This window comes from Trachypithecus francoisi, unplaced genomic scaffold (genome assembly GCF_009764315.1).
Source record: "Trachypithecus francoisi isolate TF-2019V2 unplaced genomic scaffold, Tfra_2.0 Lachesis_group12, whole genome shotgun sequence".
NCBI lineage: Eukaryota > Metazoa > Chordata > Mammalia > Primates > Cercopithecidae > Trachypithecus > Trachypithecus francoisi.
Genome location: NW_022681457.1, coordinates 14688638 through 14830604, shown reverse-complemented (window position 1 = coordinate 14830604; position 141967 = coordinate 14688638). Strand labels below are relative to the sequence as shown.

Genomic DNA, 141967 nt, shown 5'->3' with positions numbered 1-141967 from the left:
GCAAGGACTGTTTTGTTTTGTTTTTTATTGTTTTTTGAGACAGAGTCTTGCTCTATCACCCAAGCTGGATTGCAGTGGCACAATCTCCGCTCACGGCAACCTCTGCCTCCTGGGTTCAAGCAATTCTCGTGGCTCAGCCTTCCGAGCAGCTGGGACTACAGGTGCCCATCATGACACCTGGCTCTTCTTTTATTTATTTATTTATTTATTTAGTAGTTTTAGTAGAGATGGGGTTTTGCCATGTTGGCCAGGCTGGTCTCAAACTCTTGACCTCAAGTGATCCACCCAAAGTGCTGGGATTACAGTCGTAAGCCACCATGTCTGGCCCTTTTTCTTCTTTTTTCTTATCACTACTTGACACTACCTTAATTACTTTTGTTTACTATCTATATATTTTAAAAATATATAAGCTCCACGAGAGCAAGGGCCTTCTGTGTCTTATTCATCAATGTATCAGTGCCTAAAACTGTGCCTAGCACCTAAAAGGCAGCCAATATTTACATAAATATTGAATATGAATCTCTGAGGACTCTTTTCAGGTTTACCCAGGTTGTGGAGAGTGGAGAGAAGGTGGAGGCCACCACGTGTATATATTCCTAGAATATATACATGCTTTAGAATTTCTAAGAGACACAGACAGAAAGGGCAGGCAGGAAAGGAGGCTTGGGAGTGGGCAGGAGAAATGGTTCAGGGACTATCTTTTTCACTGCTGTGTCTCCAGCCTCGAGCAGCCAGGGCCTGGCTCACAGTAGGTGTCTGGAAAGCATGTGTTGAATGAATTAACTTTCTCCAAAAATCCTTCACTGACTCCATCCCCACCCCCAGGCTGGGTCAGGCACCCCCATGGCTCCCACACCTCTCTGGGCAGCTTCAACCCCATTGTGACCACCATGGGTCATCACTGTCTGACGACAGAGGTGTGTTCCCTTCTAGACTCAGAGTCCACAGGGTTGGTGCTGTCTCAGTCACCACTGGATCCCCAACATCAACCAAGGGGTCCTTGGAGGTAGTAAGTATACTTTGCATCAACCTCCTCTCTGTGGGGCAGAGCCGGCCCCGTCATTGCTGTATTCTCACCCCAGAGGGACACAGAGTAGACACTCACAAAATACCTTCATTGATTCTAAGATAGATTTTTTCCTTTTTCTTTTTCCACATTTTAACAATTTTTTTTTTTTTTTTTTTTTTTTTTTAGATGGAGTCTCGCTCTGTCGCCCAAGCTGGAGTGCAGTGGCCGGATCTCAGCTCACTGCAAGCTCCGCCTCCCGGGTTCACGCCATTCTCCTGCCTCAGCCTCCCGAGTAGCTGGGACTACAGGCGCCCGCCAGCTCGCCCGGCTAGTTTTTTATACTTTTTAGTAGAGACGGGGTTTCACCGTGTTAGCCAGGATGGTCTCGATCTCCTGACCTTGTGATCCGCCCGCCTCAGCCTCCCAAAGTGCTGGGATTACAGGCTTGAGCCACCGCGCCCGGCCAACAATTTTTTTTTAAGAGACAGAGTCTCACTGTTGCCCAGGCTAAAGTGCAGTGATATGATCACAGCCCACTGCAGCCTTGACTGCCAGGGCTCAAGCAATCCTCCTGCCTCAGCCTCCTGAGTAGCAAACCACAGGCACACGCCACCATGCCTGGCTAATTAAATTTTTTTTTTTTTTTTTTTTTTGTGGAGACGGGGGTCCCCTATATTGCCCAGGGTGGTCTCGAACTCCTGAGCTCAAGAAATCCTCCTGCCTCGGCCTCCCAAAGTGTTGAGATTACAGGTGTGAGCCACTGGGTCTGCTGTAATTTCTCAAATAAGACAACTGATTGGGTACAGTGGCTCACATCTGTAATCCCACTTTGGGAGGTCGAGGTGGGGGGATCACCTGAGGTCAGGAGTTTGAGACCAGCCCGGCCAATTTGGTGAAACCCCATCTGTACTAAAAATACAACAATTAACCAGGCGTGGTGGCACGTGCCTATAATCTCAGCTACTCGGAGGCAGAGGCAGGAGAATTGCTTGAACCTGGGAGGCGGAGGCTGCAGTGATCTGAGATCGCGCCATTGCACTCCAGCCTGGGTGACAGAGTGAGACTCTGTCTCAATAATTAAGTAAGTAAGTAAATAAATAAATAAATAAATAAATAAAATAAGACAACAGTGAAGTTTGCTGCATCATTTGCCTCTTCCTTCACAAAAGATTTCTCTGTAGCCTGCGATGCTGTTTGATAGCATTCTACCCACGGTAGAACTTTCAAAATTGAAGCCAGTCCTCTCAATCCCTGCTACTGCCTTATCAAGTAAATTTATGTCATATCCTAAATCCCTTGTTGTCATTTTAACAATATTCACAGCATCTTCACCAGGCGTAGATTCTATCTCAAGGAACCACTTTCTTTGCTCATCCATAAGAAGCAACTCCTCGTCTATTCAAGTTTGATCATGAGATTGCAGCAATTCAGTCACATCTTCAGACTCTACTTCTAATTTTAGTTCTCTTGCTATTTCTAGCACATCTGCAGTAAATGCCTCCACTGAAGTCTTTTTTGTTGTTGTTTGTTTGTTGAGATGGAGTCTTGCTCTGTCACTCAGAATGGAGTACAGTGGTGCAATCTCGGCTCACTGCAACATCCGCCTCCCAGGTTCAAGCAGTTCTTCTGCCTCAGTCTGCCGAGTAGCTGGGATTACAGATGCATACCACCATGCCCAGCTAATTTTTGTATTTTTAGTAGAGATGGGATTTTGTCATGTTGGCCAGGCTGATCTCAAACTCCTGACCTCAGGTGATCCACCTGCCTCAGCCTCCCAAAGTGCTGGGTTACAGGCATGAGCCATCATGCCCGGCCGTTGTTTTTTTTTTTTTTTTTTTTTTTTTTGAGACAGGGTCTGGCTCTGTGGCCCAGTCTGGAGTACAGTGTTGTGGTCATAGCTCACTGTAACCTTCAACTCTTGGAATCAAGCAATTCTCCCTTATCAGCCTCCCAAGTAGCTAGAACTACAGGCATGTGTTACAACACTCAGCTAACTTTAAAAATGTTTTGTAGAGATGGGGTCTCACTATATTGCCCAGGCTGGTCTCAAACTCTTGGCCTCAAGGGATCCTCCAAACTCGGCCTCTCAAAGTGCTGGGATTACAGGTGTGAGCCACCACGACTGGCCCCTATCTCTGCTTTGGACAGGCCTTCTTCACTAAGTTTAATCATTTCTAGCTTTTGATTCAAAGTGAGAGACATGTGACTCTTCCTTTTCCTTGGACAGTTGGAGGCCATTTTAGAGTTATTAACTGGCCTAGTTTCACTATAGTTGTGTCTCACAGAAGAGGGAGGCGCGAGGAGAAGGAGAGAGACAGGAAAATGGCTGGTCAGTGGAGCAGTCAGAACACATACGATGTTTATCAATTAAGTTTGCTGTCTTCTGTGGGCACAGTTTATGGTGCCCTGAAATGATTACAATGGTAACGTCAAAGATCACGCTAGCAGAGATAATAATGATGAAAAAGTTTCACATGTTGTGAGAATTTCCAAAATGTGACACAGAGACATGAAATGAGCACGTGCTGTTGGGAAAATGGCACCAACAGGCTTGCTGGACACAGGGTTGCCACACACTTGCAATTTGTAAAAACTATAGTATCGGCCCAGGTTGGGTGGCTCATGCCTGTAATCCCAGCACTTTGGGAGGCCAAGGCGGGAAGATCACTTGAGGCCAGGAGTTCGAGACCAGCCTGGCCAAGATAGTGATACCCCCGTCTCTATTAAAAATACCAAAATTACCTGGGCATGGTGGCGCATGCCTGTAGTCCCAGCTACTCGGGAGGCTGAGGTGGGAGAAGCGCTTGAACCTGGGAGGCGGAGGTTGCAGTGAGCCAAGATCATACTACACACTCCAGCCTGGGCAACAAGAGCAAAACTCCGTCTCAATAAATAAATGAATGAGTTAATAAATAAATAAAACAATAGTTGGGAATGGTGGCGCATGCTTGTTGTCCCAGCTACTTGGGAGGCAAAGGTAGCAGAGATTGGTTGAGCCCAGGAGGTGGAGATTGCAGTGAGCAGTGAGCCAAGATCATGCCACTGCACTCCAGCCTGGATGGCAGAGCAAGACCCTCTTCTCCACCACATAACCCACCCCCTGGCAAAAAAAAAAAAAACACATAGTATCTGTGAAGGACAATAAAGCTGAGTGCAATAAAATGAGGTGTGCCCGAAATTGAATTTATTATTGAATGAATGAAAGTTCTCTCTCAACTCAGGGTTTTTGCAGAGGCTGGTCCCTTAGCCTGGGATGCAACTCCCTAATGTGCCATCTGGCTCACTCCTACTCATCCTTTGGATCTCAGGTCAGGTGCCCCCTCCTCCAGGAAGCCCTCCCTGACTCCCAGGCTGAGTCAGGCATCCCCCTTTATGCTCCCACAGCCCTCTGGGGTCCCGCATCCCAGAGCGGCCCCCTCTGTCATCACTATCTTGGGATGGATCTGACTCCACCACTGGACTCTGAGTCCTGTGGGGGCAGAACCTGGGGCTGTCTTGTTCATTGCTGTGTTTCCAGCATGCAGATAGGCAGGGTGCAACCCCTCCCTGGCTGGTGCTCTGAGGAGCTGCTAGGGGCATCCTTGGGAACATGCCAGTCTGCATCGGTGCATATGTGCAGGTGGCGGTGGCTCTCTTTCTTGGTCCACAATCATCCTGGGCTGCAATTATCTCCATTTTCTTGAGTCTGGAGCCCCTGATGCAGTGCCTGGGTTTGATGCATCTCTGGGGCCCTAGCTGCTGCAGCAGAATGAATGAGGTTCCTGAATGGAGTCAGTGGGTTTTGCGGTTTCTGTATATGTTGTCAGTGTGTAATTGTGTCTCTTAGAGTCTGCACGTCTGTGTCCCTGAATGAGGGTGTTTGTGAGGCTTTGGTAACTGTGTGTTTGTCTGAGTCTTGCTTTCCTTCAATGACTCTGTTGTTTTGTTTCGTTTAGAGACAGAATCTTGCTCAGTCACCCAGCCTAGAGTGCAGTAGCACGATCATGACTCACTACAGCCTTGAACTCCTGGGCTCAAGCAATCCTCCCACCTCAGCCTCCTGAGTAGCTGGGACTACAAATGTGCACCACCACACCTGGCTAATTTTTTTTTTTTTTAAGAGATAGGGTCTTGCTCTGTTGTCCAGGCTGGTCTCGATCTCCTGGGCTCAAGAGAACCTCCTACCTTGGCCTCCTAAATTGCTGAGATTACAGGCATGAGTGAGCCACTGCGCCCAGCCATGAAGTGACTCTGTATTTGAGGCTCTTTCTGTGTCTTTCCCTTCTGTCTTGGGGCAGGGGTGCGTGTCCATGCATTCTGGGAAGGAGTCCTTGCTGTCTGCTGGTCTGTGTTGCTTGGTGTCCAGGAAAGTCTGAGAACCGTGTCATTCACTCTCTTTGGCTCTGTGCATTTGTGTCAGTCAGTGAGAGCATGGGTGAGTCATGTGGCTTTTGGCCCGCACGTCCCTTTCACCTGTGGCTTAAGCACTCTGCAATATGCGGCCAACAGCCCACTCTTCCCCAGCTCTCAGGGTGGTTCTGAGCTAGTCTATTCCCCTTCTGGGCCTCTCTCTCCTTCTCAGTTGTTTTCAGAAGCTCCTTTCCAGAACTGCCCTGCAGATGGTCAGGAAAATCCTCTGAGTAGCATTTCTGTAAATTCCCTATAAAATGGGGATGGAGAAGGCCCTGTGGAGCCTGGCCTGGGCAGAGAGGAACCAGGAGGGGAGACAGGACTGAGACACTTATAAAGGACAAGAAGGGGCTGGGCTCAGTGGCTACGCCTGTAATCCCAGCACTTTGGGAGGCCGAGGAGGGCAGATCACCTGAGGTCAGGAGTTCGAGACCAGCCTGGCCCACATGGTGAAACCCTATCTCTACTAAAAATAAAAATAAAAAATTAGCCAAGCCTGGTGGTGCATGCTAGTAATCCCAGCTATTCGGGAGGCTGAGGCAGAAGAATCGCTTGAACCTGGGACGCGGAGGCTGCAGTGAGCCAGGATCGTGTCACTGCACTCCAGCCTGGGCGACAGAGCAAGACACTATTTCCAAAAAAAAGAGAGAGAGAGAGAGAGAGAAAGAAACCAATGACTAAATTCTTGGGCTTACAAGATAGCAGATAAGAAAATAAACAGCTTTTTTTTTAATTTTTTATTTATTTATTTATTTATTTATTATTATTATTATTATACTTTAAGTTCTAGGGTACATGTGCATAACGTGCAGGTTTGTTACATATGTATACCTGTGCCATATTGGTGTGCTGCACCCATCAACTCATCAGCACCCATCAACTTGTCAGCACCCATCAACTCGTCATTTACATCAGGTATAACTCCCAATGCAATCCTTCCCCCCTGAAAAGAAACAGCTTACTGAAACACTGAAACAGAAACTGTACCCCAAAGTCAGAAACCAGTAATGAACAGAAATTCTTGAGTTTGCAGGATAGCAAGTAAGAAAAGAAACCATCTGCTGAAATGCTGAAACTCCTTCCACTTGTGAGATCAAGAAACAACTGGCTGGAAATGGTTGGAACTAAGATGATCGACTAGAATTTGGGCAGAATGAGCTTGCCGAGGTCACAGCCTGAATCTCCACTGCATGCCTTATACTAACTCCCCCTGAATTTGCACATGCAATGAGTTAGCATGAAGAAGTAATGGTGCATGGCCCACGGACTTTCTAGACCTCCCACATCCTTCCACCAATCACCTGCTAATCTCACAATCCACCCTCTGAACCTTTTCTAATAAAATAATCCTTTTGTTTTGTTTGTTTTTTTGAGACAGAGTCTTGCTCTGTTGTCCAGGCTGGAGTATAGTGGCATGATCTCAGCTCACTGCAACCTCCACCTCCTGGGTTCAAGTGATTCTCCTGCTTCAGCCTCTCGAGTGGTTGGGATTACAGGCACGCGCCACCATGCCCAGCTATTTTTTTTGGATTTTTAGTAGAAATGCGGTTTCACCATATTGGCCAGGCTGGTCTCCTGACCTCAAGTGATCTACCTGCCTCGGCCTCCCAAAGTGTTGGGATTACAGGCATGAGCCACCGCACCTGGCGTGAAAGGGCTTTTAAATCCCCCTGCCCTAGGACACCAAAAATACTGCTTTGAATCCAGCACAGGGAGACAGATTTCAGTCTCTTTGAGAGTCTACTTGCAATAAGCAGGTTTTCTTTTCTTTTCTTTTTTTTTTTTTTGAGATGGAGTTTTGCTCTTGTCACCCAGGCTGGAGTGCAATGGCATGATCTTGCCTCACCGCAACCTCTGCCTTCCAGGTTCAAGTGATTCTCCTGCCTCTGCCTCCTGAGTAGCTGGGACTACAGGCATGTGCCACCACACCTGGCTAATTTTTGTATTTTTAGTAGAGATGTGGTTTCACCACATTACCCAGGCTGGTCTCGAACTCCTGGCCTCAACTGATGCACCCACCTTGGCCTCCCAAAGTGCTGGGATTACAGGTGTGAGCCACTGTGCCCACCAGCAATGACCCAATTTGTACCATCAACTTTCACACTTGTCTGGGGAACTGAGAGTGCCCTGGGTGGAGGGTGGAGTGGTAGCAGGGCCAAGCCCTCGGACACCAAGCTGTGAATCTGAGAGTTTGTCCTGGGGGTGATGGAGACCATGGAGGATTTTGAACAGGTCTCAGTGTTAGAAAGATCTCTTCAGCGGAACTGGAGGGCCCAGTGTGAGTGGGTGGTGAGCCCATGAGCAGCTGGGGCCTGGGGTCCCTGCTCCACCTCCAGGCCCCGCCCCCTGACATCACTGTCGCATTATTGCACCAAGGCTGGCTGACCAATAAGCTGCTGCTTGCTATTACAATGGGTCCTAGCAACAGCGTCTGACCTTGGGTTAGCAGGGAAGGAGATCCTATCAGTGGGGAGAGTGTGAGGGGAAAGGGAGAGCTTGCAGGGCAGGTGAGTCCCCCAGGGCTCTCTCACTGGGCCCCTGTGCACGTGCGGAGCAGGGGCTTACGGTCCTAATCCGGACTCTCTCAGCCCAAATTCCAACCACTGACTCGTCTGCCCCTTGCTGCCAGGACCTGTTCCAGGTTCCCACTCTTCCCACCCAGACCATACTAGGGAGAGGGCATAGGTGGGAACCCTTCTGACCCAGGATAGGAGGCTCAGATCTGGAGGCAACAATGTCTTTTTTATTTTATTTTATTTTATTTTATTTTATTTATTTTCTAAGACCGAGTCTCGCTCTGTTGCCCAGGCTAGAGTGCAGTGGTGCAATCTTGGCTCACCGCAACCTCCGCCTCCCGGGTTCAAGAGCTGGGACTACAGGCATGCGCCACAACACCTGGTTAATTTTGTATTTTTAGTAGAGATGGGGTTTCACCATGTTGGCCAGGCTGGTCTCGAACTCCTGACCTCAAGTGATCCACCCACCTCGGCCTCCCAAAGTGCTAGGATTATAGGTATGAGCCACCACGCCCAGCCGGGAACAATGTCTTAAGGACACATTTCTGTGGGGGGTGGAGTGCGGTAGCAGAGGATGGGGTGAGGGGTAGGAGGTAAAGAGACAGGATGCAGGGGGCAAGGAGACAAGGTGGGAGGCAGGGACATGCGGCTGAAGGGAGAGTAGCTCTCTAGAGGGGTGAAGGAGCCTGGGGACCTGGGTTTGGGTCCTGGCTGTGCCTCTGGTTGAGGAGGCCTCACTTGTCTTGTCTGAGCCTCAGTCCCTCTCCTTGTCAACTGGGGACAGTGATCCCAGACATGAGCAGCTCTCCCAGGGCTCCCTGAAGACCCTTAGTGAGTAAATGTATTTTAGAGGTGATGGGCCAGAAGAGGGGTGAGTGGGAAGGGGGAGGACCAGGGAAGCTCCTGGCGAGGAGGAGGGATCTGAGGGGGGACCATCACAACAGGAGCTCCAGGGGGATGGGTGGGGAAACTTAACCCCGGGAGGCAAGGGCTGCCATGGCAGGGCTGGGATTTCATGGAAATGACTCCCAGTGTCCAGGTGGTCCCCATGCCTGGCTTCCCGAACCCAAGGGTATCTGAACCCAAAGTCAGCCTAGGGCTAGCTGAATGGGGTTCATGGTCATCACAGCAGCCCTGCGAGGTGGAGGGGAGTATCCCCCATGGAGCAGCTGAGGCTCAGAGAGGGCGAGGACTTGCTCAAAGTAACACAACTAAGGATATTACTAATGATAAGTACAATGACGATGATGATGCCAATGACACGCGGCACCTGCCCTGAGCCAGGCGCTGTTTTATGGGCTGTTTTATGTCATAACTCACTCAAGTGACAGAGATCCTACAAGGTGGTTTGTCATGATTGCAGATATCATTCTCAGTGTACAGATGAGGACAGTGAGGGGAGAGTTAAGTAACTTGCCTCACATCACTCAGTGAGTATGTGGTGGAGCCAGGATTTGATCCCAGGCAGTCTGGCTCCGGGTCTGGGTCCCCTTCACCCCACCCTCCAGTCCCAGCCGCAGCAGGAGGCAGCTGTTTCCTCTGAATGGGTCTGTGCCACAGGCCAGGAGCTGGGCTTAAGCCCTTTCCTATGCAGCCCTGGCTATGTAATTTGCAGAGCCCAGTACGAAATGAAAATATGGGGCCCCTGGTTCAAATATTACAAAGAATTTCAGGCCAGGTATGGTGGCTCATGCCCTTAATCCCAGCACTCAGAAGCCAAGGCAGGAGGACCTTGATCTTGGAAGTTCAAGCCGAGCTGGGACAACATAGTGAAACTCCCATCTCTATAAAAAGTTTTAAAAAGTAGCTGGGCATGGTGGCATGCGCCTGTGGTCCCAGCTATTCAGGAGGCTGAGGTGGGAGGATTGCTAGAGCCAAGGAGATCAAGGCTGCAGTGAGCCATGATTGTAGCACTGTGCTCCAGCTTGGATGACAGAGATCCTGTCTCAAACAAACAAAGAATTTCAGCCAGTGTCAGCAGAGCGTTAAACCAAGCACTGGGCCATTCTAAGCATACAGCCCTCCAAGGCACACATACACCCGGAAAACTGACCTGTGCCTAGGTTACCCTGGAGATTCCACCAGTGCTCCAAGAGGCTGCTTAGTGGTCATGCCCATTACACAGAGAGGTGCTTCATTTTGCCCCTGGTCACACAGCAAGTTAGTGGCAGAAAAGGGATGTGAACCTGGGCCTGCCAGATCCCAAAGCCCTTTAACTTGTGCCAAAAATGTGTCCCCAGTTCTTGAAGGAGAAAGAGAGTTGTGGGTTTCCAGGGGGACTCCCTTCACATCCGTGATGTCTGTCTCTCCCCGCCCTATGCCAAGGCCCAGGTGGTGTGAATGGCTCCCTTCTCCTCTGTAGGCGCTGAGGATCACGCATCCTGTGACTCTCCCCTGTCCCCTGCCACCCTCTGAACCACTGGCCACCATGGCTACTTCGAAGTTGCCTGTGGTGCCTGGGGAGGAGCAAACCACCATCCTCATGGCCAAGGAAAGGCTGGAGGCCCTACGCACAGCCTTTGAGTCGAGCAACCTCCCCCAGGCCGCCTCTCACCTCCAGGAGCTGCTGGCCTCCACGGAGAGCACCCGCCTGGAGGTGGGTGTCACGGGCGAGTCGGGCGCCGGGAAGTCCTCCCTCATCAACGCCCTGCGTGGCCTGGGCGCCGAGGACCCTGGTGCGGCTCTCACGGGCGTTGTGGAGACCACGATGCAACCGTCATCCTACCCGCACCCACAGTTCCCCGACGTGACCCTCTGGGACCTGCCAGGGGCCGGCTCTCCAGGCTGCCCGGCCGACAAGTACCTGAAGCAGGTCGACTTCAGCCGCTATGACTTCTTCCTGCTGGTCTCCCCCCGCCGCTGCGGGGCCGTCGAGACCCGCCTGGCCGCCGAGATCCTGTGCCAGGGCAAGAAGTTCTACTTTGTGCGCACCAAGGTGGACGAGGACCTGGCGGCCACACGCACCCAGCGGCCATCGGGCTTCAGAGAGGCTGCTGTCCTGCAGGAGATCCGAGACCACTGTGCTGAGCGGCTGCGGGAGGCCGGCGTGGCTGAACCCCGCATCTTCCTGGTGTCCAACCTCTCACCGGCCAGCTACGACTTTCCCAGGCTGGTGTCCACCTGGGAACATGACCTGCCCGCCCACCGGCGCCACGCTGGCCTGCTGTCGCTCCCCGACATCTCACTGGAGGCCTTGCAGAAGAAGAAAGCCATGCTTCAAGAGCAAGTCCTCAAGACCGCCCTGGTGTTGGGCGTCATCCAGGCCCTGCCTGTGCCGGGACTGGCGGCTGCCTATGATGATGCCCTGCTCATCCACTTGCTGCGTGGCTACCACCGCAGCTTTGGTCTGGACGACGACTCGCTGGCCAAGCTGGCCGAGCAGGTGGGCAAACAGGCAGGTGACCTGCGCACGGTCATCCGCTCCCCGCTGGCCAAGGAGGTCTCGCCTGAGACTGTCCTGCGGCTCTATTCCCAGTCATCCAACGGCGCCATGCGGGTGGCCCGCGCCTTTAAGAGGGGCATCCCTGTGTTTGGGACGCTGGTGGCTGGCGGCATCAGCTTTGGCGCTGTCTACACCATGCTCCAGGGCTGCCTCAACGAGATGGCCGAGGACGCCCAGCGTGTCCGCATCAAGGCCCTGGAGGAGGACGAGTCGCAGCCAGAGGTCAGCTTGGAAGCAGCTGGTGACAATGGCTTGGAGAAGGGGGGCTCCGAGGAGGGAGGCAGCGAGGAAGCCCCACTCTCAACCTGCAGGAAGCTCGGCCTCCTTCTTCAGTACATTCTGGATAACTGGAAGAAACACGACTCAGAAGAGAAATAGAGTGCAGCCCCACCCCCTTGCCTCACCCACAAACTAAGTCTTAACAAAATCCAACAAACCAACAAAAAAGGCCAATGTGGTGAATGTGAGGGCTGCAGTTGCCTGGAGGGTGGGTGTGGAGGGAGCCTGCCTTCCGGCAGGGCAAAGGAGGGGGCATTGGGAAGGGAAGGAGGGAGGCAGGTGGGCCCAGGGCCAACAGGAGTGCAGTGAACGGGGACAGGAGTGCCCTGGGGAGGGAGGTTGGAGACATGGATGGTGGGCCCAGGGTTCCCAGGGCTTCTTGGTGGTGTCTTTCTCCCTGGTCCCCAAGGGGCCAGGAGGAATTTGTGGGGCACAGGACAGCAGGGACAAGACAGGAGACTGCATCCTGCTAAGGTACCTTTTATTTTATTTTATTTTTTTTTTTGAGGTGGAGTCTCGCTCTGTCGCCCGGACTGGAGTGCAGTGGCCAGATCTCAGCTCACTGCAAGCTCTGCCTCCCGGGTTTACGCCATTCTCCTGCCTCAGCCTCCCGAGTAGCTGGGACTACAGGCGCCCGCCACCTCACCCAGCTAGTTTTTGTATTTTTAGTAGAGACGGGGTTTCACTGTGTTAGCCAGGATGGTCTCGATCTCCTGACCTCGTGATCTGCCCGTCTCGGCCTCCCAAAGTGCTGGGATTACAGGCTTGAGCCACCGCGCCCGGCCTATTTTATTTATTTTATTTTATTTTACTTTATTTTATTTTATTTTTTGAGATGGAATCTTGCTCTGTCACCCAGGCTGGAGTGCAGTGGCGCGATCTTGGCTCATTGCAACTTCTGCCTCCCACGTTCAAGCAGCTCTCCTGCCTCAGCCTCCTGAGTAGCTGGGATTACAGGTGAGCACCACCACGCCCAGCGAATTTTTTTTTTTTTTTTTTTTGAGACTCAGAGCCCAGGCTGGAGTGCTGTGGCACGATCTTGGTTTACTGCAACCTCCACCTCCCGAGTTCAAGCAATTCTCCTGCCTCAGCCTCCCAAGTAGCTGGGATTACAGGCACACGCCATCACGTCCAGCTAATTTTTGTATTTTTGGTAGAGAGGGAGTTTCACCATGTTGGCCAGGATGGTCTTGAACTCCTGACCCCAGGTGATCCGCCCACCTTGGCCTCCTAAACTGGCACCCGGCCTAATTTTTGTATTTTTGGCAGAGATGGGGGTTTTGCCATGTTGGCCAGGCTGGTCTTGAACTCCTGACCTTGGCCTCTCAAAGTGCTGGGATTACAGGCGTGAGCCACTGCACCGGCCCCTGCTAAGGTACTTTACTTTCAATCTCATGTCCCTTTCTGAGAACCCAGTGTACCAAAGACAGCCCCTGGGGCCTGGGATGAGCACAGTGGTGTCCAGCAATGGCTAAACAGGTTGGGGAGAGTGGGCATCTGTGCCTGCCTGCTGCTTGGGAGTCATGGAGGGGTGGGGGGTGGCAGGGAGAGGGAGGGCAGGCAACCACAGGGCTCACCTCTGTGTGGTGCTTGAGGAGACAGAGAATGGCATGGGGAGAGAGTGACTGGATGTTTCCTTGAATATCGGAGGAGAGAGGAGGCTGAGAATGCAACTCCGTGGCCTAGCATGAGTCTCACTCCAGAAGGATGGATGGTATGTCTCAGAGCAGGAAGGCACATGGAGTTGAGACATCTGGCGTGTCTGTGATTGGGAAGAATCCTGGTCTCTCCATGACTTAAAAAAAATTTTTTTTTAGAGACAGGGTCTTGCCCTGTCGCCCAGGCTGGAGTGTAGTGGCATAATCACAGCTCCCTTCAGCCTTGACTTCTTGATTTTGATGCTGTGAGCCTAAGATTGTGACACATTTGCTGAGTTTGGGGTCACCTGTCTCTGTGGGATTGGATTGGGGTGTGCGTGTGTGAATACTGGGACCTGCTGAAAGGCCCTGGGTCTTTTTTTTTTTTTTTTTTTTGAGACAGAGTCTGGCACTGTCGCCCAGGCTGGAGTGTAGTGGCCAGATCTCGGCTCACTGCAAGCTCCGCCTCCCGGGTTTACGCCATTCTCCTGCCTCAGCCTCCTGAGTAGCTGGGACTACAGGCACCTGCCACCTCGCCCGGCTAGTTTTTTGTATTTTTTAGTAGAGACGGGGTTTCACTGGGTTAGCCAGGATGGTCTCGATCTGCTGACCTGGTGATCCGCCCGTCTCGGCCTCCCAAAGTGCTGGGATTACAGGCTTGAGCCACCGCACCCGGCCGGCCCTGGGTCTTAATGTGAGGGCAACTATGTGTTGAGGTTTCTGACCAGCCTGGCCCATATGGTGAAACCCCACCTCTATTAAAAATACAAAAATTAGCTGGTGTGGTGGTGCCTGCCTGTAGTCCCAGCTACTCGGGAGACTGAGGCAGGAAAATCGCTTGAGATCCAGAGGCGGAGGTTACAGTGAGCTGAGATTGTGACCCTGCACTCCAGCCTGGGTGACAAGACTCTGCCTCAAAGAAAGAAAAAAAAAAAGAAACTGCTAAGTTTAGAGATTCATGTCTACATTTTTTTCACTTTGACACACTCAAACCCAACTTTTCCCTGCTCAAGACCAAATTAAAAAGTAACCACAATAGTAAAAGTCATAACAATGCCCAGAGTGTCTGAGGCATCACCAGTAATAATACTGAGAGTGTAACCACATGCCAGGCTAAGTACTTTATATTAGCTAACATTTATTCATCACTGCTGGAAAAGAAGCTTCTCTTACTGTTTACATTTGGCAGTGAGAGAATGATTAACTTGCTTGGTCAGGTGTGGTGGCTCATGCCTGTAATCCCAGCATTTTGGGAGGCTGAGACGGGTGGATCACCTGAGGTCAGGAGTTCGAGACCAGCCTGACCAACATGGTGAAACCCCGTCTCAACTAAAAATACAAAAATTAGCCAGGCGTGGTGGCAGGCACCTGTAATCCCAGCTACTTGGGAGGCTGAGGCAGGAGAATCGCTTGAACTGGGGAGGCAGATGTTGCAATGAGCCAAGACTATGCCACTGCACTCCAGCCTGGGCGACAGAGCAAGACTCACTCTGAAACAAACAAACAAAAAACTTGCCCAAGGCTATTGTAGGGAGGTGTCAACCAGTATTTGCCCAAGCTTCTATTATCTTGCTGGAGACCATCAACAATTAAAGGATTAGGAGCATAAGTTATTTTTGCCTTTTTTTGTGTGTGTGTGTGTGTGTGTGTGAGGCAAGATCTTGCTTTGTCATCAGGCTGGAGTACAGTCACATGATATCAGCTCATTGCAACCTCCACCTCCGGGGTTCAAGCGATTCTCCAACCTCAGCCTCCTGAGTTGCTGGGATTACAGGCATGAGCCACCGTGCCCAACTAATTTTTCTGTACTTTTAGTACAAATGGGGTTTCACTATGTTGGCCAGGCTGGTCTTGAACACCTGGCCTCAAGTGATTCTCCCACCTCGGCCTCCCAAAGTGCTGGGATTACAGGTATGAACTACCATGCCCAGCGTATTTTTTCATTTAGTTAAATTCTGTTGTTTTGCAATTTTAAAATCTAACTTCAAAGTCTTTTCTGTAGACTGTAGTCACTGTTAGGGTGAAACAGTAAATCTGAACATGTAAGTCTCAAAGTTTCACTTTGTGGCTGGGCACAGGGCTCATACCTGTAATCCCAGTACTTTGGGAGTCCAAGGCAAAAGGATTACTTGAGCCCAGGAGTTGAAGACCAGCCTAGGCAACATGGTGAGACCCTGTCTCTACAAAAAATTAGCCAGGTATGGCACATGCCTGTAGGCCTAACTACTCAGGAGGCTGAGGTGGGAGGATCACTTGAGCCTGGGAGGTCAAGGCTGCAGTGAGCCATGATCGTGCCACTGCACTCCAGCCTGGGTGACGGAATCAGATCCTATCTCAAAAAAAGAAAAAATAGGCTGGGCATGGTGGATGGCTCATGCCTTTAATCCCAGTACTTTGGGAGGCCAAGGTGGGCGGATTACTTGAGGTCAGGAGTTCAAGACCAGCCTGGCCAACATGGTGAAACCCCATCTCCACTAAAAACACAAAAATTAGCCAGGCGCGGTGGCGGGCACCTGTGATCCCAGCTACTCGGGAGGCTGAGGCAGGAGAATTGCTTGAACCCAGGGGGCAGAAGTGGCAGCGAGCCGAGATCGTGCCACTGCACTCCAGCCTGGGCAACAAGAGCGAAACTCTATCTCAAAAATAAATCAATACGAAAGATGTGAATGCAGAAGTCAATGCCCTTTAGTTTGGCAGCACAGGGATTGGTGAGGAGGACTTACTATGGACCTTTCTGGTAAGGCTGGATAGGACTCTTGCGCAGGTGTCTCTTCTGATAGACAAAGTCGCCGGGCTGCAGACCATAGAGCTGTAGGTCTTTGTCTCCTATGATTGTGCTGTGGAAAGACTGTTCTATCAAAGTATGATTTCTATCCATTGCTTTAATGCCTTTACTTTATTCAGGCTTTATTAATGTTGGAGTATGTCTGTTTCGTTTTTGTTTTTGTTTTGAGACAGTGTCTCCCTCTGGTGCCCAGGCTGGAAGTACAGTAGCGGGATCTCAGCTCATTGCAACCTCTGCCTCCCGGGTTGAAGTGATCCTCCAGTCTCAGCATCCCAAGTAGCTGGGACTACATTGCACACAACTACGCCCAGCTAATTTTTGTGTTTTTGTAGAGACAGGGTTTTGCCATGTCACCCAAGCTGGTCTCGAACTCCTGGACTCAAGCAATCCCCTTGGCTCAGCCTCCCAAAGTGTTAGTGTGAGCCACTGCACCCAGATGGGTATGTCTCCTTTTATCAATTAAGGGTCAATAGCAGAGGAGCCCAAGTGCATAGGATGGCCTGTGACTATTTCAAAAGGTGAAAGTATATGAGCCCCAAAGAGTGGCCCTTAGATTTAATAATACCAAAGGAGGAACTTAGGTCAAGGAAGATGTAGATAAATTCTGCCAACTGGGTTTTTTGTTTTTGTTTTGAAATGGAGTCTCACTCTGTCGCCTAGGCTGGAGTGCAGTGGCTTGATCTCAGCTCACTGCAACATCTGTCCCCTGGGTTCAAGCAATTCTCCTGCATCAGCCTCCCGAGTAGCTGGGATTACAGGCGTGTACCACCACACCCAGCTAATTTGTGTATTTTTAATAGGGATGGGGTTTCACCATGTTGGCCAGGCTGGTCTTGAACTCCTGATCTCAAGTGATCTGCCTGCCTTGGCCTTCCAAAGTGCTGGGGTGTGATCTGCCTGCCTCGGCCTTCCGAAGTGCTGGGGTTACAGGGGTGAGCTACCGCACCCGGCCATCCAATTGGGTTTTTATAGTTCCACTTGTTTGTTCCACTGAGCCAGAAGACTGGGGATTGTAGACAGTGGAAATGCTGAAAAATTGGCCAAACTAAATGCACTTGTTTTATTATATGGCCAGTAGAATGGGCTCCTGATCACGATGTACTTCAAGGGGAGTTCCCTAGGTGAGAATCCTTTTTTTTTCCAGAAGAATTTTGGCCACAGCTGAAGCAGTGGCTTGTCTACCAGGAAAGCCTCTACCTAATAGGAGAATGTGCAAACCATTACTAGTACGTGTGTGTGTATATATATATATAGTATATATACACACATATATAGTACATATATGGTATATATACACTATAGTACATATAGTACTATATCTAGTATATATACACATATAGTTATATATACGTATATAGTACACATAAGGTATATATACTATATATAGTACATATACAGTGTATATACATATGTAGTACATATATAGTATATATACACATATATAGTATATACAGTATATATACACATACTATATACAGTACATATACAGTATATATACACATACTATATACAGTACATATACAGTATATATACACATACTATATATAGTACATATATAGTATATATATACACATGCCCACATACACATGGAAGTGGGTAGTTGGATAAAATCCATTTGCCAACCCTTGAAGGGCCTATTACGTAGATAAAAATGTCCAGGATCAGGATATACACATTTTCCTGAGTTAAACTTACGGCAGGCGGCAAAAGTCATACAGGCTTTTTTTTTTTTTTTTGCCGTGTTTTTGTTTTTTGTTTGTTTGCTTGTTTTTTGAGAGAGGGTCTCACTCTGTCACCCAGACTGGAGTGCAGTGGCACGATCTCCGCTCACTGCAGCCTTGATCTCCTGAGCTCAGGTGACTCTCCCACCTCAGCCTCCCCAGCAGTTGAAACTACTTCTTTATTTTGACATTTTTAGTGGAGACAGGGTTTCGCTGTGTTGCCCAGGCTGGTCTTGAACTCCTGGACTCAAGCAATCGGCCCGCCTCGGCCTCCCAGAGTTCTGGGATTACAAGCCCGAGAGCCACCGCACCTGGCCAGTACAGTTTCTTTTAATGTCACTCCCCCTAATGTTGTTTCATAAAATACTTTGTAAGTTCCCCAGTGAGTCAAATTATGTACTGTAGTTAACAATATTGAGTTGGAGAGAACTAGTTATCAGGCCTAAACTACAGCTTTTTTTTTTTTTTTTTTTTTTCCAAATCATTGAACTAGCAGCGTGATCTTTCCAATTTTGTTTTTTGGTTTCTGGTGCCCAATTTTGTGCATCTTTGGTAATCACTTTTAGATCATCTTTTGGCGGCTCTTTTAAGCTGGGCAACGAGAGAGATTTGAGGAACCGAACCTTTAATAGCAGCATCCTTTGTGGCATTTCAGCCAAAGCTGTTTCCTCTAGCTTCCGCAGAGGCTCAGCTTGAATGTCCGGAAGTTTCCATAATAGCCAAGGCAGCTGGCAGCTGGATGGCATCCAGTAAGTCCTGTACATAGGACCCATTTTTAATTTGATCTCCAGTGGAAGTGAGGAAACCCCTTCATTTCCATAGCAGTCCAAAATCAGGAGCAACCCCAAAGGCATATGTACTATCTGCATAGAGTAACAGATTGCCCTTTCACGAGGCCAGCCCAGGTAAGGGCAGTGAGTTTAGTTTGTTGGGCAGAAGTAGCCGCAGGGGCTAGGCGCAGCAGCTCACACCTGTAATCTCAGCACTTTGGGAGGCCGAGGTAGGCAGATCACTTGAGGTCAGGAGGTCAGGACCAGACTGGCCAACATGACGAAACTCTGTCTCTACTAAAAATACAAAAAAATTGGCCAGGCATGGTGGTGGGTGCCTGTAATCCCAGCTACTCAGGAGGCTGAGACAGAAAAATTGCTTGAATCCAGTGGGCAGAGGTTGCAGTGAGCTGAGATTGTGCCACTGTACTCCAGCTTGGGCGACAGAGCAAGACTCCATCTCAAAAGAGAAAAAAAAAAAGTAGCCACAGATAAGGGGGCGGCTTCAGCAACTTTGAAGGAAGTGGTAACTACATATCTTGCACAGTTTTTACTATTGTCATCTTTCAGATACGATCCATCTGTATCCATAGTTCAGCTAGTTCAGCATTATCTAGTGGAAATTCTTTAAACTTTTTTTAGGGAATCACAAGATAGTGTCAAACAGTCATGGAGAGCCATGTGTGGTGGCTCACACCTGTAATCCCAGCACTTTGGGAGGTTGAGGTGGGCAGATCACCTGAGGTCAGAAATTCAAGAGCAGCATGCCAACATATAGTGAAACCCCATCTCCACTAAAAATACAAAAAAAATTAGCCAGGGGTGGTGGCAGGCACCTGCAATCCCAGCTACTCGGGAGGCTGAGGCAGGAGAATCACTTGAACACGGGAGGCCGGAGGTTGCAGTGAGCCGAGATTGCACCATTGCACTCCAGCCTGGGCAACAGAGCTAGACTCTGTCTCAAATTAAAAAAAAAAAAAAAAAAGAACCTGTGGGCCTATGTCTGTATTCCCTTAGACTTTCCAATGGTGGTTGTGGATGGCTATTTTAAAGAAAACATGCTTGAAGTGGGAACTTATTTACATGGCTCTGATGTTGACTGACCATCCCATAGGGCCATGGTCAGCCACTGTAGGATGTTGTTGGGTTTTGGGTTGGTGAGATGAAGAACAGGTGGGCTAAACTGCGAGCCATAAGGGCAAGGGGAAGTTTTAACTAGGCTAAGGTGATGAGGTTTTCACTGGGTTCAAACTGTGTGTGAGGCCTAAAAGTGGATGCCAAGGCAGCAAGTACATTGTAACACATTTATGACAGGCATGCAGAGGGAATGGAGAATGGGTAACTCAGGGTGAAAATACTCCCTCACCTGTTCTGCTGAGGGTCACCAAGTTCTGAAGCTGGAGAACTAGGGGTCAGGCAACCCATGGCAAGTACAGCCCAGCCAGCCCTCGGCCAGTTCAAGAGACTGATGCTATTGTGAGAGGTGGCGAGGGCTCTGACAGAGGCCTGCAAGGTGTGGAATCTGCCAGCAGTTGCTGCCAAGTTGCAGGCCACATTTTGTTCATTAGAGAACGTCAGGGTGCACATTGGCACTACCAGGGCCACAGGCTCAGGCAAGTTGACCTATCAACACCATGAGAGGCTACGAAATGAAGACCCCAACTCAGCCTGCATGGGTGTGATAGAAATGGCTGTGGACCCTACAGCCTACCTGCACCCACGGTCATCATCAGACCCTCCAGGCATAGGCATGCCCACTTTCCAGGCTAACAAGTACCTCCAGCAGGTGCTGCTGGACTGTTACAACCTCATTATCATTGCATCAGAGCATTTGACCACCAACCATGTCCAGCTGGCTGGCGAGATCCTGCAGCAGGGCGTTTCTCCTTCCTTTGTTCCAAGATGGAGTTTGCCACCCCCACAGCTGCCACCCCAGCACCTTCTCTGAGGAGAGTGGGCTCAGCCAGATCCTGGATGGCTGCCGACAGTAGCTAGAGGGTCAGGCACAGGCTCTGGGGGACTGGTGGCAGAGGAGGAGGGCCTGGACCCTTGAGAGACTGCCTACCTCTTCCCCTTCACCTTCCAGCAGAGGCCCAGAGTGGGAAAAGGTGTCACCCCAGGTACCATCACATGACTGAACTAGACTCCACCATGAAATAATGCTTTTCAGTTGCCATTCCCTAAGAGTCGGCACTTCTCAGTCACTGGTGACAGAGACCAATCACATGCATTAAGGAGAAAAAAGAGGATGTATTGGCTCACGTATCTGCAAAGTTAGAGGACTGCAAAATGCTATGTGGCCAATGCAGACCTAGCACCCGTGGATGATGGTGGCATCTAACATTTATTGAGGCTCAGCACAGGTCAGGCACTGATATGGTTTGGATCTGTGTCCCCACCAAATCTCATGTCAAATTGTAGTCCCCACTGTTGGAGGTGGAGCCTGCTGGGAGGGACTGGATCATGGGGGTGGTTTCTCATGAATGATTTAGCACCAACCCCTTGGTACTGTCCTCACCATAGTGAATTCGTTCCGTGAGATCTGGTCGTTTCAAAGTGTATGCCACCTCCCCTCTCTCTTGTCCCTGCTCTGGGCATGTGAAGTACCTGCTCCCATTTCACCTTCCGCCATGATTATAAATTTCCTGAGGCCTCCTGAGAAGCCGAGCAGATGCCAGCACCATGCTTCTGGTACAGCCTGCAGAACTGTGAGCCAATTAAACCCCTTTTCTTTATAAATTACCCAGTCTCAGGTATTTCTTTACATCAAGGCAAGAACCAACTAAAACAGACACAATTATCGTGAACTTAATCACCACAACACCTCTAGGAGGTGGGTACAATCATCACCCTATTTTGCAGACAAAACAGATGCCCAGCAAGCTTTGGCAACTTGTCCAACACCCCACAGGTGGTAGATGGCAAAGCCGGGATGTGAACATAGGCAGCCTGGCTGCAGGGCTGACATTCTTAAGCCAAGTGCTGTGCTCGTGACAGGCGCTTGAGCCCAGGCAGCTGCCAGCGCAACATGGCCCGCTTCCATGTAGAAGCTGACTGAGCGGTGCTCGTTTCCTGCAGTGGAGGGTGAGAAGGATACCGATGTATTCCTGTGTCTGAATTGAAAAGGGTGAGTTCCACCTGCTGGGAATGATGGTGAAGGGACTGGAGAGCCACAAGCAGCAAGCATTCCTGGTGGCCAGGCCTATCTTACAGCTCATCCTAGAGCAAAAGACCTCCCTGCAGCAGCCTATCTAGCTGGTATCCACACTGGCCTGCTGGCAACATCAGCCTGAGTCCTCTGCTGGGTGTAAAGGCGGTGGCAGGTGACCTGTACATACCTACCCACTGTTCAGAAGGCTACTGCCAGTGTGACTCCTCTGTCAAACTGCCTCAACGGGCCAGCCCCTGCACAAAACCCTGGAGGTGGGACAGGGCCTTCGGACCAAGGTCACCAGATCACCACAGTGCTGGTGGTGGAAAACACTAGGCCGCGTTTCCAGAGGTGCCTCCTTTCACCCATCCTGGGCACCCTGGTCACCCGCAGCACATCCTTCACCACCGTCTACCACATGCTTCACACGGCCTGGATTTGGCAGCCAGGGAAACCAAGTGTGCTGATTCAGACCTTCCTTGGCAACACTGGCCACAAGATCACAGGTGAATCCAATCAACAATCTCAGCCCTGAGCTGGGCCAGCAGGAGGTGGCAGGTTAGGGCTGGGAGGACACAGTTCTACCTGTCCCCAGCCGTGTGCTGAAAGGGGCTGGGACGAGGAAACTGAAGGTCCAGCTCTCCTGGACTGAGTCGCGTGCTGTCTGGTGCTATCTTGCCTTGGGTCTCCCATCCTTCTCTGGCTGTTGCCCCCACCACCTTTCCTACTCTGGCAAACCCCCAAATCAACCAGCAAGCAGACCCCCTGGGGAAGTAAGGGTGGGGATAAGACACGGGGCAGAAGTTTTGACGAGGCAGGGCAGAGTGCAGTTATCTAGCTGGAGACGATGGTCAGGAGGGTTCTGTATAGATCACGACAGAGGGGCAAAGGATTTAGAAGCATTTCGGTAAGAGGACAGTGAATGTCACAGCTGTGAAGGGCCTTGAGAATGACCTTAATGTTGAAATAATGGCCAGGGGAGGGGAGGCTCCTTGCCTACTATGGTCAGTCAGGAAGTGGCCATGCCAGAGCCTGTGCTGGGCCTCCTACCTCCCAGGCCTCAGCCCTCTGTAGAGACTGGCATTCTGTCCACTTCTGGCCTGACCTTCTCTGGCCCTGCTGAGCGCTTTCTTCACTGACCCCCCTGCCCTTCCCCACTTCAGTTTCTCAAAAGGCCCCGGATCCCTATGGTATGAAACACCAAGGGCTGTATGGGATAGTCGAAAGGAGGAAACCAGGGAGACAAAGATGTGCCACAGGTGGAGGGGGGCAGGGGGAGGGCAGTGGCTGAACAGACTCGGCCAGCTGGACTGGAGCTGACTGCTTTACTGAGCGGTGGATTGATTTGGGGTGGCGAGACCAAATTGGAGACATACTTTGGGAAACCTCAAACTAAGATCATGCACTGTATTTAACTGAGCAGATGAGGGTTGGTACCGTACCAAATCGGAGAGCGGATTTAACTGAGGGTAGGTTCTGGGTTTACATTAAAGGTAGGGGTTGCTGTTTCTAAGCAAAAAGAGGTTTATGAAAGGAAAGTCACTGTATTTAACCAACAGAAGGCACAGTCTGTACGGGTGAGGCATGGTATTTGGATTAAGGGTAAGTACTTACTACATTTAAGGACAAGTTCTGTTTTTTAAACCAAAAATAGGCATTGTATTTTTTTTTTTTTTTTTTTTGAGATGGAGTCTTGCTCTGTTGCCCAATCTGGAGTGTGCAGTGGCATGATCTTGGCTCACTGCAACCTCTGCCTCCCGGGCTCAAGCAGTCCTCAAGTAGCTAGGATTACAGGTGTGCACCACCACGCCCAGCTAATTTTTTGTTGTGTTTTTAGTAGAGACGGGGTTTCACCATGTTGGCCAGGCTGGTCTCGAACTCCTGACCTCAAGTGATCTGCCTGCCTTGGCCTCCCAAAGTGCTAGGACTACAGGCATGAGCCACCGTGCCCGGCCAGGCATTGTATTCAACTGGGCATTTAACCCAAAGGCAGGCAACTGTCTTTAAGTGAGAGCAGAAGCCACCAGGGTAGTTGCTGTGCTCAGCTGCACAGTGTATTCTCCCATCCAAAACATACACAGGGGAGGCTTGATGCCACCCCCGGAAACAGAATAACCCCTTCTAGGGACTTCCTTCTTAGCAGAGACAGGTCTCCATCTGTTCCCCACAACTCTATGACCCACAGTGATTGTGGCCCTGAGGGAAGCTTGTTCAGGCTCCAACGGGTAGTCAGGGGATGATCTGTCCACAAGGGCTGGGTGTCCAATTTGTCCTGCTTCCCAGAGCTGCATGTTGGGTAGAGGAGTAAGTGGAACACAAGAACAGCTTGCACGACTGTGTTTATTTGAACCACCAGATCTGCTCCAATAAAGAGCTCTCCAGACCCTGCCTCACCTTACAGGGAAGGGCTTAGAGTCAGGGAAGAGGGACCTGTTGCTCCTGTCCCTGAAAAAGGAGGTCAAGATGGGGCCAGGGCTTCCTGGTGCCCATTCAGACTCCTCCCACTGCTTGTCCCTGTGGACGACGTAGGATAGGCCGCCCCATCTCAGGTTGGGGTGGGGGGAATCGCTCACAGTCACCCCCTGAACAGCCCCCAACTGAGGGTGGGGGACCTGGCCCTGGACACCTCATGTCTCTGGGCCGGGAAGCCACAATCCCTCATCCATCAGGCCTGTTGCTGCTCTCCACCCCGGTGGGGGACGGACGTTTGTGCTCCCTCGCCGTCCACTGGGGACCCAGGAGGTCCCCTGCGTGACATTCCTCTCCTTGGCCTCAGGCCAGCAGGCGGCTGTACTCTGCCAAAGCAGAGGACTTTTTCACCCCATCCCAGATCCGGGCAGCATAGTGGAACCTGTGAGAGGAGGTCAACAGTCGGGGCTGCCTGGCCAGGGCTCCCAGAGCCCAGCACCAATCCTGGACAGGTGGGGAAACTGAGACCCCTTTTATGACCTGAGATGTGACTCTGAACCTCTTGGAGCCCAATCTCCTCAACAGGGATACAGGGAGGATCCTGACAGTGATGGGAGGTGGCCCCACTTTTCTTAGCTCACCCAGGTTAAGCGAAGCTGAAGGTTCCAGGGCTTGGACTAAGACCTCAAGTCTCTACCACCTAAACTTCTCCCCTCCAGACAGTGCTGGCTTTGTGGGTAAGGGTTCAGTTTCTACCTCCCTCCAGAGTCTTACGACACGGAAACCGTCTAACAGCAGCTGCACAACCCACAATCTTCCCCCATCCCCTCTGGGTCCTGGTTTAGACCAATGGCAGGAGCAGAGCTGGGACACAGAGCTCTGCCCCATCTCTGCCCTACAAGCCCTGAGGGGCTTCCTGCTGCTTTGTCTGCACTCCTGACCCCTTCCAGGCACAGCCAACTGCAGATGTGGGAGCCAAGGTAGAGAGGCTGCACCCAGTCAAGCTATTTAGCTTTCCAATTTTTCTCTTTGAAGTAAGATGAGGGAGACCTGGACTCATATGCTGAGGGCTCTGGACAAAGAAGTCATGTAAAGTAGGGGCCACAGAGGTAGGGCAGGGCCAAGTGAAAGCAGGGTGAGAAAGCCACAGGCAGGAACCAAGGCAAATGCAGAAGAGTGGACAATGAGACCCTGATGGCTTTCTGGTTCCCATCTCCTGAAGGGCCCTGTTTTCTGTGATCAGGTCCCTGGAATAAATCTTCCTTAAGCTAAATCCGGTCACTGGTCCTACTCCTAGCAATCAAATGACTCCTAGCCACAGATGTGTGGCCTTGCTATGTAACACTTTTCTCTGAGCCTAAATTTCCCCACCAGGAAAACTGGTGACAAGGACCTACATGATGCTGGCTGATGAGGAGGATTCAAAGTCACACAAAACAGCATGTTGCTGGGTGGGTGAGATGCTTACAAGATAGTAGCAATCATCACTGTTCCAGAAAAGGAAGCTGAGGTCTGGAGAGGAGGGGCTTCATGAGGTCATGCCGATCTAAGAGATGCCCCTTCTCTCTACACCAGGGTGGGGTGCCTCAAATTGACCCCCTCTGCAAAGAGCTCTTACCAGTTCTTCTCGGTGAGGATTGTGTGTGACAGCTGTGGCCGGGCCATGGACATCACTTGGCTCCGGAGCTTGCTTACCAAGGACTGGAAACTGGGGTGGCCGCGATACCCAGGCAGCAGGGAGAAGAGTGGGCTGGAACTAGGCCCTGGAAAGTTGGGGCAGGGAGGGTAAGAGGGATAGACTGCCAGGGTCTTTCTCCCAGGTAACAGCCTCCTGGGCTTCAACGAGCACCTGAGAGTGGAGCCCCGGCCGAGCTCTTCCTGTACTTTCATGACTCTGAAACACACGCCTCATAAAGGGTCCACGCACCCCGGGAATGAAGCAGGGTCTTCTCTCAGACCAGGCAGGCTCCACACTGCTCCCAAACCAGGGCAACCCATGTTGCCTCCTAGACCAGGGGGTGCTGGGTCTCTCTCCGATTAGGACAGGACTTGTCTCTCCATGAACCCGTTGAGGGTAACTGTACCTGCTCTTGGTGGGTTTTCACTCTCTGCTTCACTGTCCATGAAGGGTACCAGGAATAAGTTGACCTCAGAGTCCAGGAAGTCAGGTGGAAGCCCCGGGAAGACATTGCATTGTAACATGGACAGAGTCCCTGGAGGAGAAAATGCTTCAGCCTTCAGCTACCATGTTGTGGGTTTCGGGGGGTGGGGTGGGAATCGCTGACAGTCAAGGCAGGATCAGGGGCTAGTCTGGGGGTAGAGACTGACCCACGGGGCTGGATCAGGAATCATGGAGGCTTCTGACTAGCTTGGGGGGTGATCGGGGAACCCTCACCCTTGTAGCGCAGGTGGGAGTGGGCCATGAGCTGGTCGATCATCAGATGCATCTGCTGCAGCTTCCGAGGACAGAAGTCCTCTCGGCGAGCTTTGTTCTGCAAGAAGACTGAGGGTGGGAAAAGACGGGCCCTGTGAGGCAGACGTGGCTTGGCTTCATGGACTCCCCTTTCTCACCCCAAAGACCTGCTATTACCCCTGAGTTCAGATCACTGTGTAAATATTTATGTAACTTCACTTCACTTCAGCACCAGGCTCTGTGTAGGGCAATATTGGGGACCCAGAGGTGAGTCAGATCTGGTTTCTGCCCCTAGTCTCTTTGAGGCCCTAGCGAGGGATCATAAAATGAGCTGGGTCTTTGCAGAAGAGTGGAGCGGAGAAAGCATGAAACAGGCAAAGGAACGGCATGTGCAAAGGCTGGAGGAGGGAGAACAGATGGATGGGGCCACTCAGATGAACCCAATCTAATACTTATTTCCTGAGCTGGGAGATTCCAGGGACCCAGAAATAAGCAGACCTGGGGACTGTCCCATTCCCAACACAGAGCCAGATACAGGCTCAGGGGGTCATGCCCTCAACTGTCAGGGGGGACCAGGGCAGTGGGAACTTGGGAGGAAGGAGCAGCTAATCCCTTTTGACTTCACTCCTCACAACTCTCAAAAGTGCTCCACCCAGAACCTCACTCCTTCTCTGTCTCTCCCTACTTCTCCAGCATGCTCCTGACCTTCAGCCCCTCATTTTTGCTCCTGCCCACCCCTCCAGCCCCTAAAAAGCCTCTCACCCAGGTGGGGGTAGTACTCGGTGCCTTCATCGGAGCCTGATGAGCTGCTGGACTCGTGGCTGGGGGATGGGGTGGAGGGCTTCACCATCTCTGCTGTCTGCAGGAACCTTGGGGTTTGGGGTGAGTGGCTGTTGCTCTTGCACTTGCACCCCAGGTCCCACAGCCTGGGACAGGGGCTTCCTTTGAGATTCTGATGAAAGCTACAGCCATGCTCAGAAAAATACCATAAACATACTATGTTTCTCACAATTTCAGAGAATTCGGAGATAATCCTCTCAGATACCAATCCATGGACTTACATCAACTGTATTAATTCTTTATGAGTTTACCCTATTTTTTTTTTTTAAAGATGATTTTTTAGAGCAGTTTTAGGTTCACAGCAAAACTGAGCAGAAAGCAGGTAGAATTCCCACACACCCCCTGCACATGCACAGCCTCCCCGACTATCAACATCTCCAACCTGAATGGTTCATTTGTCAAGACTCACAAAGCTGCACTGACACATCATTATCACCCAAAATCCGTTTACATCAGGGATCACTCTTGGTGCTGTACATTCTACAGGTCTGGACAAATGTATAATGGTGTGTGTCTGCCGTTACAGCATCACAAAGAGTAGTTTCACTGCCCTAAAAATCCTCTGTACTCTCCCTATTCATCCCTCCCTCCCTCCAATCCCTGATCTTTTCACTGTCTCCATAGTTCTGCCTTATCCAGACTGTATAGCTGGAATTACAAGTATATAGCATTTTCAGATTGGTTTCACTTAGTCTGCATCTAATGGTCCTCTATGTCTTTTCATGGTTAGACAGCTCATTTCTTTTTAGTGCTGAACAGTATTCCATTGTCTAGATGTGCCACTGATTATTTATCCATTCAATTTACTGAAAGACATCTTGGTTGTTTCCAAGTTTTGGCAATTATGGATACAGCTGCTATAAATATCTGTGTGGCTGGGCATGGTGGCTCACATCTGTCATCTCAGCACGTTGGGGGACTGAGGTGGGCAGACCACCTGAAGTCAGGAGTTTGAGACCAGCCTGGCCAACATCGTGAAACCGTGTCTCTACTAAAAATACAAAAATTAGCCAGGCATGGTGACACACACCCGTAGTCCCAGCTATTTGGGAGGCTGAGGCAGAAGTGCTTGAACCTGGGAGGCAGAGGTTGCAGTGAGCCGAGATTGTGCCACTGTACTCCAGCCTGGGTGACAGAGCGAGACTCCATCTCAAAAAAAAAAAAAAAAAAAAAATGTGTGTGTAGGTTTTTGAGTGGATATAAATTTTCAGTTTGTTATTTTAAAATAATTGTCTCAAATAGGTAAGAGTACACAAACCTGTTTTCTGAGGTAAAGGATATTGGGATCTGCTAAAATACGGGGACATTCTCCTCACACACAAACACATCTACAATCTCAAGGGGCTCCCCTACTCTGAGAAGCCCACCTGTAGACAAGAGCTTAAAAACAAGGCTCTGCCATGTGCCAGCCTGAGCCAATACCTCTGCCAGAACGTAAACTTCCCAAGGAGTTTTATCTATCTGTTTTGCTCGCACCTGTGTCCCTAGTGCCGAGAACAGTGCCTGGCACATCTAGATGTGCATGAATCCCAGATGGTGGTAGGAATGGCTGTTTCAGAATGAAATCACAGCTTGACCGCATTAGATCTGGTCAGAACAACCAACTCCCTAGCAAGCATTTTTTGCTGTTGGCCAGACTCTCAGCTCATCCCTGTCACCAGGGTTACTAATACAAACACTAAGTTCTCTTTATCAACCACTTACTATGTAACAAGGACTATGCTGAATGCTTTAAATTCCTTAACTCACTGAATCTGCACAACATAATTCTGCTGATGAGGAACTGAGGAGGGAAGAGACACATGCCCAGTAAGCTAGGATTCGAAGGCACTGCCTAGCTCTGAAGGAATCTGCTTCCTAATTTCATCTCTCCCCTCTCTATAAGCTCCTGTCCCTTCCTTCTGCCTGGCCCCTGTGCCCAAAGTTGCTCCCCCCAACACCTCCCAGTGGTCTCCTGGGGCCTGAAGCCAGGAAGAGCCTTTGTGGCCATAGGTTCTGAGCCAGTCTCTTCCGGGGGCATTTCTGGAACCTGTGGTTGCTTCAGTCAGGACTCCTGCCAGGTCCTGCCTCCCTTTCTTTTCCTGCCTGCCTGAATACCAACAGGATGGCACACAAACCTGAAGGACATGAACAGCAAAACTCCATAGACCAGACAAGTCAGCTCCTCATGCTACTTATTCAGCAAATTTGTAGTAAATCCTGTGTGCCAGGCACTGTGTGAGGTGCTGGGGACCTTGCCCTCCTGGGGCTTACATTCGAATGGGGAAGAAAGATCACGATGAAAGCTACAGTATCCTATTAAGGAGAGGTAAACGCAATGAAGGAAAACACAGAAGGCAGGGAGAGTAACAGGGGATGCTGTGTTGGATGGTCAGGGAAGGCCTGAAGTTGACTCGAATGGCACGAGGGAGAGTCTGAGATCTGGGAGAAGGGTATCTCCCACTGAGGGAGGCGGAGCACAGAGGTCCTGGGCTGCAGGAAGAACAGCCACAAAGCCCTGTGGCTTCAATAAGCGGTGGCTCACACCTGTAATCCTAGCACTTTGGGAGGCCAAGGCGGGCAGATTACCTGAGGTCAGGAGTTCAAAACCAGCCTAGCCAACACGGCTAGGCTGCAAAAATTAGCTGGGCGTGGTGGTGGGTGCCTGTAATTCCAGCTACTCGGGAGGCTGAGGCAGGAGAATAGCTTGAACCCAGGAGACATGTTGCAGTGAGCCAAGATCACGCCACTGCACTCCAGCCTGGGTGACAGAGCGAGACTCCGTCTCAATAAATAAATAAATAAACATAAGGGAGTGAGGGGAGGCAGTGAGAGAAGTCAGCAAGGTGACCAGAGGGCGCAGGACTTTGTAAGCCACGCACAGGCAGACTTTGGATTTATTCTGGTAGATATGTAACGTCAGTGGAGGGGTGTGTGTGTGTGCACAGTGCTTTGAGGTTAGATGGCGGTGATTTGCTCCAACTTAAATTTTAAAAGGGTCCTTCTGGCTGCTGTCCCTTGAGGCAGTGCCTCAGTCTCTGGGCCTTTGTCTCCTGCCTCGTTCCTCCTCTCCATCCCCCAACCCCTCAGCTCCTCACCTGTAGAGACTGAGGTCTGTGAACCAGTCCTGGACGACAATCACCACGTGGCAGACCGTGAAAAGGAAGGCAGCAATCTGGAGTGACTGAGGGTGGGCAGGAAGGAAGGGACGTGAGGACCTCTTTTGTCTGGACTAATCAGGAGTCCCTGATCCCAGGACTCAGCTCAGGAGGCAGCAGGGCAAGGAGCCTTCAAGCAGCTACTGTGTGCCCAGCACTGTGATGGCACTTCTCTCACAGGCCATCCCTAACTCAGGAAAGATGGGAATTATCACCCCCATTTTACACAGGCAGATGCTGAGGCTTCAAAGGGGTTGGGGTGGGAAATGACTTGCCTGAGAGGCAGAGCCAGGAGGTGAGCCGGTTCTGACTCTCAGTGCAGTCCTCTTCCTACAGCCCTTGGGGCAGCCAGGGCTCTTATGAAGCAGAAACTAAGTGGACCATCCATACCCAGCTCTTCAGATCCTGGGAGGATGGGGTTTGGGATGTAAAACCTCAGTCCTGGGCCTGGCTTGGCTCCCTCACCTGCATCTCAACGTAAGTGTGGGGAAGGTTGTACTCTGGAGGCAGTTTGCGGTCATTATTGATGAGATGGTCTAGGATAGAAGGGCTCAGGATGGGCTGCAGCAAGGAAGAGAACAGAATGTCAGGGAAAGGGCTGCTCACAGACACCCAAGTTTCACATGCTCAAGGCAACTACATCGCCTATCTCAGGACAAAACAAGGTCAGAAACAAAGGCAGGCAATTTCTCATTAGAACAGTAAGGGGAAGTTAAAGAAAAAACTCAAAGCTGATACACTTTTCCAACTCCTTTACAAATCACTGCTGCTCTCAAGCGCCTCATGCCCAAAAAGAAATCGCTTTCTGCTAATGAATTTTTAATGTTTACTCAAATGAGTCATGTCCCTTAAAGACTCATTTTGTTGTCAGTTGTTTCAGACCCTTTCAAAACTTTGCTAAGATAATTACTTAGGTGAAAAAAAACGATTAGTGTGAAAACTGGTGAGAATTTTAAAAACTGCATCAGTACGTACAAGAATCAGTGGTGAGCTCACCAGACTTTTTTTCTTAAAGGAACATTCAATCAAAAAACTTTAAGAGCTAAATCAAATTGGCCTGATAGTCTACTGGCTTCTTGCTGCAGTGAAATTCTTTTAGAAAGGGGCTTTCACAACTGCTCGCTTTCTCGAACACCAAACACTGAGCAGCGCTCTATTCTGTCTTGTTTTGTTAACTTCTGTCCTCTTCTTCACAGGTCTCTTGACTCAGACCACAGCTGGTTTGGTTTGTCTCCAGGTCTCCATGGCCCCTGCACACAAGGCTCACGTCACATTTGTAGATTTTCCACTCTGTGTCATCAATGCCACAGTGATCAGAACTCTGTTCCACCAACTATGAGTGCCAACTAAGGGCCAGGCCCTGTGCCCCAGCTTTCACCCCCAGAGCCAGGGCTCTGCTCTGAAAGGGACTGGGGATAGACACAGTGGCAAATCACATGCTGTGGTGGGAGGCGCATATGGGCAACAGTGGAAGGGGAGGGCTTCTGAGAGGAGGCCACACCCCAGTGGAATCTTGAGGAAGAAGGAGGCATCAGCCAGGCAAAAACGCAAGGTGAGAGATTATTGTACTGATACTGGTATTAATCACTAAGAGCGTTTAGCACCTAACTCCTGTTGGGTGCTGTCATTGGGACTTTACTTGCATCCATGCACTGAAACCTCACAAACCTCCTATGAGGTAGGCAATATTGTTTTTCCCACTTAAGAGAACTGAGGAATGAAAATAAATAGCTTGACAAGGTCACACAATTTGTTGGTAGTTTCAGGTAAAAACAGGATATGCAAAGTTCAGAGAAGAGAAAGATCAGTGTGTGTGTGCTTGGGGTTTGGGGGCTCCTCCAGAGGCGAGGATAGGCAGTCTGAGGGAGTCAAGCCATACCCTCCGAATGCTAGCTTAAGGAATCTGGACTTTGCCTGAGAACAGAGGAGAAGCCGAGGAAAACTGCCAGGTAAACGCATGACCAGTCAGTTCTAATGACAGTGACGAGCCTGAGCACTAATCTTGTGCCAGGTCCCGGCCAAGCCCTTTGCCTGGACTGTTCCACTGAATCCTTGAAACTCCTAAGAGGCCGAGTACAGTTATCATCCCTACTTATAAAGAGCTGTGGTTTAAGGGAGTTTAAAACTTAAAGTCACCCAGCTGGTAAGAATTAATAGGCAGGATCAGAACATATATTCTCCAGGGCCCACACTTTTCAGCACTATACTAGAAGATCCTTTATGCTACTGTGTAGAAAGCAAATGAGATGGAGGCAAAATTGACAACAGACTAAGGGCCAAGAAAAGACACAACTTGCCCCAGGGCACCCAGCATGTCCATGGCTTGACTGGAAGCACACAGAATCCACGCAGGGTTCTGGCTTAATCACATTCCAGAAAGAGGCTCAATGCAGGATGTGGCAGGGTGGGGCAAAGGCAGGCGGGGCTGGCACCTGGGTGTCCAGGAAAACAATCCGTTCTTGGGTAATAAAGAAGTCGATGCCACTGGTCTGGTTGCCCCCTCGTTCCTTCATTTCAGCGCTCTGGGCCCGGAAAACATAAGCCCTGTGGAGAGGAGCAGGCAGGGGTGCATGAGAGCTCCGGTTCTCAGCCTTGGAGGCATCCGAAGTGTGACCCTGTGAGCTGAGCATGTGAGCCGTGGTACCCTGCCTGTTCCCTAAGCTTTCCATCTGCGACCCATGTCAGGGGTTGGGAGGCAGGGGCAGTGCATGTTTTGAAGCACACTTCACTCCTATCCATAATGAGATCCATTAGTTCAATTGATGAAGCCAGTACACTGAGGTGCTGAAGGGCAGAGACTCTGCCAGTCTGCCAGGATTCAGATCCCAGCTCTCCCTCTTCCTGGCTATGTGGCTTTAGGTATATTCCTTAACCTTTTTCCGTCCGTTTCCTCATCTGTAAATGGGGATAACCACATGATCAAAACTCTGTGTATTACTGTGAGGTCGGTATGTGTAAAGCCCTTAGAATGGTGCCTGATACATAGTGATACATACTTTTAGCTATTAATTACCAAATAAACCTGCTAGATCCCAGGCACTGGAGAGAGAGCATTGAGTGCCCTCCACTCCCACAGTGAGGGAGTTTTGGTCTTGTTCCCAGCATCTTCCCCTGTCAGGTGAGTCTCCCTCACTTCTACGTGTGCTGGGTGCTGGGAATATGAGGGCAAAGAGGGAAGAGCTGGGGCCAGGCGCGGTGGCTCACGCCTGTAATCCCAGCACTTTGGGAGGCCAAGGCGGGCGGATCACAAGGTTAGGAGATTGAGACCATCCTGGCTAACATGGTGAAACCCCATCTCTACTAAAAATACAAAACATTAGCCGGGGGAGGTGGCGGGCACCTGTAGTCCCAGCTACTCGGGAGGGTGAGGCAGAAGAATGGCGTGAACCCGGGAGGTGGAACTTGCAGTGAGCCGAGATCACGCCACTGCACTCCAGCCTGGGCGACAGAGCAAGACTCTGTCTCAAAAAAAAAAAAAAAAAAAAAAAGAAGGCAGAGGCAGAGCTGGGCCTTGCCCTAAACCACTAAGTTCAACTTGGTGACTCTGTCACTTGGGCAAAGCGATTTTACCTTTTGAAATCTGTAAAATCAGGGTAATAGTACCTACCTCTCAAAGGGTAATTTCTATCTCCCCCCAAGATACACAATCTGTTGTCTGACACACAGCAGGCATCCTTTTCCACTTTACAAACACTTTACGGAAAACCTCTTATTTGCCAGATACCAGAATATAGCAGTGAACAAAAAAGACTAACTTGGCTTCTGTGGAGCTTCTGGTCTAGTTTACAAATTACCAGAAATCAGTAACTGTGGGTGTTAGAAAGAAGAGGTGTGTAGTACTCCAAGTGCAGATTACTTAGTTGCTGGAGCCAGGAAGGGCTGCCCTGGAGAGGGAAATGACAATGCTGAGGCTGAGAGAGAAAGAGGGAGTTAACTGGCGCTGGGTGGGGGATGGACGCAGAGGAAGGGCTGTGTCGGCAGAAGGTAGGTGGTTTGTTGTACCAGCACTCAAAGACCAGCGTGGCAAGAGCAGAAAGATGGTGTGTGTGGGAGGGGAGGGGGCAAGAGGCTACAGACCCTTGTGGGGCGTGGTAAGGCTTTGGCCTATGAGCCTGGAGAAGCCTGGAGAGCTGGAGAGATCTAAGTAGAGCAGTGACAGGATCCAATTGTAGTTGGAAAGGTCCCCCTTGCTGCTATGTGGCGAAGACCGTAGGGTGGAAAAAGTGGAGACAGGCTTACAAGGCCCAGTGCCATAGTGCCTCCCTCTGCCTCTCTGGCCTTATCTCCGACCCCTCCCCTTCCAAGGCTGCCATGCTCTTCTGCACACACTCTGGGCAAGCTCCCACTTTAGAGACATTGATTGTGCCAGTCCCTCTCATTGGAATGTTCCTCCAAGCATGCTTTTTCTCAAACGTTCCCCTTAGGAAGGCCTTCCCTCATCATCGTATTTAAAACTACAAACTAGTCTGGGCAACACAGCAACACCTCATCTCTACAAAAAATAAAAAAAATTATTAATGGTGTGGTGGCTCATGTCTGCAATCCCAGCGCTTTGGGAGGCCAAGACAGGGGGATCACTTGAAGTCAGGAGTTCAGGACCAGCCTGGCCAACATGGTGAAACTCTGTCTCTATTAAAAACACAAAAATTACCTGGATGCGGTAGCGCATGCCTGTAATCCCAGCTATGCGGGAGGCTGAGGCAGGAGAACTGCTTGAACCTGGGAGATGGAGGTTTTAGTGAGCCGAGATTGAGCCACTGCACTCCAGCCTGGGTGACAGAGCAACACTTGTCTCAAAAATAAAAAATATATAAATTAGCCAGGCATGGTGGTACACAAATGTAGTCCCAGCTACTCAGAAAGCTGAGGTGAAAGGATCACGTGAGCCCAGTCTGGGCAACACAGTGAGATCCTGTCTCTACAAAAAATCAAAAAATTAGTTGGGCATGGTGGTGCATACCTGTGGTCCCAGCTACTCATATGGTCGAGGTGGGAGGATGGCTTGGGCCCAGGAGTTCAAGGCTGCAGTGAAGCCATGATCACGCCACTATACTCCAGCCTGGGTGACAGAGCAAGACCCTCATCTCTTAAAAAATAGTAATAATTTTTAAAACCTGTAACCTAGGCCCAACATCACCTCCCTATAACCCTTTCCCATTTTGTTATATTCTAATGTGCCAAATAGTGTGTTTATTTTGTTTACTATCTCCCCTATTAAAACATAAGCCCCATGAGGGCAGATTTTTTCCAGTTTTGTATACCGTTGTATCCTCAGCACCTGGAACAGTGCCTGGCACAGAGTAAGCAATTAATACAGTACCTGTCAAACTGAATTAAATCACGCAGACCAGATAGAAAACTCTTGGCATCCTCCATGTAAGATATTAATGGCTTGGACTAAGGAGGTGGGAGTGAAGGAGGGAAGAAACAGATGAATTAGAAAGAGAATTAGGAGGAAGGCCAGGCGCGGTGGCTCACACCTGTAATCCCAACACTTTGGGAGGCCGAGGTGGGCAGATCACCTGTCAGGAGTTCGAGACCAGCCTGGTAAACATGGCAAAACCCCATCTCTATTAAGAACATAAAAATTAGCTGGGCATGGTAGTCGCAGCTACTCAGGAGGCTGAGGCATAAGAATCGGTTGAACCCAGGAGATGGAGATTGTGTTAAGACGAAATTGTGCCACTGTGCTCCACCCTGGGTGACAGAGCGAGACTGTCTCCAAAAAAAAAAAAAAAAAGAGAGAGAGAGAATTAGGAGGCCAAACCTAGACCCGATGAAAAGAGTTGATACTAAAGTCTACCACACCACAGGCTGACGTGGCTCAAAAAGACAAGCTGGGCGACAGGATTCTCTCTACCTCAGGAAACGAACTGAGAGCTATGGGGAAAATCTGCTAGTTGGGGTGAAAAGCTGAAACGGAAAGAATGTTATCTAAGACCTCGAGCTGTTCCAAAGTGGAGCCAAACTGAGTCATGAGTGAGCAGAGAACAGCAAGGAGAGAGGCAGAGGAAACTCACAGCTCCAGCTCTATGGGATGTGTATTCGCACAACAGTGGTCTTCACCTTTTCTAGACCTCTATCAGCCCACTCTGAGATCTGGTGCAAACTAGGGACCTTTTCCCTAGAAGAAAAGCCTGACTGCAAATGTGTGTAAAATTCTGCATATGGCTAGGGGTGGTGGCTCACACCTGTAATCCCAGCACTTTGAGAGGACAAAGCGAGAGGATTGCTTGAGTCCAAGAGTTTGAGACCAGTCTGGGCAACACAGGAAGATGCCATCTCTACCAAAAAAGTTAAAACCTAGCTGGTGTGGTGGCATGCCTCTGCAGTCCCAGCTACTTGGGAGGCTGAGGTGGGAAGATCACTGAGCCTGGGAGGTAGAGGATGCAGTGAGCTATGATCATGCCATTGCACTTGAGCCTGGGTGAAAGAACAGGACCCTGTCTCAAAAATAAAGAAATGAAATTCTGCATATCCTGTTAAGGGGTTAATGGGCTCAACGGTCATCCATGGAGGCCAGGGTAGTATCGCCTGCTTTAGAAAAAACGATCCCTATATTTTTAGGTAACTTCAGTGTGTCTCTGTTCTTTATCACCCCAGTGGCTACCATCCATTCTCATTCCCCATTTTGATTCTTCCTTAATGAGATGTTTGTCTCCCCCATTCCCAAATTCCTACCTTTTTCCCTTTCCTTCTCTGCCCCCAGTTTCGGGACCTGTTTCTTAAGCTCTCCCCTCCCCAGAACCTGCTCCTGTGCCCTTATGCTTTATCTTCATAATCACATTCCATCCTCACTCAAGAATGTTGTTCAGGCCAGAGTATCCTCATGTGTGATCCTCCCCAGCCTAGAGAAGCAGAGCCATTTTGCCACGGTGACACAGCAGGACTGAGGCTAGTACAGAAACCACTCTCTGTCTCCAGATCTCTTTCCCCACCCACCCTATTTCTCAGCTTGTATCAGCTACCACCCTGTGAGTACTTGCTCTGTGCCAGGTATTCATTAACTTTTGCCTTCTTGATCTTACTTTATCCTCCAAAAATGTACTTGGACAGGGGATACTGGAAATGAAGTGACCTGCCCAAGGGCAACCAGTTATGGAGCAGGGCTGAGCCTGAGGTGGGCCCAAATCCAAAACCTTAACAACTACATCATCCCACTTCCTGTCTACGGCCTGTACCATTTCCTGGGGCCAGGTAAGAAGGGAGGGAGGGTGGGAGGGAGGAACAGGATTGGATGCCTTGGAGCTACACAGATTTAGTCCAGCCCATTATCATCCTCATCTCATGAAGATACTGAGGCCTAGGGAAGAAAAGCAACTTTCCAAAGTCCTTTGGTAACACCACTTACAACACCCGAGCCCACCTTGCCCCTACCCCTGGTGGGTGCCCACCTCCCTCCTGTACCCTACCTGATAGCCCCTCACCTCTGGTCTTCCTCTGGAGTGTTGGCTGACAACAACGACATCACCATGGACTTGCCCGTCCCCTGGAGCCCCAGGACACCAACCACCAACACATCAGTCTGATCCAACAGGTACTGTGGGAAAATACAGAAATAAGACTCTGACAAGTCTGTCAGTTGCTGGAGCTGGAATCAGAGGGGGGACTCCAGAGACCCTTGTGGCTCCCCCATCTGCCTTATCATATAGGAAGAGAAACTCCTATGGTTGCAACCCCTTCAACTAGGCCTAGGGCCTCTGTTCCGTGTCATGGTAGGATTATGTCAAATGTTCTAGACACAAAGAACAGTGTCTGTGAGAACTCTGAAGCAGAAAAGAGCCTAGCATGGTCAAGAAGCTAAAAGGAAGTCAGCATGGCTGGACACAGCAGGAAAAAGGGAAATCTGATCTTGGAGAAGTGAAAATGAGTCACAGGAACAAAGGGCAGGTTGGAGAAGATAGGACTCGGCAACTTAGGGCTACTGGTGCAGATTCCTGGGAAACCTGGGAAAGCACATGAAAGGGAGTGGTGTGCAAACAGGAGCCACCCAGCCTCTCATCTGTGTGTTTTTTTGTTTTGTTTTACGTTCATATGCTGTTGTCTGTGGGATTTAAGAGCCCCTCTGGAAATTACTGAGACCAACCCTGGGCCACCAGCTCTGCTGACTTTCACCACCAGGGGGTGTAAGAGACACTCCTCAAGGAAAAAGCTACCTCCTGAACTGTGGCTGCTGCTCCTTAGAATTACCTTAAAACTGTTTTGTTTTTCAAAAGCGAATCCTACAGGCCAGGTGTGGTGGCCCATGCCTATAATCCCAGCACTTTAGGAGGCCAAGGCAGGAGGACTGCTTGAGGCCAGGAGTTCAAGACCAGCCTGGCCGACATGGTGAAACCCTGTCTCTACCAAAAATACAAACACTGGCTGGGTGCAGTGGCTCACACCTGTAATCCCAGCACTTTGGGAGGCCAAGGCAGGCGGATCACCTGAGGTTGTGAGTTCGACACCAGCCTGACCAATATGGAGAAACTCCATCTCTACTAAAAATACAAAATTAGTTGGGTATGGTGGTACATGCCTGTAATCCCAGCTACTTGGGAGGCTAAGGCAGGAGAACTGCTTGAACCCGGGAGGCACAGGATGCAGTGAGCCGAGATTGTATGACTGCACTGCAGCCTGGGCAACAAGAGTGAAATTCTGTCTCAAAAAAACAAAAAAAAATACAACTATGTGTGTGTGGTGTCGCACACTTGTGGTCCCAGCTACCTGGGAGGCTGAGGCTGGAGAACTGCTTGAACCTGGGAGGTGGAGGTTGCAGTGAGCTGAGATGGTGCCACTGCACTCCCGCTTAGGCAACAGAGCGAGATCGTCTCCTAAATAAATAAAGCAAACCCTGGGCCCAATCAGAATTTAATGTGCTTTAACACATTAAAGCTGAATATCTAGGGATGCCCTGTTCAATCAGTAGGCATCGATCATACATGGCTATTTAAATAAGATGAAACAACATTAAAAATTGTTTGGTTGTACTAGCTACATTTCAAGTGCTCTAAAGCCACATCTGGGAATAGTGGCTACCATGCCGGACGGATAGTTCAAATATATATGATCTTCATCACTCCAGAAAGTTTTCCTTAATAGCGGTGAAGGGTAGGGCTTGGCTCTTTGTTTTGCTTTTTGTTTTTTGAAAGCTACCCAGTTAATTCCAATGTGAGAGTGGACATAGAAGTGGCGGGGGCAAGGCAATAAATGGACTTGAGGCTCTGCTAATAAGTCCAGGCTGCTGGGTAGGAGAGGTGACACTTCTGGGGGAATCTGAGCAGGTGTGACAGGTCTAGGGGGGAAAAAGCGGAAGAGGGGATACAAAGTCTGGGAGACTGGAGGTATGTATGATGATCTAAGAAGGTGAGGTCTGAACTTGAGCAAGGGGTGCTGGGATGGACAGGGGGGCACTTCAGGGGGGTGACATTCAAAATGGTGAACACCGAGACAGCATGGGTTTCTTGTTCATTTACTTTTTTTTTTGACACAGGGTCTCACTCTTGTTGTCAAGGTTGAAGTGCAATTTCATGATCACAGCTCTCTGCAGCCTTGACCTCCTGGACTCAAGTGATCCTCTTACCTCAACCTCCTGAGTGGCCTGGATGCCTGCCACCATGCCTGGCTAATTTTTATATTTTTGGTAGAAATGGAGTATTCCTATGTTGCCCAGGCTGGTCTTGAACTCCTAGGCTCAGGCGATTCTCCCACCTTGGCCTCCCAAAGTGCTGGGATTACAGGCATGAGCCACACAGCAAGGGTTTCAACCAAATAAGAAGGGTACTGGGGCAGGGTCGAAGAGACTCCCCTGCTGCAGATGGCACAGGAGATCCCAGGGGTCCTGGGGTGGTAGGGACAGTACCTCTTTACTAATCAGTACCAAAGTAGTTCGGTATTTTACCAACTAGCAAGCACAGCTGAGCTAGCTGAAAAATTCAGCTCTGGTGAGGTGAGAATGTTCTGATTCTACCCCGTCTCACTGCCGTAAGTTGCCTGAAAGCTCTCCAGTCTGGTGTTGCCTACCAAGAGGTGGGGGAAGGGGTGAAGGATCAGAGGGTGCAGGACGTGTGGAAGCTCAGGCAGGGAGGGGCCCGTCGGTACCTCAATGGCACTATCACACCAATTCATCTGGTCATCCACCAACTTGATGCTGTGCTTCATGCGCTCTGGGGGCAGCAGTTTGGCCTGGCCCACCACAGCTGGAGATTGGAGAAAGCAGGAGACAGAGAATGCAGTGAGGGTCTGTGAGGAGATGCCAGTTCCCAACCCGGTCCTGCCCGGCCCCAACTCACGGTCCATGGCTGCTGGGGCGGCAGTCCCCATGCCCCGGTTCTGGATCTGGTACACAGGCTGTGTGGGTCTCTGCCCCTCCTTCTCCCCCTTGGGTGGTGCAGGGGCTGCAGGGGGTGGCGGGCGGTGCCCTCAGGGGTAGAGGCACCTGTCACGGCCACAGGCCCCTTCCCCTCCTCCCGTGGCTTCATGAGGACGATGGGCTTCTCCAGAGGGGCTGGAGCAGGCGGAGCAGCAGGGGCTGTTGGAGGTGGTGGCTGCTTTGACTACAGAGGTAAAAAAGTTTCCGTCAATGGGGGCAATCCCTTCCCTAATGGCTCCCCTCCTCCCTCCTTCTCTGCTCACCCGCTCTGCTGGAGGTTTTGAGAGGATGATGGGGGTTTTCTGCATGACGGAAGTGCTTGTCTCTTCGCTGGCATCCTGTGGTGAGGGAAGGCAGTTACTCAGGAATGGCTCACTGGCTCTCCTGGACATTTCAGATCTTTATGTGCCATGAACTATTCTAAATGCTGAAATACATTAACTACCTTGATCCTACCAACAGCCCTGTGAGATAGATACTATTATTACCCCCACTTTACAGATGAAGAAAACGAAGCCCAGAAAGGTTAAGCAGATTGCCCAAAGTCACAAAGCCCAGGCAGCCTGGCTGCAGAACCAAATCCTCAAGCATTCTGCTCAGCTGCCTCTGCGAGGCAACAAGCCCAGGTGGAAAGGAACTAGGAGCTAGACAGGTCTGGGTGCAAACCTGGTCCTGCCTCGTGTTGGCTGTGTGAACGTGAGTAAGAAGCCAGTCTCACCACCTTCACTTATGCTTCATTTTCCCATCTGTGAGTGGGTGCGGGAATCCCTTCCTCACAGGATTATGATAAGGATGAAAGGAGACAGAACTCCTCAAGTGCCTAACGTGGCACCTGACACATGGCAAGTGCTCATATGTGAGAGCTGCTGGTGGCACTTGCTATCCTGATCACCTCTGTCCTCAGCCCCGCTCCTGCTCTAGCAAAGCTGGCAGGCTGATCCCACGCTTTGACCTCTTCGTGCCTCCCCGACTCACCCTCAGTCTGCTGAAGAGGGGAGAAATCTGAGTCTCAGTCCCGTTCTTTCTCTGGTTCCTTGAGGAACCTCAGGAGAGTCTTGACCCCTCACTGCTTCTGTTTCTTCACCAACATACTGAGGACACTTACTTAAATCCTGCTCACTTCACTGGCTTACGGTGAAGAACAAACAAAAAGATGATGTGAAAGTGCTTCGAAAAGAAGTTTCAAGGGAAAAACTACAGGAGGAGAGGCTGTGGACTTCCAGGAGGCCAGGAAGGGGGAGATGATACAGGCTGAGTATCCCTTATCTGAGATGCCTGGGACCAGAAGTGCTCTGGATTTGGGATTTTTTGAACTTTGGAATATTTGCATATTTACTGGTTGAGCACCCCAAATCCATCTGCTGCAAGGCTCCAATAAACATTTCCCTTAAATGTCATGTTGGTGCTCAAAACGTTCTGAATTTTGGAGCACTTCAGATATTCAATCTGTGCCTGGGATGAGCACTGTGAGGGTGGAGAGAAGACACAGAGATATACCCATGTGGCAGAATGTAAAGCACTGTGCCTGACTAGCACAGAGGAAGCAGGGCAGAGGTGAGGGAGGCATTCAGGATAAGGCCCAATGGGCTGTCACTGATATGGGAGAAAAAAATGGGAAGAGGAAAAATGGCAGAAAGATGCTGAGGTCAGCAGGGGACACAGAGGATGAGAAGCCCATGAGTGTGACAGGAGGCTGCCAGGGCTCAGAAGCACATTTAGAGACAAAGATGAGATTTAGGAGTTGCTTGTTCAGGAATTAAACCTGAAGGTGTAGTGGGGTAACATTTCCCAGGAGGGCATTATGTGGAAGGAAGAGAGACTACGCGTTCTCATTTATGCCGTGGGCCAAGAGAAGGAGCAAGTAAGAGCTCAGCTCACTGTGAATAAACTATTCTTCATGTTTGTACAGTTTGATAGCTCAGAAGCTGGCCTCAATTGTTACCTACTTCCACCCTACCAGACATGTCTGAGGTGGACAAGGCCCTAGAGAAAAAAGCCCAGGGGGCAGGTTCGGGCAGTGAGTCACCTAAGTACAGGAGGGGAGTGAGGCAGGGCCTGGACACAAGCCGATCCCTCCTGATTCCCAGCCCAGGGCACTCTCTACAGCAGGCAGAGTGATGCTATATGTGAGACTAAGCTGGACCTGGATCTGAGTCCTGGACCCAAAGTTTATTGACTCTGATTTTGGAAAGGTCCCTTCACCTCTGGGGCTCATTTTCCTCATTAGTGAAAATCAGATCTATCATAGAAGCTACTTCGTGGGGTAGCTGTAAGGGTTCAGGAACACCCAAAGGATGTCAAGGACTTTGCACAGTGCAAGCCCAGTGTAGGCTGCTCAGTAAAAAGAAACAGAAACAGTTGTTGTTATTATGACATGACTCTTTAAAACATGAGCTGGGCCGGGCGCGGTGGCTCAAGCCTGTAATCCCAGCACTTTGGGAGGCTGAGACGGGCGGATCACGAGGTCAGGAGATCGAGACCATCCTGGCTAACACGGTGAAACCCCGTCTCTACTAAAAACTACAAAAAAACTAGCCGGGCGAGGTGGTGGCGCCTGTAATCCCAGCTACCCGGGAGGCTGAGGCAGGAGAATGGCGAGAACCTGGGAGGTGGAGCTTGCAGTGAGCTGAGATCCGGCCACAGCACTCCAACCTGGGTGACAGCGCAAGACTCCGTCTCAAAAAAAAAAAAAAAAAAAAAAACATGAGCTGTGAAACCTCTCGGATCAAACTCTCCAATGCCAATTTCACTCAGTGAAATACAAAGTTCTTTCCAAGGCCTACCAAGTCCAACATGATCTGGCCCCAGTTAACTGACTTCATCTCCTCTCTCCCTCCTTCCTCACCCATTGCAGCCATCCTGGCCTCCTCTGGCTACTCCTTGAACACGCCAGATATGGGCCACCTCAGGGCCTTTGCGCTTGCTGTTCTGTCTAGAATGCTCTTTATCTCAGATGTTGGCATGGCTTATTCACTCATCTCCTTAAAGCCTCTGCTAAAAAGTCACCTCTTCAGAGAGACCTTTTCTGACCATGTTATCTAAAACAGTCTCCTTTATCACTCTCCACCTTCTTTATCCATGAGGGCAGTAGGTTTTCTTTACAGATATATCCCCGGCATCTGGATTAGTGCCTAGCACATGGCAGGTGCTCAATAATCATTTGTGGAACCAAATAGATACATGAATGCTGCTCCTGGGTCCAGACACTCACCCGTCTCTCTCTTTCCCATGGTGCAATGTAGTCCCTCTCCCGACCACCAGGCCCAGAGAGATTCTGGGGGCCACCAGAGCCAGGCTCTTTCCACCGTCGCCGCCGCTCTATCCCATAGAGTCCAGGCTGACTATGTCCAGACTCAGACATGGTCACCTATGGAGGGAATGAGGGGATTTCAGGATGAAAGAGTCTCTTCCTACTCTCCTTGGCATACCCTAGACTATACGAAGTCCCTTCCTGCCTTTTCTTTGGAGATGGAGTCTGTCGCTCAGGCTAGAGTACAGTGGCCTGATCTTGGCTTACTGCAACCTCTGCCTCCCGGGTTCAAGTGATTCTTCTGTCTCAGCCTCCCCAAGTAGCTGGAATTACAGGCACCCACCACCATGCCTGGCTAATTTTTGTATTTTTAGTAGAGATGGGGTTTCACCATGTTGGCCAGGCTGGTCTCGAACTCCTGACCTCAGGTGATGCACCTACCTTGGCCTCCCAAAGTGCTGGGATTACAGACGTGAGCCACGGTGCCCAACCAAGGCTCTTCCTTTCTTCTTCTTTTTTTTTTGAGACGGAGTTTCACTCGTCGCCCAGGCTGGTGTGCAATGGTGCGGTCTCGGCTCACTGAGCCTCCGCCTCACAGATTCAAGCAATTCTCCTGCCTCGGTCTCCTGAGTAGCTGGGATTACAGGTGCCTGCCACCGCACCCGACTAATTTTTTTTGTATTTTTAGTAGAGATGGGGTTTCACTATGTTGGCCAGGCTGGTCTCGAACTCCTGACCTCAGGCAATCCACCCACCTCTGCCCTTGGGCTGGAATTACAGGTGTGAACCACCACGCCCGGCCAAGGCCCTTCCTTTCAACAGAGCTCTGGGCCTGTGGTAGCAACTGCAAGCTGGCTCCTAACATCCACTCTCGACTTCTTCCAAAAAAGTAAAACCCTCAGTTCTGAGCTAGGTACATGGCTATCCAGAACAAACTTCTCATCCTTGTTTGCAGTTAGGTGTGGCCACGTGAGTAAGTACTTTCTGGCTGTGGTATGACACTAGAAGTGTGGCTTGGCAGCTTCCAGAAACTTCCCTTCACAGACTCTGGCACATGCCTTTTGCCCCTTCCTCCCAGTGACAGGAATGTGGGTGTGGAGGTTGGAGCTCAAGCAGCTATCCTGGGCTGTAAGGCAACTTAATGGAAGGTACAATAAAACAAGAAACAAGGTTGGGGGGTTCCACGTTAACCCTGAATTGCCTACTTCAAGAGACAGTGAAAAACAAATACATACCTATCTCTTACTTGCAGCCAAAACTATTCCTGACTATTAAAATGCTCCAACATAAACAAACTCATAGGGGCAAGTTCACGTAAAAATTGGATATTCTCCTTAACAAAATGCAGCAAGGCATTTGCTTACAAACCAGCAATGTGATCCTCAGTCCAACAGCTACTCTTGATTATCCATTACTAGTGTATGTCATGGTGGGGCTCCAGCACTCAAGGGCCTGTTTTTATCTGGTATCCCACTACATTTCAGTGTCTGTCTGTCTTCCGTTCCTGATGGTCTGCCTTCCCTCCCAATGAATTTCATTTCAAGGTATCCCCCGTGTTTATTCTATTTGACATGTTATATAATGTCAGGCTATCTAAGCAACCCACTCTCCACCGTTTTAGTATCTGTTTACAGATCCTCAGAGAGTTTTCCAGCTGTTCACACATCATTCTAGGGTGGCCTTTGCTACTTAACTATTTGTAGAACTCAATGGGGCTATCTGCTGAAGCTCAGAGGTCAGGCTGACAAAGTGTGGCCTAGGGGCGAAATCTGGTCTGCCTTCTGTTTTTGTAAATAGAAAGTTTTATTGGAACATGGCCACATCCATCAATTTACAAATTGTCTATGGCTGCCTTCTTGATGCAATGGCAAAGCTCAGTAGTTGAGACAGACAATACAGTCTGCAGGGCCTAAAATAATTACTCTCTGGCCTTAACAGAAAGTTTTACTGAATGGCCGAGTATGGTGGTTCACACCTTTGGGAGGCCAAGACAGGAGGACTGCTTGAGCCCAGGAGTTCGAGACCAGCTTGGGCAACATAGCAAAATCCTGTCTCTATAAAACATTTTAAAAAGAAAAAAATAGCTGGGCATGGTGGCATGCACCTGTAGTCCCGGCTACCTGGGAAGCTGAGGTGGTGGGATTGCTCGAGCCTGGGAGGTCAAGGCTGCCATGATCATGCTGCACCACTGCACTCTAGCCTGGGAAACAAAGCAAGACCTTGTCTCAAAAAAAAAAAAGTTTGCTGACCCTTGCTTAGCTTGGAAGTATCTGTTAAATCCCTCCATGAATCCTCCCCAGCCCAACCTCATAATGACATAAACAGGTCCCTCCGAGACTCTCCAGAACTGAAGGGTCTGTTTACAAGAGAGAGTCATAATTTTGCTAGCCAGACAAGTGGCTTGTCTAGCTCCTCTCTTACTGTGCTACATGACCTCTCCCTCAGCCACAAGCCAGGTTGAAGACTGCTTTCCTAGACAGAGGAGGACAAGGGCCTGTTTACAGATGCTTAGGGAAAATGACTCATTCAATACCGAAATAACTGCTTACAGTCTTGGATGGAGATTCTCCCCAGAATCTGAGACTCCTCCCTCCCTTGCAATTAAGTGTCTTTACACATTATTCCGAAATCTACCCAGTGCTTAAGTACCTGTCTTCATGTCTCAATTGGGATTCCGCCCAGCCCTAAAGTTTCTGTTTATCCGCCTATGAGGATGCCCTTTCCTGTGCAAAGTAAGCGCTCCTATGTGTGTGCTTTTCTTTTTTTTTTTTTGAGACAGAGTCTTGCTCTTTTGCCCAGGCTGGAGTGCAGCAGCGCGATCTCAGCTCACTGCAGCCTCTGCCTCCCGGGTTCAGGCAATTCTCCTGCCTCAGCCTCCCGAGTAGCTGGGATTACAGGCGTGTACCACCAGGCCCAGCTAAGTTTTGCATTTTCAGTAGAGACAGAGTTTCGTCATGTTGGCCAGGCTGGTCTCGAACTCCTGGCCTTAAGTGATTCGCCGGCCTCTGCCTCCCAAAGGGATGGGATTCCCCGCGTGAGCCACAGCGCCTGGCCTCCCTGTACCCTCTATTCTGGGAGCTTCCACAGTATCTGAATGTGGGGAGTTCCTTGGAACTTAAGAGCCCACCTAAGCCAGGTGTGGAGGTTACAGTGAGTCGAGATCGTGCCATTGCACTCCAGCCTGGGTGACAGAGCGAGACTCCACCTCAAAAAAAAAAAAAAAGGCCCACCCCACATGCAAGCTGGGGACTTCCAATGCTATTTCCGGGCTCCTTTGGGGGATTCCCCCCAAACTCAGGAAAGCCTGTCTATTTAAGTGTCTACTACTGATGGACTTCTAGGGTGACTTCCCGAAAATTAACAGTCGAATTTACATATTTCTGGTGAGTGTCTCCTCAGTGCTTAGGCATCGCTTCACACACTCCCTTCGGGGATCTCCCAGAACCTCAGTGACTATTCGCAAATATTTGGGGAGACTCTCCCGATTCCTGAGTATGTAAGCTCCTCGTGGGACACTCCTCACCCCAGAACTGTAGTCGATTTGCACATTTTCCTAAGGACTCCCTAGGATTTAAACTTCTCTCTACGCGGTTCTAGAGAGGGGGCCTCCCCGGATTTAGGCATTGATTTACAAAGCTTCCCTCAGGGAACCCAACTCAAGTTTCTCGTTACGCGTTATTGGGGCGGCCTCCCCAGTACTTGACGGGCAGTTTGCAGGCTCTACTTGGATCTCGCAGAGCATTAGTTTCTTATTTACACGTTATTTCCGTCCCCCGCCCCCATTCCTGCCAACCCAGTATCGAAATGACGGGCCCCGGACCCCTACCCAGTGCCGCACCCCTGCCGGACAGCCCAGCGACCTTTCAATAGCCAAGGCAAGGGCGGGGCCTGCCGGCGCGCCCCGCCCCCTGCCTGTGCGCGAGCCTCGCGCGGACTCGCGGCCCCCTTACCTAAGGCGGCTGCTGATTGGTTCTCGGGGCGCGGTGTGGGCTCTCCCGTGACAGGAGTCGGGTGGGGGCGGCGAGGCTGACCCCAGCCACCCGCCTGTAAATGGCGTCTGGGGGCCAGGAACGTGGGAAAGAGAGAAAGTGGGCACCCCCTACTCCGAAACTGGCCTCGGCGTCCGGGCCCCCAAGGAAAGCTGGCCCGAAGGAGGAAGAGGAGGAGGAGGAGGTAACGTGGAGTCAAGCGGAGATCAGGTCCCTCAGGCTGCTGGTCCTGCGCATGCGCTGAGGGCTGGAAGCGCGAGAACCGAACGCGCGCGCCGGGCGGAGCATGCGTGGATGGAGGCGGTAGACTTCAGCACGCATGCGGGTTCCGGAGGGGGAGGCGGGAGGACGCCGCGGCTCTGACTCAATGCGCGTGCGCGCGATTGGGGCTTGAGGGTGGGGAGATGAGTAGGGAAATGGATACGCCGAGGAGCGGGAGGGGAACCTGGGGTTCGAGTTGTGCCTCTTCAGTGATGTTGGCGGGATGCGGTGGGGTGGGGCGACAGGGAGGAATTTCACTGTTCTGGGCTCAGTGCCAAGAACACATGAATGAATCAGACTTGGCGTGCGTCCTGGAAGACACCCCAGCATGTGGAGAGACTGCCAGGGCCTCAAATCACTTAGGAAAGGGCGCGGGTCCGGTTGGACCTTGAAGGACAGACAGGCGAGGCACTCCAGGGGACAGCTAAGCAAAGGCGGCGAAGACCCCGGGGGAGAGGTCCAGACTCGCTTGGATTCAGGGTACTCCAGGGTGGGAGGTGAGGCAGCAGAGTGGGCAGATCAGACCCTGAAGGGTCTCCTGTGTCAGTTTTATCCTTAAGGCCTGGGAGATGCAGAATAGTCTGAGAGAGAACCATGTTTAAAACCCTCGAAGGCTGCGTTGGAGGAGAGAATCTGCTCCACGTTCGAAAATTTAAACACCCGTGGGCGGAGTCTTGCGCGCGCCGAAGAGGAGCATTGGGCGAGGGGCGCGGCCTGGGAGCGCATGCGCAGTCGAAAGGGTCGGCGGTTCTCTAGTGGGCGGAGTGCATGAATGGGAAAGTTCTAGCTTCTTATTTGAATTTCTTTATTTTTATTTTATTTGTTTATTTAGAGACGGAGTCTCGCCCTGTCGCCCAGGCTGGAGTGCAGTGGCACGATCTCGGATCACTGCAACCTCCACTTCCTGAAATTCAAGCGATTCTCCTGCCTCAGCCTCCCAAGTAGCTGGGATTACAGGCGCCTGCCACCATGCCTGGCTAATTTTTTTGTATTTTTAGTAGAGATGGGGTTTTTCCATGTTGGCCAGGCTGGTCTCGAACTCCAGACTGCCCGCCTCAGCCTCCCAGAGTGCTAGGATGACAGGCGTGAGCCAACGTGACTGGCCTAAAAAATGTTTTATAAAATTGTATTTGAACGGGTATTAGCATGTACATACACAATTCAAGCCTCTCTGGCTGTATACAATAAAAGTAAGTCTCCACCTCTGGTTCCCATTTTCCTTTTCTAAAGCACTGGTTCCCGATTTCTTCTGGAGCTGCTGTTATAGTAAAGCATTGGAGTTAAGAGCATGTGTTCAGTTCATAGAAATAGCTGCTGACCTTGACCAAATGACTTAATGCTCTCTGCTTCTACGTCCCTTTTTGTGAATTGGGTGTGGTATAACCTTACAGCATTGCCACCAGCATTAAATGGGTGAGAGTGCGTAGAACAGTGCCTGTTGCCTAATAGCACTGTGTGTTGTCACTGTGTTTTATTTTGTGATCTACCATGATGATAGTTGTAGATTCTGAGCAGCCGTCTCCCCTCCAGGCCTCTTCCCTACTGTCATTGTCCCAGTACCAGTACCAGGTGGAGCCACCTCTCCAGGCTGCCACAGGTAGAAACACCAGTCACCCAGACTGACTTGAGTCCACTGTTGATGGATTCTGGGGAGAGATTCTGGGTGTTTGACAAAGATACACATGACAGGCCATCTCTGTATTATGTCTATTGGTGTCCAATTTTACTTCTTTGGCTCAGGCCATATCTGAATTTCTCAACCCCAGATCACCCACGATTGCCAGTTTCACATCAGGGCAACTCTCAGAGGTAGAATTTTCTTAAAAGAGAGAAGAGTCAAGCCTGTAATCCTAGCACTTTGGGAGGCCGAGACGGGCGGATCACGAGGTCAGGAGATCGAGACCATCCTGACTAACACGGTGAAACCCCGTCTCTACTAAAAAGTACAAAAAACTAGCCGGGCGAGGTGGCGGCGCCTGTAGTCCCAGCTACTCGGGAGGCTGAGGCAGGAGAATGGCGTGAACCCGGGAGGCGGAGCTTGCAGTGAGCTGAGATCCGGCCACAGCACTCCAGCCTGGGTGACAGCGCGAGACTCCGTCTCAAAAAAAAAAAAAAAAAAAAAAAAAAAAAAAAAAAAGAGAGAGAGAAGAGGCCTGGCATTGACCTTGGACCCACTGTGTGCCAGGTTGTGTGTTCTCTGCTTTATATACATCACTATAATCTTCTCCCCTAATTTGTTTTTTTTTTTTTGAGATGGAGTCTCGCTCTGTCGCCCAAGCTGGAGTACAGTGGCCGGATCTGAGCTCACTGCAAGCTCCGCCTCCCGGGTTCATGCCATTCTCCTGCCTCAGCCTCCCGAGTAGCTGGGACTACAGGCACCCACCACCTCGCCCGGCTAGTTTTTTGTACTTTTTAGTAGAGATGGGGTTTCACCGTGTTGGCCAGGATGGTCTTGATCTCCTGACCTTGTGATCCGCCCGCCTCAGCCTCCCAAAGTGCTGGGATTACAGGCTTGAGCCACCGCACCCGGCCACTCCCCTAATTTGTTTAACAGATATTGACCCATGCAGTGACTCATGCTTGTAATCCCAGCACTTTGGGAGGCCGATGCAGGCAGATCACCTGAGGTCAGGAGTTCAAGACCAGCCTGGCCAACATAGCGAAACCCCATCTCTACTAAAAATACAAAAATTAGCCAGGCATGGTGGCATGCACCTGTAATGCCAGCTGCTTGGGAGGCTAAGGCACGAGAATCACTTGAACCTGGGAGGTGGAGGTTGCAGTGAGCTGAGATCGCACCACCACACTGTAGCCTGGGTGACAGAGTGAGACTCCATCTCATAAAGAAAACCGACGGCCGGGCGCGGTGGCTCAAGCCTGTAATCCCAGCACTTTGGGAGGCCGAGATGGGTGGATCATGAGGTCAGGAGATCGAGACCATCCTGGTGTACACGGTGAAACCCCGTCTCTACTAAAAAATACAAAAAACTAGCCGGGCGAGATGGCGGGGGCCTGTAGTCCCAGCTACTCGGGAGGCTGAGGCAGGAGAATGGCGTAAACCCGGGAGGCGGAGCTTGCAGTGAGCTGAGATCGTGCCACTACACTCCAGCCTGGGCGACAGAGCGAGACTCCGTCTCAAAAAAATAAAAAATAAAAAAAAAATAAAGAAAACCAATGTAGACAAATGAGCCTGGAAAAGAGAAGGGCCTTACCGAAGTCCCCATAGCCAGGAAGCAGCAGGGCCTGGATTCAAACCCAAGCCTGTCTCACTCTAGAGCAAGCCTACACTTTTTCCCTGGCACCAGGGAGCCAGCCTGGTGATGAGTCAGCAGTACAGTCAGGCCCCCAGTGAGCTGCCTTTTGTATTAGTGGCGTGGTGTGCTGTTCTGGAGATATATCATGCTTTAACACTTTCTCTATTGATGAGCATTGAGACTGTTGCTACACTTCTGCTGTTACAAACATTTACTGCAGGGGTTTGTGTGTATGTTTTTATTTTCTAATTTTTTCTTTTTCAGACATGGTCTTGCTGTCTCGCCCAGGCTGGAGTCCTGTGATACAGTTGTGGCTCACTGCAGCCTCAACCTCCTGGGCTTAAGCAATCCTCCCACCTCAGCCTGTGGAGTAGCTGGGACCACAGGCATGTGCTACCACACCCAGCTACTTTTTTATTTTTTGTAGAGACGGGTTTTCACTATGTTGCCTGGGCTGGCTCAAATTCCTGGCTCAAGCAATCCTCCTGCCTCAGCCTCCCAAAGTGCTGAGATTATGCTACAGTTAATATCCTTATATGCGTGACTGCATGTATATGTTTGTATTGTCAGTAGACTCTCTCATTTGAAGTGCAGCTAGAATTGCTGGGTCAAAGGGTATGTGCATTGGGAATTTTGAGAGCCATTGCCAAATGATCTGTTCATCTCTTTATTTTTTGTTTTTGAGACAGGGTTTCCCTCTGTCACCCAGGCTGGAGTACAGTGGCATGATCACAGCTCACTGCAGCCTCAGCTTCCCAGGCTCAAGCAATTCTCCCATCTCAGCCTCCCGAGTAGCTGGGACTACAGGCATACACCAACATGCCTGGCTAATTTTTGTATTTCTTGTAGAGACAGAGTTTCACCACGTTGCCTAGGCTGGGCTCAAGCAATCCTTCTACCTCAGCTTCCCAAAGTGCTGGGACTACAGGTGTGAGCCACTACGCCTGGCCCTGTTCATCTCTTTTTCACTTCTCTGTTCATTTCTTTCAGTTATATGTGGAATGAATTATGGAACTCTAGTCATCTTCCAGGCACAGCTGTAGGCTGGAGATTCTGTAGTGAATAGGAAGAGCACCTACCCTTTGGGAGCAGATATTCTAGTGGGGCAGATGACATCAGATAAAGGATGCTTGGAAGAAAAGGAAATTGGGGGTGAGAATTGTAAAGACATTGCAAAGGATACAAAATTTCATTTAGACAGGAGGAATAAATTCAAGAGGTCCAGTCCACAACATGGTAAGTATAGTTGGTAACAATGTATACTTGAAAATTGCTAAGAGAATAAATTTTCAATGTCCTCACCACAAAAATGATAAATATGTGAAATAATGCATACGTTAATTAGCTTGATTTAGCCATTGTACAACGTATACATATACAAAACATGTTGTACACCGTAAATGTATACAATTTTTATTTTTCAATTAAAAATAAAGTCAGGTGCCAGGCATGGTGGCTCACACCTGTAATCCCAGCACTTTGGGAGGCCAAGGTGGGCGGATCATGAGGTCAGGAGATCGAGACCATCCTAGCTAACATGGTGAAAACCCATCTCTACTAAAAATACAAAAAATTAGCCGGGCGTGGTGGCGGGCGCCTGTAGTCCCAGCTACTCGGGAAGCTGAGGTAGGAGAATGGCATGAACCTGGGAGGCAGAGCTTGCAGTGAGCCAAGATCGCGCCACTGCACTCCAGCCTGGGCAACAGAGCGAGACTCCGTCTCAAAAAAAAAGTCAGCTTACAGGAATTGAGAGTGATAGAGGTCTTAGAGACTAACAAGTGGCCAGGGAAGGCTGCTTTGAGGGGGTGACATTTGATCAGAGGCCTGAGTGCAGTTAAGGAAGATCAGGAAATGAGCCATCTAAAGATGCTGAAGAACGACCAATAAAAGACCCCAAGGTGGGAGTGGGCCTGGCTGTCCAAGGATGGTTAAGGTGGCCAGAGTGACTGAAACAGAGCAAGGGAGGGAAAGAAGGGCAGGATTGTTTAGAGACAGAGCTCTAGGCAGGACCAGTTTACATGAAGTCTTATAGGCCATGGTAAGCATTTGGAATTTACTTCCAAATGTAACAAAGCCATTGAAGGGCTGCAAACAAGCACTGGCTTGTTCCAATGAATGTTTACAAAGACTTCTCCAGTGAACAACAAAAATTAAAGGTGATTGCCTGTAGGGATAAGGGTTATAGACAGATGTGGGTCAGGGCTATGGGGACTTAAAAAGCATTGTTTTTTTTTTAACCACATAATTATTAGCTATGCACAAAAATGTTCAATGAAAACAGTGCTGGTTGCTGTGAGGAGAATGGCCTGCAGGGGCGGAAGCAGGAGATGAGAGAGCTGGTGTCCTTGCCTGGGTGAGGGAGGATAGTGGTTCAGGAAGAGGGTGGTGCTGATAGATGAGTTGAGAAGGGTCAGGAACTGGGATATGTTTTGAAGGTAGTGCCAAGGAATTAAAAGTGGGGTGTGAGAGGAAGCATGAATCAGGGATGACTTAAAAGTCATTCTAGAGATATGTTGTACAACAGGGTGACTCTAATTCATAACAACGTGTTATATACTTGAAACTTACTAAAAGAATGTATTTTAAGTGTTCTCACACCACCAAAAAATAAGTACGTGAAATAATGCATGTGTAAATTAGCTTGATTTAGCCATTCCACAATGTGTACGTATATTAAAACATCATATTATTTGCAGCATTAAAAAAAGTTCTAGAGGTTTTGGGCCTGGTCAACTGAGGCTATTTTTTTTTTTTTTTTTTTTTTTTTTTGAGACGGGACTCTGTCGCCCAGGCTTGAGTACAGTGGTGTGGTCTCGGCTCACTGCAAACTCCACCTCCCAGGTTCATGCCATTCTCCTGCCTCAGCCTGCCGAGTAGCTGGGACTACAGGTGCCCACCACCATGCCTGGCTAATTTTTTTGTATTTTTAGTAGAGTTGGGGTTTCACCATGTTAGCCAGGATGGTCTCGATCTCCTCACCTCGTGATCCACCCACCTTGGCCTCCCAAAGTGCTGGGATTACAGACGTGAGCCACCACGCCCGGCCTAAGACTGAGGCTTTTTACTGGGATGAGGAAGAGTACTTTTGATGGGAAATCAGCAAGCTTTGAAATTCTTAACTTTGAGATGCACGTTGGTCATCAAATAAGTGGTCAGAGTTAGAGGAAAAAGATGGGATTTGGAGATAAAGATTTTTTCTGACTTTTCATTACAGAATATAGTTTAATTAATTTATTTATTTTGAGACAAAGTCTTGTTCTGTCACCCAGGCTGGAATGCGGTGGCACGGTCTTGGCTCCCTGCAACCTCCACCTCCCAAGCTCAAGCAATCCTCCTGCCTCAGCCTCTCAAGCAGCTGGGACCACACGTGCTCTAGCATACCTGGCTAATTTTTTAGAGACAAGGGTTCACTATGCTGCCTAGGCTGGCCTCGAACTCCTGGGCTCAAGCAATCCACCCCCCTCAGCCTCCCAAAGGCTGGGATTACAGTCACTACAGAATTTTAAAAACATACATAGAGACTCCCACGTGCCCATTGCCCAATATTGACAGTCATCTGCATTTTTCTTGTCTTATGGCTTCTATTTTTCCCTCCCACATATAAGCACACTTCCCGCCACCCCCTGGAGTTTTGTTTTAAGAAAATCACAGATAACCTGTCATTTTGATAATAACTATACAAGTATGCTGAATTTTGGAGCTGCCTATGTATAGATGATATTTAAAGCTGTGATTTGCTGACATCATCTAGGCTGAGAGGTTGAAGACAGCAGGGACTAGGCCTGAGCCTCCCTCATGTAGGAGCCAGGATCCTGGAGCGGGGCCGAGATGGAGCCAGGAGTGTCAGGAGGAGGCATGACCTGGCGCCATGGGAGCAAAGGGTTCCAAAGAGAAGATAATGGACTAAGGAGCAGAGACCTGGGGCAGCAGCTGGAAGCGGATGTGGGGTCCACCATGGAAAAGACATGGCTTTTGATCCTCCATCTAACTATGTTATGGAACCTTCTCAGTATCTATAAGGAAAAACATATAAGTACTTATTTTTCTTTATCTTTTTTTTGTGTGTGAACTATAACTTAAGTGTACCGAGCAATGAATATTTACAAATTTATGCATCCATGTCACTGCTAATCAGAGAACATTTCCAGCACCCAGACATCTTTCTTGTGCTCTTTCCCTGTCAAATCCCCCGCTCCAGAAGCAACCACCCATCTAATGCCTTTCAAAAACAGGCACAGAGATTCTTTGTGTCTGTTTTTGAACTTCATGTGAATGAAATCTTACAGCGTGTCTTCCGTGTGTCTGGCATCTTTAGCTCTTGATGTCTGGGAAAGTCATGTCATTCTATGTAGCAGGAGTTTGTTGTATAAGAAGCAACTTTATGGCCCGGCTTGGTGGCTCACATCTGTAATTCCAGCACTTTGGGAGGCAGAGGCAGGCAGAGCACGTGAAGCTAGGAGTTCAAGACCATCCTGGCCAACATAATGAAACCCCATCTCTACTAAAAATACAAAAAATTAGCTGGGCTTGGTGGAGGTGCACACCTGTAATCCCAGCTACACTCGAGAGGCCGAGGCACGAGAATTGCTTGAAGCTGAGAGGCAGAGGTTGCAGTGAGCTGAGATCACGCCACTGCACTCCAGCCTGGGTGACAGAGTGACAGATATTTTGCAGTCTGGTGAATAGTGAACTTTAAGGAAAATGGAGAATCTAAAATGCTTCTGAAAGTTCCAGTGGGATGTTTATAAGATGGGAGAAATTATAGCATGTTTATGTACAGATGGGAACGATAGAGGGAAAAGAGACAAGGAGACTTTGGAGCTGAGTTTTTTGAGGAGGTGTGGACAGGGTACAAGTGGAGAGGGGGTTGGACTTGACTTGAACAAGGGCCAGCTCATCCTGGAAAAAGAAAGGAAAGTTTTATCATTTGACACCCCCTCCAAATTATAAAAAGCATTCTCCTGGTTTGTATATGTTAGCAGCTATTGCACACAACACAAAAGCTTAAAGCATGCCGTTAGACTGCCAGTCTGGGGTTAATGATGATGATACGGCTTCCTTTATAGACCGTAATAAATAACTGGGCTGGGCATGGTGGCTCCTGCCTGTAATCCCAGCACTTTGGGAGGCCAAGGCGGGAAGATTGCTTGAGCCCAGGAGTGCGAGACCACCGTGGGCAACATAATCAGACCCCCCATCTCTACAAAAAAGAACTGAAAACATGTTAGTGATATTTATTTTTATTCTAAGTGGATGGGACAAGAAGGAGGGGAGAGCAGCAGGCAGTTTGGGAAGGAAGAGGAGCCTAGTGGCCTGAGCAGCCAGGACAGGGAAGAGAAGGGGATACCAGAAGACCAGAGAGTCTTGCAGAGTTGAGCTTGCAGAGCCCCCCGGGTGAGGCTCATGGGCATACTGACACAATGGAATACTACTGTGTCATGAAAAAGATGAGCAGCGTGGCTGAATCTCACCACCATCCTGCAGAGCCCAAGACACAGATACACACCAGGGCATGCAGCAGGGTTCCTTCCAAAGTTCAAAGTGGAATGAAAGGAATCAAGATAGGTCAGGATGGTGGTTCCTGGGATGAAGGGGGCTGTTGGCTGGGAGGGAAATGAGAGCTTTAGGGGGCTAGACACTTCTAGCTTGATCTGAGTGATGGCTACTCAGGTGAATGTATTTAAAAAACATATTGAGATTACATTTACAACTTCTGTACTTTACTGTATGTTAAAATGTATGTCAGTTAAAGAAAAAAAGAGGGCCAAGCATGGTGGCGCATACCTGTAGTCCCAGCTGCTTGGGAGGCTGAGGCGGGAGGATCACTTGAGTGTAGGAATTCGAGGCTGCAGTGAGCTACAATTGTACCACTGTACTCCAGCCTGGGTGACAGAGCAAGACTCTGTCTCTTAAAAAAAAAAAAGGCAGCTGGACTCAGAGCTAGACTTTGACAGGAGGGCAGTGGGAGGAATGGGAAGGGTGTGGGTGTTAGAAAGGTCCTCAGGGGCAGTTGGGGGATTCATGAAGGGGAAAGGCCCGTGACCGGCTGTATGGCCCTGGGAAAGCCCTTGCCCCTCTCTGGACCTCCTTTCCCCCACCCAGTCCTCACAGGAGTTCAGGCAGAACAGAAATAGAGGGAAAGAGCCAAAATCACCATGAGACCGAGCCTCTGGAGGACAGAGCCCTCTGATGCATGTTTGCAGCCCAGCTCCTGGCTCAGGGCCTTCAGGAAGTGTTGATTTGGTGAGGGGGGTGCAAAACCTGCCACAAGTGGGGGCATCCAGGCCTGATCCCCACAGGGGAGAATGAGGGCAGGTGGCCCAGGGCAGATCCGAGATAATTCAGAACACAGGATCTCGTGTATGTTCTCCTGGGTTCTTAGTCAAAAACCCCTTCTCACTGGTTCTGACCTTGCCTCAGCTGAAACCAACATAGGATGACTTCAGGTCATCCCAGGCATTCAGAGGGTTCGTTTAATGACATTCACTGAGGCCTTGTCTACGCCAGGCCCTTGGTGTTGAAGACATCGTGAACAAAAATGAAAACAGAATGTGGTGATCTCCTGAGTGTCTGAATGGGCCAGGTGGCTAAGTGCTGAGGCTCTGGGGCCAGGCTGCCTGGGTCATATCCTGGCTCCAAACTGCTTTGCTGTGGCTTTGGGCAGTTACCTCATCTGTAAAATGGGACCAACACTGCCTACCTTGCCTCCTTTTGTGAGATCACTTATTAAAAGGGCTTAGCATGGTGCTTGACCCATTATTATTATTATTATTATTATTACTATTATTATTATTACTTGAGACAGGGTCTCACTTTGTCACCCAGGCTGGAGTGCAGTGGCACGATCACAGCTCACTGCAGCCTCGACTTCCCAGCCTCCTCAAGTGATCCTCCCATCTTACCCTCCCAAGTAGCTGGGACCACAGGTGTGTGCCCCCACACCTGGCTAATTTGTTGTTGTTCTTGTTGTTGTTGTTTGAGATGGAGTCTTGCTCTGTTACCCAGACTGGAGTGCAGTGGCACAAGCTCGGCTCACAGCAAACACCGCCTCCCGGGTTCAAGTGAATTCTCCTGCCTCAGACTCCCGAGTAGCTGGGATTACAGTCACGCACCACCACACCCAGCTAATTTTTGTATTTTCAGTAGAGACAGGGTTGCACCATTTTGGCCAGGCTGGTCTCCAACTCCTGGCCTCAGGTGATCTGCCCGCCTCAGCCTACCAAAGTGCTGGAATTAAAGGCATGAGCCACCATGCCTGGCCAGACCCAATGTTATTATTGTGATAGGGATAGGTTTATGAGGCTATAGGAGTGTCAGACCGGGCCTCCTGAGGAGGGGACATATTAGCTGAGGCCTAAAGGAGGCATAGGAAGGAGTTTGCCAGCTAAAAGGGAGTGGAGGCAAGGAAAGAGAGGTCCCAGAAGAATGAGTTTGGCAGGGGCTTTGGCAACACTGCCAGGAGGGCTTCTTGCAGGGGAAGGGTGTCAGCAATATCTGGAGGTCTCATCCAGTTCCTTTCTTGAGTCCCTGCCTTTACCCCCCAGGTGGGCTGGCCTCCAGAGGAAGGGCAGTTCATGGCGGAGGCTCCAATTTAGCTCTCAGGGATGAAGGGGCGAGGCTGGCTGTGGACTTTAAGGGAAATCCAAAGATAGCTCAGCAGAAAAGGATGACTCGCAGCCTGATCTTCCCCTCAAGAGGAGGGAAGCAAGAATGAATCAGCCCCTCAAGCTGGAATGAAGTTGCGGCGGGAAGTCAGTCCTGGGTTTGTGGCCCAAGGCCACTCTGCCTCTGACTCACCTTGGCACTGGCGCGGGATGGGTGTAAATCTGGGCTCTGCAGCCCGGATTCCTAGCTTCCGGCTGGGGGCCTGAGGGGGAGGCCTGGCTCCTCTTGAAACCTCAGTTTCTGTATATATGCAGTGGGGTAAGGAGGGTCAGGAGAATGGTTATGGTGACTTACAAACAGAGCAGGGCACACAGTAGGGCCTCTGGAAGTACCAGTCCCCTCCTTTGCCCCCTTCTCTTTCACATCCTCTCTTCAGCGGATGTGAAATGGGTATGTGGGTGGTTTGGGGAAGTTTGGGGCTTCTGTTAGTCTCTTGATGGGTGAGTTGTCATCTAGATTCTGGTAAGGCATGAATAGAGGGAGAAAAACAACAAAAAATCAGAAAAAGGGCAGCCACGCATTGTGTGTGAAAATCAAAAACAATAATAAAAATGATTCTTGGCCAGGGACAGTGGCTCATGCTTATAATCCCAGCATTTTGGGAGGCCGAGGTGGGCAGATTGCTTGAGCCCAGGAGTTCAAGACCAGCCTCTGCAACATAGTGAAACCCCATCTCTACTAAAAATACAAAAATTAGCCAGGCGTGGTGGCAGGTGCCTGTAATCCCAGCTACTTAGGGGTAAGGCAGGAGAATCGCTTGAACTCAGGAGGCAGAGGTTGAAGTGAACTGAGATTGTGCCACTGCACTCTAGCCTGGGTGACAGAGCGAGACTCCATCTCAAAAAAAAAGATTCTTTCTCACATATTTGGTTCCTACTAAATGCCTCTGGGCTACTCCATGTTTTAATCTTCACAGCAGTCCCATGGGGAGACAGTCCCATTTTACAGGTGAGGTAAACTGTTCAGAGGTGAAGTCACTTACCGGAGGTCACACAGCCAGTGGATGGCAGAGCCAGGATTTGGAACCTGATCTGTCTGAGTTCAAAGCCATTGCTCTTTGCCTCAGATCTAGGCAGGGGTTTGCTGAGGACTGCCCAGCCTACAGACCTGAGAGGGCATTTAGAGGAGGAAGGCCTCTGAGACAGGTTCAAACAGGGCAGCAGTCTTCCACTGGATGGTCTGCCAGTTAGGAGTGTAGATATGTTTAGAGAGAAATGGCAACTTCTGGCTTTAACATTTATTACAAAGATCAGAGCAGAGGCTGGTGAGTTACACTTCTTCCTCCCCACCAAGTGCTCTCTGCAGCTCTGGAAAAATGGTGTCCTCTTTGTTGTCCCGCCAGGGGGCGCCACCTCCTACCCGCCCCAGCCTCATACCCAGTTCTTCAGCTCGGCCAGCGGTAACTGAAGCCTCCCAGAATCCTGGATCCGGGCCCCTAGTACCCTCTCCCACAGGGACCCAGGAGTCCGGCCTCCAGGCGCCTCCACTTGTAACCGAGACCTGGAGGTCGTCCATAGCAGCATAGTGAGAGTGTTTTTGATGAGGGTATGCAGAGTAGGGGTGACCATGTTCCCACCTGGGGCCTCAGGTGGGCCAAGGCCTTCCCACTTTAGCCAGTGTCCTCTCCAGCAGCCGTCAGCAAGCCAACCCACTCCAAGCCAGGGTCCCCTTTGGTCCTTGCACTTGAGGTGCTTTGTTCAGGGCCGGGGCAGGAGTGGCAGAGACGATGTGCATCACCTCAGTCTGGGGAAAGTAGCCTGGTTCCTCCGTGGGTCCTGGAGAGACGGAGAGACTGATGGAGAGGCAGGTCAGGAAGAAGGAGAGGGAGAGGGAGAGTGGGACACATGGAGGTGCAGACAGAACCTGCTGGGCAGAGGTGGGAGGCAGGGGGTAGGTGTTTCCGGGCCCCGAGGCCAGGGTGCAGGAGGGCATTTCGACAGAGACATTGGATAGACAGAGCCAGAGAATGTGCCCAGGGCAGAGAGAGAGAGAGAGACCAAGCAAAGAGAGAGAAGGGCATCAAGGGTCAGTGGAGGGGAGAGGGAACACCATCTGCCTTCACTGCCAGTCCAGCTCCGAACCGAGTCCTTTCCTCCAGACAGTGCCAGAGCGGACGGGAAAAGGTGGCCGTGTCTCCCAGCCATCCCCCGCCCCCTTGGCCACAGCGGGTGCTGGCCACAGGAACCCTTCCTCCAGGATGGCTTCCTGCCCAAGTCCCAGCCCCCTCACCAGCTATGTGGACTGCTGGCTGGGTTCTGGAAGCTGCCTCGGCCCCAGGGCAGTGCTAAGCAGCTCAGTCAGGGCGTCCAGCTTCCCCGCCAGTGTGTCAATCTGCTTCTCTAGGGCCCGGTGTGAGCTGCTCAGATTCTGCTGCAGGTCATACAGGATCATGTGCATCTGGGCGGGAGGAGAGGATCAGAGGTGTCAGAGGGGTGGGGTCGACCCCTGCCTGCTCCATAGCGTAAGGCAGTGGAACCAATATTGACTACATCCTTGTGGTCCTCTGAGGATTACCCTCAATAATAACTGTTACCATGTACCACTTCCCAGCTACCTGCCCAGGTGTTTCCCTGTAGGGTTTAAAATCCTCCTAAAAGCCACAGGGAGTGGGAATCCTGTTCCCATCTTATAGCTGAGGAAACAAGCATGGAACCGTTAAATGACATGCCCAAAGCAGCTCCTGAAATAAGACCTAGAACATAGTAGGTGCTCATTGAATGTTTGTAGCATGGATGATGCCTGACTTCCAAATCCACATAGTCTTTTACTACACTCTCTGGCTAGGATTCACAGCTTGATCCCTGAGGGTTTGTGGATTTTCTGTGAAAATTCTTGAATTCTGTGTTTTTGGCTTAATAACCTTCAGAAATTACCGCCTGCCAATTCCTGCAGATCTGGGCCACCGCCTCCTCACTGAGACCTGCCATGTGGTTTTGGGGCCTGCATCTGTGACCGTGCTTACCATGGCATTGGTGCCAGGGGCCACTGTTTGAACTGTCATGGGCTAACGAGAAAAAGCAAACACCACCGGATAAGCAGAAGGTGCTGTGAGCCAGGCCAAGGGGGTGTTGTGACATCACTGTCCCTGAGCACCGGCAAAATCAAGTGGTCTCAGCAGAAGAAGGGGGCGGGTAGCTGAGTCACGCCTTGGCCAGGCAAACTTGCATGGAAGTCCCTGTGGCCCTGAGCACCCCTCCACAAGAGCAGCAGAGATTGAGTTTTACGGAAACAGTGTCACCTGTGTCCTTGTCAGTGTTGTTCATTTTAATTGTATTGGTTTTGCCATCTCTGGGTTTGGTTTGTAAATTTGCTTTGGTTTTATTGTATGAGTTGTAGTTGGAAGGAATTTTATATCCGTCCACATGTAAGTAACTTAACAATAAAAATAATTTGAAACCAAACACTGGGGTTCTTTGTGCAATTTTTTTTTTTTTTTTCAGTTTGTAAGTGATCTGTTCCTTGCATGAATGTAAGAAGCTCTGTGTTGCATCATTCATTCCTTCCTTCCTTCTTTCATTCAACCACAGACCTTTACTGACAGCCTGTGTGTGCCAGGCTCCTGCCAAAGTTCTCTGTTCTAGAGCCAGATTTCCCTCCCTGTGGCCCCAACCTCCCCCTTCTTCGAGACCTCCTCCCATGGGATCCTAGTACCTTGGAGATGTCCACCATGGAGTTCACTTGTTCCCGGAGCTTCCGGTGTTTTAGCCGCACCTGGCGGAACCTGTGGGAAGAAGTGGGGAGTCAGTTTTACAAGCCTGGTCCCTGAGTGTGGCTGTAGCTCAGGGGTGGAATGAAGGGAGAAGAGGCACATGAAGAAACAAAACAAAGACAAAACGTTGTCAAAGAGCTGAAAGAGTGGGAGGGGATGACCGCACCGCACATCCCCATGAGCCCCCATCCCCAGTAGAAACCCAGGTCCCCAGGTCCACAGACACGCCAAGATATGCAAAAACAAACCAGCACAGACACATAGAGTCATGCATGGTCAGATCCAGGTAGACAAGCTGTTGAGTGAGACCACTCCTGGGTGTCCTGACCTGGACGGGCATGGACACGCACACACACAAGCTGTGCAGAGAGGTGACTTGGACATGGGTGCACATGGACACATGTGCATACAAAGTGCCCTCACGCGTTGATGGCAGCCAGCAGCCTGCGCTGATGCCTGCGGGCAGCTCGAGACTCCTTCCTGCGAGTATGTTTGTAGAACATCCAGGCTTCTTGTAGCACTCGGGCAGCGGACTCCTTCATCTGGGGGTGGGTGGCACAGTGTCCATGGAGAAAGACCCTTACGGTTCTGGGAAGGCAGGGCTCGGGCTGGGACTCTTGGGTCCTAGGGGAAGCGGGGGGACTTGGACTCCTGCCTCTTGAAAGAGGGGTGTGCAATGGGGGCCACATGCCCATCCTCACCTCTTTGGTATACTGGATATCCATCATGAAATTGTGCACGTGCTTTTCTGCCTTGTTAAACTCCAGCTTCCGGGCCACCACGGCCACCAGCAGGGCTGTGCAGCAGACCCCCTGTGGGCACAACAGGTACTGTGGCATGAGGCTGTGCCACCGACTCCCTCCTTGAACCCTCCCAGCAGCCACAGAAGGCAAGCACAATATCCCCAGTTGACAGACAAGCAAACAGGCTCAGAGAGGAGAGCCAAGGTCCCGGCTCAGAATGGGGGAGCTAGAATCATAAATCGCCTATGTACGAGACCAGCTTTAATGTGTCGTATTCACACTCGCAGGATGGCCTCTTGCATTAGGGGTATGATTGGAAGAGCGAGAGGAAGGCTGGGTTCTGAGCCAGGGGCAGGCCTCTGGGTCCTCACTGCTGACATGGTTGGCCATTGCATTATGGCGGGTGTCCCTCCTTCTCCCACCTCCACAGCCTCTTCCTAACTCCAGCCCTGTCCTCTCTCTCCTGGACCATCTCCAGCCTCCCACTCATCCTCCCCTAACCCCTTTGGCCCCCTCTAATCTCCTAGGCTTCCACTGCCCTGAACTTCTCAGCCTGGCTACCAAGGCCTTCCAAGGTCTACGCCTCTCACCCAGACAACTCAGCCCTGGCTCCATTCTGCCTGCCCTCCCTGAGCACCTTCCTCCAAACACTCATTCTCCTCCCTTCCTTCTCCCAATGCTCCTGGCCCTTCATGGCCTTGCCGATTCCTGGCTGCTTGTGGCACCTGCTCACCTGTCCCCTAGTTAGAATGAATCGTCCTAGGAAGCATCCCCCACCCTGTAGTTTCAGCTTTTGATCACCCAGAACAACTTCCAGTCACAAATACTGGCTCCAGGGGACTGCCTGGGTTCCAATCCCAGTTCTGAGCCAATTATTTAATCTCTCAGTATTTCAGTGTCTCATCTGTGAAATGGGCATGGCCTCAACAGGTACTCGGTGGATTTCATGAGTTACCCCTGGCAAGTGTTTAGGGCAGAGACTGGCACAGAGTATGTGTTCAGTAAAAGTAAGCTATTATGGGCTGGGCGTGGTGGCTCATGCCTGTAATCCCAGCACTTTGGGAGGCCCAGGCGGGCGGATCACGAGGTCAGGAGATTGAGACCATCCCGGCTAACATGGTGAAACCCCGTCTCTACTAAAAATACAAAAAATTAGCCGGGTGTGGTGGCAGGCGCCTGTAATCCCAGCTACTCAGGAGGTTGAGGCAGGAGAATGGCATGAACCTGGGAGGCTGAGCTGAGAGTGAGCCGAGATGGTGCTACTGCACTCCAGCCAGGGTGACAGAGTGAGACTCCGTCTCAAAAAAAAAAGTAAGCTATTATGGCTCAACTGTGCCATGGAACCTTTCTGCCAGCAGCAGGCTGTGAGCTCAAGTGCGCATCGCCCTATCTCTCTAGGTTTCGGTTTCTCCTTTTGTCAAGTGAAGGAGGAGGTCCTGAGCGGCACTGCAGTTCCCTAACTGAGTCTCTGCCCCTCTTCCCTTGCTCTAAAGACTCACCACTGGGGGAGTGAAGGTCACCACATCCTTCACCTGTGCACCCAGGGATTGGGGAGATGAATATGTCTTTCCTGGGTCCACATCTGGGCTGAGTGCTGGTGGCTTAGATCCCCGAGGGTGAAGGAAACCCGATCTTGTAGGGAGGTGAAGGCCAAGGCATTAGGTGCTGGTCTCTAGAGGGGCCAGGGCTGGGTGGGAGGACCTGAGTGACTGGGTCTATGGAGGGAAGGAGGCGGATGTCAGGGTTCACGAAAAGGCTGACTCAGGCTGCAGAGACTCTGCCTCATCCTCGAGGGCACAGGAGCTGGTGGGGAGGTGGCTGGATGCCTAGGCGCCCCCAGACCTGCTTACCGAGCACCTCCTATGGGCTGGGTACTGTTGGAAGTGCTTTCCATAATTGAACCCATTTAATCATCTCAGCAAGCCCAAGAGGAGCATGCTAGCATCAGCATCCCCATTTTATAGAGGAGGAAAGTGAGGCCCAGAGAGATCATGTGGCTTGCCTGAGCTCCCCAGCCAGGAAGTGGCAGCCGCAGGATTTGGACCCAGGTAGCCAGGCCCCACAGGCGTGCACTTGATAACTGGACTCTACACCCTTGGTGGGGGCTGGGAGACAATTTCTGGGTTCTGAAAGAAAATGGGGCTGGGAAGTCAGGAGCCTGGGTCCCTGAGGAGGATAAGGGCTGGGGCCCTAGGTTCTAGAGTGAGCAAGGCCTTAGGGACTGGATTCCTAGGTCTGATTTTTTATTTTATTTTTTTAAGAGACAGGGTCTCAGTCCGTCACCCAGGCTGGAGTGCAGTGGTATGATCATAGCTCACTGGAACGTCAAACTCAGGCTCAAGTGATCCTCCCACTCTATTTGGGCTCCCAAAATATTGGGATTACCGGTGAGTATCTTGGTCTTGAAGAGAAAATGGGGCTGTGGGCGCCCCAGACACTCAAGTTTCTCAGGAGCTGTCCCTGAGAGCCTGTGTTGCCTCCATGGCTTCCTGGGGCCAGAGGATGACCAGTTTGGGATAGGGATCAGGTCCCCAAGGGGGCTGTACTCACCATGACTCCAGTGCACAGGCAGACGATCTTGCCCCACATGGTGCCTGGCACCACGTCACCGTAGCCAATGGTCAGGAATGTGATGGGGATCAGCCAAAGTGTGTCTGAAAGGTGCCCGGTGGCATTCACAGCCTGCCTATGGGGAAGGGTGGGTTAGTTCTAAAACCCCACCATGGAGGTTTCCATGATATTCAGTCCCTTTCCCTCTATACCCTCCCCTCCCCTTCCCCTGACTCCCCTCCCCTCCCCTCCCAGTATACACCCATAGTCCTAAGAATCACCTGGACAAAAAGCCATTAAGTTCTGAGCTTTGGAAAGTCTGCATGGCCTCCTCTCTGCTGTGTGACCTGGGCAAGTTGCTTAGCCACTCTGGGATTTGAGACTGGATCTGGACAATCCCAATGCTGGTATGGTCTCAGCTAGGCTACCTGGGCTGCTGTGGCATTCAGAGCATGTGGTTGAGGGTGGAGAGTCAAGAGGGGGCTGAAACCCAGTCAGACCCTGACTGGCGGCTGCATCCACCAGAGGAAGGGGTATATTTTTCTAATTTCCACAAAGATGCTGTGTGGTCCAGAAGTGGCCCTATCAGGATCAAAAAGGACTCTAAAAAGGCTTGGTGGGACTCTGCCTTCCTTTCCCCTCACTTCACAGGAGACTTTTTTTTTTTTTTTGAAACGGAGTCTTGCTGTGTCGCCCAGGCTGGAGTGCAGTGGTCAGATCTCGGCCCACTGCAAGCTCCGCCTCCCGGGTTCCTGCCATTCTCCTGCCTCAGCCTCCCGAGTAGCTGGGACTACAGGCGCCCGCCACCACGACCGGCTAGTTTTTTATATTTTTTAGTACAGACAGGGTTTCACCATGTTAGCCAGGATGGTCTCGATCTCCTGACCTCGTGATCCACCCGTCTCGGCCTCCCAAAGTGCTGGGACTACAGGCTTGAGCCACCGTGCCCAGCCAGAAGGAGACATTTAAGTCCAGCCATGGAAGGGGTTGAAGCATTGAGATTTGTCTAACTTTGTCCACAGGCCCCTTGCTGCAAGATAAGCAGGGAAAACTTCATTCATGAGGGCCCCAGACACCCCAGAACCACCAGGTTAGAGTTTCTAGGAGCGAAGATGGAATCTGCACTGTTTACAAACCCCACTCCCCTCATTCCCAAGTACATTCTAGTTTTAGGACTTCTGCCTTGGAATTTGGAACTTTGACTTCCTCCCCATTCTCCCATCATTCAGATGAGAAACATGGTAGGGGGATCATTCATCAGTCCTGATTCTGACCAATTTCCCAGTTGGGAAAACTAAGATCCTGGGAGGTGAAGGAGTTTAAAATCATGACAGAGGGCCGGGTGCAGTGGCTCACGCCTGTAATCCCAGCACTTTTGGAGGCTGAGGCGGGCAGATCATGAGGTCAGGAGATCAAGACCATCTTGGCTAACACAGTGAAATCCTGTCTCTACTAAAAATACAAAAAATTAGCCAGGCGAGGTGGCAGGCGCCTGTAGTCCCAGCTACTGGGGAGGCTGAGGCCGGAGAATGGCATGAACCTGGGAGGCGGAGCTTGCAGTGAGCCAAGATCGCACCACTGCATTCCAGCCTGGGCGACAGAACAAGACTCCGTCTCAAAAAGAAAAAAAACAAAATCATGACAGAGGCCGGGCATGGTAATCCTAGCACTTTGGGAGGCCGAGGCAGGAGGATCACTTGAAATCAGGAGTTCAAAACCAGCCTGGGCAACATTGTGACATGGTCTCTACTAAAAATACAAAAATTAGGTATGGTGGTGCACACCCATAATCCCAGCCACTCGGGAGGCTAAGGCACGAGAATCGCTTGAAGCAGGGAGGCAGAGGTTGCAGGAAGCAGAGTTCGTGCCACTGCACTCTAGCCGAGATAATTGAGACTCCATCTCAAAAAAAAAAAGAACTGCCAGGGAGACTACGATGGTGGAATGTGACACCCATTTTTCAGATGAGGACACTGAGGCTTCAGAGAGGAGAGATCTAAAGCCAGATCTTCTCGTTCTCCTCCTGCCCTCAAGGATCTTTGCCACATACACTAGACCAGAGGTTCTCAACCTTGGTTGGGCCATGTAATCACCTGGAGGGCTTACTAAAGCGGATTGCTGGCCCTACCCTCCAGGATTCAGCAGGTCTGGAAGGGACCTGAGAGTTTTCATTTGCAAGTTTTCAGGTGATGCTGCTGGTCCTGAAACCACCCTTTGAGAACCCCTGGCTGAGATCACTCCCAACCTCTTTCTCTGTAAGGGATAGAAATTGAGGCACAGCATCGGGTTACACAGTATCCAGGGGGCAACCAGGATCTAGTTCCAATTCCCTGCATGGAATTGTTTTCCAGAGAAGCTCCAATCATCCCCTTCCTAGGGTCCCAGAAAGCACCCACCTGCAGTGCATTCTGTGCTAATTGGGAAAATACGACCCCTTCCTCCAAGGCAGAGGCAACCCTTTAGGCAGGTCCCAGAGACAGGTTTGGAGACCGAACAGATGACCTGGAAACCTGAGGCAGTAGAAGTCCAGGAGCCGGAAGGGAAAGGCTTTTTAAGGGTCTGTGTGTGCCTTTGGGGAGACTGAAGGCTGCACATGGAGGATTGGCTGGGGGCTTGTCTGTTGGTTCCTCTCACCCCAGTTGATGGGAGTGTGGGCAAATTGCAGCCAGAAAGAGGAGAAGGGGTCAGTGTGAACTTTGTCCTCTGCTTGGTTGTAGGGGGCCTCAACCTGCACCGCGGCACAAGACGGCCAATGCGGCTGTCCGGGGATCCCTCCCCTGCACATTTATGCCTCCAACACCCTCACCTCTCGGCCACGGACAGCACCCAGGCGGTGGTCAGCCAGAGGCCAAGCGTGAGGCCGAGCAGCAGGCGGCCGGGGTGCGTGTTCATGTAAAGCTTGGCCACGAACCAGTGGCGGAAGCGGACTTGGTTGAGAGCGCCGATGCTGCGGTAGGAAGCGTTGAGCAGGACGCCGCTGCGCAGGAGCACGGCGCGGGGCACCAGGTAGAGACGCAGCAGCATGGCCAGGGACAGCAGCGCTTCCCCTTGGCCCAGGAATCCCGGCCAGGGCTGCGGGGAGGTCAGCGGCGCCCCTAAATCCTGCGCGCACGGCGGGCCCCGCATGGGCGCCGGGTGCAGCCCGCACACCACCAGCTCCAGCACGATCTGCGCCGCCTGCCGCCCGGTCAGCGCCACGCGCCAGTCCCGCAGCCCGTTGTCGGTCATGAACAGCTGCCGGGAAGGGGCCAAGAAGGGAGGGGTCAGGCGCAGGTCAGGCGGCGGTCCGCGCCCGCCTGCGCCCTGAGATAAGTGGGGTGTGCCCGCCTGGCCGGGAGGGAGGGAGATAGCGCAAGACTGGAGAGGAATAGGGAGGCAGCAGGACAGGACTTGTGGAAGACATCTCTCCACTTTCTCCTCCTTCCCCACCATCCACCCCACTAGTTTCAGCCCACTTCCAGCCTTTGAACACTGACTGAGCGCCAACTGTGTGCCTGGCATTGTTCTATGTGCTAAGGATACACAGTGAACCAAACAGACCCCCCCTGCCTCCCTAGAGCTTGCATTCCACGTGCCTGGAGCTCGCTCCTACTTCTGTTTCGGTTGACACGCATAATAACTGTAATAATAATATCAGCAATAACAAAGCCTTGGGCTGGGCGAGATGGCTTACGCCTGTAATCCCAGCACTTTGGGAGGCTGAGGTGGATGGCACACTTGAGGTCAGGAGTTCGAGATAAGCCTGGCCAACATGATGAAACCCCATCTCTACTGAAAAATACAAAAATAAGCAGGGCATGGTGGCGCACACCTATAGTCCCAGCTTCTGGGGAGTGTGAGGTAGGAGAATCACTTGAACCCGGGAGGCAGAGGTTGCAGTGAGCCGAGATCATGCCACTGCACTCCAGCCTGGGTGACAGAGTGAGATTCCATCTCAAAATAAACAAAAACAAAACAAAACAAAACAATAACAATAGCAAAATCAGCATGTACTGGGCACTGTGGATATGCCAGGCACTGCTCTATCCCATTTACATGTTGTGACTTAGTAAATGCTCATAGCCCAGTGAGATTGATATTGTTATTGCCCCCATTTTATAGATATGGAAACTGAGGTCCAGGTCCCTCCCATGGGCAATGGCGCACTGGGCTACAGGCCATTTGACTACTCTATGATAAGATGATAATGTGCACCATTTACTGAGCACCTCTTACATGCCAGGCACTGCTTAGAGAATTGCCACACATGACTGATAATCCCCATTTTACATGCAAAGTTATGATAGGAGAGGCGGAAGAGGGGAAAGGGAATGGAGCAACAGCATCTGGGACAATGGGGCAGTGGGGGATGGGATGTGTTTGGGTGAGACCCAAGGTGGAGTATGGATGGGGAAAATTCCTGGGTCTGGGGCAAGAGGGAGGTTATTGGCACAGAGATAGGGTGATTAGGAGTGGGCACCCCTAGGACCAGGCCAGGTGCAGTGGCTCAAGCCCGTAATCCTAGCACTTTGGGAGGACAAGGTAGGCAGATTGCTAGAGCTCATTTGTTGGAGGCCAGCCTGGGCAACATAGTGAAACCCCGTTTCTACTAAAATACAAAAAAATTAGCTGGGCGTGGTGGCATCTGCCTGTAGTCGCGGCTACTTGGGAGGCTGAGGCATGAGAATTGCTTGAACCCAGGAGGTGGAGGTTGCAGTGAGCAGAGATCGTGCCATTCCACTCCAGCCTGGGCAACAGGCCAAAAAAAAAAAAAAAAAAGGAAAGGAGTGGGCACCTCTGGGACCTTAGGTTGCATGGGGACTGGATTGGGGATGCGATGTTGGAGCACAGAGATCTGGGAGGCTGAGGTTGCCTGGGAGCAGAGTGGACAGAGGTCTGGGGGCAGAAGCAGGGCTGCAGGTTCGCTCTCAGCATCTGTGAGTGTGCAAGGGGGGACCAGGGGCTACAGGGGAAGAGCAGGGCTGGCTGGGGAGGCTCTGCCTGTCTGCTCGTGGTTCATCCCATCTGGGTGGGTAAGGGTGTGGACGCAGCATCTGGGGCAGAGGAACTTCATTACTCAGATCAGGAGGAGGAGGAGGGTGGAAAGTATGAGCTGACAGGGCACTGAGGGGGTTGTGGGGAGCAAGGCTTAGGGGCAGGGCCTGCCCTACCTGGACCTCTTTGGCGTGAAAGGCCACGATGAGGCAGAGGAGTAAGAAGGTGGAAATGCTGATCATGCATTTAACCAGGAACAGGTAGAGCGCCCACTGTCAGGAGGGACAGAAAAAGGAATGTGAGATCCCAGGTCCCCCTCCACCTGGCCCTCCACCTTTCCTTCAAAACCACCATTTTTTTTTTGATTCCCAATTTTCCTAGCCTCCTTCCCCCACAAGCCAGTCCCTCTTGATGTATTGGTTCTGGGGAAGTCTCCAAACCATCATCTGGGCCCAGCGCGGTGGCTCACACCTATAATCCCAACACTCTGGGAGGCCGAGGCAGGCGGATCACCTGAGGTCGGGAGTTTGAGACCCCCCGGCCAACATGGTGAAACCCAGTCTCTACTAAAAATACAAAAATTAGCTAGGTGTGTAATCCAGCTACTTGGGAGGCTGAGGAACCAGAATCTCTTGAACCCAGGAGGTGGAAGTTGCAGTGAGCTGAGAGATTGCGCCACTGCACTCCAGCCTGGGCAACAGAGTGAGTCTCCGTCTTGAAACAAGCAAGCAAGCAAACAAAAACAAACAAAAAAACACTGTCATCTGGTCCCCAGGAATGCTCTATTTCTCTCCAATAGGACAACCCTGTTCAGATGCTGGTGTCTACCCTCTTCCTCAGCTCTTCTCCCAAGACCCATATCCATGAAGGGGGACCTTGAAACTCACATTCCTTCTTATTCCTGTCCTGTTTCCCATCAAAAATAGTTCCGCAGGGGTGTGTGTGTGTGTGTGGTGTCTAGAAAAAGACATCTAGCTTCTGGAGAGTGCCCCCTCCCCTTCCCTTCCTACCCAGCTCGTGTTGCCCTAGAAACCAACTTCAACCATCCCCAACCCCAAATCTGGAAGAATGTAGAAACTATCATTCAGTCCTCAAAGACTGAATCACACCCTTCCCTGCTCTCATCCAGAGGGCTGAGTCCCTGAGACCCCAGCCTCAGCTCTGAGACAGCCCCCTCAGTTCTGCCTCCCTGCAGCTCCCCACTCCCACCCCCGCCCCTCTCTTCTGGCTCTAAGCCCAGGGCAGATCTGGCCGGAAGCACAGGGCCTCCAGAAACCACGGAGCAGTTGTTGCTTTTTTTTTTTTTTCCTCTCTTTGTGTGGCACAACCTTGGAGGAATCTAGAATTCTGGAGAGAGGGATTTAGAGGGGACTGGGACTGTTGGATTTCCTAAGAGGGGTTGGTCCCTGCCTAGTGGGTATTTGCAGGGGGAGGGGTCCATGTGGGCATCCTTACAAACCATTGCACCTGTTTCTCCTAAGAGGGCTGCCAGCTCCCCTGGCTGGGCCAGCACCACGCCTCTGAGCAGGGGAAGAGGGCCAGTTTCCTGCCCCAGGGGCCTGCTCCCCAACCCCCTACCAGAACAATAGTGCTGTTGTCACCAGCCCTCCCCCACCTTCTATGGCTCCCTGGTTCCCTGCCTCCTTCAGTCTGTCTCAACCCCCCACACCGCTAGACAACAAGCCCCCTCCTCACACTGCAATTCGCTTCTCTGGTGGTCTCTACTTTTCCAGTTTCTTTTCCCCCAAATCCCAGACCTGTCTGCACTTGGGCCTGTGCTCTGTTCTCTGAATTTCCCTATCTCCAGGGATGGTTGTTTCTGTCTCTCTATGTGTTTTGAGGGTCTCTGTTTCTATTGTCTTTTTTAACACCATGTGTGTATCTCTTACTGGTGGATTTCTCAGTAGCTTGATAGCCCTATTTGTCTTTCTGTTTAGCTGTGCCGCTCTATCTTTCTGCATCTTTGTCTCCATCTCTCTATCTCTCTCTCTCTCCATGTATCTCTGTCTCTCTCTCTTTCTCTCTGTACCTCTCGCCATCCTTCCTCCTCCACCCCACCTGGTGCTTTTGGATATCTCTATCTGGTTCCCTTGGACTCCCTAGGGTTTGGCACCTGCCTCTCTGCCAGCCCCTCCCCTTGGGGAGCAGGTGTCTGGGTCCTTTGCAGAAATGAGCTCATTAGATTGAGATGGAGGTGGTGAGGGGCCATGGATGTTATTAAGAGAGACCTCAAAAGGGGACTGAGGAGCTATGGCTCAGGCCTGTAATCCCAGCACTTTGAGGGAGGGAGATTGCTTGAGTCCAGGAGTTCAAAACCAGCCTGGGCAACAAAGCAGGATCCCATCTCTACAAAAAATAAATTAAAAAGGGTGAAGGGTGACCCTTAGGGTCATGTATTTGAACCCTCACCCTAATTTACAGATGGGGAAATTGAGGTTCAGAGGGTTGGAACAGCTTCCCCAAGGTCCTACTGATAGAGGTGCTGACCTGGCCATGGTGGAGGGAAGGAGGAAATGAGGGGTGAGAAAGCAGAGGGGGAAGTGGGGTAGGATGGACCCCGACTCTTCCCATCTGCCAGGGTCACTGTGTTCCCACCTTGGCTGCTGGGTGCGGTGCTTTGGCGTGGGAGCGGTGGGCAGGCCCCAGCCATGCTTCCTGTTGGCATGGACTCCGGCGGCCCCACCCCCTCAGTGCCCGCCGCCGGCCAGAGGAAGCTGCCTGTCTGACCCTCCATGTGACTCCTGGTCACTTCAGAGCTGCCCACCACCCCCTCCAGATCCGAGTCGGAACATCAGACCCTCAGGAATCTACCCAAACTTCAAATCAGTGTCCGCTCCTGGCTCTGCCAGCCCAGTTCCACAACCCTTCCGCCAGAGAGGTCTCCAGCCCCTCCTTTCCTGTTGAGTAAGTCTGTTCTCCCCTCAAGCCACTTATTCCAACCCTTGTCCTTCATCTGCCCCATCACTGGCCGGACCAGGGCTGGAATGTGACGGCAGCCTGCTGAGACCTGTCCTGACCCCGCTTTCCCCTTTCCTCCCTACTCACCACGATCTTCAGAGTCAGCCCCTCTTCCCCAAAGACCCCTTCTCCTTAAGACTCAGGAATCCAGGACCCAGCCCCCTCCTTCCCTGGTACCTAGGAGTCCAGGCCACTGTGAGCCTACCTCGCCACTATTTCCCTGACTAATTAGCATATGCAGATTTGGAGAGAAATCGAGCTTGTTAACACGGAGACTGGGTTGGGGGTGGGATGGTGGAGGCAGGTCAGGGGAGAAGTTCGTTTCCCATTTCCCATCCCCACCCCCAGGCAGTTTTTTCCGTCCTTCGCATCTAAGGCACTGGGTAAACATTAGAGGTTAGATAAGGACCAAAGAGCTGCCGCCTACTGGAAGAACTTTGTCTTTCCTCCACCCTCCCTTCACCAAACCTGGGGCTACCTCTCCCCTTATTGGCTCTTGGGGGACTTGAGTGTCTGATCAGCCACCCTCTGGCCTCCAGGGGTCCTGGACCTCCGGCCATCTAATGGCAACATCTTTAAAGACTGACACACTGAAACAAATATTCCCTTCCTTTTGCAGGGGTCCCCCACAACTAACTCTCTCCTGGGAGCACCCAGGAGTCCCAGTCAAAGCCCATCCTCTCTCAGACCCAAGAGTCTAGGCCCCCAAGCCTTCCTCCCTCAGATCCAGGAGTCCTGACCCCCAGTCCCTCCTCCCTCAGATCCAGGAGTCCTGACCCCCAGTCCCTCCTCCCTCAGATCCAGGAGTCCTGACCCCCAGTCCCTCCTCCCTCAGATCCAGGAGTCCTGGCCCCCAGTCCCTCCTCCCTCAGATCCAGGAGTCCTGACCATCAGCCCCTCCTCCCTCAGACCCAGGAGTCCTGACCCCCAGTCCCTCCTCCCTCAGATCCAGGAGTCCTGACCCCCAGTCCCTCCTCCCTCAGATCCAGGAGTCCTGACCCCCAGTCCCTCCTCCCTCAGATCCAGGAGTCCTGACCATCAGCCCCTCCTCCCTCAGACCCAGGAGTCCTGACCCCCAGTCCCTCCTCCCTCAGATCCAGGAGTCCTGACCCCCAGTCCCTCCTCCCTCAGATCCAGGAGTCCTGACCCCCAGCCCCTCCTCCCTCAGATCCAGGAGTCCTGACCCCCAGTCCCTCCTCCCTCAGACCAGGAGTCCTGACCCCCAGTCCCTCCTCCCTCAGACCCAGGAGTCCAAGCCCCCAGTCCCTCCTCCCTCAGACCCAGGAGTCCTGACCCTCAGCCCCTCCTCCCTCAGACCCAGGAGTTTAAGCCCCCAGCCCCTCCTCCCTCAGATCCAGGAGTCTTGACCCTCAGCCCCTCCTTCCTCAGACCCAGGAGTCCAAGCCCCCAGTCCCTCCTCCCTCAGACCCAGGAATCCTGACTCTCAGCCCCTCCTCCTTCAGACCCAGGAGTCCTGACCTCCAGCCCCTCCACCCTTAGACCTAGGAGTCCCAGCTCCCAGCCACCATGCCCCACTCACCGAGCACCCCCCGAACCACAGCATCTCTGCATGCAGCACCATGAGTCCGATGCCAGTTCCCGCCAGCACCAGCGCCCAGCCGGCCAGAGACTTCTCCTGCTCCAACAAGCGCTTTCGGAGTCTCAGGGCCCCCAGGCCAAGCACCAGATCCCCGCCCATGGCCCCCGGGGTCTTGGGGCTCAGCCAGCTTCCTGCCCAGGGTCCCCCACCTCGCAGCACGCACAGGGCAGCCACTGTGGCTTGCAGGTTGTCAGCCTGCTCTGCTGGCTCTGGGACTTTTGCTCTGAGGCACAGCAGAGCCCTGTGCCCTCTGGGGAGTGGTGGCGGCCAGGCAGGGCGGGGAGGGGCAGGGGAGGCCCCAGGGTAGGGGGAGGCTCCCCAGCTCCCCCTTTTGAGAATAAGGAGGGGCTAGGGTATGTCTTGGGGCAGAGCAAGAAAGAGACGTCCATCCACGTGGGTAAAGACACACACCGACACACGATGGGCTTTGTCACACAATGGTCTGTACCTTGTGACACACACCTCCACTCACCACACCCAGACACCGAAGGACACTCCACGGCCCAAGACAGAGACTCACACACCAGGGCACACACCACAACCTACACAGAGTGACTCACAACTCCCAGCAAGCTCTGAAACCCACAGCCACACCCAGACACCACACACATGGTGTGACACACACCAGCACTTAGCAAGCAGGCAGCGTCCCGTGGCACACACAGCCACACAAACACCGTCCACACACAGGCACAAATATTACACTCAAAGTTGTCACAACTTTCTCCGACACAAAGAGCCTCACTCAAACACCACAAATGGGATGATGCACATCTGTGGCCACACAAACACAACATACATCAGGTGTTACACAAACACATAATACATATTAAAATACTGACACCCTGACGCCACACACCACACATCTACAGAAACACGGTGCAGTCCCAGTTTCCTAAACACTACACACCCTTGGAATGAAACCCGATATGTGCAGACACACAACATTTAGGGACATACCTATAGCAGCCTCCAATCACCCAGCACTTAGAGAAATGCACAAACATTGTGGCACCTGTTGACTCAAACACAAGTGCTCACGGTTATGATTCAAAACACACACTGATCCAGCGTGCTCCGGTGTGTGACGCGATTCCAATGTATGGTCAGAGGACACGCTGAGTGGATGCGTGCGGAGACCTACAAGGTACAGAGACACACGGAGAAACCCAAGCAGCACATGCCTGAAGCAAGATGATTCTGGTATATTCTGGTCACACAGGACACGACCCAGGATGATGCCCCGGGGGAGGGGGATGGGGTTGGACCTTCATAGACCCCAGTGCCCAAATGCAACATACGGCTGGGTGCGGTGGCTCATGTCTGTAATCCTAGCAGTTTGGGAGGCTGAGGTGGGAGGATCGCTGGAGCCCAGGCATTTGAGACCAGCCTGGGCAACATAGCAAGATCCTGTCTCTAAAACAAACAAAAACAAAAAAACAAATGCAACATACACCATCACCTTTGACCCATGAGCCACACCCAAACATCACAGACAATACTGCCACACAACCCAGCACATGTTATATTCCAACATGCGTGGCCACACAGACAACATGCACGGAGTAATACACCAGCACACAGCAACACAAAACGCATAGACACAATGTTTCCCAACACACCCAACCTTCCACAAACGATGTTTCCCAACACACCACAACCTTCCTCGTGTCCCACAAAACACCAGATGTCACCACTCACTGATACCACTGACACTGAGGCCTACCACCACCCACACAACACCAGCATCCGGGGAGCGGGACATATCCTCCGACACAACACACAGCTACACAAACACAAGACACCTGGGGTGGCTGGCACTCAGGCTGGGTGCTGGGGCCTGGGAAGGAAGAGGCCCCTGACAGTGACATGGACCCCGACGTGAGACACAATGTCACGTCCTTGAGTGATACACAATGTTACATACATGAGACCCACTAAGAGAAAACACACGCACTGCCACACACAGCAGCAAATGGAAGTGTGGAATGCGCACGGTGACTCCCAGAGTGACACACGACAAAGGACATCACCATGCGTCGCAGTACGAGCCACTCATGGGCCTGTATACCATACGCTCTGACACAGACCCAACCCTCCTGTGGAGACACACAGGCATGCACTGACCTGGTGACGGACGTCACCTCCCAGCGTCGTGCACTGACCTGGTGACACTGCCCTTGGCCTCATGCATACCCATCTGCGAGGAACCCGCGGACACAACCCTCCTCCTCCTTGTGTCCTAGGTCATGTGGGACCCTGGACCCACCAGCCCCAGGGAAGCGAGACACGCACAGACATGCCTGGTTGCACACCGAGGAAGCCCACACAAACACACCCAGAGACACCAAACCATACACACGGACACGCCCTGTGACAAAAACACAACCCTTGCGGGGGCTCCGCCCCTCGGCACACACGATTACCCACTCGGCGAGACTTGGCGGGAGAGGGCTGGAGACACACCCGGGCGCGCCCAGACACCACACATGCGTCCACTTGGAGAAAATGCAGCCGCCAGGCACTCCCGAGCCTGCAGCCTGGGCACCCCTGCCCACTGGCCGCCAGGCTCTCCACGTCTCTCTCCTCCCTCTCTGGCTCTTTCTCTGGATCTTTGGGCCTTGCTTCATGTCTCAGTCTCTCCTGGTCGGGAAGCCTCTGCTTTTGTCTTTTTTTTTTTTTTTTTGAGATAGAATCTTGCTCTGTTTCCCTTGGCTGGAGTGCAGTGGTGGGATCTCGGCTCACTGCAACCTCCACCTCCCACGTTCAAGCGATTCTCCTACCTCAGCCTCCCGAGTAGCTGATATTACAGGCATGCACCATCACATCCAGCTAATTTTTGTATTTTTAGTAGAGACGAGGTTTCACCATGTTGGCCAGGCTGGTCTTGAACTCCTGACCTCAGGTGATCCACCTGCATCAGCCTCCCAAAATGTTGGGATTACAGGCGTGAGCCACCACTCCCGGCCAGGTTTGTCTTTATCTCTGTCTCTGTCTCTTTCTCTCTGTTTTTCTCTCCCGGTACCTTTGTCTCTCTCTGTCTCTCTCCGCTCTGTCTCTCTGTCTCTGCCTCTCTTAGCCTCTCTGTGTCTCTCTCATCTCTCTGTCCCTTTCTCCATCTTCGTGTCCCTTTCTGCTCCTCTGTTTCCTTCTCTCCCTGTCAGTGTCTCTGTCATTATGTCTGTCTCTGTGTTTGTCATTGCCTGTGTCTCTGTCATCCTGTCTCACTCTGTCTCCATCTCTCTGTCTCTAGGGCCCTCTGTTTTTGTCTGTCTCTTGCTGAATCGATGTTTCTCTCTGTCTCTGTTTCACTCTCTCCCTGCCTCCTGGTCTCCTGGGTCTCTCTCTCTCCCCGGGGCTCTCTATGCTTGTCTCTGCCTCAGTTTCTCTCTGTTGTCATTGGCACAGCTATGGACAGCCTGGTTCCTTCCAGTTCTACCCCAGCCCCACTCAGAGGCTGAGGGCCAGTGACCCAGAGACTGTGGCCACCCGAGGGTCAGAAGCCACTAAATAGAGAGTTCTCCAGCTGTGGCCATGCCATGGCATCTGTGCCCCAGTTCAGGCACTTGTGAAAAATGGAGACAGAGACTGACACAGAGGGAGAGAGAGAGAATCAGAGAGACCTTGAGGCGTTCAGCCCAGGGAAGGCGGGGGGCATGCGTTAAAAAAAATCAAACAGATCCACAGGTGCAGAGAAACCGGAAAATAGAATCAAGACACGGAAGTTAGAGCACAGAGAAATTTTGTCTCCAAATAGACCATGACTGAAAAACAGCAGAGGCTGGGCATGGGCATGCCTGGGTGGCAGTGATGGGGTTACAGTGGGAAGGGCACCTGCCTTCAAACTGCAGTCCTGGGATGCAGGGGTCAGTCCTAGGAAACAAACTGCTTTGCTCCACAGCCAGCTGCTTCCAGCCCAGGGAGGGGCTAGGCGGGGAGGGAGAGGTGACTCAGGGCCCCAGGGCTTCTTGTGACTCACCGTTGGTCTCAATCCTAGAGTAGGGAGTGGAGGCAGAGAGGGGTTTGTGTAAAAGGGAGGGAGAGGGAAGAGTAGGAGACCTCAAAATGCCTAAGAAGAGGGGTCCAGGAGGAAGAAGCTGTGGGCCTGGACTCCTGGGTCTGAGGGAGGAGGGGCTGGGGTCTGGACTGCTGGTCTGAGGGAGGAGGGGCTGGGCACCTGGACTCCTGGGTCTGAGGGAGGAGGGGCTGGGGTCTGGACTGCTGGTCTGAGGGAGGAGGAGCTGGATCTGGACTCCTGGGTCTGAGGGAGGAGGGGCTGAGGCCTGGACTCCTGGGTCTGAAGGAAGAGGATATGGGGTCTGGATTCCTGAGTCTGAGGGAGGAGGGCTGGGGCATGGACTGCTGGTCTGAGGGAGGAGGGGCTGGGGTCTGGACCCCTGGGTCTGAGGGAGGAGGGGCTGGGTCTCACATACTGGAAGAACTGATTCCAGAGTCTCCGAGATTTTTCCTTGGCCTTGTCCCAGTTGCACCACCTCTGTCATGCCCCATCTCCGGGCCTGGAAAGAACCCAGGTGCCTCGGGGCCCAGCAGGAAGGGGCCAGGGACAAATAGTTGTTTAACTGGGCAGGCTGGTGAAGGAGACTGAAGAGGGTGTCTCAGGCGGAAAGGTCATTCATCGCCCAGGGCTTGTGCAGGGAAAGGCAGGGCTGAGCCCTGGGGAAGAGATCCTAAAAGTCAGAGGTCAGTGGTGGCAAATCCTCCGCCGTCATCTCTGGGACCTTGGAGCCTGGAAGCTCCAGGGCTTATAAATACTGTCACCTGGTGTTCACTTAGGGAACTGCAGGCACTCTCCATGTCCAGCCTGGTTTCTTGCCAGCATATAGCGAACACCTACTGAGTGCCAGGCACTGCTCAAGGAGTTGGCGATATGTAATGAACAAAAACAGACAAAATTCTTGCTCTTGTAGAGCTTCCAGGCTAAAGGAGGGAGACCTCGTGGTTCCATCAACTTCAATCTCTTCTTCGCTCTCAGTCTTCGTTTTTCTTTCTGTATCTCATTGTCTTTCTTTCTTTCTTTCTTTCTTTCTTTCTTTCTTTCTCTTTATTTCTCTTTCTTTCTTCTTTCTTTCTCTTTTTCTTCTCTCTTCTTTCTTTTTCTTTCTTTTCTTTCTTTCTTTTTAATTAAAAAACCTTTTTTTTCTTTTGTCATAAAAACAGGTCTCACTATGTTGCCAGGCTGGTCTCGAACTCCTGATCTTAAGCCATCCTCCTGCCTCATCCTCCTAAGGTTCTGGGATTACAGGGGTGAACCACCACGCCCGACCTAACTTTATTTTTGTATGGAATATGTCATACGTACAGCCTGGTTTAGAGACAAACCTGAATTCAAGCCTAGTTGCCATCCATAGTTGTGTGCTCTGTGAAACTTGTAAAAGAGGGATTATGTTTCCTATGTGACAGGGCTGCTTGAGGCTTAGGTGAGAGAGAATGTCTGGAGCTCTAGTACTGGGCCTGGTCTATGTTAAACTCTTGTGATACATTGTCTCCCAAGTTGCCTGCCAGTGACTTCTCCCTTCCCTGCACTGACAGGTGGCTCCTCCCACGAAGAGATACAGTATGTTCCTTCTCCTTCAGTCTATCTGGCTTATGACTTGCTTTAACTAATAGAATGTGGCAAATGTGACACTGGACCAGTTCCACGTCCAGTTATTAAGGAAACTAGAAGCTTCTGCTTTTGCACCATTAGAACTTGAAAACCACCATGCTGTAAGGAAGCCCAAGCTAATCACATGGAAAGGCCATGCCGGGATAATGAAGCTGTCTTGGCTAAAGCCCCAATCCCACGGTAACAGAATGCTGCAGCCATGTGAATGGCTTCAGGAGAGACCAGCAGAAATGCCCAGTCAACCCTCAATCGTGAGATTGTTTAAGACACTAAATTTTGGAGAGGTTTGTTACACAATAAAAAGTAGATTATTATACCCTTCTGTTCCTTTCTGCATGTTTGAAGTTTTCCATAATAAAAAATTATATATATGGGCCAGGCACGGTGGCTCATGCCTGTGATCCCAGCACTTTGGGAGGCTGAGGTAGGCAGATGACTTAAGGCCAGGAGTTCAAGTCCGGCCTGGCCAACATGGTGAAATCTCATCTCTACTAAAAATACAAAAAAAACTTAGCCGGGCCTGGTAGTGGGCGCCTGTAATCCTAGCTACTCAGGAGGCTGAGGCATGAGAATCACTTGAACCTGGGAGGCAGAAGTTGCAATGAGCCAAGATCGTGCCATTGCACTCCAGCCTGGGTGACAGAGTGAGACTTCAACTAAAAAAAAAAATTTATCTATGAATATGTATGTGTATGTGAATAGATAATAAAATAATAAAATGTATAATGCAAATTGCACTCCATACACTGCAACTAGCATCATTTTGCTCCTAATTTTTTGCCTATGAGCCTTTCTCGGTCAATCTTGGCTTGTGTCTCAATTTTTCTGTCTGTCTTCCTCTTCACTTTCTTTCTGTGTGTCTATTCCTATCTTGTCAAAACTCCTCCCACCACTTTCCTCTGCATTTACTTTGCTTTACCACATTAGCCTTGTTGCTAATTCTCAAACATACCAAGCTTTTTTCTGCCTCTGGGTCTTAGCATTTTCTGTTCCCTCTTCCTGAATGCTTTTACCTCCACTCTCCTCATGGGCCATTCCCTCACTTCATTCAGTTCCCTGCTCAAATATATAAAAATTATAATATATATTATAATAAAATACAATGATATATAATATTATATAACATATAATATATAATATATAATAATACATATATTAATAATAATATAAATATATAATAATATGAATATATATTATATTTATATTATATGTAATTTATATATAATATCTAATATATAATTATAATTTATATATTATATAAATTTATATTATATATAAATACATAAAAATTTATATTATTTATATGTATATTATTTAAATATACTATATATAAATATAGTATATTTATATTATTTATATTACAAATATATCATTATATTTATATTATTTATATTACAAATATATCATTATATTTATATTATTTATATATTTATAAATTTATATAAATTTATATTATTTATATATTTATAACTTTATATAAATTTATATTATTATATATTCATATATGTGTATTTATATTATTTATATATTTATATATAATTTTTATTTCCTATTTTATTAAATTTTTTTGAGACAGGATCTTGCTCTGTCACCTAGGCTGGAGTACAGTGGCGTGATCATAGCTCACTGTAGCCTCAACCTCCCAGGCTCAAGTGATTATCCTGCATCAGCCTCCTGAGTAGCTGGGACTACAGGTACAAGCCACCAGGCTTACCAAATTAAAAAAAAATTTCTAGAGAAGGGATCTTCCTATGTTTCCCAGGCTGGCCTTAAACTCCTGGACTCAAATGATCCTCCTTCTTCAGCCTCCTGAAGTACTGAGATTACAGGTATGAGCCACAGCATCCAGCCACTCTGCTCAAATATAATCTCCGCCTTAACCACCTCTTTAAAAACCGTCTCTTCCATCTCCCTCAATCACCTTGCATCTTATTTCACTGCTTTATATTTTATCACAGAACTTATGACTATGTGAAATGATCTCATTTTATCTGAGGAACCTTTTAAGGTTTAAGGACAGGAACCTTGCCATCCTGTGTTCAGTGCCTGGCACATAGCAGATGCTCAATGAATATTTATTGAAGGAATGCTCTTGTTCAATGATATTGATAGGCTTTTTTCGACTCTAGCCTCTTGTCCTGTTCCACACTGTTCCGGAGGGGGGCGAGATGGCATTTCTTCATTTCCCTGACTTTTGTCCTCCATTAGTTGAGTTGCTGTCTGTGGTTCCGAGACCCAATTCTATGGATCTGTCCTTGGTGCTGACCTGGACTTCCACTTCCACTTAAGCTAGGGAGGGTGGGGGAATCTTGGGAAGGGGCAAGGTTTTATGTAAAATCCAGGCATTAGATAATCACTACCTGCATTACCAGGAGAAGAGAGATGTCTGGGTTCCCAAGGAAGTGAGTGTATGGGTCACTGTGAGTTAAATGGATATTAGTTCTATCTATCTATTATCTACCTTTTCATATATACATACATACTCATATATATGTACATATATATTTATTATCAAGAATTTCAAACACATAGAAGTGAGCAAAAGAGTATAATAAACCTCTATGTATCCATTTAACAAATACCAATTCATGGTCAATTGCATTTCATCTATGCTTCCATTTACTTCCTCACTTCCTATGTTATTTCAGTGTAAATACTAGACATAATACCATTTAATTATATGTGGTATTTAAAATTGTTTTCTTTTTCTTTTTAGAGGTGGGGGTCTCGCTCTGTCACCCAGGCTGGAGTGCAGTGGCCCAGTCATAGCTCACTGCAGCCTCGGCCTCCTGCCCTCAAGTGATCCTCCTGCGTCAGCCTCCCAAGTAGCAGGGACTACAGGCGAACACCATTGTTACTTTAAAAATTTTTAGTAAAGACAGGGTCTCTCTATGTTGGTCAGGCTGGTCCTGAACTCCTGGCTTAAAGCAATTCTTCCACTTCGACCTCCCAAAGTGCTGGGATTATAGGCGTGAGCCACCAGGACTGATCTAAGATTGTTTTCTTTTTGTTGAGGTATGGCTTACACATCACAAGTCTGCAGATCTTAAGTGTATGGATCAATTCAGTTAAACCTGTGTATGGACATGAGTGAGCACCATCTCGATCAAGCTATCTCCATCATCACAAGAGACTCTCTTGTAACCCTCCCAACTGATACACTAGAGATAGCCAGTATTCTGAATCCCTATCACCAAAGATTAAAAAGCTCTAATATAGATGTCCAAAGACATGAGCTCTAGCCTTGTCTTTGCTTTTGACATTAAAAAAAAAAAAAAAGGCCGGGCGCGGTGGCTCAAGCCTGTAATCCCAGCACTTTGGGAGGCCGAGACGGGCGGATCACGAGGTCAGGAGATCGAGACCATCCTGGCTAACACGGTGAAACCCCGTCTCTACTAAAAATACAAAATCTAGCCGGGCGAGGTGGCAGGCGCCTGTAGTCCAGCTACTCGGGAGGCTGAGGCAGGAGAATGGTGTGAACCCGGGAGGTGGAGCTTGCAGTGAGCTGAGATCCGGCCACTGCACTCCAGTCCCGGTGACAGAGCGAGACTCCGCCTCAAAAAAAAAAAAAAAAAAAAAAAAAAAAAAAAAAATAGACCGGGCGCGGTGGCTCAAGCCTGTAATCCAGCATTTTGGGAGGTTGAGGCAGGTGGATCACGAGGTCAGGAGATCGAGAACATCCTGGCTAACGTGGTGAAACCCCGTCTTTACTAAAAATACAAAAAAAATTAGCTGGGCATGGTGGCGGGTGCCTATAGTCCCAGCTACTCAGGAGACTGAGGCAGGAGAATGGCGTGAACCCAGGAGGTGGAGCTTGCAGTGAGCCAAGATTGCACCACTGTACTCCAGCCTGGGCGACAGAGCCAGACTCTGTCTCAAAAATAAATAAATAAATAAATAAAATATACCTTATATGTAGAAAGTGCATAAAACATAGTGGTACATTTTGGATAAATGATGTAGTGTGAAACTCAATAAAATCAAAGGCACACCAAGAGAAAATATTTGCATTCCCTGGAATCTCTTTATGTGCTCCTTTACGATCAGGAACCCCCAACCTCCAGAGGAAACCACTATCATCACTTAGAAGGGACTTTAACTCCTTGTAGACCATAACACTCATACTCTGGTTTCTCAGTTCCTCCTTCTGCCTCCAGCCTTTTAATCCTAAATGGCCCTTGACTCTGGAAGCCAGGAGGCATGAGAGGCCCTCTCACCATCCACCTCCCTGGTCTCCCTGTCTGCAATCTCACTCCCCCGGGTCTGTCTCCTGCATGGCCACAGGGAGAGCCTCGTGTCACCTGGCTTTGACCATGCCTCTCCCCTTCTCTATATCAGTCCATGGCTCCCCATTGGCTGTAGGAGAAAGTTCAGAAAGTGTTATCCCTATTTGACATTGTAAGCCCCTCAGGGGCACTGCCACCTCTTCATTCACATCTTCCTCGCTTAAAAAATAAAATAGAGCCTGTAATCCCAGCACTTTGGGAGGCCGAGGCAGGCAGATCACGAGGTCAGGAGATCGAGACCATCCTGGCTAACACAGTGAAACCCCGTCTCTACTAAAAATGCAAAAAAATTAGCCGGGCGTGGCAGCAGGCGCCTGTAGTCCCAGTTACTTGGGAGGCTGAGGCAGGAGAATGGCGTGAACCCGGAAGGTGGAGTTTGCAGTGAGACTCCATCTCAACAAAATAAATAAATAAATAAAGACTGGGTCTCACTCTGTTGCCCAGGCTGGAGTGCAATGGAGCGAACACAGCTCACTGCAACCTCAAATACCTGGGCTCAAGCAATCCTCCCACCTCAGCCTCTCTAGTAGGTGGGACCACAGGCACACACCATCATGCCCCACTAATATTTTTAGTCTTTTGTAGAGATAAGGTCTCACCATGTTGCCCAGGTTGGTTTCAAAGTCCTGGGCTCAAGTGTTCCCACAACCTTAGTCTCCCAAAGTGCGGGGATTACAGGAATGAGCCACTACTTCTGGCCTTCCTCACACTTTACACACATACCAAGTCTTTGTGCCTCCCAACTTTCCTACCTGGAATGCTCTTCCTCCTGCTTCTTTGCCAATTCCTACTTATCATTTATGTTTCTTCTCAGGGATTCATTCCTAGGAGGATCCTTCCCTGGTTTTCCTCTTTGGAGCTCCCTTAGTCCCTCACATCTCATGTTTTTTCAACTGTGAGCCTCCTGGTTTGTGACTGTCTCTTTTCAGCCCAGAAGGGCAGGGCTTGATCTAACTCATTGCTAGGTCCCCAGCATAACCAACCCAGAAGAATGGGTTATAACTGTTTGCTGGACATTTGTCCCTGCAGCTCTCTGTCTCTTATGAGTTCCTGCTCCTGTCCTGTGGCCTCTCTGCCATTTAACAAGTGTTTCCTGAGGGCTTGGGGTGGGCTTGTCCCTCTGCCTGCATGCTGTTCCCGAGTCTGTTCACGTGGCAACCTCCTACTCGAACTCCTGGCCTCAAGCGATCTTCCTGCCTCAGTCTCCCTAATGTGCTGGGATTACAGGCATGAGCCACCACACCCCTCATCATTACATCTAATACTCACTTGCAGAATTTTGCTTCCTGTCCGGAACAGCTCTGAGCTCTGCCGGTTTGGGTCGAGTCTCAAATAAAGTATGCCTCCACCAGGGGGCGCAGCGGCTGGTCCACTGAGCTGGACGATGAGACAGCCATCTGGCCACTTGCAGGTCCTCTTGCCACTGAATCAAGAGGTAAAGAAAAGGATTACTCTATTTGCTAGGGCGATTGATCTCAATTACCAAGAGGAAATTGGGTTACACAGTGGGGCCAAGAAAGGCCATGTCTGGGACCCAAGTCATGCTCTGGAGCACCTGTTAGAACATCCATATTCATTAGTGAAAGCAACCAAACAAACAAACAAAAGGTAGGACCACTGAGGATTTAGACCCACTGACTCCATGGAGGATTTAGACCTTTCAGGAAAACAGTTTTGAGTCATCTTGTTCAATAAAGACCACCAGCCAACTGAGCGCAAAGATATTACATTTCACTAATTCCATTACTTGGCATGAGTAACGGAAGAGGTTAAACTTATCAACTATGGCCTTGTGACCAATTACAGAAGTGCAAATGGTAGCAGCTATGCATATTTTCTTCTTCTTTTTTCTTTTTCTTTTTCTTTTTTTTGCGGAGTTTCATTGTTTCACCCAGGCTGGAGTGAAGTGGTGTGATCTTGGCTCACTGCAACCTCTGCCCCCTGGGTTCAAGCGATTCTCCTGCCTCAGCCTCCTGAGTAGCTGGAATTACAGGCGCCTGCCACCACGCCTGGCTAATTTTTGTATTTTTAGTAGAGACGGGTTTTCGCCATGTTGGCCAGGCTGGTCTCGAACTCCTGATCTCAGGTGATCCACCCGTCTCAGCCTCCGAAAGTATTGGGATTAAAGGCATGAGCCACTGCGCCTGGCCACATATTTTCTTCTTTGTTCTCTTTTCTTGTTTCCTCCTTCCTTCCCTCCCTCCTTTCCTTCCTTCTTCCCTCCCTTCCATTACTTTCATGTATTATCCATCTACTAATTTATTTTGACCTTGCCTCATCTTTCCCTTTATCAAGTGTTTGTAAATAAAAACTTTGTGAGTAAAATCCATCTTACTTCTCCATTGCTTCCCCCACTCCATCAAAATCAGATATTTCTTGTGCATTGCAACTAGAAGACAACAATAATTAGTTGTTGAGTGAGTAGTAAAAAATGGCTAAATATTCAAACAGATGACCATAGATCAAGAGTACAAAGAGATGTGTGTGACGGGGTAGGCAAAAACGAATGACACGCAAACTTAAGTCTATTCAATCACAAAAATGTTACACATAATTTGGATAATTCAGGACCAATAAAGGGAATACAGACTATATTTTCTGGATCTATTCATTTATTAAATTCTTTCATGTAACATGTTGCATAAAATGCCCTGGTTCATGTGATAAGGTGATTAACTGAAGTCTTTACTCTTTTGCTCATTGGTTGTAAACAAATTAATACTTTTAAGAAAGAAGGAGGCTCTTGTTTCCTCTTTGTTCCCCCATCCCCTGACACCACCACCATTTGCCTTTTCTTTTCTTTTTAGAGATGGGGTCTTGCTATGTTGCCCAAACTGGTCTCAAACCCCTGGGCTCAAGCAATCCTCCCCACTTGGTCTACCAAAGTGCTGGGATTACAGGCATGAGCGACCATGCCTGGGTTCCATTTGCCTTTTCTACCCCAAGAAAGTTTTTTAAGATCTTTAAAACGTTCATTGGAAATCTTATGCATATAGAAAGAGCACAAATGCCAAGTGAACAGCTCAATGAATGCTCAGATGAATAAACACAATGGTCAGGCTCCTAGATACTCCTTTACCCCTCTTCCAGTTGCAACTGCCCCCAAATAGTCACTACTGTGACTTCTGATTGCATATTTAGTTTTGCCAACTGTTGTGATTTGCTTAAATGGAAACATACAGAATGTTCTCTTGTGTGTCTTTATTCTTTTGCTCAACATTTGTTTGTGAGATTCCTCCATGCTATTGCGTACACTTGTAGAGTGTTCATTCCCATTGCTGTGTAGTACTCTATTATGCAAATAGGCCACAAATTGATTTATCCACTCCACTGTTGATTGGTACTTGGGCTGTTTCTATTTTGTGACTATTATAAATTGTTCTGCTAGGGATATTCTAGTACATGTCTTTTGGGAAAATGTAGACACTAATTTATGTTGGAGAGCTCTATCCAGGAGTGGAAATGCTGGGTCACAGTGTGGGTGCAGAGTCTGGTTTAGGTAGGTACTGAAAGATAGTTTTTCGAGTGGTTGTTCTATTTTACACACATACTACCTGGATGTGAGAATCCCAGTAGCTCCATATCCTTGCCAATAAATGAAGCTTTTTATTTTACTTTTAATTAAACTTTTTAGAGAGACAGCCAGGCTGGTCTCGCACTCCTGGGCTAAAGCAATCCTTTCTTCTCTGCCTCCCAAATTGCTGGGATTACAGGTGTGAGTCACTGTTTCCAGAAGGTGAAGCTTTTATTAGGCAAGTGCAAAAGTAATGGCGATTTTTGCATTGTTGGAATTTGCCATTTGATATTGGAATACATTCTTAAATAAATGTGGTTATGTTATACATCTTTTTTTTTTTTTTTTGAGGCAGAGTCTTGCTCTGTCACCTAGGCTGGAGAGCAGTGGCACGATCTAGGCTTACTGCAACCTCCGCCTCCCAGATTCAGGCGATTCTCCTGCCTCAGCCTCCCGAGAAGTTGGGATTACAGGTGTGCACCACCATGCCTGGCTAATTTTTGTATTTTTAGTAGGGACAGGGTTTCACAATGTTGGCCAGGCTGGTCTCAAACTCCTGGCTTCAAGTGATCTGCCCACCTTGACCTCCCAAAGTGCTGGGATTACAATTGTGAGCCACCATACCCGGCCTGTTATACATCATTTTAATGGGCATTTCTTGCTTTACTTTTTTTTTGCAAATGACTTACTACTTGATGTTTATTTTAGACTATGGAAATGATATTAGACAAAAAGCAAATTAGAGAGACTTTCTTATTTGAGTTCAAAATGGTCATAAAGCAGAGTTTGTTGAATCCTGAAGCACATATTTTTTATATTACAGGAATCAACAAACTTATTTCTCGTTGGCAAAAATGTGTTGATTGTAATGGTTCCTATTTTGATTCATAAAGATGTGTGTGAGCCTGGTTATAATGATTTAGAATTCACTGTCCAGGCTGGGCATGGTGGCTCATGCCTGTAATCTCAGCACTTTGGGAGGCTGAGGAGGGTGGATCACCTGAGGTCAGGAGTTTGAGACCAGCCTGACCAATATGGTGAAAGCACCACCCCCCGCACCTGCCCCTATCTCTACTAAAAATACAAAAATTACCCGGGTGTGGTGGCATGCACCTGTACAGTCCCAGCTACTCGGGAGACTGTGACAGGAGAATTGCTTGAACCCAGGAGGCGGAGGTTTCAGTGAGCCGAGATCATGCCACTGCACTCCAGCCTGGGCAACAGAGCGAGACTCCATCTAAAAAATAAATAAATAAAATAAAATTTATGGTCCAAAACCATAATTACTTTTGAAAAGCATCTCCCTCTCTGCTAAGCACTCACGAAGGCATCTGGGTCGCGATGCCCAAGCAGCTACATAACTGAGTCCACAGTTTCACTTGGACTCCCCATACTATGAGTTCTAAGACAGTCGGTGCACCCCGTTCTGCTTAGTGAGAGCTGTCAAGTATAACCTTTTAGAAGTTTTTGAATCACTCTCATGGCAAAGAACTGCCAATTGCTCATGTATTGCATCTCACAGGCGTCCTTGGCCACCACACCTCAGGGAGAATCTTCTGTCTCAGAAGTACAGTCATACACTGCCTAACAACCCCTTGGGCAATGTTGAACTGCCTTTATCATCACTGTGGCACCATAAGATTATAAAGAAGCTGGCTGGGCGTGATGGTTCACACCTGTAATCCCAGCACTTTGGGAGGCTGAGGCAGGTGGATCACCTGAGGTCAGGAGTTTGAGACCAGCCTGGCCAACATGGTGAAACCCCCATCTCTACTAAAAACACACAAAAAAATTAGCTAGAGCGGTGGCTCATGCCTGTAATCCCAGCTGCTCAGGAAGCTGTGGCAGGAGAATCGCTTAAACCTGGGAGGTGGAGCTTGCAGTGAGCCGAGATCGAGCCACTGCACTCCAGCCTGGGTGACAGAGTAAGACTCTGTCTAAAAAAAAAGAAGAAAAAAAAAGATTACCATGAAGCTGAACAATTTCTTTTTTTCCCCCTGTTCTGCAGGCTGAAACATATTTACGTTGTTCCTCAGGCTGAAACCTAGGAGTCATCTCAAGTACTCCTCAACCAATATATCACCAAGTCCTGTCTTCTCCACTAATAAAATCTATTCCCTGCAACCTGTAAAGGAGCAGCTAAATTAAAAATCTATTCATTTTCCAACTCCTTGCACTACCTCTGCCATCATGGGTACATCATCTCTTACCTAGACTGGTGCAGTAGCCACCTCACAGGTCTAGCTTCTATTCTTGCCACAGGGAAGCTTTTAAAATGTAAAGCACGTACACAAGAGCACATGCTGTAGATTCCATTCGTACAAAGTTTAAAATAAGCAATATTGATCTATGATAGAAGTTGGAGTCATGGTTATCTTTGGGGTGGGAAACTGACTCTGAAGGGCTATGAGGGAGGTTCTGGGGACATGGGCTGGAAATTTTCTACATCTTGACCTAGGTGGAGGTTATTCAGATATGTACATATGGAAAAATTGCAATTTATGCATTTTATTGTATATATTTTATGCCTCAACGAAAATGTTATATCATATATATTACATGTAATTATATGTGCATATAATTATATACACATACAACATATATATACACACCTATATATGATTATGGCAGTCTTCTACTTCTCCAACACTTTTTTTTTTTTGAGACAGAGTTTCAGTCTGTTGCCCAGGATGGAATGTAATGGCATGATCTCAGCTCACTGCAACCTTTGCCTCCTGGGTTCAAGCGATTCTCCTGCCTCAGCCTCCTGAGTAGCTGGGACTACAGGTCCATGCCACCACACCTGGCTAATTTTTGTATTTTTAGTAGAGATGGGATTTCACCATATTGGCCAGGCTAGTCTTGAACTCCTGACCTCAGGTCATCTGCTCACCTCAGCCTCCCAAAGTGCTGGATGACAGGTGTGAGCCACCATACCGGCTCCAACACATTCTGTATTAGTCTTGGATGAACCAGAGAAACAGAACCAGTAGACGATCTATAATACAATATTTATTGCAAAGAATTGGCTTATGTGGCCTGGCTGGACAGGTCAGAAGGAGCAAGCTGGAATCTTAGACATGGGCTGAAGCAGCTGTCCATAGGTGCCGTTTTTTTTTTCTTCCTCAGAGAAGCCTCATCTCTGCTCCGAAGACCTTTCAGCTGATTGAGTCAGGCCTACTCAAATTGTCTAGAACAATCTCCCTTCCTCAAAGTCAACTGATTATGAACTTTAATCACATCTACAAAATACCCTCACATCAACACACTGATTAGTGTTTGACTGAATAACTGGAACTGTCACCTAGGTAAGTTGACACATCAAACTGGCCATCCCAACTTCAGACCACATTTGCAATAAAATCCAAAATCTGGCTGGGCATGGTGGCTCACACCTGTAATCTCAGCACTTTGGGAGACTGAGGCAGGAGGATCACTTGGGTCCAGGGATTTGAGACTAGGCTGGGCAGCATAGTGGGGCCCCATCTCTATAAAAAATACAAAAATTAGCAGGGTGTGATGGCACACACCTGTAGTTTCAGCTACTAGGGAGGCTGAGGTGGGAAGATTGCCTGAGCCTGGGAGATTGAGGCTGCAGTGAGCTGATTGTGCCACTGCACTCCAGCCTGGGATAGAGCGAGACCCTGTCTCTAATAAATACACAAACAAAATCCAAAGTTTGCCTTGGATTGCCAGCTCATCGAAAAGGCTAGGTCCTTGAAGGTGGGAATTTTTGCCACTTTTGTTCCCTGCTGTATGCCCAACAACTGGAACAGCACCTTGCACATAGTAGGTGCTCAGTAAATGTGAAGGATGAATGAAGACATCCAGCTTCCCCTTGTATGTCAGGGTGTAAAGACAACTGAAGCCCTTGTCATGTTGGCCTTACAGGAGCATAGGAGCAGAGCATTTCTGAATTGGCCACCTTCCCCCAAGGCTGCTTGCTGACATGGAGCGAGAAGATACGGGAGGCTACTCTTGCTATGCACTTACTCTGAAAATTGCTTTCTCATTGTGCTTTGGGCATCTTGTCTGTAAAACAGGAACCTGTCTTAGTCCCTTCGGGCTACTGTAACAAAATACCATAGACTGTATGGGTTACACATAACAGAAATTTATGTCTCACAGCTCCGGGAGTCTGGGAAGTCTACAATCAATGCACCAGCAGATTCGATGGCTGGTGAGAACCCACTTTCTTGCTTATAGGCACCTGCCGGCTGTGTTCTAATGTGGTGGAAGGGGCAAGGCAGCTCTTTGGGGCCTCTTTTATAAGGGCACTAATCCTATTCATGGGGGCTCCACCCTCATGATCTCACCACCTCCCATAACATCACTTTGGTGATTAGGATTCAAAAGATGAATTTTGAGGAGCACAAACATTCAGACAATAGCAGGATGCAACTTACTTTTTTGCTTCCCTCACTGAGTTGTTGGAAAGATCAAGTGGCAAAAAGCATGTGAAAGAACATAGTAAAGCATGTGCACAGAGAACATGCTGAAGGATCCCATCTCTATGAAGTTCATGGACTTATGAAAGTGTCCTGTACACCCTGTGTTCCTTCCTCCCTCAAACCTTTGTCCAGGCTGTCTCCTCTACCTAGAATGCCCTTCCTCTTGCTTCTTTTTGCCAGCTACTATTGATCCTTTAGGATTTTTCTCAAAGGTTAATTCCTCCAGGAAGTCTTCCCTGATCTTTACAGCTTGGAGAATTTCACCTCACTGAACTTTGCCTTTTGTGTTTTTCTGTGAAGTTACTTGGCACTCATGTGTTTGGGAGGTGGTGTTGCTTAGCAGTTCATGGGGCTGGGAATCTGGTTCTTGATTCTCTACTCACTAGATACACAAGCTCAACCAAGTGCTTTTGCCTTTCAGTTTGTTGACCTGTGACTTAGAGCTTATGACAGTAGCCCACTTACACTGGGCCACTGCTGTGTCCCAAGTACTAAATGTTAATCTTGTTGAATCCTCACCACAACTACTGTGAAGCAGTTCTTGTCATCATTTATAGAGTTTATTTTCACCTCCACCTTATAGGTGAGAAAATATTGGCACAGAGAGTTCAAGTAACTCGTCCATGGTCTCTGCGGGCTGAATGGTGGAGCTGGGATTTGAACCCATGCAGCTTAGCTCCAGAGCCTGGCTTAAGTAACTTGCTCATGGTCTCCGTAGGCTGAATGGTGGAGCCAGGATTTGAACCCATGCAGCTTACCTCCAGAGGCTGGCCTACTAACTGTTAGGGCATACTGCTTATTGGGCCTCTCATGATGACACTAATAAAGACATCATTGTATAGCTCCCTCCTAGAGCTGCGACAAGCTCTGGAGGGAGAGCACAGGAAGCCGTGTTACGGGGTGCCTGGTGCTCAGTAAGTAACAGCTGTGATGAGAATTGCTCTTCATCAGGGCAGGACATGGCTGTTTTGCCCTCCCCTGGGATACTGGTGACTGTGTCCAGTTTCTTCCAGTCCTGTTGACCAGGGGGACACGAGGGAGGGAGAGATGGAAGGCCAGAGGGACAGGAGTGCAATTCTTATTTTAACATCGTTTTCCAGTGAGCTATGTGATAGGGGCTGAAGCAGCAAGAAGGAGGTGTGTGAACCCTGTCCCCAACATCCTGGAGGGGCAGTCTATGATGAGAGCCCCACCAGCAGGAGGACGGGGAGGAGCAGGGCCAGGACCTGTACTGCTCGGGGAGGGGTGGTGGCCAAAGCACTGTTGAAGGGCTGGGTCATGGATTTCCTGTTGCAGAGGTGCCCCTCACAGCAGGAGCCCTGGAGGTCGATGGCTGTCCAGGGGCTGGTGGTGCCCTCAGTGGTGCAGGAGGGCCGGTGGCAGGTTCTGATGTACACAGGGACTGAGAAATTGCCTGGGGGTGGGCAGAGCAGTGAGGAGCGGTCAGAACTGAGGGAGACAGCTGCACCTGAACTTCCACCTTGGTGACTAGGGCCATGCCTCGGTCCTCAGACTTGCTTCAGGTTTTCCTCCTAAGACCAGGGCCATGCCTCCTCCCTCAGACCAGGGTCATGCCTCCTCCCTCAGACCAGGGGCCATGCCTCCTCCCTCAGACCAGGGTTATGCCTCCTCCCTCAGATCAGGTCATGGCCTCCTTCCTCAGAGCAGGGCCAGGCCTTCTCCCTCAGACCAGGGTCATGCCTCCTCCCTCGGATCAGGGTCATGCCTTCTCCCTCAGACCAGGGCCAAACCTTCTCCCTCAGACCAGGGCCAAACCTTCTCCCTCAGAGCAGGGCCATGCCTCCTCCCTCAGAGCAGGGCCATGCCTCCTCCCTCAGAGCAGGGCCATGCCTCCTCCCTCAGAGCAGGGCCATGTCTGCCTGTGGGGCCTGTCTGGTGTCACTACCCTCATGGTTGCCCTGCCTCCATATGCCTTGCCCAGGCCCTACCACCCTTTCAGTCCCTCACCGACTGTCATTCTGCCATTGCCCTGGAAGCAGGCGGTCTGGTCCTGGTGACACTGGACCCGTCGGGACCTGCTGATAGCGCAGTCATCCTGATGGACCCCGATACAGGCATAGCACTCGGCGCCGCTGAGCGTCGGCGGGTCAGGTGCTGGCAAGAGAGGGTAGACGCACACTCAGGCAGTGGTACCCTAGCACAATCGTGCGGACTGCGCACTGCGCCAGAGCCCGCGCCTTAGCACGTCTAGGGGGCTGGGATCCTAGCACGCCAAGAGAAGGCCCTTGCTCAGCGGAGGCCACGCCATCGCCTAGGCTGCCTGGCCTCTCATCCTCCCGCCCGGAGCCCAGCCCCGCTCTCCCGCGCACCTTGGCTCAGGTTGGGGAGGGCGTCATGAGTCATGAGGTGGGTGTTGCACTTGTCAGTTGTGCAGCCGCGCACCACCGAGTAGTCTGGCGGCAGCGCGTCCGGGTTCGATTGCGTCTGGCCGGCAGGCGGTCCGGTCCAGCAGCCCTTCCGCACCAGGGTCACCGGCGCGCGATACCCTGGGGGCGGCATCGGGGCTGGTGCTCTGCTTCCCGAAACCCTTCTTCCTCCAGTCTCAGCGTTCTTCCTCCTCCCTCTACCCTTTTGCTTTCACCTACACCTCCTCCCCTCCCTCCTTCCCTCTTTCTTCTCACCCCCAGACCTTTTCCCCGAGTTCTCTTCCTCCACTCTTCCTTCCTGTGCGCCTCTCCCACCTTCTCTTCCTTGCTTCCCCATTGTCTCCTCCCCCCACTGCTCCTCTCGTCCCTCATCCACTTTTTCTTTTGTGGGGCGGGGGACGGAGTCTCGCTCTGTCGCCAGGCTGGAGTGCAGTGGTGCGATCTCGGCTCACTGCAACCTCTGCCTCCCGGGTTCAAGCGATTCCCATACCTCAGCCTCCCGAGTAGCTGGGATTATAGGCGCCCGCCACCACGCCCCGCTAATTTTTTTGTGTTTTTAGTAGAGACAGGGTTTCATCTTGTTGGCTAGGCTGGTCTCAAACTCCTGACTTCGTGATCCACCAGCTTGCCTCCCAAAGTGCTAGGATTACCGGCCTGAGCCACCGCCCCAGCCCTCATCCACCCTTTTCTTTCTCTTCCTCCTCCTCTTCCTCTCCCTCCCCATCTTTCTATCTTTATCTTTTCATCTTCTGCCCAATTCCCCTCCCTTTCTCCTCCCTTCTCCCCCTTTTTTCCTCCCTAATCTCTCATCCCTGTCCCCCTGTTCCCGCTCCTCACCGGTGTCCAGAGACAGGATAGCCTCAAAACACTCGTGAGGACAGGAGATGCTGGGCAGCTTCATGGCCCTGAGGTCAAAGGGGCCAAAGTAGGTGTGCTCAAAACTGTAGCACTGCAGGGCTTGGGACCCTGGGGAGAGGGACATAGCGGAGTCAGTAGGGCCACTGTGAGCCTGTCCCAGGAACTCAGAGCTCCACCCAGCCAATGACAGGCACATGGGCCTGGCCCCTCTGTTCCCAGGGAAGCTGCGCCTTGAGAGACCAGGTGCTACTATTGCAGCTAGTCACAGCTGTGTCTGTCTCATGGCAGAGTAATGACTTCTCTGCAGCTGACAGTCCAGTTTTTTTCCCTCCAGGCCGCTCCATGTCTCCACCCTCCTCCAGGAAGCCTGCTCCCTATCTATGATTTAGAATAGGAAGGAAAAGTGATTCATTCTCACTCTGCCCATCCTTCCCCACACTTAACTCACAATGTGGACAGCACAGTAAGTGACCCCTGACGGGCAACGTGCACTCCAGGACAGGCAGAGTGATGTGTGGTCCTGTAGTGCCCTGCAAACCCATGCATCGGCCCCAGCAACACACAACACTGACATAAACACACAATAACAACATATACACAGATTCATCCAGGTCTCACAAATATACACAGAATATCCTGAATGCACCCAGGCAGAGTTTTACATTCCCACGTGAAACAAGTATGCCCCTAGACCCTGCAATATAAACCTCCCTAACTAAAGCACAGCACTTCACACATGGAAAATCACACAGACACCAAAGCGTGTGTCTGTGAGGATGCTTGTGCATGTGTGATAATCATATCAACACAGAGAGGGACCAGATGCACAGAAAATCATACCCAGAGATGTCCCAAGTCACAGAAATACTGAGTACATAGACATACAGATAAATATAGGCCTACAAATCACAGAAATACGTAAACACAGACCCAGATACACAAAATTACACACGCATCTCTTTTACAAAGAAAGCAAACTCAGAAACAGACCCACAAAAGCATTTGCTCAGACTAAGACTTTGAAACCTATACAGAGAAACACACACAAGCACAGAGACCCACAGGACGTGCTGCACGTGGACACATACAGAAATCAAACTCTCTCCCATTGAGGAGCAGAAACACACAGATTTAGTTGTGTGCAGGAATAGCCTCCTTTCTACCTTCCTAATTCCCTGTCTTTGTAACCACTTCCATTCTGAAATGAGTATGTTCCTGTCCTAACCCACAATGGGGTAGAGGTTGCCGGAAGATGAAGCCAGGGTTCCTGCCAGTTCTGGAAAGAGTCCTAAGGGCTCCCTGAAAATACCTTTGAATTGGGGGTTGGGCAAGGAAGAGAAGAAAGGCTGGGATGGTGGGAAGAGAGACACCAGGAAAAATGACTGATGGGAGAAGAACGAAGGCAGGCAAGAGAAATGAAAATGACATAGTCTCCAGGCTCCCGCCCACCAAGACCCAGGAGTCCAGGCCCCCAGCCCCCTCCTCCCTCAGACCCAGAAGTCCAGGCCCCCAGCCCCTCCTCCTTCAGACCCAGAAGTCCAGGCCCCCAGCCCCCTCCTCCCTCAGACCCAGGAGTCCAGACCCCCAGCCCCCTCCTCCCTCAGACCCAGGAGTCCAGACCCCCAGCCCCTCCTCCCTCAGACCCAGGAGTCCAGGCTCCCAGCCCCTCCTTCCTCAGACCCAGGAGTCCAGGCTCCCAGCCCCACCTCCCTCAGACCCAGGAGTCCAGGCTCCCAGCCCCTCCTTCCTCAGACCCAGGAGTCCAGACCCCCAGCCCCTCCTTCCTCAGACCCAGGAGTCCAGGCTCCCAGTTCCTCTTCCCTCAGATCCAGGAGTCCAGGCCCCCAGCCCCTTCTCACTACTGGATTCAGAAGTTTGGGTACCTGTCAGGCAGAGTGCAGCCCCAAAGAGGCAGAGCAGAATGACTCTGGGGACCCCCATTGCCATTGCTGAGCTGCGCCACCTGGGACAGCTCCTCCCGCTGTGATGTGCTGCCTGGCTGGTTCTCCCTCCTGAGTCCTAAGCATCCCGGCCACCCTGCCTGGCCAGTATTTCTCCGTCCCACCCTCCCTATGTGGGCGGGTCTCTTCCTAGGTAATCATGATGGAACCAGGGTGATCCTGAGTTGCTGGAGGCCTGCACTTCTGGGTCTGAGGGAGGAGGCAACTAGAAGTCTGGAACCCTTAATTTTGAATGATTGGTGTCTTGCTGGCCTTCTTCCTACACCCCTCCCAACACCCTGCTCTAATCTGAGGGTGGCATATGGCCTTTTGACTTCCCTTCCCTCCCCCTACCCCAACACACACCACCCACACAGCTTCCAATCCTGGGGCCACTTCTCCACACCCAAAGACACATTCATTGTCCCCTCCTCTAAGACTTCTCTGACCCCCATCTCCCCACTCATCCACACATCCTCAGCCTCCAACACCTCCCTGTCTCCCAGCCCTGATCAAACTAGGCTGGGCTAGCGTCTGTCTCCCCTAACAGGCTGTGAACTCTTCGGGGGCCTCCAGGAATGTCTGAGATAGTTTTGTATGAGTGAGCGAATGAATCAATGAATGAAGACACAAACAAACAGAGAGGCACCAAGAGACAAGCAGGGAGAGACAGACACAAAAGAGAAAGAGAGAGAGACAGAGAGAGCGCCTTTGAGGAAGCAATTACACATGAGATACAGAAAGACAGACAGCCTGGTGTGAACAGATGTAACTGTAGTCACACAGACAAACCCAGAGGTGAAGAAGGTCACCGCGATAGACATGACATGTCCCCAAGGTGTTTCAGAAACATTTATTAAATGAATGAAATCAGGAAGATGGAGAAACAGCAGACAACCAGAGGGACACTGTCCCTGAGGACACAGACAGACCCATGTGGATGCTCAGACACTCAGCAGATGAGGAGGTCCAGAGGAGGCCCTAGCAGGTGGGTGGTGCTGGAGCAGAGACCCCAGGTTACCACCTGCTGGTTTGTCTCACTTCTTGCTGCTTGGAGATGCTGCCTGCTGGCTCAGGCTCATCCACTAGCCACAGAGTAGGCACCAGTCATGTGCAGACACCTAGAATCTCGGATCCACATATGGATGGCAGAGTCCACGTAACGCTGGTGACCAAAAGAGCCTTAACGGTCTCCTCAGATCAACTAAACTTTAGATAGGTTTCTTCCTGACTCTTGGCCCCGGATCACGCTTTTTGTAGAGCACTTACTTTAGAAAACTTGTGCAGTCATCCCTCGATACATGCAGGGTATTGGTTCCAGAGCTCTTATTTTTATTTTTTATTTTTATTTTTGAGACGGAGTCTCGCTCTGTCTCCCTGGCTGGAGTGCAGTGGGGTGATCTCGGCTCACTGCAAGCTCCACCTCCCGGGATCACGCCATTCTCCTGCCTCAGCCTCCTGAGTAGCTGGGACTACAGGCGCCCGCCACCGCGCCCGGCTAATTTTTTTGTATTTTTAGTAGAGACAGGGTTTCACTGTGTTAGCCAGGATGGTCTCGATCTCCTGACCCTGTGATCCACCCACCTCGGCCTCCCAAAGTGCTGGGATTACAGGCTTGAGCCACTGCGCCCGGCCTCCAGAGCTCTTATTGATAACAAAATCCAAGGATGCTCAAGTCCCTGATATAAAATGGTGTAGTATTTTCATACAAGCTACGTGCACCCTCCTGTATACTTTAAATTATCTCTAGATTACTTATAATAGCTAATATAATATAAACAATATGCAAATAGTTGTTATGTCATATCGTTTTCTATGTTTTTTGTTTTGTTTTTGGTTTCAAAATATTTTTTATACAAAGTTGACTGAATCCGTGGAGGTAGAACCTGTGGATGCAAAACCCCATGGACACAGAAGGCCAAATATAATTGGAGATTCTTTCTTTGCTCCCCCCCACACTCCCACACCCCACTTTTTTTTTTTTTTTTGAGACGGAGTCTCGCTCTGTCGCCCGGGCTGGAGTGCAGTGGCCGGATCTCAGCTCACTGCAAGCTCCGCCTCCCGGGTTTACGCCATTCTCCTGCCTCAGCCTCCCGAGTAGCTGGGACTACAGGCACCTGCCACCTCGCCCGGCTAGTTTTTTGTATTTTTTAGTAGAGACGTGGTTTCACCATGTTAGCCAGGATGGTCTCGATCTCCTGACCTCGTGATCCGCCCGTCTCGGCCTCCCAAAGTGCTGGGATTACAGGCTTGAGCCACCGCGCCCGGCCTTTTTTTTTTTTTTTTTTTTTTTTTTTGAGATGGACTCTCACTCTGTTGCCCAGGCTAGGCAGTGGCGTGATCTCGGCTCACTGCAAGCTCTGCCTCCCGGGTTCAAGTGATTTTCCTGCCTCAGCCTCCCGAATAGCTGGGATAACAGGTATGTGCCACCATGCCTAGCTAATTTTTGTATTTTTAGTAGAGACGCAGTTTCAGCATGTTGACCAGGCTGGTCATGATCTCCTGACCTCAAGTGATCTGTCTGCCTCAGCCTCCCGAATTGCTGGGATTACAGATGTGAGCCACCGCGCCTGGCCTTCTCTGCCCATTTGAAATGTAGGCAAATCTTCTCCTGGTCTCTTGCCAGTGTTACAACCCAGGAATGTCTTTTTCAAGGACCTGGGAATTATCCCTTTGAAATCATCAAGGAAGATAGCACCCCTATCTCCCAGTCTCTGTGCGAGGGTAGGAGCCTCACTTTGATAACTGACAATCGGGAAACCCAGATGGCCCAATCACAGAGAAAAACATTTTCAGACTCAGGAATAACTCCATGTGCTAGACACATCCCATTGACCCACCTCCCCCTATTGTCCTCCAGTATTTTTCCATTAACTTACCTAGGGCTTAAACACCCTAGCACGTTTGTTTCAGTGGAGCTGAGTTCAGTCTCTTTCCCTATTGCAATCACCTTGAATAAAGTCTCCCTTGCCTGTGCAATTTTTCTTTGACAGCAGCCACTGTGAACACTCACCAGGCTATGTCCTCCCTTACCCTTATCTTGCCAAATCCCTCCTCTTCCCATCAGGCCTCACTTCCCAGAACCTGTTTTGCATCCAAATTATTCTTCCTTCCTGATTCTCCAGTTTCTGCCCCAGGCTCTCAGTGGGGGTCTATCCGGACCAGGGCAAGGTTGTGCTCGGTGTCTCTGGAGAGTGGAGTCTGGCCAGGAAGGAGGATGGGTTTTCTGAAGCCCCGTGGAAGGTGAAGGCATTGGAGGTTTTCACAGCAGCTTTCAGTTTCAAGGATTGAGGCTTACAGGGTAGGCCAACCAGTCTGGTGAGTGTGTGAGTATGTGAGTGCTGTGTGCACTCTTGATTCTGGTATCCTTCAGGTGCTTTTGGAGACTTTGAAGTGTCAGCTCCCTGTACTTTTTGGGAGCATCCGTCTGGCTGTCCTCATCTGCCTGGTGTCTGAGTATTCACGAGTCTGTTGAATGCCTTAGAATTTTGGATGCCTTAGAATGTTCTCCAGGATCTTCTATTGCATTCCATCAGTTTCCACGCATGGTTCCATTTCCAATTATGTTTGCAAACATCTTGCCTCTCAAAAATTTTTTTCCATATTTGATTTTCATAAGCAGTTTACTAAATGTGGGTAGCTTCTGGGCTTTGTGGCCCAAATAGTTGAGAAGTATTTAGTATTTCTTGCCTTATTTGAAATGGTTCCACTAATCAAACAAGTCATAATTGTAAAACGTTTTAAGATATTATTCCCTAAATAACGTGGGTCATCCCTTGCTTCCAATCTTCATGTTCTACATGAATGTTCTTCCAAACATTATCAGAATTGTGAGTTTTCTTTTGGAACTCTAGTCATTACCTTGTCAAAAGTTAGATCATGCAGATTGTGTGCCAATATATTCTTTTGTTGTTTTGTTATGTTTACTTTTTGAGACCCAGTCTCACTCTGTCACCCAAGCTAGAGTGCAGTGGCGCCATCTTGGCTCACTGGTGGAATCTCTGCCTCCCAGGTTCAAGTGATTCTCCTGCCTCAGTCTCCCAAGCAGCTGGGATCACAGGTGCCTGCCACCATGCCTGGCTAATTTTTGTATTTTTAGTAGACACAGGGTTTCACCATGTTGGCCAGGCTGCTCTCGAACTCCTGACCTCAGGGGATCCATCCTCCTCGGCCTCCTAAGGTGCTGGGATTACAGGTGTGAGCCACCACACGTGGCCTCTTTTGTTGTTTTCACATACATTCTTCCTGCAGCATCAGTATTTCTTTCTTTCAAATCAGATCTTAATTTTCTTTTGTAGTTCAGTAGTATCAAGTGTATTCATGTTGTGCAATCAATATCCAGAACTTTTCATCTTGCAAAACTGAAACTCTTTACCCATCACACAACTCTCCTTTCTTCTATCCCTCCTACCCACACTCCTGGCAAGCACCATTCTACTTTGTTTCTGTGAATTTGACTACTCTAGATCAGGGATCCCCAACCCCGGGGGCCTGGTACCAGTACCTGTTAGGAACGGCGCGCACAGCAAGAGGTGAGCATTGGGCAATGGAGGGAAGACTCATCTGTACTTACAGCCTCTGTCCGTCACTTGTACTACCACCTGAGCTCTGTCTCCTGTCAGATCAGTGACTTAGATTCTCATAGGAGCGTGAACCGTATTGTGAACTGCGCATGCAAGGGGTCTAGGCTGTACATTCCTTTTTTTTTTTTTTTTTTTTTTTTTTGAGACGGAGTCTTGCTCTGTCGCCCAGGCTGGAGTACAGTGGCCGGATCTCAGCTCACTGCAAGCTCCGCCTCCCGGGTTTACGCCATTCTCCTGCCTCAGCCTCCCGAGTAGCTGGGACTACAGGCGCCCGCCACCTCGCCCGGCTAGTTTTTTGTATTTTTTAGTAGAGACGGGGTTTCACCGTGTTAGCCAGGATGGTCTCGATCTCCTGACCTCGTGATCCGCCCGTCTCGGCCTCCCAAAGTGCTGGGATTACAGGCTTGAGCCACCGCGCCCGGCCTGTACATTCCTTATGAGACTCTAATGCTGATGATCTGTCACTGTCTCCCATCACCCCTAGATGGGACCATCTAGTGACAGCAAAACAAGCTCAGTGGGTTGGGCGTGGTAGCTTACATCTGTAATCCCAGCACTTTGGGAGGCTGAAGCAGGAGGATCACCTGAGGTCGGGAGTTCAAGATCAACCTGGTAAACATGGTAAAACCCCATCTCTACTAAAAATATAAAAATTAGCTGGGCATAGTAGGTGCACCTACTATGGAAGCTGAGGCAAGAGCATCTTGAACCCAGAAGGCGGAGCTTGTGATGAGCTAAGATCACACCACTGCAGTACAGCCTGGGCGACACAGCAAGACTCTATCTCAACAAAACAAAACAAAACAAACCCAACAAGCTCAGGGCTCTCACTGATTCTACATTATGGTGACTTGTATAATATTTCATCATATATTACAATGTAATAATAATATAAATAAAATGCACAATAAATGTAATGCTCCTGAATCATCTGAAACCCTCCCCCACCCCCCGGGTCCCTGGAAAAATTGTCTTCCACACAATCGGTCCCTGATGCCCAAGAGGTTGGGGACAGGACGCTGCTCTAGATAACTCATATAAGTGAAGTCAAAGAGTACTTGTCCTTTAGTGACTGGCTTATTTCATTTAGCATAACGTCCCCAAGGTACAACCATGTTGTATGCAGCATGTATCAGAATTGGCTTCCTTTTAAAGGCTGAACAATATCCCATTGTGTGGATATACCACATTCTATTTATTCATTCATCCGTCCATCAATGGACACTGGGGGTGTTTCGCCTCTGGGCTATTGTGAGTGATGCTGTTACGAATATGGCTGTACAAATATCTGTTTGGGACCCTGCTTTGAATTTTTTTCGGTTATTACATCAAATCATTTTGAATGTTGCGCACTCTTATGGAACTGCCCCTCATCTCATTTTCCTTCTTTTCTTCTTCTTTTTTTTTTTTTTTGGCAGAGTTTCACTCGTGTTGCCTAGGCTGGATTGCAATGGTGCAATCTCAGCTCACTGCAACCTCCGTCTCCCAGGTTCAAGTGATTCTCCTGCCTCAGCCTCCTGAGTAGTAGCTAAATTTATAGGCGACTGCCACCATGCCCAGCTAATTTTTGTATTTTTAGTAGTGACAGGGTTTCACCATGTTGGCCAGGCTGGTCTTGAACTCCTGACTTCAGGTGATCGTCCGCCTCGGCCTCCCAAAGTGTTGGGATTACAGGTGTCAGCCAACATGCCCGACCCACCTTCTCATTTTCTTTTTTTTTTTTTTTTTTTTGAGACGGAGTCTCGCTCTGTCGCCCAGGCTGGAGTGCAGTGGCCGGATCTCAGCTCACTGCAAGCTCCGCCTCCCGGGTTTACGCCATTCTCTCGCCTCAGCCTCCCGAGTAGCTGGGACTACAGGCGCCCGCCATCTCGCCCGGCTAGTTTTTTGTATTTTTTTAGTAGAGACGGGGTTTCACAGTGTTAGCCAGGGTGGTCTCGATCTCCTGACCTCGTGATCCGCCCGTCTCGGCCTCCCAAAGTGCTGGGATTACAGGCTTGAGCCACCGCGCCCGGCCTCATTTTCAAATAATGTATGATAGCTGTGCTCACCTGTGTTGTTGCAGGCTGGGCTCTCCTTGGAGGCAGATTGTGAGGCTGAGATTAGTGTGCAGGACCTTGGGATCAACAGCTGCGAAAAGGAGGCAAAGGAAGCTGGATTTTGAGCAGAGGGCGAGATTGGGTCCTGATTCAGTCAAAACAAGGGTTCAGTGCACCCCAGGGGGAGGTCTGGCACTGGGCTTGTGGAGTCTGGTCAGCTGAGGCAATGCCCAAGGGGCTGACGTCAGAAGCAGCTTGTCAGAGTCCTTCATTCTTGAAGAGATCTTGGTGGCAAATCACAGCATCCACACCACATTCTACTCATTTCTTTGCCTTAGTGTATTTTTCTCCACCTCCAGTGTATTTTTTTCCACCTGTTTGAAATAAAGATTAATTACAGAATCCTTTGAGATGAAACAAAGTTACCTGATCTGGTCATTTATTCCTCAGTTGAAAATATTGATGTGAAACAACTTTTCCATCTACCATTACTGTCTTTCGGAAGTTAAATGTTCTTTTTTCTTTTTGAGACAGAGTCTCCCTCTGTTGCCGAGGCTGGAGTGCAGTGGTGTGATCTTGACTCACCTCTGCCTCCCAGGTTCAAGTGATTCTCATGTCTCAGCCTCCAGACAGGCTGGGATTACAGGTGTCCGCCACCACGCCTGGCTAATTTTTATATTTTTAGTAGAGACGGGGTTTCACCATGTTGGCCAGGCTGGTCTCGAACTCCTGACCCCAACTGATGTACTGGCCTCAGCCTCCCAAAGCACTGAGATTACAGGCATGAGCCACTGTACCCAGCCTAATTGCTCTTATTTAAGGTGGATAATTTTTAAGAGTTTAAATTTAAGGGTTTGATATTTAAATATTCACATTTAAAGAGTTTAATATTTAAATTAGGTGGCTGGGTACCTGGATTGACGAAAAGAACATGTAATTAAAGGGTTCATTTATTCTCCATTTTTCCTGTCTTCCAGTTATTTCTTGAATTTTCTTTTCTTGGCTTACAAAAAAGTGGAAGGAGTAAATTCATGGTCTATTCTGCTCAATCATTAACGGATCTGTGCTACATTCTGCCAAAATAGCAGCTGTGGAAATTTTTTCCCTTTGCAACTTTGTTTTTCTCAAAAATTCATTCAATGATCCACTTTGTTTCATAATAGCTTTCCATTTTCTGGTCCTGATTATTTTTTGTCCTTGATAGACATCAAATAAGGTTAATATTTTATCTTAGAATTTTAGCATCTTTCAATACTGTGTAGGTAACAAATCATTAAATTTTCATGAGTTTATTTTTATACTCATGAAATTTCTAAAGCAATAAACAACAACTACTATAATAATATAATTAACAGACTTGCATAATACTCTTTAATTTCAACCCACACACATTCTTTGTGGATGATTAATGGTAACTGGATATTAGTTTGTTGTGTTATTGTTGTTGTTGTTTTGAGTCAGAGTCTCGCCCTGTTACCCAGGCTGGAGTGCAATGGTATGGTCTTGCTCACTGTAACCTCCGCCTCCCGGGTTCAAGTGATTCTCCTGCCTCAGCCTCCCGAGTAGCTGGGATTACAGGTGCCCACCACCACACCCAGCTAATTTTTGTATTTTTAGTAGAGACATGGTTTCACCATGTTGGCAGGCTGGTCTCGAGCTCTTGACCTCGTGATCTGCCCGCCTCAGCCTCCCAAAGTGCTGGGATTACAGGCGCGAGTCACCGCGCCTGGCTGGATATTAGTTATTTTTTATTTTATTTTTTTTTTTGAGGCGGAGTCTTGCTCTGTCACCCGGACTGGAGTGCAGTGGCCGGATCTCAGCTCACTGCAAGCTCCGCCTCCCAGGTTTACGCCATTCTCCTGCCTCAGCCTCCCGAGTAGCTGGGACTACAGGCGCCCACCACCTCGCCCGGCTAGTTTTTGTATTTTTTAGTAGAGACGGGGTTTCACCGTGTTAGCCAGGATGGTCTCGATCTCCTGACCTCGTGATCTGCCCGTCTCGGCCTCCCAAAGTGCTGGGATTACAGGCTTGAGCCACCGCGCCCGGCTGGATATTAGTTATTATACAGTGATTTGTGCCAAGTGAAAGGACTTGTAGATTTATTTATTTATTTAAGACAGAGCTTCGCTCTTGTCGCCTACGCTGGAGTGCAATGGCATGATCTCGGCTCACTGCAACCTTCACCTCCTGGGTTCAAGTGATTCTCCTGCCTCAGCCTCTGTAGCTGGGATTACAGGCGACTGCCACCACACCCGGCTAATTCACTGGGCTAATGTTTTGTATTTTTAATAGAGACAGGGTTTCACTATGTTGGTCAGGCTGGTTTCGAACTCCTGACCTCAGGTGATCCACCTGCCTCGGCCTCCCAAAGTTCTGGCATTACAGGCGTGAGTCACCATGCCTGGTCAGGACTTGTAGATTTAAACACAGAATTCAACAATTCCGGTCTGATAAAGAATTAGATGAAAATATGAACTGCAATATGAAATACTAAATACAGACAATGTGCTGGCACCATTAGGGACTTTTAAAAAATGTTCTGCATATCACGTGGAAGAGCAGCTCATTATTTAGAAGCACAGGCTGTTTTAAATGACATAAAATCAACAGGTCTTTCCATTTCAAAACCAATGTCTCCTTAGTATATGGAAGTAGAATGGTAGCTACCAACCCTTTTGGAACAAGACACTTTACTGCCATCTGCTGGAACATAGTTGCAATAAATTGTAAATCACTTTTGCAGCCGGCAATAGATACACAATACACAATAATTTTCAAAAAGTTGTTTTCAAAATAGTAAAGATGTCTGTGAAATGAATAGCACCTCCTTAGGTGTAGTGCTCTTGTGCAGTGCCCAACATGAACAACTGCACATAGTGACAGTAGAATCATGGCATCTGCAAAATAAAATCCGTTTTATTTTTTCCTTTCCAATCTTTACGCCTTTTTTTCTTTTTCTTGCTTTATTGTATAGGCTAGAACCCCCAGTACATAATTGAATAGAATTAATGGGAGTAAAAATGCTTGTCTTGCTACTGATGTTGTTATATAGTTGTGTGTTTTTTTGAGACAGGGTCTTGCTCTGTTACCCAGGCTGGAGTGCACTGGCATAATCACGGGTTACTGCAGCTTCAACCTGCTGGGCTCAAGTGATCCTCCCTCCTCAGCCTCTTGAGTAGCTGGGACCACAGTTGTGTGCCACTATGCCTGACTAATTTTGCTAATTTTGTTTCCTTCCTTCCTTCTTTCCTTCTTTCCTTCCTTCCTTCCTTTCCTTCCTTATTTTCCTTCCTTCTTTCCTTCCTTCCTTCCTTCCTTCCTTCCTTCCTTCCTTCCTTCTCTCTCTCTCTCTCTCTCTCTTCTTTCTTTCTTTCCTTCTCTTTCTGTCTTTATCCTTCTTTCTTTCTTTTTTTGTTTTGGACAGAGTCTTGCTCTGTTGCCCAGCTGGAGTGCAGTGATCTTGGCTCACTGCAACCTCTGCCTCCCAAGTTCAAGCAATTCTCGTGCCTCAGTCTCCCGAGTAGCTGGGACTACAGGTGCATGCCACCACACTCCACTAGTTTTTGTATTTTTAGCAGAGACAGGTTTTCACCATGTTGGCCAGGCTGGTCTCAAACTCCCGACCTCAAGTGATCCACCCACCTCAGCCTCCCAAAGTGCTGGGATTACAGACATGAGCCACTGTGCCTGACCTGATCTTTTATTTCTTATAGAGATAGAGTCTTGGCCGGGCACGGTGGCTCACGCGTGTAATCCCAGCACTTTGGGAGGCCAGGGCGGGTGGATCACCTGAGGTCGGGAGTTCGCGACCAGCCTGACCAACATGGAGAAACCTCGTCTCGGCTAAAAATACAAAATTAGCTGGGTACGGTGGCGCATGCCTGTAATCCTACCTACTTGGGAGGCTGAGACAGGAGAATTACTTGAACTCGGGAGGCAGAGGTTGCAATGAGCCGAGATCATGCCACTGCACTCCAGCCTGGGCAACAAGAACGAAACTCCGTCTCAAAAACAAGCAAGCAGACAAGGCTGGGCGCGGTGGCTCATGCCTATAATCCCAGCACTTTGGGAGGCCGAGGCGGGCAGATCATGAGGTCTGGAGATGGACACCTTCCTGGCTAACACAGTGAAACCCCGTCTCTACTAAACGTACAAAAAAATTAGCCAGGCGTGGTGGCGGGCGCCTGTAGTCCCAGCTACTTGGGAGGCTGAGGCAGGAGAATGGGTGAACCCGGGAGGCAGAGCTTGCAGTGAGCCGAGATGACGCCACTGCACTCAAGCCTGGGTGACAGAGTGAGACTCCATCTCAAACAAACAAACAAAAAAACAGAGATGAGTCTCACTATTTTACCCAAGCTGGTGTCAAACTCCTAGGCTCAAGTGATTCTGCTGCCTCAGCTTCTCAAAGTGCTAGGATTACAGGTGTGAGCCACCATGCCTGGCCCTATATAGCCTGAATAACATCTCTGCTCATACCCCTCAGGATCTATGCCATCCTACTAGGGCCTCCCCATTCTCACCTCTACAGAGGCAAAACATCAGGGCTACGGGCAGTGGGCCCTCTTCCCAGCCATGTGGACTCAATGATTCAGGGCCAGCACCTAGGCCAGAGATTCAGCTGAATTACTCAGGCCCTAGCTGCACATCAGGGCAGATAGGCCCAGGTGGAGAGCCATATCCTGGGGATCTAGGTAGATGGATCAGGAAGCTGGAGGTTAAGTAACCATCAGATACCTCCTAAACCCTCTGAACATGGTCAGTTTTACTGCATATCTATCAGGGAGTGTACTCTAGAAAGGACTGCTTCATCTGCACCTGGTTCCTGATGATATCTTTTGAATCATTAAGTTTGGTTTTGGGTGAAATTAGATATGTTCACTTTGACAGTTCTTCCAGTTGTGTTAATACATTAGTCAACAGTCGAGAGAGTGACATGAGATCCACATGGATGATCTGAATTTCACTGAGTTTGAGCAGTCTCAAGGTCATTGGTAGTTGAAATAGGTTGGTAGCTTCCCCCTTCTCTTTTTTTTAAATTTTGATACGATTTTATTCATTTTGATTGATTGATTTTTGAGTTAGTGTCTCACTCTGTCACCCAAGCCGGGGTGTAGTGGTGCAATCACAGTTCACAACAGGCTCGACTTGCTGGGCTCAAACGATCCTCCCACCTCAGCCTCCTGAGTAGCTGAGACCACAGGTATGCACCACCACACACCTGGCTAATTTTTGTATTTTTTGTAGACATAGGGGTTCACCATGTTGCCCACCTCAGGCTGGTCTTGAACTCTTGAGCTCAAGTGATCTGCCCACCTTGGCCTCCCAGAATGCTCGGAGTACAGGCATGAGCCACCGCACCCGGCCAGCTTTCCCCTTTTCCTTTTGCATTTGATGATCTGTAGAAAACGTAAATGTGTGGGGCACTATCTCTGTTCATTTAGTGTTGCTGTAAAAGAATACTTGAGGCTGGGTAATTTATAAAGCAAAGGGTTTATTTAGCTCACAATTCTGATGTCTGGAAATGTTCAACATTGGGCCTCTGCACCTGGTGAGGGTCACAGGCTGCTTCCACTCATGACAGAAGGTGAAGGGGAGCTGGCGTGTACAGAGATCAGATGGTGAAAGAAGAGGCCAGGGGGAGGAGGTGCCAGGCTCTTTTCAACAACCAGCTCCCATGGGAACTAACAGAATAAGAACTCACTCACACCTCCCCACCACCCTCTGCCAGGGAGGGCATTAATCTATTCATAATGGATCCACTCCTATGACCCAAATGCCTCCCCTGAGGCCCCACCTCCAACATTGGGGATTAAATTTCAACATGAGGTTTAGAGGGGACAAACAGTCAAACCATAGCAGGTGCCTCGAAAATACAATTCATAGATTATTCATTAAATAGGAGTGGCATGGAGGAAACCTTAAATACAACACCTAGATCTTAGTGGTCAAATATAGGATAAGACGGTGGATCTAGAAATTAGCTTTAAAAAAAGGTACTGTATTTTAACAGAAAAACTGTATATACACATTTTTTTTTTGAGACAAAGTTTCACTCTTGTCATCCAGGCTGGAGTACAATAGCACAATCTCAGCTCATTGCAACCTCTGCCTCCTGGGTTCAAACGATTCTCCTGCCTCAGCCTCCTGAGCAAGCTGGGATTACAGGTGCCCACCACCATGCCCGGCTAATTCTTTGTAGTTTTAGTAGAGACAGGGTTTCACCATGTTGGCCAGGCTGGTCTCGAACTCCTGAACTCAGGTGACCCACCAACCTTGGCCTCCCAGAGGGCTGGGATTACAGGTGTGAGCCACCACGCCCAGCCTAACAGAAAAATATTTTAAAAATAATAGTAAATATGTACCAGACCGCCCACGGTTTGATGAAACATTTTCTTTGGCAGCATTTGTGTAGTTTCTAATGCAGCTTTAAAATATGTTCATAAAGAATTACTAAATATCCTTTATATTTATATTTTATTTAGAGACTGAACAAGGCTCTAAATAAAAGGTGAGAGGTGAATATTTTGAATCAACTTGATATAAGCAATATTTCACAGATTAACTTTGAAATATAAGATGACATGGGGCTGGGTGCCAGGGCTCATGCCTGTAATCCCGGCACTTGGGAGGCTGAGGCAGGAGTATTGCTTGAGCCCAGGAGCTTGAGGGGGAAAAAAAAAAGGATAACATGGAATAGTTGAGAAACGTAACATCATGAGAATAAAGGCGATTTTTCTATATTTTATTGTAAACAAATTTAAAGGTGTGAAAGTGTTGAAAAATTAGCTCATTGGCTGGGTGCAGTGGCTCACGCCTGTAATCCCAGCACTTTGGGAGGCCAAGGCGGGCAGATCAACTGAGGTCAGGAGTTCAAGACCAGCCTGGCCAACATGGTGAAACCCTGTCTCTACTAAAATTACAAAAATTAGCCGGACATGGTGGCGGGCGCCTATAATCCCAGCTACCTGGGAGGCAGAGGCAGGAGAATCGCTTGGACCCAGAAGGCGGAGGTTGTAGTGAGCAGAGATCGTGCCACTGCACACTCCAACCTGGGTGACAAAGTGGGGGGGGGGGGGGGGAGAGAGAGAGAGGAGAGGGAGAGGGAGAAGGAGAGAGAGAGAGAGAGAGCGCAAATATGGCAAATGTTAACAATTTTGATCCAGATAATTGCTATATGGAGGATCAATGAGCCTGCCTTTCTTTTTTTTTTTTTTTTTTTTTTGAGATGGAGTCTTGCTCTGTTGCCCAGGCTGGAGTGCAGTGACCGGATCTCAGCTCACTGCAAGCTCCGCCTCCCGGGTTCACGCCATTCTCCTGCCTCAGCCTCCCGAGTAGCTGGGACTACAGGCCCCCGCCACCTCGCCTGGCTAGTTTTTTTTGGTATTTTTAGTAGAGACGGGGTTTCACCGTGTTAGCCAGGATGGTCTCGATCTCCTGACCTCGTGATCCGCCCGTCTCGGCCTCCCAAAGTGCTGGGATTACAGGCTTGAGCCACCACGCCCGGTCTCTCTCTCCCTCCCTCCCTGTCTCCCTCCCTCCCTCTCCTTCCTTCCTCCTTCCTTTTTTTTTTTGAGACTCCGGGACTATAGGCGCCCGCCACTTCGCCCTGCTAGTTTTTTGTATTTTTAGTAGAGACAGGGTTTCACCGTGTTAGCCAGGATGGTCTCGATCTCCTGACCTCGTGATCCGCCCGTCTCGGCCTCCCAAAGTGCTGGGATTACAGGCTTGAGCCACCACGCCCGGTCTCTCTCTCCCTCCCTCCCTGTCTCCCTCCCTCCCTCTCCTTCCTTCCTTCCTTCCTTTTTTTTTTTGAGACTCCGGGACTATAGGCGCCCGCCACTTCGCCCTGCTAGTTTTTTGTATTTTTAGTAGAGACAGGGTTTCACCGTGTTAGCCAGGATGGTCTCGATCTCCTGACCTCATGATCCGCCCGTCTCGGCCTCCCAAAGTGCTGGGATTACAGGCTCGAGCCACCGCGCCCGGCTCTTCCTTCCTTTCTTTCTTCCTTTCTTTCTTCCTTCCTTTCTTCCTTCCTTTCTTCCTTCCTTTCTTCCTTTCCTCCTTCCCTCCTTCCTTCCTTTTTCTTTCCTTCTTTCTTTCTTTCTCTTTCTTTTTCTTTCTTTTCTTCTCTTTCTTTCCTTTCTTTCCTTTCTTTCCTTCCTTCCCTCCTTCCTTCCTTCCTTTCTCTTTCTTTTCTTTCTTTCTTTCTCTCTCTCTCTCTCTTTCTTTCTTTTTCTTTCTTTTCTTCCTTTCTTTCTCCCTTTGTCAGCTTTTCGCACATAGGAAACCACAAGCAATATGTGGGGGCTTAACACGTCAAGCATTTTACCCCTCTCCAAATCCTGTGTGTCTCCCGGGTTGTTCTTCTGATATGGTCTGGCTTGACTGATTTCTGCTGGGCTCTGTCATGTGCTTGTGGTCAGCTGGAGGGTTGGGTGGTGGCTGGATGACCCAGAATAGTCTCACTCACAAGATTGGTAATTGGCTGGCTGTCAGGCAGGCCTCAATTCTCCTCCAAATGGCTAGCTTGAACTTTATCACATGGGAGTTGCAACGTTCCAAAGGGGAGCAAAAAAAGGGCAACCCCTAATAAACAGGTGGTTTTCATGCCTTTGCTTATGTTATGTTTGCTAATATCCCATGTCCCATTGGCCAGAGCAAGTCACTGGGGTATCCCAGAGTCAATGCAGAGGGGCACTAACAAACGGTGTGGATAGAGGGAGGGGAATAATTTGTGGTTATTTTTTCTATCTATCTATCTATCTATCTATCTATCTATCTATCTATCATCATCTATCTATATCTATCATCTATCTATCTAGCCATCCAGCCAGCTATTGATCATCATCATCTATTATTTGTCTATTACTGTTGAACCATTAAAAGCAAGTTGCAGACATCATTTGTTTCACTCCTAAATACAAATTCTGGCATAGGCAAGGGATCTTTCTCCAATTCAATTCTTCCCTTCCCTTCTTTTCCGACTATTTTTAAAGGGCTAAATAACTTGAACCTTGGTCATTTGTCTGACATTCACACAATAAATGTGACAGTAATAAAGAACATGGGGGGAAGACCTACAAGGCCAACTAATTAAAATATTTAAAAACATTCATTTTTACCCACAAGGAAATTGTGGTTTGAGTCACAACATCTAACCAGATTTCTTGGAGAATCTATCTTATTGGTGTGACCAGGATAAAAGCACAGCCAGATAAGCTTAGATGCAATAAACTAGTCCATTTAGCAAAAGTAAATCCTGCCTTTACTTTTACTTTCTGTGCCAGTATTCTAGCTATTGGTAACACAGAACCCTACACTATTCATTGGCTCAGTGCTTATGCTACATTCAGGAAGACAAGACCAAGCCTTTCTCAGGCCAGGTTGCTATTCTACTAGGTTGGTTGCTTCTGTGAGGTGGGATATCTAATAAGACAGTAAACCCACTGTCACATCTTCTTTGCTATTTTAAATGCATGCCTTTTTTTGAGCAATGCTGAATATGATAATTTACCAATGATGAAGCATTCTCAGATGGGTGGTGCTGGTAGAGTTAGTGCGGGCAGGAAGGCGTATTCCCATCTGCAGTCATTATCACTACTGTAAGTGAAGTAGGGCAGGCAAACCCCCAAACCAGAGCTTAGCCCAGGAGGGTTCTTGGCTTTGCCCAGAAAAGAATTCAAGGGCAAGCCGGTGGTGTTAAACAGCAACTTTTATTGAAGCAGCAGTGTACAGCGGCAGCAGAGGGACTGCTCCTTGGAGAGCAGGATTACCCCATAGCCAGTGTGTCCACAGTAGCAGCCCAAAGGCAGTTTTGCAGTCATTTTTATACTCACTTTAAACTACATGCAAATTAAGGGGCAGGTTATGCAGACATTTCTAGGAAAAGAGTGGTAACTTCTAGGTCATCACCATGGAAATGAGTGATAACTTCCGGGTATTGCCATGGCAATGGTAAAGTGACATGGCAAACTGGTGGGAGTGTCTTATGGAAAGCTGCTTCCACCCAGGACCTGTTTTAGCTAGTCCTCAATTTGGTCTGGTGTCTGAGCCCCGCCTCTGGAATCAAGTCCCACCTCCTACCTCATAAAGATACTAAGAACACTGTAAGAATAAATTTCTGCTCCATTCAGGAGATGTCCTGTGTAATTATGTTACTACTAGGTAGCTGGCTGGTCTCCTTGAGAAGCAGTTCCATATCAAGTGCTCAGGATCAGCCTCTGCTGCTAGTAGATTGGGTACTCAGTAGTGGCGGTAACTTGATTAGTGTCGGTGAGAGGGAGCCTCTCTCTGCGTGGTGCCCTCCCACAGTAATGAGTTTATGCAAGATCTGGTTGTTAAAGAGTCTGGAACCTCCACCATCTCTTGCTCTGTCTTTTGCCATGTGACACACCTGTTTCCCCTTCATCTTCCACCATGATTGTAAGCTTCCTGAGGCCTCATCAGAAGCAGATGCTGGCGCTATACTTCTTGTACAGTCTGCAGAACTGTGAGCCAAATAACTTTCTTTCCTTATAAATTACCCAGGCTCAGGTATTCCTTTATAGCAATGCAAAATGGACTAACATACAGGCATAGCTTTCATCCTTGCCACCACGGCTGCTCCGTTCATGAGACCACCGAACCAGCATGGGACTGGCTGAGCAGATGGACAAACTTACTTTCATGGGATGAATCATCACTGTTAAGAGCCTTCTTTGTGGAGGATTATTGTTTTTATTTATTTACTTTTTAAGATGCAGTTTCACTCTGTTGCCCAGGCTGGAGTGCAGTGGTGCAACCTTGGCTCACTGCAACCTCTGCCTCCTGGGTTCAAGTGATTATCTTGTCTCAGTCTCTTGAGTAGCTGGGATTACAGGTGCACACCACCATGCCTGGCTAATTTTTGTATTTTTAGCAGAGATGGGGTTTCACCATGTTGGCCAGGCTGGTCTCAAACTCCTGACCTCAAGTGATTTGCCTGCATCAGCCTCCCAAAGTTCTGGGATTACAGACATGAGCCACTGCGCCCAGCCAAGGATTATTTTTAGTAGGCATTAGGATGAGACACAGACATGTACGCATTTTGTGTGTACGCCCATGAATTTATCCACATACTTCTTCCTAGACCTACTTGCCCCTGAGCTTCCAGTCTCATTCCTTACAAGATTCTGACCAAATAGAAAGCCATGGGCCATTTCCCAGGAGCCCATGTATATCTGCACATTGGGCCACATCTCACTCCAATTTAAGTTCAGGGGCCAGGTGTGGTGGCTCAGCCTATAATCCCAGCACTTTGTGAGCCTGAGGCGGGAGGCTAGCTTGAGCCCAGGAGTTCAAAATCAATCTGGGCAACATAGGGAGACTCCATCTCTACAAAACATTTAAAACAAATTAGCTGGTGTAGTGGTGCACACCTGTAGTCCCAGCTATTGGGGAGGCTGAAATGAAAAAATCACTTGAACCCAAGAGACTGAGGCTGCAGTGAGCTATGATCCTACCACTGCACTCCAGCCTGGGTAACAGAGAAAGACCTATCTCTAAGACAAACAAACGAAGTGAAGATCTCCAATCACAGCTCTGCACACCAGGATTTACCTTCACCACTGCCTGTAGGACCCACCTCTGAGTAGTGGTCCTATAATACGATAATTCAGGTTCAGCTTCCAAAATATATCAGTCATACTGATCCATCTATGAGCCAGACCTTTTCTTCCTTAATTTTCTACAGTAAAATCTTCATATGATGTCATGAATATGAATTAAAGGAACAACATAGCTGCAACCAAGGCCAATGACATGAGAGTCTGAGCTGTCTGTGCAACTCTTTTGTGCCATCTAGATCTCTTACAATGAATTACTACTGTGCCAAAATGACACTGTGATTCAGTGGGTTAGATACCCAACTCATGACAGGTAGTTTTAGTCATATAGATACTTGATGTCCCATGGTCAAAATCACAGACTCTATTAGTACTCAGCAGCTGGTTTTCAAATTGAAAGCACTTATATGCTGCATAATAATTGGACTTCCTTCAGAACCTTACGGGCTGTAATTTTGCTTTTGTGTCTTGCCAGAGACTCCACATAACAGCTCCAACCATCACAGATAGAGCTGACACCATCGAAGTTGCTGATTCATGTGGCTCAGGGACAGACAGATTGCATCACAGGCTTGACCTGCTGTAGAGCTCTCACCTGCTTTGAAACTCAGCAGGCTTCAAGTTTATCTGAAAAATGAGTCAGAACAATATTCCAGGCCAGGCATGATGGCTCACGCCTGTAATTCCAGTACTTTGGGAGGCCAAAGTTGGGGGATTGCTTGAAGCCGGAGTTTGAGGCCAGCCTGGGCAATAGAGTGAGAACCTATTTCTAAAAAAAGAAGGAAAGAAAAAGCAGTTTGAGACCAGTGTGGGCAACACAGGGAGATCCCTTCTCCACAAAAAATTTAAAAACTAGCTGGGCACGGTGGCATGTGCCTGTAGTCCCAGTTACTCGGGAGGCTGAGGTGGGAGGATCTACTTGAGCCAGGGAGGTCAAGGTTGCAGTGAGCTGTGCACTCCAGCCTGGGCAATAGAGTGAGACCCTGTCTAAAACAAAAACAAAACGAAAAACCAGCTATAAAAGACACCTAGAACTATTTAGAAAAGAGAAAAAAAGAGCACTATTCTGAAGTGTGATTTATATATGTATCACATAAATCTATATATTATACATATACACACATCTATATACACCCATCTATTTTTTTTTTTTTTTTGAGACGGAGTCTCGCTCTGTCACCCAAGCTGGAGTGCACTGGCCAGATCTCAGCTCACTGCAAGCTCCGCCTCCCGGGTTCACGCCATTCTCCTGCCTCAGCCTCCGGAGTAGCTGGGACTACAGGCGCCCGCCACCTCGCCCGGCTATTTTTTTGTATTTTTTTAGTAGAGACGGGGTTTCACTGTGTTAGCCAGGATGGTCTTGATCTCCTGACCTTGTGATCCGCCCGCCTCGGCCTCCCAAAGTGCTGGGATTACAGGCTTGAGCCACTGCGCCCGGCCCCATCTATTATTTTTATTTTATTTTATTTTTGAGACAGAGTTTCACTTTGTCACCCAGGCTGGAGTGCAGTGGCGTGATCTCAGCTCACTGCAATCTCTGCTTCCTGACTTCAAGCGATTCCCCTGCCTCAGCCTCCTGAGTAGCTGGGACTACAGGCATGCACCACCATACCTAATTTTTGTATTTTTAGTAGAGAGGGGGTTTCGCCATGTTGGCCAGGCTGGTCTCGAACTCCTAACCTCACGTGATCCCCCTGCCTTGACCTTCCAAACTGCTGGGATTCCAGGCGTGAGCCACCACGCCCCACTCTATCTATCTATCTATCTATCTATCTATCTATCATCTTTCATGTATCTATCACTTTCAAATGTCAAAGAGCCCTACCAAATTATGAGCCTCTTTATCAGTTTAGGAAGTGTGAGTTGTAATAACTTATTCTTTACCTTAAGGGAGATATTATGGCATGTCCCAGATGATTGGACTTCTAAAATCTCCATTGATGTGGTAAGTTAGTGAACTTTCATGAGGTTTATCTCCCTCTTTCTGTCACTCATTTGCATTACTATGGTTTCTACAGTGATTGCCACTTCCTGATCACTAGGTCCAATTAGATGATGTTATTGGTGGAATGAACCAGTGCTATGTTCTTCAGAATGTAAAGATGATCAAGGCCTCTGTGGACTACAACATAATAGAGATTAGGAGGGTTATCAGGAACCTGGGGCAAGATAGTGCTGCAGTCCTTACCATGCACACATGAATGGCTTTTGATTCTCCTAAATGTCAGAGATCAAGTAAAATACATTTGTCAGATCACTAAGCACATACTAAGAACCAAAAACTAGGTTGGTCAACTCCAGTAAAGATGTCACATCTGACACAGCAGCTGAAATTGGAGCTGCTATTTGTTTACATTTAAAGTAGTCACTATAAATTAGCTTTGGTCACATAATCAGTGATATGGTTTGACTGTGTCCCCACTCAAGTCTCATCTTGAATTGTAGCTCCCATAATTCCCACATGTTGTGGGAAGGACCTGGTGGGAGATAACTGAATCATGGGGTGGGGGGTTCCCCCATGCTGTTCTCATGATAGTGAATAAGTATCATGAGAGCTGATGGTTTAATAAGGGGAAACCCTTTTTGCTTGGCTATCATTCTGTCTTTGCTGCCGCCATGTAAGACATCCCTTTGCTCTCTCTTGCTCTTCTGCCATGATTGTGAGGCCTCCCCAGGCATGTGGAACTATGAGTCCATTAAACCTGTTTTTCTTTATCAGTTACCCAGTCTCGGGTATGTCTTTATCAGCGGTGTGAAAAAGAACTAATACAATCAGTAACCCCAAAACTCGAGGCTTGAAATTACAAATAGTATTTCTCACAATTCTGGGGGCTTTATGAGCATTTCTTTTGCTCTGGGCTGGTTTGGCTGCAGCTGGATAGTATAGTCAGGCCTCACTCAAATTTCTAATGGTTGGTTGGTTATTGTCAGGTGGGTGGGTATGAGGATGACTTGGCCTTATGTTTCTCATCATCCCTCAGTCTAGTTCAGGCTTGCTTGAACTCATGGGAGCTGGGTTCAAAATGCAACAAGAAAGCGATTTCCATTCAGTGAGCATTTTTCAAACGTCTATACATGTCACATTTACTAATGTCTCGAAGAAAATCAAACGTACATGCCCAGATTCAAGGAGTGGAGAAATTGACTCCACCTTTGAAGGGAAGAGCTGCAAATTCATGTTGCAAAGAATATACACACAGGAATGGGAAGAATTTGTGGATTTTTTTTTTCAATCTGCCACATCCACTAGCTTCAGTCATGCAGGTTTTTTGCAGGGGCCAAGTGAAATGAATCGGGATATGAGAGGGACAAAGAATCCTGCATCCTCTTACTTTTTGATGATGATGCAATCTCTGTAATTCCTCCCACAACACAGTATTGAGTTTGAAGGGTTTCCACTTGGCCCTTTATACCATAAGGACTCTTTTTTTTTTTTTTTTTTTTCCTTTTTGAGACGGAGTCTCACTCTGTCGCCAGGCTGGAGTGCAGTGGCGTGATCTCAGCTCACTGCAATCTCTGCCTCCTGGGTTCAAGCGATTCCCCTGCCTCAGCCTCCCAAGTAGCTTGGCTTACAGGTGCGCACCACCACACTTGACTAATTTTTTGTATTTTAGTAGAGATGAGGTTTCACTTTTTTGGCCAGGATGGTCTCGATCTCCTGGCCACGTGATCTGCCCACCTCAGCCTCCCAAAGTGCTGGGATTACAGGCGTGAGTCACCGCGCCTGGCCCGTAAAGACTCTTAGTTCACAAGTTAGGAAGCCACTATAATAGGTTCTACCAGAAGATGAGCATATCTATCCCAAATATATGTTAAAAGGTAGAGGAAAACCACCATAGGGTGAGTTCATGGACTCACAGAACTCACTGTGAGATCAGACTTGGGCCAAACGTGGATAAGTAACAAGCTTAAAATCCTATCACAAGGATCTTGAGGTCTCTCCTGGAAACACTCCTCTTAGCTTACATTCCCTACAGGGAGGACCCTAAGAAGTTTCTGTGCTATTATTTTATCAGCAGGTACAATTCCAGGGAAGCAGGAGCGAGGGAAAAGTATAGTGTGGTGGGGAAGGAGAGGACACTTGTACGAAGGTCTTACTGAGCTGGCCACTGCTTGCTATCAAGCGTAACTGATGTTTAATTTTGTATTTTAAGACCACCTAGCTGAGGAGAAGAAGGGAGGTGAATTCATCCACTGGCTCCTATCACCTATTCATGAAAGGTTTGTCCCAGAGACTATTAACTCCACTGTACTTCCAGGTCGCGTGTGAATAGTTCAATGGGTTCTGTAACCTCTCACGCATCAGCATCAACAGGAAAGCCCTAGGGCTTGAGACAAGTAGTGTCCATTGCAGGCATGAGGTCAGGCTCTGTTGCTGCTTGTGCCCATGAAGAGTTGTTCCGAGTTCATGCAGGGATGTTGCTGTAGCAGTGAGTCAAGAGAAAGAAGTTTCCAGAGGCCCCAGGCACAGGTGAGGCTGAGAGGATCTGAAGTGACACATACGATGTGTCTGAACTCTTTCCTAATTCAACTCCTGCATGCAATTATCTGAGCCCGGTGATGATTAGAATTTAAATTCTAAACTACTAATGCTGTATCATTAATGACAAATTGTCTATTATTAAAAGTTTCTGTCTCCTCTTGTCAATTAAGTTATAGCTTTCTAGGAAATTGACCATTTCATCTCTTTTCAGATTTATTCTAATTCAAAAAATATTTTCTATTCTTGTGTAGTCTTTTTCTTTCTTAATATTATTTGTGCCTGTTCTCTTTTTTATTCATCTTTTAAAATAATATATTTTTTAATGAACTCAGAAGTGGATCACTTCAAATAAGCAGTTGTTGGCATTTAGCCTCTATTGCATCAGTGTTTTCTATTTCTTTAACTTGTGCTTATTGCTGACTTCACCCAACTTTCTTTGTATTTATTGTTATTCTGTTTTCTAACTTCAAGTTGGACATAGCCTTCATTCTTTTCATTTTTCCCATCTTCCTTTTCTTTGAGATGGAGTATGCTCTGGTTGCCCAGGCTGGAGCATAATGGCATGGTCTCAGCTCACTGCAACCTCCGCCCCCAGGGTTCAAGCAATTCTCCTGCCTCAGACTCCTGAGGGGTCTAGGGGATTAGTGATTATTAGTTCTAGTGGGTTACAGTGACTGGCAGAACAGGAGGGATTGGCTTCCTTTTTTTGAAGGTGAACCAGGTCTTTTCTGTCCTTTTTCTAAGCAGCCTAAATAACACATGGCCAATAGGCACAATTGTCATTGGCCTCTAACTCATGACCCAATAATCCCCTAGACCCCCATTGGAAAAGAGGAGAATGTGTAACCCTGGAGATCGATGGGTCCGGGCTAAACCCCCAAGCTGCCATTTTAGTTCAAGGGGAGGTCCACAGGCGCTCTCCCAAACCAGTGTTTCAAACTTTTTATGATGAGCTGAATCTGCCAGCACCAGAGCTTCCGAAAAAGACAAAGAACTTCTTTTTCCAGTTAGCAGAAAGTGTAGCTCATTTCCTCAATGTTACTTTCTGTTATGTATGTGAGGGAACTACTATGGGAGACTGATGACCTTGGGAAGCCCGAGGAGAGCTGGTGCCCACTGATCCAGTTCCTGACACAATTCCAGTTCAGAAGGCCCAAACTAGCAACTTCTGGGTCCTAAAAACTTCAATTATTGGACAATACTGTGTAGCTAGAGAAGGAAAAGACTTCACCATCCCTGTAGGAAAGCTCAGTTGTCTAGGACAGAAGTTGTACAACAGCACAACAAGGACAGTCACTTGGTGGGGTCTAAACCATACTGAAAATAATCCATTTAGTAAATTTTCTAAATTACAGACTGCCAAGGCTCATCCAGAATCTCATCGAGACTGGATGGCTCCCGCTGGACTATACTAGATATGTGGGCACACAGCCTACACTCAGTTACCTGATCAATGGGCAGGTAGTTGTGTCGTTGGCACCATTAAGCCATCCTTTTTTCTACTGCCCATAAAGACAGGTGAGCTCCTAGGTTTCCCTGTCTATGCCTCCCGGGAAAAGACAAGCACAGCTATAGGAAATTGGAAAGATGATGAGTGGCCCCCTGAGAGGGTCATACAGTACTATGGGCTTGCCACATGGGCACAAGACGGCTCATAGGGATACCGAACCCCTATCCACATGCTCCATCGGATCATACAGTTGCAGGCCGTCTTATAAATAATCACTAATGAAACTGGTAGAGTTTTGACTGTTTTAGTCTGGCAGGAAACCCAAATGAGAAATGCCATCTATCAGAATAGACTGGCCTTAGACTATTTGCTGGCAGCTGAAAGAGAAGTCTGTGGAAAATTTAACTTAACCAATTGCTGTCTATAAATAGATGATTAAGGACAGGTGGTCAAAAATATAGTCAGGGACGGCCAGGCACGGTGGCTCACTCCCATAATCCCAGCACTTTGGGAGGCCGAGGTGGGCGGATTACGAGGTAAGGAGATCGAGACCATCCTGGCTAATACAGTGAAACCCCGTCTCTAGTAAAAATACAAAAAAAAAAATTAGCTGGGCGTGGTGGCGGGCGCCTGTGGTCCCAGCTACTCAGGAGGCTGAGGCAGGAGAATGGCGTGAACCCAGGAGGTGGAGCTTGCAGTGAGCTGAGATCACACCACTGCACTCCAGCCTGGGCGATAGAGTGAAACTCCGTCTCAAAAAAAAAAAAAAAAAAAAAAAGGCGTGAGCCACTGTGCCTGGCCCCAATGACCCTATATCTAAATAAAGTTATATTATAAAGTCCTGGGGAGTGGGTCTTCAACACATGAATTTTGAGGGGACACAATTCAATGCTTAACAATAACCTTTTAATTGTTTTTTTTTTTTTTTTTTTGAGACAGAGTCTCGCTCTGTCACCCAGGCTGGAGTGCAGTGGCCAGATCTCAGCTCACTGCAAGCTCCGCCTCCCGGGTTCACGCCATTCTCCTGCCTCAGCCTCTCGAGTAGCTGGGACTACAGGCGCCGCCACCTCGCCCGGCTAGTTTTTTGTATTTTTAGTAGAGATGGGGTTTCACCGTGTTAGCCAGGATGGTCTCGATCTCCTGACCTCGTGATCCACCCGTCTCGGCCTCCCAAAGTGCTGGGATTACAGACTTGAGCCACCGCGCCCGGCCAACAATAACCTTTTAAAAAGACCAAGAAAAAACAGAATGAAAAATGAAAAATAGACCCCATATAAGACTTTTGCTTTAGTTTAGGATGTATAATGACACAAAAGACCTTCTACCCCATTGTAAAAATAAGAAAAATCTGGACAAAATAAAAGTCACACTTTTCGGCCGGGCGCGGTGGCTCAAGCCTGTAATCCCAGCACTTTGGGAGGCCGAGACGGGCTGATCACGAGGTCAGGAGATCGAGACCATCCTGGCGAACACTGTGAAACCCCGTCTCTACTAAAAATACAAAAAACTAGCCGGGCGAGGTGGCGGGCGCCTGTAGTCCCAGCTACTCGGGAGGCTGAGGCAGGAGAATGGCGTAAACCCGGGAGGCGGAGCTTGCAGTGAGCTGAGATCGGCCACTGCACTCCAGCCTGGGCGACAGAGCGAGACTCCGCCTCAAAAAAAAAAAAAAGTCACACTTTTCTATGAAGTTAGATAGAAGTGGTAGAGGCAAATTAGCCTTAAGGAACTAAATTCCAAGATAAATGAGTCCTTCACAGGGATACAGCTAACATATCTGGGGGTGGACACTTGATCTGTGTATCTCTGATAGGCTTGTTATAGACAGAGAAGTTTTTGTAGGATTAACAAGAAAATAAGTTGATATTTGGATTGTAGTGTGGGATAGTGGGATAGATTGGATTCTGCATGAGCCCCAGACTTAAACACAGATCACTCAGGTGATCTGTGTTTATGTTGCTCAGGCTGCTTTTGAACTCCTGACCTCAAGTGATCTGCCCACCTTGGCCTCCCAAAGTGCTGGGATTACAGGTGTGAGCCACCATGCCCGGAGTGTTCACCAACTCAGAAGCTTGCCGAACCCCATCATTTAAGGTTTTTATGGAGGTTTCATTATGTAAAAAGGATTGATTATAGGATTAGCCATTGGTGACCGAACTCAGTCTCCAGCCCTTCTCCTCTCCCCAAGTTGGAGTTGGGTGAGGCTTAAAGTTCTGACCCTTTGATCATATGGTTGGTTTTTCTGGTGACCAGACTCCATCCCGAAGTTATCCAGGCCCCTCTTACCCCCTCAACATGAGTCATCTCACTAGCATACAAAAGATAGTAAGTTCTAAGCTGAGTTTTAATAGCTTTGCACCAGAACTAGGGCTTGAGACCAAATATATACATATATATATATATATATATATATGGCTATATATATATATTCTGCTACATATATATATATTTGGCTGCCTCACAGTTTGTCATTAATTCTTTCAGAAATAGAAAGCTATTTCCAAATTAAAAAAAAACAGAATTGTGGGGGAAGACTTTTCTTACAGTCATTAAGTGTGAGCAAATAGATTGTACTATAGATGGAAAATCATTTGACTGGATAATGCCTCTAAGTTCTTGACATTCATTAATGCAACTGGACATTTCACCATCAAGATTTGCTATGAATAGCCTGATTCTGGTAAGATGGGATGAGGAATATATGCAAACACAGAATATTGTGTGGTACACTGGATACTTAATACCTGTGGTTATATTCTCCCCTTATTCATTGAATATTCAACTAAAATATCACTTTGAATATATAATCCTCACAAAATAGCCAATGAAATACTTAGTAGATGTTATTCATATATAATTACATTTTTTTGGTTATTATTATTATTTTAAATTTATTTTAAAAATCTGTAGAGATGGGGTCTCACTGTGTTGCCAAGGGTGGTCTTGAACTCGGGGCTCCAGTGATCCTCCCACCTTAGGTTCCCAAAGTGCTGGGATTACAGGTGTGAGCCACTGTGCCTGGCCATCTTGGTTATTAATAATCATAATTTTGAATATCATTTAATGTTATGTCATATCCATTTTTTATTAGCCATATAATGTTCCATCCACGGATATAATACAATAATAACTGCTCAGTCTTGTGTCACAGTTATACATGACAAAGTCATACAAACCACACTCATACTTGTGAAAGCTGATCACAGGAATTGGGTCATTATTGTTATACCCAACTAAAACAGAGTAGAAAAGCCAGAGGGAAAAAGCACTCAGGGCATGTACCATTGCTGCAAGAATGTAATTCTCTGCAAGCCTGGCTGCTGAAGCAGTCCGCTGCAACCTATAACCTGTTTTATCTAATAGCTGCTGAAACAGCCTCCAGTGACTCTAAGAATAGTTTTACTCATTGCTGTCACTTATCAATCAAAACTTGCCAGCTCCCCAACATTTTACTAGTGCCAGTGAACTTTCTCAAAGAGCAATATATAACATTTCTCTTTTTCTTTTTTTTTTCAGATGGAGTCTTGTTCTGTCACCCAGGCTGGAGTGCGTTGGTGAAATCTCAGCTCACTGCAACCTCTGCCTCCTGGGTTCAAGCAATTCTTGTGCCTCAGCCTCCCAAGTAGATGGGACTACAGGCATGCACCACCACGGCTGGCTAATTTTTGTATTTTTAATAGAGATGGGGTTTCACCATATAGCCAGGCTGGTCTTGAACTCCTGACCTCAAGTGATTTGCTCGCCTCTGCCTCCCAAAGTGCTGGGATTACAGGCGTGAGCCACCGCACCCATCCACATTTCTCTTTTTAAAAATAAAACCTCGAAACTTTTCTTTGTTCTTTGGACATACCAAAGACCCCCTGGTCTGCATGTATACCCCAATGCAATTCTTTCTACCCAAATAAATTGTTTTAATTTCAGACATTAGTCTATATTTTGACTTTGAGATACTAAAAGATACATATTCAGTAAGTCACAAAGCACATCACTTGTCAGTCATAGCCTCATAACCATTCAATCTGTCACAGACATATGCCCAGATCCTGTCATATCCACTCTCTCTCTCTCTTTCAAACGTATAATATCTGTCACAAACCACAGAGACATACCTTTGCCCTGATAATCATACAGACACCTACATGTACTCCATGTCTGTAACACACAAATCCACTTCAGACCTGTCACTCATATACATGCAATATGTTATGTACAGTCACAAAGACACACTCGGGAATTGTCATGTGCAAAGGTACTCACACATAAGTGTGTCAGCATAGTCCCAGAGACACATATGCTGACTAATCAGATGCTCAAAGACACACACACACACACAGAATTCTCTTTCTTACTTACATACACACACAGAGAGAAAGCTAGCCCCGGCTTGCCTAGTCTAAAGATGCCCTCACACATAATATTTGTCAAACTGTGTGTACCATGATTCACACGTACATAAGAACTGTCATATAGTCATGTAAATACATTTTGGCCCTGTCACTTCCAAAGACACACACAAAACATGCACATACAAAAGTCTTCTACGTAACGTCACAGACACATCTGGCCCTGTAACATGCACAGGTGCTAACTTTTCACATACTTTTCACATACTTTTATGTCATATCCATAAAAGCTACCACCCAACAAACATGCACGATGCCTGTCACACACAGTTACAGAGACATATCCTGACTTGTCACACGCATAGGTCACGCACACACACACTCATACCACAGAGTCACAGAGACACACCTGAGACCTGTCGCATACCACAGGACACATTCACACTATCATAAAAACGCACTCCAGCTGTCACTCTACACACAAACCCACACATTTGTGTCACAGTCACAGATTTATCCCAGTCCTGCCATACATCACTTTCTTCTCTTTTGCACATACACACAGTTTGTCACAGAGTCACAGAGAAACACACCTGCTCTGTCATGAGCACACACGCAGTCATGACGACATACCCTGGCCATTTCAAGTGCACAGATGCACACACACACCCCATTCCATGTGTCACACAAGACATCCCAGCCCTGGCATGTGCACTCTCATGCAGACGTAACGTCACCATTTGCACGGTAGGGCACATCCCTGGCTCTATCACACACATAATATTGCACACACCCCCTACACCATGTCTGTCACTACCATGGACGGTCCATCACACGTGACCAGGGAGATGCCCGACCTCGTTTTGCCCACCCCTGTTGGGAAAAGGGCTTAGGGTGCCTGCACAAACTGGCCATAAAAATATGGGACAATAAGTTGTGGAAAGCCACAAGAGGCCTCTGAGGAGGGAAGCCTCCTAATTGCCATTATGTCCCCATGCTCAGAGCGAGACCTGCTCTCTCATCTGTAAACGCTGTGTTCAAGGAGAAAGGCACTCCTTTGAAGCACTGGCATGTAGCCAGATACGCCGGCTCCTAGTTAAGCCCACTCCCCACAGCTGCTCTCTGGTAAGTTAAAGAATAAATCCGTAGTTAAGTTTATGCTGCTTCAGCACAAAGACCATTTACCTAAACCGTCATTGCTATAGATTAGGTTTATGACACACCGGCCCCCTTTCACCGTTTCACCCCCGAACCTCTGCTTCTTAGATCTAAGTGACTGTATTCAATAAATAGTGTGGAGACCAGAGCTTGGCGCCTTTGCAGCCTCTGATTTGCTCTGGCTCCCTGGTTCCCACCTTCATGAACTCTTAACGTGTCTCTTATCATGCCTTTGTCGCCACCGAACTTCGGGTACCCTACGGGTGGTGTTGAGGCTCGTCCCCAACACACCCCTCTCCCTCAATTCTTCATACCCAGCCACACTGTCACCTTCTTCAGCGGCTCGCATTCACCTCAGCGCCTCTCCCACCCTCACCTGCACTGCCGACTGGAGTATGAGTTCGCAACGCCTTCTGCGCCTCGTCCTGCTTCGATGTCTCCTTCCGAAACTACTTGCTTACACGTGGAGCCCAAGAATCACTAGGAGGCGCAAAGCGCCTCAGGAGCCGACGCTCATTCGGCCCAGTGGCCTGTGGGAATTGTAGTCCAGGGCCGGAAACTCAGGAGACGCCGGAAATCCAAGTGCCTCGGGACGGCACGCCCCGGGGGTTTCTGGACGTTGTAACCTGTGCTATGGGGAATCCCTTCAGCAGGGAGCGTATATTGAAAAGTGCATGAGGAGGTGAGAGGCAATAAATTGGCAACGGAAACAGATGACATACTTTGTTTTCAGTTATCAAATTTCAAAAACTAAAAATGTAGATGGTACACAATATTGTTGAGAATGTGGGGAAATGAGAGCTTTCACACATAGTGGGTGGAAAGGACTACAGCTCTTTTACAGTTTTGTGTAGTAGCATTCACAAAGTGTGAAAGCAAAACCCTAAGCAACCAGCATTTTTACGTACAAGAATCTAGCCTACGAAAATGCTGGCATGAAAGACAAAGATGTGGGTACAGTAATGCTTACCAAAGCCATGTTTGTAATACTGAAGAATTCAGTTCGTAATACTGAAGAACCTCAATGTTCGTTTTCTGAGACATTGTTAGTCTGTGCTGGCCAATATGATAGCTATTTGTGGCTATTTAAAATTAAATTTATTGAAATTAAATAAAATTCAAAATTCAGTTTCTTACTCACGCTAGCCATGTTTCAAAGGCTCCTTAGCCAAGACAGCTAGTGGCTACTGTATTGGACAAGAGGGATATAAACATTTCTAATATCACAGAAAGTTAAATTGAATAGTGCTGGGTTAGGTAATAATTCAACGTTAAAAAGAATTAAATCCATAACTGACATGAAGTGAAATAGAAGAATGTGTTGAAGTGGAAAGGGCAAATGGCAGAATTATATAGATAACATGATCCCATTTCTGTGTAAAATAGGTGTGTCTTTATACATACATTCAGTGTACAGAAAAATCTGGAAGAATACCTGAAAATATTAACTTTGGTCATTTCTGTAGGTAGGGAATGAGTAAGGGGACACTTTCATTTCTGACGTTATTTATCATCAGTTGTTTGAATATTACAAACTACAACAATTAACTGAACGTTGCTAAATTCAAATAAATATTTTTATTACTTATTTTGAAAGATTTTTGGCTGCCTTCTACTATCTCAGCGATGTACTCTTTCTTGAAATACTGAACTACTTTAACTTAATAGACCTCCCTCATTTCTATTTTATTTTATTTTTCTTTTTTGAGAAGGAGTCTCGCTCTGTCGCCCAGGCTGGCCTGCAGTGGCACGATCTCAGCTTACTGCAAGCTCTGCCTTCTGGGTTCACGCCATTCTCCTGCCTCAGCCTCCCGAGTAGCTGCGACTACAGGTGCCTGCCACCACGCCCGGCTAATTTTTTGTATGTTTAGTAGAGACAGAGTTTCACCGTGTTAGCCAGGATGGTCTCAATCTCTTGACCTCCTAATCTGCCCGCCTCGGCCTCCCGAAGTGTTGGGATTACAGGCGTAAGCCACTGCGCCGGTCCCGATTTCTGTTTTACCTCCTCACTGAAAAGCATTAGAATATGTCTACAGCGGTACCACTCTGAATGCTCCCAATCTGGCCTGAAAAGCATTAGAACATGGAATTACTTCAGTGACTAAAAAGTAAAACAATAAGAAATTGATTGTGGCTCAGAAATAGTGAAATCAGTTGGATCAGTTTAAAATCCCGTATACATAAGTATTTTTTAAAACATTTTTCTTTTTACTTTGTAATTACAAAGGCAATGCATGCTTATTACATAAAATAAGAATATAGAACAAGTGCAATAACAGAAAAGATCCCTGTAGCCCGTGGAGTGGTTGAAAATGGATGATTGCTCATGGGTATCAGTGTCTTTTTGAGGCAATGAAAATGTTCTAAAGTTGATTGTGATGATGGTTGCATAGCACTTTGAATAAACTAGAAACTACTGAATTCGGCCAGGCACGGTGGCTCACGCCTGTAATCCCAGCACTTTGGGAGGCTGAGGTGGGTGGATCACGAGGTCAGGAGATCGAGACCTTCCTGGCTAACATGGTGAAACCCTGTCTCTACTAAAAATACAAAAAATTAGCCAGGTGTGGTGGCGGGCACCTGTAGTCCCAGCTACTCGGGAGGCTGAGGCAGGAGAATGGCCTGAACCCGGGAGGCGGAGCTTGCAGTGAGCCGAGATAGCGCCACTGAGCTCCAGCCTGGGCAACAGAGTCAGACTCCGTCCTAAAAAAAAAAAAAATTAGCCAGAGTAGCTTGTAATCCCAGCTACTCGGGAGGTTGAGGCAGGAGAGTCGCTTGAACCCAGGAGATAGAGGTTGCAGTGAGCTGAGATCGCACCATTGAACTCCAACCTGGGCAACAAGAGCAAAACTCTGTCTCAAAGAAAAAAAACCAGAATCTACCGAATTGTACACTTTAAATGGGTGAATTTTAGGGTATATGAATTATATCTCAGCAAAAGTATTAGAGAAAAGCAGTCATCTGCATTAACTAGTTAACCACCTGGAAAAATAAAGTAACTTCCATCTCTCACACATTAAAACAAATAACATTCGCAACATGCATAACCTAAAAATAGACTACCAGAGTACTTATCAAATTACAAATTGATGTTATTGTAATTTTGGTCTATAGGCATGACAGCCAAAACACAAATTATGAAATAGTTAATAAATTATAGAAAATATAAAGTGTGTTTCAGTAAACTTCCCTCCCTCACTCAAATTTAAGTAGCAAATAAACTAAGGGAAAATATTTCAGATACAACAAATAGATAATCAATAAATTTAAAACAAATCAACCTATAGATGAATACAAAAATGTATAGAAATAGGTAAAGAATATACACCCTTAAAAGGAAAAATTGAAAATGACCAATAAATATTTGAATGCATATCTAAGCTTATGAGGAATAAAAGACATGTAACTATTATAAAAATAAAATGTTATCATTGGTTTAAGGACTGGGAAAGGGTCAAAACCATTGTAAATTTTAAGATATTCATTCACAATACTTTTGGTGGGAGGAATCCACTTACAACCTTTCTGAGAGTAACTTTACATAAATATTTAAGAGAAGCATCTCTTTTAATTCGGGAATCCATTTCTAGAAATGTAGTCCATGAAAATCATTGAAACAGTGAAAAATGTATAAAACATTCTCTACAGCGGTGTTACCCAACCTTTTGGCACTAGGGACCAGTTTGGTGGAAGACAGTTTTTTCCACAGATGGGAAGTGGGGGATGGTTTTGGGATGATTCAAGCACATTAAATTTGTTGTGCACTTTTTTCTTTTATTATTATTATGTTGTAATATATAATGAAATAATTATACGACTCACCATAATGTAGAATCAGTCTGAGCCCCGAGCTCATTTTCGTGCAGCTAGACTGTCCCATTCGGGGGTGATGGGAAACAGTGAGAGATCAGCAGAAATTAGATTCCCGTAAAGAGTGTGCAACCTACATCCCTCATATTGCAGTTCACAATAGGGTTTGTGCTCCTATGAGAATCTAATGCCATTACTGATCTGACAGGAGGTGGAGCTCAGGCAGTAATACAAGCAATGGGAAGTGACTGTAAATACAGATGAAGTTTTGCTGATTCACCCACCATTCACTTCCTACTGTGTGGCCCAGTTCCTGACAAGCCATGGACCGCTACCTGTCCGTGGCCCACAGGTTGGGAACCTTAGTCTATAGGAATATTTATATTAGTTAAAGCAGCAAAATATCTAAAGAAAAAACAAAAACATACAGGTAAATTAAATTTGATAATCCACAAAATAAGTAACCGTGATAATGTAGAATTACCTTGCTCAATATGGAAGAATATTCATAAGCTATTAAGAAATGAAAAATACCAGTTACATGAGAATATGCAAGGGGTGATTATAATTTTTGGGAAAAAAGATACACAAGGATAAACACTGAAATTTTAAGTATTTAAAAAGTTATATTCTGAAACTAATAGTGAGCTAATTTTAGCAAATAGATAAACGTTTTTCAACTCAATTTTCTCACCTTTCAATGGGATAATTACTACCACCATCTGGTTTTTTTTTTTTTTTTTTTTTTTGAGATGGAGTCTTGCTCTGTCTCCCAGGCTGGAGTGCAGTGGCCCGATCTCCGCTCACTGCAAGTCTGCCTCCTGGGTTCACGCCATTCTCCTGTCTCAGCCTCCCAAGTAGCTAGGACTACAGACGCCCGCCACCACGCCCGGCTAATTTTTTGTATTTTTAGTAGAGATGGGGTTTCACCACGTTGGCCAGGATGGTCTTGGTCTCCTGACCTTGTGATCCGTCCGCCTCGCCCTCCCAAAGTGCTGGGATTACAGGCATGAGCCACAGCACCCAGCCACCACCTGGATTTTTTAACAGAATAGTGACTAAGCCCTGAGACACTGAAACACAACCATCTCAGGTCAAAGCCTTATCTTACCATTTTAATAGCTGGGAGACCATGGGCAAGCTTCTAGAAATTTGTGTGTGTTTCATTTATTCTCCTTGGCATACTCCAGTAGAACAATAATACCATATACAGATTTTTGTTGTTGTTGTTTGTTTTGGGCTTTTCATTTCTGCTTGAATTAATTAATTCCTATGAATCATGTGTCAATGGGTCTGGTACTCAGGAAGCTCATATCTCCTCCAGGCTGCTGGACCAACCGTGATTCTGTCACAAAAGTAGAAGGAGATGGCTGTTGGGTGGGATCCCACCAGTGATTGTCACGCTGGGCACAATATCCTTCAGAGTTGAGGGAAAAAGAAAGACATCCAGATTTGCTGGGGGGTCAGTAATTATGCCAATCATCTAAGCTGTCTCAGAGAACTCTTAGAGGAGGAAATCCAGCCAAGTGATATTTATGAATCAGAAGTAAGCTTTCATAGAAGAGGACATGAAGTGAACACCAGAAAGTGATGCTTGCACACCTTTGATCCTCCATCCTTTCCTCTCAAAGACTTCAAGCACTTTCCCCTCTCCAGGCCTTTGCTCTTGGAATTCTGTCTTCCCTTAAGACTTTGCCCTCAGTATTCATTCTCATTTTTCAAATTTCCGCTTAATTATTAGTTTATTTTACAGGTCTTCCTTACATCTACATTTAAATCATGGTTACTCATCACTGGCCCTTATCACTCATCACAGTGTATAATTTTATGTTTGTTTATATTTGGATTATACTGTCCATTGGCCAAACAAAATGTCCATTAGAGCTCCCAGCCTCTGATTATTTGTCTATCCCAGAGCTGGAAAACTATGGCCCAGGGGCCAAATCTGGCCTGCTATCTGCTTTTCACAGTGAATGAGTTAAGAGTAAGAATGGCTTGTGCATTTAAAAAATATTTTTTAAAAAGATGAATAACATTTTGTGACTGGAGAATAATGAGATTTAATAATCTGAGGTCGCATCTCAAGGAACTAGAGAAACAAGGACAAACCAAACCCAAACCCAGCAGAAGAAAGGAAATAACAAAGATCAGAGCAGAACTAAATGAAACAGCAACAAAAAAATACAAAAGAGAAATGAAACAAAAAGCTGGTTCTTTGAAAAGATAAATAAAGTTGATAGATCATTAGCAAGATTACCAAGTAAAGAAGAGAGAAAAATCCAAAGAAGCTCAATCAGAAATGAAGCAGGAGATATTACAACTGACCCCACAGAAAAACAAAAGATTGTTCAAGGCTACTCTACCAACAACAACAACAAAAAAACTCCAAGACCAGACAGATTCACAGCTGAATTCTACCAGACATTCAAAGAAGAATTGGTACCAATCCTATTGACACAATTCCACAAGATAGAGAAAGAGGGACTCCTCGCTATGAAGCCTGCATCACCCTAATACCAAAACCAGGAAAGAACATAACCAAAAAAGAAAACTACAGACCAACATCCCAGATGAACATAGATGCAAAAATCTTTAACACAATATTAGCTAACCGAATCCAGCAACCTATCAAAAAGATAATCCACCATGATCAAATGGGTTTCATACCAGGGATGTAGGGATGGTTTAACATATGCAAGTCAACAAATGTGATACACCACATAAACAGAATTAAAAACCAAAATCACACGATCATCTCAATAGACACAGAAAAAGTATTCAACAAAATCTACCATTCCTTTATGACTAAACTCTCAGCAAAATTGGCATACAAGGGACATACCTCAATGTAATAAAAGACATCTATGACAGACCCACAGCCAACATAATACTGAATGGGGAAAAGTTGAAAGCATTACCTCTGAGAACTGGAACAAGACAAGGATGCCACCTCCCACCACTTTTTCTTTTTTTTTTAATAACAATACTGAGTGTCCTAGCCAGAGCAATCAGACAAGAGAAAGAAATAAAGGGCATCCAAATCGGTAAAGAGGAAGTCAAATTGTTGCTGTTTGCTGATAATATGATTGTTTACCCAGAAAACCCTAAAGACTCCTCCAGAAAGCTCCTAGAACTGATAAGAGAATTTGGCAAAGTTTCTGGATACAAAATTAATGTACACAAATCAGTAGCTCTTCTATACACCAACAGCCACTAAGCTGAGAATCAAATCAAGAACCCAACACCTTTTACAACATCTGCAAAAATAAAATAAGATAAAATACTTAGGAATATATCTAACCAAGGAGGTGAAAGACCTCTACAAGGAAACTTCAAAACGCTGCTAAAAGAAATCATAGATGGCCGGGCGCGGTGGCTCAAGCCTGTAATCCCAGCACTTTGGGAGGCCGAGACGGGCGGATCACGAGGTCAGGAGATTGAGACCATCCTGGCTAACACAGTGAAACCCCGTCTCTACTAAAAATACAAAAACTAGCCGGGCGAGGTGGCGGGCGCCTGTAGTCCCAGCTACTCGGGAGGCTGAGGCAGGAGAATGGCGTAAACCCCGGAGGCAGAGCTTGCAGTGAGCTGAGATCCGGCCACTGCACTCCAGTCCGGGCGACAGAGCGAGACTCCGCCTCAAAAAAAAAAAAAAAAAAAAAAAAGAAACCATAGATGACACAAACAAATGGAAACAAATCCCATGCTCATGGATGGGTAGAATCAACATTGTAAAGATGATCACACTGCCAAAAGTAACCTACAAATTCAAAGCAATTCCCATCAAAATACCACTGTCATTCTTCACATAACTAGAAAAAAAATCCTAAAATTCATATGGAACCAAAAAAGAGCCCGTATAGCCAAAGCAAGACTAAGCAATGGAGACATCCCATTACCTGATTTCAATCTATAAGGCCATAGTCACCCAAACAGCATAGTACTGGTATAAAAATAGGCACATAGACCAGTGGAACGCAATAGACAACTCAGAAATAAACCCAGTCAACTGATCTTCAACAAAGCAAACAAAAACATAAAGTGGGGAAAGGACACCCTATTTAACAAATGGCACTGGGATAATTGACTAGTCACATGTAGGAGAATGAAACTGGATCCTCATCTTTTACCTTATATAAAAATCAACTGAAGATGGATCAAGGACTTAAATCTAAGACCTGAAACTAAAAATTCTAGAAGATAACATTGGAAAAAACCCTTCTAGACATTGGCTTAGGCAAGGATTTTGTGACCAAGAACCCAAAAATAAATGCAATAATAACAAAGGGCCTGGGACTTCATTAAACTAAAGAGCTTTTGCATGGCTAAAGGAACAGTCAGCAGAGTAAACAGACACCCCACAGAGCCGGGGAAAATTTTCACAATCTATATATCTGACAAAGGACTAATATCCAATATCTACAAAGAACTCAAACAAATTAGCAAGAAAAAACTAACAATCCCATCAAAAAGTGGGCTAAGGACATGAATAGACAATTCTCAAAAGAAAATATACAAACGGCCAACAAACATAAGAAAAGATGCTCAACATCAGGGAAATGCAAATCAAAATCACAGTATGATACCATCTTACTCCTGCAAGAATGTCTATAATGAAAAAAATTTTAAAAAATAGCTGTTATTGAGGATGTGGTGAACAGGGAACACTTCTACACTGCTGGTAGGAATGTAAACTAGTAAAACCACTATGGAAAATAGTGTGGAGATTCCTTAAAGAACTAAAAGTAGAACTACTATTTGATCCAGCTATCCCACTACTGGGTATCTAGAGGAAAATAAGTCATTATACGAAAAAGATACTTGTGCACACATATTTACAGCAGCAGAATTCACAACTGCAAAAATGTTTAACAACTCAAATGCCCATGAATCAATGAGCGGATAAAGAAACTGTGGTAGATACAGACAGTGGAATACTACTCAGCCATAAAAAGGAATGAATTAATGCCATTTGCCTAGATTTATTTATTTTTTCTTTCTTTCTTTCTTTTCTTTTCTTTTTTTTTTTTTGAGACGGAGTTTCACTCTTGTCGACCAGGCTGTAGTACAGTGGCGCTTTATTGGCTTGCTGCAACCTCCACCTCCCAGGTTCAGGCAATTCTCCTGACTCAGCCTCCCGGATGGCTAGGATTATAGAAACCCACCAGCATGCCTGGCTAACTTTTGTATTTTTAGTAGAGATGGGGTTTCATCATGCTGGCCAGGCTGGTCTTGAATTCTTGACTTCAGGTGATCCAGCCGCCTCAACCTCGCAAAGTGCTGTGATTACAGGTGTGAACCACCGTGCCCGGCCTGGAGACTATTATTCTAAGTGAAGCAACTCAGGAATGGAAAATGAAACACCTTGTGTTCTCACTCATAAGTGGGAGCTAAGGTGTGAGGATGCAAAGGCGTAAGAATGACACAATGGACTTTGGGGACTCAGGAGGAAAGGGTGGGAAGGGGGTGAGGGATAAAAGACTAAAAATTGGGTGCCATGTATACTGCTTAGGTGATGGGTGCACCAAAATCTCACAAATCACTGAAGAATTACCCATGTAACCAAACACCACCTGTTCCCCCAAAACCTATGGAAATACATTTTAAAAAATTTAAAAGATCCCCAAAATATTCAGAATAGTACTTGTGGGAGTCATTGAGCAAGTAACGTGGGAAGAGAGGAGGCTGCTCCCACCAGTGGTTTTTGGGGGGAGCAGATGCTGATGATTATGAAGTCCCAGATGGGAAATGGGAGTGGGTGCCGAGGAAAGCTCAAGGATTCTGCAGATGAGGACTCAGACCCACGATACTGGATGAGGCATCTATGTCATCATGGGAGTCAACCAGGGTAGTGGCCTCAGCTGAGGCAGGGGAAAAGCTGGGATCCAGGTGCTCTAGTCTTCTCTTGATAAGCAAGAGAGACCAGGAGGTGAGAGATGGCAGAGGATGAGACAGGTGATACCAGTGACCAGAAAGAGCCCCTAAAAGGTAACACTTCATTTTCTTTCTGTTAGTTCTAATGTAAAATTTTGCTTTAATATTTTCAGGTAATTCTTTTTTAAAAAATATTTATATCCAAAGGTTCTTACCACACCAACCTCAGGCCCAATCTTTTCTCCCTAACCTCAGAATCAGTTGTTTCCTTTAAAACTTTCTCTTTCTCACACACACACACACGCACACGCACAAACACACACACACGAGAGAGGGAATATATAGTATTGTTTTTGGTGTATGAGTGTGTGCTTCAGAATATGTGGTTTCATACCCTACAAAAAAAGAATGAGATTCCAATTTTATAATCAAGTTTTATTGGAACACAGCCACGCTGGATTGTTTCTGTATTGTTTATGGCCGCCTTTGCACTGCCATAAGTCTCCGTGGTCACAATATCCACTCACGACCACTTGTTGTCTTTCAACAGCGGCATATGAAATCTCTAACACAGTTCATCTCACACCTAATGAAACAGACACACACAGGCATAAATTTAGAAACCATCCTATGAACATAAACAGGTCCACGCAGGGTCCCAGACACCGAATCGAACAAACTACCTCAAAGCAAGACACACCCATCTGTTCAACTGCCAGACACTGTTCCAGGCGCTCGTACCCAGGTAAACTGGTAGTGTCGCGCAGGTCATTTCCGGGGACCTTACCCTGGATTCCCCTGCTCGCTCAGGTCTAAGTCCCCAGACACCTCAGTCCCATCTTCGCCTGTTCTAGACTCCATAATGCGTTCCTCAGTGAAGGCTGAGAACCTTTTAATTCGCTCTCAGTCAACCCCAAAGACCCTCAAGCAAAGGCTGGAGCTCCCAGGCATCCTCGGAAAAAGCGCCTTTGACCGGTGAAGCCGAGTTGCGTGCTGGGAGCATCCCTCCTGTCCCCGTTTCAACTTCCGGAGACTATCCCGCTGTGGACTACATTTCCCAGAAGTCTCCGGGGCACAGGTCTTTTAGGGGCGGGGCGAGTTGGCCTGCCAGAAACACTCCCGGTGGCTCCTCTCCCAGCCTGCGAGCGTTTCCAGACTCTTGTTTCCCATCAGCCTCTGGGTCCAAACTAACCACGGATCTCCGGGTCCTTTTCCGGTGTCCTTAAGGTTCTTGGACTCTGCATGGTGAGTTGGTCGTGTCCGTAGAAGTAATCAGCCCGGGTGAAGCTGGGAGGGCTCGGCTGGCTTTACCGGGGCCCGATTGGAACCGGCAGTGAGGGTGGGGGTGGCATCGGGGGCGCTGGAGATGGGGAGGGCTGGGTCACGGACAGGGCGTGTCGTGTCCGGATCCTCAAGCCTGTGTGCACGCGAGCAGCCGAGGGATAGTGTGTCTCAGACGGCGTGGCAGGGCCGGGGCGTGTCTCCGCGGAGGTGGGTGCAGTTGTGAATGTGTGACGGGGTGATGGGGTGCGTGGCCGTATTTGTAAGTGTGATTTGCTTTGACCAGATGCTCTAGGTTCCCTTTAGCCTGTTTTTGGGCCTGCCACGGTTAAATGACTGCGAGAAAGAAGTCTATGCTAAGCCCTGTAATGAACGTTTCAAGCAAGAAGGATGAGAATTTTAGATCTGGAAGTGTCCTCGCGACAGGATCTTGTCAAGACCTGATGGGGAAGTTCTAGAGGTAGGATTCCTACAAGAGGCGCCTCTAGGAGCTTTTTGGTGGTGAGCTAGCTACATGTTTCAGAGCCACTGAAACCAGACCGCTGTCCCCAAGAATTGCCCGCAACACAGAGACAGACTCTAGCCTGCCTTTTTCGTTCCATTTGGTTTTGTGTGGATGAAGGCAGAAGTGGCCCTAGAGGGTGTTTTGCTCTTGTTTTTTCTTTTTTTTTTTTTTTTTTTTTTTTTTGAGGCGGAGTCTCGCTCTGTCGCCCGGACTGGAGTGCAGTGGCCGGATCTCAGCTCACTGCAAGCTCCGCCTCCCGGGTTTACGCCATTCTCCTGCCTCAGCCTCCCGAGTAGCTGGGACTACAGGCGCCCGCCACCTCGCCCGGCTAGTTTTTTTTTTTTGTATTTTTAGTAGAGACGGGGTTTCACTGTGTTAGCCAGGATGGTCTCGATCTCCTGACCTCGTGATCCGCCCGTCTCGGCCTCCCAAAGTGCTGGGATTACAGGCTTGAGCCACCGCGCCCGGCCTTTTCTTTTTTAATTAAGTCTGTGACGCTCTAGAAATGCTGATGTCTCATGTTACTGTTTTTCCCCCAGTGCTGCCGGGTTGCCAGATTTCTAAGAAGGAGCTCGAAGAGGAGAAAGGAGTTTTGCATATTTAGAAATCAAGGTTCAGGTGAGGTTTTTTATACATATACCTACAACTACCTTTGATTCTAGGTCATGAGAACATTTTCTTTCCTTGGCCTGAAAGATCTTGACTGGGTCTTCCCAGTCACATGACCTGCCATGCTGGTACATATTTCCTCCCGGCTGCCCCCTATTGTTCTTCTCCTCAATTCTTACCCACCTGTTCACATGGCAAATTGTTCAAATCCTTCAGTGCACTGAAGAGTTATAGAAAGGCACCTCTTGTAGATTGCTACTAGAGCATTATTTTAAACTACGATTATTTGAAGAGATTAGGTGATGTTATATACAAACTTTTTTTTACATTTTCTGTAGTCATAATTAAAAAAATTTTTTTTTAGTTTTTTTAGAGACAAGGTCTCACTCTGTTGCCCAGGCTGAGTGCAGTAGTAAAGTCATAGCTCACTGCAACCTTGGAGTCCTGGGCTCCAGTGTTCCTCTGGCCTTGGCCTCCCAGTGTGCTGGGATTGCAGGTGTGAGCCACCACGCCTGGCCCATAGTCATGATTCTTAAAGCAAGGCAAGGTATAAGGGATTTTAAGTAAGGGAACGTTTCTGGCAGTATATGACAATGCTGTCTCCTTTTGTGAGGCTTTTAGGGGTGGAAATATGATTGAGCTCTGAGCATAGGGATTTGCGATTTGCACCAACAAGAGTGGGGACTTTCAGATAATCTTTAGATAGAAGTCTGTAACATTGTCAAGCATGGCTTGTTTCAAGTCCAGCTTTGTGTGGCATGTAAGAAGCTGAACTATGTTGTAGTTAAAATTAAGACTCTGGGGTCGGGCATGGTGGCTCACGCCTGTAATCCCAGCACTTTGGGAGGCCGAGGCAGGTGGATCACAAGGTCAGGAGATCGAGACCATCCTGGCTAACATGGTGAAACCCCGTCTCTACTAAAAATACAAAAAATTAGCCAGGCATGGTGGCGGGTGCCTGTAGTCCCAGCTACTCGGGAGGCTGAGGCAGGAGAATGGTGTGAACCTGGGGAGTGGAGGTTGCAGTGAGCCAAGATTGCACCACTGTACTCCAGCCTGGGTGACAGAGAGAGACTCTGTCTCAAAAAAAAAAGAAAAAAAAAAAAAATTAAGGCTCTGGATCCAAAGTATCTGAATCCAAATCCTGGCTCTGCCTGTTGGTAGCTGTGTGAACTTAGATAACTGATTCAGGCCCTCTGTGTCACATCTATAAAATAGGGACAGAATAGTACCTACCTAATGGAGTTGTGATGATGTAAGATGAGTTATTATGTGTAAAGCTTCTTAGAGCAGTGTCATCCCCATGATACGGGCTTACTGAATATTGAGTTGCTATTATTGGGCCCTTCTAGATTATTTCCTGTCAACTTTTTATAGATTAGAGTAAGAGAA

The 141967-nt window shown here is 48.6% G+C and overlaps 5 protein-coding genes and 1 long non-coding RNA gene across 18 annotated transcripts in view; 2 read left to right on the top strand and 4 right to left on the bottom strand.

The window, feature by feature from the left end:
• The first annotated feature begins 7775 nt into the window (after window positions 1–7775).
• On the top strand, window positions 7776–11803 carry IRGC (immunity related GTPase cinema). Of its 2 annotated transcripts, none has more exons than XM_033224866.1 (2): window positions 7776–7905; window positions 10277–11803. In XM_033224866.1, exon 2 carries the CDS (start codon window positions 10343–10345, stop codon window positions 11732–11734), a length of 1392 nt encoding a protein of 463 aa, XP_033080757.1. In that variant the 5' UTR covers window positions 7776–7905; window positions 10277–10342; the 3' UTR covers window positions 11735–11803. The 2 variants fall into 2 exon arrangements, with proteins under 2 accessions (XP_033080757.1, XP_033080758.1); XM_033224867.1 differs by having other exon boundaries at window positions 7818–7905; window positions 10240–11797.
• A 12220-nt stretch (window positions 11804–24023) lies between these two features.
• Window positions 24024–48425, bottom strand: SMG9 (SMG9 nonsense mediated mRNA decay factor). The gene is given in 15 exon segments (XM_033224865.1): window positions 24024–24550; window positions 25727–25871; window positions 26193–26321; window positions 26504–26611; window positions 27284–27390; window positions 30439–30524; window positions 30964–31059; window positions 32931–33042; window positions 37926–38038; window positions 40579–40676; window positions 40770–40892; window positions 40895–41033; window positions 41113–41187; window positions 44061–44216; window positions 48050–48425. Coding segments are annotated over 14 exon segments (1560 nt in total). The 5' UTR covers window positions 44211–44216; window positions 48050–48425; the 3' UTR covers window positions 24024–24471.
• A 12065-nt stretch (window positions 48426–60490) lies between these two features.
• KCNN4 (potassium calcium-activated channel subfamily N member 4) lies at window positions 60491–78145 on the bottom strand. 7 transcript variants are annotated; one of them, XM_033224860.1, is made up of 10 exons: window positions 77930–78136; window positions 75743–77218; window positions 71421–71516; window positions 69077–69504; window positions 66271–66406; window positions 63679–63789; window positions 63401–63519; window positions 62920–62989; window positions 61498–61665; window positions 60491–61043 (listed from the first exon to the last, which is right to left on the bottom strand). In XM_033224860.1, the coding sequence occupies exons 2-9, from the start codon at window positions 75899–75901 to the stop codon at window positions 61501–61503; spliced, it is 1284 nt and encodes a 427-aa protein (XP_033080751.1). In that variant the 5' UTR covers window positions 75902–77218; window positions 77930–78136; the 3' UTR covers window positions 60491–61043; window positions 61498–61500. The 7 variants fall into 7 exon arrangements, 5 of the variants coding, with proteins under 5 accessions (XP_033080751.1, XP_033080752.1, XP_033080750.1 ...); XR_004440567.1 differs by having other exon boundaries at window positions 63401–63601; window positions 75743–78145; XR_004440568.1 differs by having other exon boundaries at window positions 63401–63565; window positions 75743–78144.
• A 14082-nt stretch (window positions 78146–92227) lies between these two features.
• On the bottom strand, window positions 92228–98965 carry LYPD5 (LY6/PLAUR domain containing 5). The gene is made up of 5 exons (XM_033224858.1): window positions 98808–98965; window positions 96904–97032; window positions 96010–96186; window positions 95648–95794; window positions 92228–95093 (listed from the first exon to the last, which is right to left on the bottom strand). Exons 1-5 carry the CDS (start codon window positions 98869–98871, stop codon window positions 94855–94857), a joined length of 756 nt encoding a protein of 251 aa, XP_033080749.1. The 5' UTR covers window positions 98872–98965; the 3' UTR covers window positions 92228–94854.
• Window positions 98966–138600: 39635 nt separating this feature from the next.
• On the bottom strand, window positions 138601–139275 carry LOC117091905. The gene is made up of 2 exons (XR_004440566.1): window positions 138864–139275; window positions 138601–138766 (listed from the first exon to the last, which is right to left on the bottom strand). It is a non-coding gene; the product is annotated as an uncharacterized LOC117091905 (long non-coding RNA).
• Window positions 139276–139282: 7 nt separating this feature from the next.
• The window catches only part of ZNF283 (zinc finger protein 283), a 16708-nt gene continuing 14023 nt past the window's right edge, over window positions 139283–141967 (top strand). For 2 of the 6 annotated variants that reach the window (XM_033224855.1, XM_033224849.1), the window contains exons 1-3: window positions 139283–139425; window positions 139757–139921; window positions 140506–140584. The gene's annotated coding sequence lies outside the window, so the exon portion shown is untranslated. Of the gene's footprint in view, window positions 139426–139747; window positions 139922–140505; window positions 140585–141967 lie in introns of all 6 variants that reach the window. The other 4 variants (XM_033224852.1, XM_033224848.1, XM_033224853.1 and 1 more) reach the window with 2 other exon arrangements.

Bases quoted from the DNA above. Each gene is read 5' to 3' on its own strand.
- IRGC (XM_033224866.1), top strand. From the start codon at position 10,343: ATGGCTACTTCGAAGTTGCCTGTGGTGCCTGGGGAGGAGCAAACCACC.
- KCNN4 (XM_033224860.1), bottom strand. From the start codon at position 75,901: ATGGGCGGGGATCTGGTGCTTGGCCTGGGGGCCCTGAGACTCCGAAAG. The intron at 69,505-71,420 runs GTAGGGCAGGCC...CCTTCCCGGCAG, and splicing joins TTCACGCCAAAGAGGTCCAG to CTGTTCATGACCGACAACGG. The intron at 61,666-62,919 runs GTACTAGGATCC...CCTCCCGCCCAG, and splicing joins CCATGGTGGACATCTCCAAG to ATGCACATGATCCTGTATGA.
- LYPD5 (XM_033224858.1), bottom strand. From the start codon at position 98,871: ATGGCAATGGGGGTCCCCAGAGTCATTCTGCTCTGCCTCTTTGGGGCT. The intron at 96,187-96,903 runs GTGAGGAGCGGG...TGCCGCCCCCAG, and splicing joins TATCCTGTCTCTGGACACCG to GGTATCGCGCGCCGGTGACC. The intron at 95,094-95,647 runs GTGAGGGACTGA...GCCCACCCCCAG, and splicing joins CAATGGCAGAATGACAGTCG to GCAATTTCTCAGTCCCTGTG.